The 131,556-nt window shown below is 37.7% G+C and overlaps 1 protein-coding gene across 5 annotated transcripts; it reads left to right on the top strand.

Annotated features, from left to right (window-relative positions):
• The first annotated feature begins 64,124 nt into the window (after positions 1 to 64,124).
• Positions 64,125 to 106,346, top strand: RRAGB (Ras related GTP binding B). 5 transcript variants are annotated; one of them, XM_034991259.1, is made up of 11 exons: positions 64,125 to 64,246; positions 65,631 to 65,664; positions 67,845 to 67,944; positions 72,491 to 72,574; positions 74,502 to 74,568; positions 76,761 to 76,983; positions 86,830 to 86,925; positions 89,107 to 89,229; positions 103,570 to 103,661; positions 104,696 to 104,811; positions 105,830 to 106,346. In XM_034991259.1, exons 2-11 carry the CDS (start codon positions 65,653 to 65,655, stop codon positions 105,925 to 105,927), a joined length of 1,011 nt encoding a protein of 336 aa, XP_034847150.1. In that variant the 5' UTR covers positions 64,125 to 64,246; positions 65,631 to 65,652; the 3' UTR covers positions 105,928 to 106,346. The 5 variants fall into 5 exon arrangements, with proteins under 5 accessions (XP_034847150.1, XP_034847078.1, XP_034847295.1 ...); XM_034991323.1 differs by having other exon boundaries at positions 64,138 to 64,164; XM_034991108.1 differs by lacking the exon at positions 64,125 to 64,246 and adding an exon at positions 64,281 to 64,782.
• The last annotated feature ends 25,210 nt before the right edge of the window (positions 106,347 to 131,556 follow it).

The following is a 131,556-nucleotide window of genomic DNA, read 5'->3' on the forward strand; positions in this document are numbered from 1 at the left end:
ATCTCCCCTCTTTCATTCATGATTTTATTAATTTGGGTCCTTTCTCTTTTCTTTTTGATAAGCTTGGCCAGAGGTCTATCAATCTTATTAATTCTTTCAAAGAACCAGGTTTTAGTTTCATTGATCTGTTCTACTGTTCTTCTGGTTTCTATTTCATTGATTTCCACTCTGATCTTTATTATTTCTCTTCTCCTGCCTGGTTTAGGTTTTATTTGCTGTTCTTTCTCCACATCCTTCAGGTGTAAGGTTAGCTTGTGTGTTTCAAACTTTTCTAATTTCCTGAGAAAGGATTCTATTGCTATGTACTTCCTTCTTAGGACCACCTTTGCTGCATCCCAAAGGTTTTGCACAGTTTTGTTTCCATTTTCATTTGTTCCCATGATTTTTTAAAAATTCTTAATTTCCTGGTTGACCCATTCATTCTTTAGGAGGATGCTCTTTAACCTCCAAATATTTGAGTTTCTTCCAAATTTCCTCTTGTGATTGAGTTCAAGTTGAAAATCATTGTGGCCTGAAAATATGCAGGGTATAATCCCAATCTTTTGGTACTAGCTGAGAACTGATTTGTGACCCAGCATGTGATCTATTCTAGAGAATGTTCCATGTGCATTAGAGAAGAATGTGTATTCTGTTGGTAACACCTAGCTGAGAGGCCACTCTGGGTCTTGCTAGTTATAGCCAGCTTCCCCACTCCAGTGCTTGGGAACTCTGCTAACTCAGGCATCCCCATTCTTTCTGTGACCCTGGGGATCCTGAGACCACACTGTCCTACCTAGGATTCTGCCCCGCTTCACCACCTGAGCACCTTTCAGGCAGAAATGTCCCTCACTGGAATAGTTTAAAAGTTCCAATTTTGCACTCTGCAGCTATATTACTTTCCGGTAGCTGGCTTACAAAAGCTCTCCCCCATCCTCTGTGGTTTATCTTCCAATATATCACCAGAGATTCATGTCTCCACACCTCCTACCTTGTAAAAAGTGGTTGCTTTGGTATTTGTAGTTTTGCAGCAATTCTTTTCTTAGATCTCAGGTTGAATTCACAGGTGTTCAGAATGATCTGATAGATAACTAGCTGAATTCAAAGGACCAGATGAAATGCCTCCCCTACTCTTCTGCCATCTTCCCTCCTCCCCAACATAGACTGTTATATGCAGAAGATGTTATATATGAACTGATTGGTAACCACAATTCAAAAACCAGTAGTATATATACAAAAACTTAAGAATAATGTATCTAAGTATATCACAAAACAAAGCCATCAAAACATGAAAGAAAAAAGGGAAGAAAGGATCAGAAGAAAAGCTACAGAAACAACCACAAACATGTAACAAAATGGAAATAAATACATATCTATCAAAAATTACCTTGAATGTAAATGGATTAAATACTCCCATCAAAGGACATAGAGGGTCAGAGTGGAGAAAAAAACAAGACTCATCAATATACTGCCTACAAGAGGTGCATTTCAGACCTAAAGGCACCTTCAGATTGAAAGTGTGGAGATGGAGAAACATCTATCCCCCAAATGGGTGTCAAAAGAAAGTGAGAGTAGCAATACTTATACTAGAACAAATAGACTTTAAGACAAAGTCTGTAAAAAGAGACAAAGAAAAACACTGTATAATAATGAAGGGGACAATCCAGCAAGAAGATATAACAATTGTAAACATTTATGCATCCAACATGGGAACACCCAAATACAAAAAACAGTTAATAACCATCATAAAGGGAATAACTGATTGTAATGAAATAATAGTAGGGCACTTTAACACAACAATGGACTGATCATCCAAACAGAAAATCAACAATGAAAGAGTGTCTGTGAATGACACACTGGACCAGATGTATTTAACAGATATTTTCAGAATATTACATCTCCAAACAAAAGAATACACATTCTTTTCAAGTGTGCATGGAACATTTTTCAGAATAGGTCACATATTAGGCCACAAAACAAGCCTCAAAAAATTCAAAATGATCACAGTCATACCAAGCATCTTTTCTGACCACATCACTCTGAAAGTGGATATCAGCTACAAGAAAAAAATCTGAAAAGAGTACAAATACACAGAGGTTAAATAACATGCTACCAAACAATGAAAGGGTCAACCAAGAAATCAGAGAAGAAATCAAAAAGTACATGAAAACACAACAGTCCAAAACCTGTGGGATCCAGCAAAAACTGTTCTAAGAGGGAAGTTATGACAATATGGGCCTACTTCAAGAAACAAGAAAAACCTCAAATAATCAACCTAACCATGCACCCAAAGGAGCTAGAAACAACAACAACAACAAAACCAGTAGAAGGAAGGAAATAATAAAAATTAGAGCAGAAATAAATGACATGGAAACTAAAATAACAGTATAAGAGACCAAGGAGACCAGGAGCTGATTCTTTTAAAAGAGCAACAAAATTGATAAATTTTTAGCCAGACTCATCAAAGAGAGAGAGAGAGGGAGACAAAGGAATCAAATAATCCAAATTGCAAATGAAAGAGGAAAAGTAACAACCGTCACCACAGAAATAAAAATAATTGTAAGAGAATATTATGAAGGGGCGCCTGGGTGGCTCAGTTGGTTAAGCAACTGCCTTCAGCTCAGGTCATGATCCTGGAGTCCTGGGATCAAGTCCCGCATCAGGCTCCCTGCTCAGCAGGGAGTCTGCTTCTCCCTCTGACCCTCCTCCCTCTCATGCTCTCTGTCTCTCATTCTCTCTCTCTCAAATAAATAAATAAAATCTTAAAAAAAAAAGAATATTATGAAAAACTATATGCCAACAAATAAGACAGTTTAGAAGATATAGAGAAATTCTTAGAAACATATAATCTACGAAAATTGAACAAGGAAGAAATAGAAAATTTGAACATACTGATTCCCAGCAAAGAGCTTGATCCACCAATCAAAAAAGTCCCAGAAAACTAAAGTCCAGGGCCAGATGGCTTCCCAGTGGAATTCTACCTAACATTTAAAGAAGAGTCAATACGTATTCTTCTCAAATAGTTCCAAAAAGTAGAAACGGAAGGAAATTTTCCAAATTCATTCTGTGAAACCAGCATTACCCTGATACAAAAACCAGATAAAGACTCCACTAAAAAAGAGAACTACAGGCCACTATCCCTGATGAACACAGGTGAAAAAATTCTCAATAAAATATTAGCAAACCAAATCCAACAATAAATTAAAAAAAAAAACTCATTCACCACAATCCAGTGGGATTTATTCTTGGGCTTCTAGGGTGGTTCAATATTCACAAATCAGTTAATGTAATAACTACATTCTTAAGAGCAAGAATAAGAACTATATTATAATTTCAATAGATGCAGAAAAAGAATTTGAGAAAGTTAACAGCAATTCAGGATTAAAACCCTCAACAAAGTAGGTTTAGAGGGAAAATACTTCAACATAATAAAGGCCATAGATGAAAAATTCACAGGTAATATCATCCTGGATGGGGAAAATCTGACAGCTTTTCCCCTAAGGTCAGGAACAAGACAGACATGTCAATTTTCACCACTTCTATTCAATATAGTACTGGAAGTCCTAGACACAGAAATTAGACAACAAAAAGAAATAAAAAGGATTCAAGTAGGTAAAGAAAAGTAAAACTTTATTTGCAGATGACATGATACTATATACAGAAAACCTGAAAGACTCCTCCAAAAAACTGCTAGAACTGATAAACAAATTCAGTAAAATCACAGGATACAAAATCAATGTACAGAAATCTGTGGTATTTCTATACAACTATACTGAAGCAATAGAAAGAGAAATTAAAAAAACAATCCCATTTACAGCTGGACCCAAAATAACAAGATACCTAGGCATAAACCTAACCAAAGAAGTAAAAAACCTGTACTCTGAAATGTATAAAAAAAAACTGATGAGCAGGACACCTTGATGGCTTAGTTGGTTAAGCATCTGACTCTTGGATTTTAGATCAGGTCATGATCTTATGGGTTGGGCTCCACACTCAGCAGGGAGTCTGCTTGAAGAGTCTCTCCCTCTGCCCCTCCCCCCACTCTCATACTCTTCTCTCTCTCTAAAAGAAATAAATCTTTTAAAAAATAAAATAAATTAAAAAATGAGAAAATGTCAAGAAAACACAAAGAAATGGAACAACTTTCCATGCTCATGGATTGAAAGAACAAATATTGTTAAAATGTCTATACACCGAAAGCAATCTATACATTTAATGCAATTCCTATCAAAATAATAACAGCATTTTTCACAGAACTAGAACAAACAATCCTAAAATTTGTATGGAACCATGAAAACCATGAATAGTCAAAGCAATCTTGAAAAAGAAAAGCAAAGCTGGAGGCATCACAATTCTGGACATCAAGTTATATTACAAAGCCATAGCAATCAAAACAGTATGGTACTGGCACAAAAATAGACATCTAGATCAATAGAACAGAATAGAAAATCCAGAAATAAACCCACTATTATATGATCGGTTAATCTTTGACAAAGCAGGAAAGAATAGCCAATGGAAAAAAGACAGTCTCCTCAACAAATAGTGTTGGGAAAGCTAGACAGTAACATGCAAAAGAATGAAACTGGACTGCTTTCTTACACCATGAACAAAAATAAAGTCAAAATGGATTAAAGACCTAAATGTGGGACAGGAAGTCATCAAAATCCTAGAGAGGAATACAGTAACTTATTTGACATTAGTCATAATACCTTTTTTCTAGATATGTCTCTTGAGGCAATGGAAACAAAAGCAAAAATAAACAATTGTAACTACATCAAAATTAAAAGCTTTTGAACAAAGGAAACAATCAACAAAACTAATAGGCAAACTATGGAATAGGAGAAGATATTTGGAAATGACATATCTGATAAAGGGTTAGTATCCAAAATATATAATGAACTTATAAAACTCAACACCCAAAAACAAATAACCGAAGTAAAAATGGGCAGAAGACATGAACAGATATTTCTTACACATGGAAATATACTCATAATAACTTTTCATCAGGGAAATGCAAATCAAAACTACAGTGAGATATCATCTTATACCTGTCAGAATGGCTAAAATCAAAAACACAAGAAACAAGTGTTGGCGAGAATGTGGAGAAAGGGGAACTCTCTTGCATCGTTGGTGGGAATACAAACTGGTGCAGCCACTCTGAAAAACAGTGTAGAGATTCCTCAAAATGTTAAAAATAGAAGTACCTTAGGATCCAGCATTCACATTACTGGGTATTTACACAAAGAATATAAAAACTGTAATTCAAAGGGATACATGCACTCCAATGTTTATAGCAGCATTATTTACAATAGCCAAGATATGGAAGCAGCCCATATGTCCATTGATTGATGAATGGATAAAGAAGAAGTTATATATATATATATATATATATATATATATATATATATATATATATTAGAATATTAGCCATAAAAAAAGAATGAAGTCTTGCCATTTGCAAGGACATGGATGGAGCTACAGAGTACAATGCTAAGCAAAATAAGTCAGAGAAAGACAAATACCATATGATTTCAGAAACATATCAAATTTAAGAAATAACACAAGCAAAAAAAAAAATATGAGAAAGAGAACGAGTCAAAGCAACAAACAGATTTTTAATTATGGAGAACAATCTGAGGGTTACTAGAGGGGAGCTTGGTGGGGGATGGGTTAAATAGGTGATGATAATTAAGGAGTGTACTTGTGATGAGCACAGGGTGATGTATGTAACTGTTGAAATACTATACTGTACATGTGAAACTAATATAACACTATATGTTAACTAACTGGAATTAAAATAAAACCTTAAAATATATATTTGTTATAAAACAGAGGGCTGGGTTGATTAGGGTTGAAAATCACCTTATAAGCCAGGGTAAAGAGTCTGAATTTTATTCTGGTTAAATAAAAATCACTAGATAATTTTGACCAGAGAAGAGATATAATGTGATTTATGCTTTTTTACTATAGCTGCTATAAGAGACTAAAGTGAAAGCTAAAATACCAGATAGGAATGTATTGTAGTGACCTAAGCAAAAGCTTTTGTTAGCTTGGATTATGTTGGTATTAGAGAAAATGGAAGAAGTGGACATATTCAGTTGTATATTACAGGTAAAGCTCATGAAACTATTGATAGACTGTAGGACTACATGTAGAGAGTAAGGAAATTGAGGAAAACTATTGTGTTTTTTGTGGAGCAACTAATGAATTAGGGGACCCTTCCCTGGGTGAGGAAGACTAGGAAAGAAAAAAATGTCTTAAGGAGAAAATAAGAGCTATGTTTTGGAAATGTTGAATTTAAAAAAAAATAAGTGAATATGTGGGTCTGGAGCTCAAAAGAGAGATTGGAGCCCTTGATACATATTTGGACTCATCTGCAAATTAATGTTATTTAATGTTATGTGCCTAGATGATATCAACAAGGAAGCAGCATAGGTAGGAAAGAGATAAGATCCAAGAATTTCCCTATAGAATTCTTACATTCAGAAATCAGACAGGAAGCTGAGCTAGCAAGGAAGTAAAACTAGAATAGCTCAATGTCATAGAAGCTGAAAGAAGTATTCAAAACAAAGGGGCATTCAGGGAACAAAGGCTTGCTTTTATATGTTTTAGGGAAGAACTTGGTTTTCTTTGTGTTTGTCTTTTCTTGCCTCTTGCTTTTGTTGTGATATTTGCTTCATTGTGATAGTCTGGAACCAAACACACACTGTCTCTGAGGTATGCCTGTATTTTTTACAGTGAAGGATATAGAGCCTAAGAGAAGATAAGAGATATCACTACATGTCAGTAATGAGTGAGGACCTAAGACCAGGATCTATGGCTGTAGAATCGAAATTCATGCTCTCAAATGTCCTCCTCCACTGCTTCAGTGGCAGCACAAGTGGAAGCATGAACTATGGAGACAGTTCTGTCTTCTAAGGGTGCTGAGATTTCCCTGGATTGCACACTGGCCTCAGGTGCTTGTGATTGCCTCTTTTAATGATCAAGGTGCTAAATTCCAGGTACCACATTCAGGCTAGGCCTAGGAGGAAAAACAAAACAAAACAAAACATGGTCAAGTAAGTTATTCTATATTTAGCTTAGATCTGTCCTAGGTAAAATAAAAACAATAAAATAGGTAAGGGGGCGGAGCAAGATGGCAGAGGAGTAGGAGACCTAAATTTCATCTGGTCCCGGGAATTCAGCTAGATAGGGATCAAACCATTCTGAATACCTACAAACTCAACAGGAGATCGAAGAAAAGAATAGCAACAACTCTCTGAACAGAAAAGCGACCACTTTCTGGAAGGTAGGACGTGCGGAGAAGTGAATCCCAGGCGATATTCAGGAGGATAGACAGCGGGGGAGGGGGCCTCCGTCGGCCACTTCTGGCAAGTGATAGAGCAGCAGAGCACAAAATTGGAACATTTAGAAGTCTGCTCTGCTGAGGGACATAGCTCCAGTGGCTAAGCGGGGGTGGAACCCTTGTGGGACAGTGCGGTCTCAGGACCCTCGGGGTCACAGAAAGACCGGGGGTACCTGAGTGTGGGAGAGCTCCCAGGTATCAGAGCGGGGAAGCCGGCTGCAGAAATGGAGCCGAGGCGCGTGCTCTCAGCTCGGGGTTGCCATAAACCGTGATCTGTGGCACAGTCGGGCCACTGCTCCTCCAGCAGGGACCCAACAAGCGGCAGATCTGGGGAGACTCCCCTTCCTCCCCTGAGAGGAGTGGCATGGGAGCACACCGCAGGGATCTGCTGGGTTTGGAGACTCCACACGTAGTCGGGTGCCAGAGATAGAAACGCTCGGTCATGGGTGGGTGAGCACGGAATGTGGCCGGAGACCGGGGAGACGGGAGTGGTTGACTGCTTTTTACTGGGGGCTCACTGAGGAGCAGGGCCCCGAGTTCTCAGCTCCTCCGGGGCAGAGATTGGGAGGCCACCATTTTCACTCTTGGCTTCCAAAGCTGTACCGAAAGCTTGCAGGGAACAAAAGCTCCCGAGAGCAAACCTGAGCAGATTACTTAGCCTGGACCAGCAAGGGCGGGGCAATTCCGCCTCCGGCAAAGACATTTGGGAACCACGGCAACAGGCCCCTCCCCCAGAAGATCAGTGAGAACTGCCAGCCAAGACCAAGTTTACCCATCAATGAGAACGACAGAACTCCAGCACTAGGGGAATAATGCACAGAGAATCCATGGCTTTTTTCCCATGATTCTTTAGTCTTTCAAAGTTAATTTTTTTAACTTTTTTTTTTTTGAATTTTTCTTTTTCCCTCTTTCAACCAACATCTATCAATCCCTTTTTTAAAAAACATTTTTATTTTTCATTTTTAGAGTCATATTCTATCCCTTCATAGTAGTTACCCGTATTTTTAGCATATATATATGTTGTTCTCTCTTTAAAATTTTGAGATAGTTTCTTCCAACAGATCAAAATATACCCTAAATCTCTAGTGTATGGTTTTGTTCTACTCTCCTGCCTGATCACATTCTGTCCCTTGTTTTTTCTTTTTTTTTTAAACCTCTTCTTTCTTTTTGCAAACAACCTCTTATCAATTCCTTTTATAAAATTTTTTATAATTTTCATCTTTACATTCATATTCCATCCCTTCATCATATCAACCCTTATTTTGTACATATATAAGTTTTTCTTTCTTTAAAATTTTGGTAGGCACTTTCCCCTAACAAACCAAAATACACCCAAAATCTAGTGTGTGGCACTGATCTATGCACCAGCCTGATCATATTTGACCATATTCTGTTTTGTTTTGTTTTGTTTTGTTCTGTTTTTGTTTTTATCTTTTTCGTTTTCTTCTTTTTCCTTTTTCTTTTTTCTTTCTTTCCCTTTCTTTTCCCCCGGCTTCAGGTTTTTTCTGATTTGTTTAGAGTATATTTTCTGGGGACACTGTTACCCTGTTGGCATAATTTGTTCTCTCATTAATCTATTCTCCTCTGGACAAAATGAAAAGACGGAAAAAACCACCTCAACGAAAAGAACAAGAGGTAGTACCGACTGCCAGGGACCTACTCAATATGGACATTAGTACGATGTCAGATCTAGAGTTCAGAATCATCACTTTAAAGATACTAGCTGGGCTTGAAAAAAGCATGGAAGTTATTAGAGAAACCCTTACTGGAGAAATAAAAGAATTAAAATCTAACCAAGTCGAAATAAAAAAGGCTATTAATAAGGTGCAATCAAAATTGGGGGTGCTAACTGCTAGGATAAATGAGGCAAAAGAGAGAATCAGTGATATAGAAGACCAAATGATGGAAAATAAAGAAGCTGAGAAAAAGAGAGATAAACAACTACTGGATCACGAGGGCAGAATTCAAGAGATAAGCGATACCATAAGACGAAACAACATTAGAATAATTGGGATCCCAGAAGAAGAAGAGAGAGAGAGAGGGGCAGAAGGTATATTGGAGCAAATTATAGCAGACAACTTCCCTAATTTTGGGAAGGAAACAGGCATCAAAATCCAGGAAACACAGAGATCCCCTCTCAAAATCAATAAAAATAGGTCAACACCCTGACATCTAATAGTAAAACTTACGAGTCTCAGAGACAAAGAGAAAATCCTGAAACCAGCTCAGGAGAAGAGATATGTAACCTACAATGGTAGAAACATTAGATTGGCAACAGACCTATCCACAGAGACCTGGCAGACCAGAAAGGACTGGCAGGATATATTCAGAGCACAAAACGAGAAAAATATGCAGCCAAGAATACTCTATCCAGCTAGACTGTCATTGAAAATAGAAGGAGAGATAAAAAGCTTCCAAGACAAACAAAAACTAAAGGAATTTGCAAATACAAAACCAGCCCTACAAGAAATATTGAAAGGGGTCCTCTAAGCAAAGAGAGAGCCTAAAAGCAACATAGACCAGAAAGGAACAGAGACAATATACAGTAACAGTCACCTTACAGGCAATACAATGGCACTAAATTCATATCTTTCAATAGTTACCCTGAATGTAAATGGGCTAAATGCCCTAATCAAAAGACACAGGCTATCAGATTGGATTAAAAAACAAGACCCATTGATATGCTGTCTGCAAGAGACTCATTTTAGACCCAAAGACACCCCCAGATTGAAAGTGAGGGGGTGGAAAGCCATTTACCATGCTAATGGACACCAAAGAAAGCTGGGGTGGCAATCCTTATATCAGACAAATTAGATTTTAAACCAAAGACTGTAATAAGAGATGAGGAAGGACACTATATACTACTTAAAGGGTCTATCCAACAAGAAGATCTAACAATTGTAAATATCTATGCCCCTAACATGGAAGCAGCCAATTTTATAAGGCAATTAATAACAAAAGCAAAGAAACACATTGACAACAATACAATAATAGTGGGGGACTTTAACACCCCCTCACTGAAATGGACAGATCATCTAAGCAAAAGGTCAACAAGGAAATAAGACAATAAATGACACACTGGACCATATGGACTTCACAGACATATTCAGAACATTCCATCCCAAAGCAACAGAATACATATTCTTCTCTAGTGCCCATGGAACATTCTTCAGAATCGATCACATCCTAGGTCATAAATCAGGTCTCAACTGGTACCAAAAGATTGGGATCATTCCCTGCCTTTTTTCAGACCACAATGCTTTGAAACTAGAACTCAATCACAAGAGGAAAGTCGGAAAGAACTCAAATACATGGAGGCTAAAGAGCATCCTACTAAAGAATGAATGGGTCACCAGGAAATTAAAGAAGAATTAAAGTAATTCATGGAAAGAAATGAAAATGAAAACACAACTGTTCAAAATCTTTGGGATGCAGCAAAGGCAGTCCTAAGAGGAAAGTATATAGCAATACAAGCCTTTCTCAAGAAACAAGAAAGGTCTCAAGTACACAACCTAATCCTACACCTAAAGGAGCTGGAGAAAGAACAGCAAATAAAGCCTAAAGCCAGCAGGAGAAGAGAAATAATAAAAATCAGAGCAGAAATAAAGGAAATAGAAACCAAAAGAACAATAGAACAGATCAACAAAACTAGGAGCTGATTCTTTGAAAGAATTAACAAGATTGAGAAACCCCTGGCCAGACTCATCAAAAAGAGAAGAGAAATGACCCAAATCAACAAAATCATGAATGCAAGAGGAGAGATCACAACCAACACCAAAGAAATACAAACAATTATAAGAACATATTATGAGCAACTCTATGTCAGCAAATTAGATAACCTGGAAGAAATGGATGCATTGCTAGAGATGTATCAACTACCAAAACTGAACCAGGATGAAATAGAAAACCTGAACAGACCTATAACCACTAAGGAAATTGAAGCAGTCATCAAAAATCTCCCACCAAACAAAAGCCCAGGGCCAGATGGCTTCCCAGGGGAATTCTATCAAACACTTAAAGAAGAATTAATACTATTCTTCTGAAACTGTTCCAAGAAATAGAAATGGAAGGAAAACTTCCAAACTCGTTTTATGAGGCCACCATTACCTTGATCCCAAAACCATACAAAGACCCCATCAAAAAGGAGAATTACAGACCAATATCCTTGATGAACATGGATGCAAAAATTCTCACCAAAATACTCGCCAATAGGATCCAACAGTACATTAAAAGGATTATTCACCACGACCAAGTGGGATTTATCCCTGGGCTGCAAGTTTGGTTCAACATCTGCAAATCAATCAATGTGATACAATACATTAACAAAAGAAAGAACAAGAATCATATGATCCTCTCAATAGATGCAGAAAAAGCATTTGACAAAGTACAGCATCCTTTCTTGATCAAAACTCTTCAGAGTATAGGGATAGAGGGTACATACCTCAATATCATAAAGGCATTCTATGAAAAACCCACAGCAAATATCATTCTCAATGGGGAAAAACTGAGAGCTTTCCCCCTAAGGTCAGGAACGTGGCAGGAATGTCCACTATCACCACTGCTATTCAGCATATTGTTAGAAGTTCTAGCCACAGCAGTTAGACAACAAAAAGAAATAAAAGGCATCCAAATTGGCAAAGAAGAAGTCAAACTCCCACTCTTTGCAGGTGGTATGATACTTTATGTGGAAAACCCAAAAGACTCCACCCCAAAACTGCTAGAACTCATACAGGAATTCAGTAAAGTGGCAGGATATAAAATCAATGCACAGAAATCAGTGGCATTCCTATACACCAACAACAAGACAGAAGAAAGAGAAATTAAGAGTCTATCCCATTTACAATTGCACCCAAAACCGTAAGATACCTAGGAATAAATCTAACCAAAGAGGCAAAGAATCTGTACTCAGAAAACTATAAAATACTCATGAAAGAAATGGAGGAAGAAACAATGAAATGGAAAAATGTTCCATGCTCATGGATTGGAAGAACAAATATTGTGAAGACGTCAATGCTACCTAGAGCAATCTACATATTCAATGCAATCCCCATCAAAATACCATCCACTTTTTTCAAAGAAATGGAACAAATAATCCTAAAATTTGTATGGAACCAGAAAAGACCCTGAATAGCCAGAGGAATGTTGAAAAAGAAAAGCAAAGCTGGCGGCATTACAATTCCAGACTTCCAGCTTTCTTACAAAGCTGTCATCATCAAGACACTATGATGCTGGCACAAAAACAGACACATAGATCAATGGAACAGAATAGAGAGCCCAGAAATGGACCCTCAACTCTATGGTCAACTCATCTTTGATAAAGCAGGAAAGAATGCCCAATGGAGAAAAGACAGTCTCTTCAACAAATGGTGTTGGGAAAATTGGACAGCCACATGCAGAAGAATGAAACTGGACCATTTCCTTACACCACACACAAAAATAGACTCCAAATGGTTGAAAGACCTCAATGTGAGACAGGAGTCCATCAAAATCCTAAAGGAGAACACAGGCAGCAACCTCTTCGACCTCAGCCACAGCAACTTCTTCCTAGACACATCACCAAAGGCAAGGGAAGCAAGGGCAAAAATGAACTATTGGGACTTCATCAAGATAAAAAGCTTTTGCACAGCAAAAGAAACAGTCAATGAAACCAAAAGACAACTGACAGAATAGGAGAAGATATTTGCAAATGACATATCAGATAAAAGGCTAGTATCCAAAATATATAAGGAACTTATCAAACTCAACACCCAAAGAACAAAGAATCCAATCAAGAAATGGGCAGAAGACATAAACAGACATTTTTCCAAAGAAGACATCCAAATGGCCAACAGACACATGAAAAACTGCTCAACATCACTTGGAATCAGGGAAATCCAAATCAAAACCTCAATGAGATGCCACCTCACACCAGTCAGAATGGCTAAAATGAACAAGTCAGGAAACAACAGATGTTGGCGGGGATGTGGAAAAAGGGGAAGCCTCCTACACTGTTGGTGGGAATGGAAGCTGGTGCAGCCACTCTGGAAAACAGTATGGAGGTTCCTCAAAAAGTTGAAACTAGAGCTACCATACGATCCAGCAATTGCACTACTGGGTATTTACCCCAAAGATACAAATGTAGGGATCTGAAGGGTACGTGGACCCCGATGTTTATAGCAGCAATGTCCACAATAGCCAAACTGTGGAAAGAGCCAAGATGTCCATCGACAGATGAATGGATAAAGAAGATGTGGTATACATATACAATGGAATATTATGCCGCCATCAAAAGGAATGAGATCTTGCCATTTGCAACAATGTGGATGGAACTGGAGGGTGTTATGCTGAGCGAAATAAGTCAATCAGAGAAAGACATGTATCATATGACCTCACTGATATGAGGAATTCTTAATCTCAGGAAACCAACTGAGGGTTGCTGGAGTGGGGGATGGGGTTGCTGGGTGATAGACACTGGGGAGGGTAAGTGCTATGGTGAGTGCTGTGAATTGTGCAAGACTGATGAATCACAGATCTGTGCCTCTGAAACAAATAATGCAATATATGTTAAGAAAAAAAAAAAGAAGAAGATAGCAGGAGGGGAAGAATGAAGCGGGGGAAATCAGAGGGGGAGACGAACCATGAGATGATGGACTCTGAAAAACAAACTGAGGGTTCTAGAGGGGAGGGACTGGGAGGATGGGTTAGCCTGGTGATGGGTATTAAAGAGGGCACATTCTAAATGGAGCACTGGGTGTTATGCACAAACAATGAATCATGGAACACTACATCAAAAACTAATGATGTAATGTATGGTGATTAATGTAACAATAAAAAAATAAAAAACAAATAGGTCAAAAATAAAACAAAATAAAAACCTTCACTTCCACTCATGATCTAATCCCATTTAACAGGACACCACACTGGAATTTGAATGTAAATTTCCAGCTAGTAAATAGGACTATTACTTTATTATTTGCCTGACACTTTTTTCTGTGGAATAACATTCCTGGAAACCTATTATATGGTAGTGATAAATGACTTTTTTGAGGATTTGGTGAACTCTTTTTTTCTATCTAAGGAATATGCACACTACTGAGCACAAACCAATCTCTAACACCACATGCAAAATAGTCAATCCATACTACAGTCTAACTCTACCACTTACAACAGACTGAACATTATTCTTGGCTCCAGACTAAAATTCTAACTAACTCCTGTCACAAATAGCTGTAGTCAGTGAATGGCCATAAATCCTGGTCATAGAGTGATTCCTAAATTTAGTCATAGACTAATGCTTGAATCCCAGTTTTCCTGTGACCCTTAATTATTACTGAGAAATATTCTTATCATGGACATACTCTGACCACTTAGAACAGAACCAGATGAAACTCTTGCCCCAGAACCCTCAGACTGATGCTTACTCCTGTTTTTCCAGTGAACTTTTGATCACCAAAAAGTGATGCCAAACCTAGGCCCAGACTAACTTATAACTCTGGTCAACTGACTCATTCCAAGACAAAGAATGACCTCTAGCTCTACTAGTTGGACTAAACAATCCAACTCTTAATCCCAAGCAAATATAACCTTAACTCTGCTTCAGGTTCAACTCTTTATCTTGTAAAATTTTCACAAGCTTGAATCGCCTATATCTCATCACAGAATGAGCTCTATATCCTTGACAGGATTGATTATGTATGGAATTATCCCTACAAATTCTTATGGAAAAAAATATCTGATGTTACCTACAAATTGACCCGTACCAGCAGACATTAATTATTTTTTTCTTTGTGACTGAACTCCTATAACTTAACAGAAATTCAGTTCAAATTAGTACAGTACATGTTTATTGAGCAGCTGGTCCTAGGTGCTATATATTTATATTGAATAAAATATGATTGCTGCCCTCAAACCAGGCAATTACAATGTAGCCCATTGGTTCTATGATAGAGGTAAGCACAAAGTATAAGTAAGAGTAGCCAGGGAAACCCAAACACTGTAGACATAATAAATTTAACTCAGGAAGTTGGTTAGATAGATAATGGAAGGTTAGAGAGGCCAAACAGGGAAGACTGAGACAATCCAGAGATTAGCAGTAGCATAAAAGCCACTATTACACCTAGGGATAGAGGGACACAAGAAGGAATTAGTCCAGAATGCAGAACTATTCTGTGGTGTAGAAGCCAAAGCCATGTTATGGGTTGCCCAGAGGGAGCTGAGACAATGGAGGGTGGAGCTATGAGGCAGAAACTGGAGTTCAGAAGATGCCAAACCAAAATATGTCACTTTGGCATATGGATTATTTTGAGGGAAAAGCAATTGAAAACTAGCACATGCAGGAAAAGCTCTTCATCTCCCTCCTTAACTGCCTTTTGTAAAGAAAATTTACATTTATAAAGCAAATTTCCATTAGTAAAGGTATCTGTACCAGGAAGAAAGCTTTTTATCACCTAAGAGACTTCTATCCATATAACAAAGCAACTTGCATTTACCACACATATGCTTCCCATAACTTGCCTTCTCCTCCCCTACCCAAAAGTCTCAAAATCCTATTCCTTTATGTAGCCCAGGATGATAAATTAGTCCCAGTTATCTGGCTGCCCCCTTGAGTCTCATATATTTGTGAAACTCCCATATATATGTATGTAATTCAAACTGTGGGTCTTTTTCCACCTGTTTATCTATCTTGTGTCAATTTCATTCTTAGGCCAGGAGACTACAGAAAGAACTAGGAAGGAAGAGATAAATAGCCTGGCTTCTTTCCTTCTCTTACCTTTTAGTCTTCTACTGATGTCATTCATTGGCTACATCTACCCTGAAACTAACAGCAGGGGTGGCTGGAATATATAGTTCCCTTCTACATAGGGAAGGGCAGTAGATAGGCAAGAAACCTGAGAGCAAATATGTGCATGCCTTGCAAACATTTGTTGTTATAAGAGTACAAAAGGGGAGCAACTGTTCCAGGCATTAGTTGGGACAGGGAGAGAATGAAAATCATAGGACACCTGTTGGAGCAAAAAGACTCCAGATCTGAGTCTTAAAAAGTAAGGGTAAGCCAGGTCAAAAAGTAGAGAAAAACCTAAGCAGAGGCATGGATAAAAACAGAGATATATATCCTCAATATATATACAATGGAACTCAGCCATCAAAAAGAATGAAATCTTGCTATTTGCAACAACATGGATGGAACTAGAGGGTATTACACTAAGCAAAATAAGTCTGAGAAAGAAAAATATATGATTTCACTCACATGTGGAATTTGAGAAACAAAACAGATGAACACAGGTAAGTGAAGGGAAGATAAAATAATATAAAAACAGAGAGGGAGGCAAACCATAAGAGACTCTTAACTATAAGGAACAAACAGGGTTGCTGGATGGGAGGTGGGTGGGGGATGGGGTAATTGGGTGATGGGCATTAAGCAGGGCACTTGATGTAATGAGCACTGAGTGTTATATGCAACTGATGAATCACTAAATTCTACCCCTGAAACTAATAATACACTATATGTTAACTAAATTGAATTAAAATAAAAAATTAATAAAAAACACAGAGATGTAAAATGGGATGTTGAATGCAAGGAACTCCTTTATTCGACTATTCATTTTCAGAGCATAAAATGAGAGCTGGGAGTGAAGAGAGATGAGACTTACATGGCGAACTGACCTTTTAGGTGGTGATAAGGAATTTTAACATTATACTGAGGTCAGTGAAGGATATTCAGCACTGCAGTGACTTCATCAAGATGTATGTTTTTGAATGCTTTGAGAGAGTTCTTGGTTGCAAGAAAAAAAGTAATTTGAGAAGTCAAGGATTTAAAAGATATTTATTGAATGGCTTACAGATGTTCCTGCAGAGCCAGAGGACCAGGGTTGGAATGATGCAGCCAAAATCATGCTGCAGAACTGATCCATTAAAGATACTAATGAGACTGCTGTCGTGCAAAGACACTACAGCTCATATCACCAACATCAAAGCCAGTGAGCACTGGATGTCATGGCTAGAACCAACACTACTGCTGCATCTAGAAACTGGATGTAGCTGTCATCATTGTGTGGTTCCTGCTTCTTTGTGTCACTAACTTTAAATTCAGTCTTGAGCAGATGTTTCAATAGCATGCACCTGCATTCTAGCTATAAAGACAGTCTGGAAAGTGAGATTCTGGCATTTTCCAGTTTTTTTTGTAGTCTGAAATGGACTCTGCCTTGTAAGGCAGTGACTCCTCAGACAGAGGTGTGGGCTCAGAGAGCAAATGGTAAAAATAATGACAAATTCTCACTACAAAGATCCTTTTAGTAGTGGTGTATAAGATGATAGGTTGACAAGGTATAAGCCTAAAAGCAGGGAATTAGGAAACTATCATAATATTGTCAACCCTGATCACAGACTGATTCTCTAAACCTAATCACTCTAGGAATCAGTGAGAATGTCCTTGGATACAAAGAACAAAAAATATGGCTTAAAACTTCTTAGACAATATGATTATTTTTGGTTTCAGTAATAGTGAAGAGAGCTTATATCAGTGGCTTTGGCTCTATTTTTCTGTGGTTTCTTTGGCTGTGTTCTCAGGTGTATATTAGCTTCATCATTAGACTACTTCCCTAATTGTGGCCCCAAATATAATACTGCTGTTTCTGGTTTCACATCTGAATACCATAATATCCAGAAGACAAGAAAGTAGTTTTGCTTACATTTCAAGTCAGAGACCTAAGATTTACCCTGATTGGTCCATTTGTATCACATGCCTATCCCTGAACAAGGCCATGAAAATGGAATATGCTAATTGGCTTAAGCTTATGAGGGTCTCAACAGGGAACTAGGGGTGAAATCAGCTTCACCTGAAGTACACGGACTTTGTGGTGAGATAGTGAATGCCTGAACAAAGGCCACATTACTCTTAAAAAGGGGGACAGATAAGGAGAGAAAGGATGATAAGTAACCAACAATACCCACCATCTCTTATTTTGGTCATTTGCTTGTTTGGTCACAGATCTATTCTCCTGTCTTCTTCTGCTCTTCTCTGTGTTGCAAGGGGATAAACCACAGTAAATTATATTTCCACACTCTCTTTTACTCACTGGATTTTGGTTAGGTTTGTCCAATAGGAAGTACTGGTAAGAGGCCAGAAAATAAGAGAGAAAGAAAAGCCAGGGCATTTTTTCTCCCTTTCTGCTTTGGGCAGACTCTTTGGCAGCAGCTGTGTCTTATCTGTGGTTCAATCTCCCAGGAGACAGCCCCTCCCTTCATTTTCCAGGTTCCTATGGGGTGGCTCCCACTGTCAAGCCATTACTCTTAGCTTCCAAAAGGTAGCCCCACCTCTTGGATGCTGATAAGACCTTTCCTTCCTTTGTTCTACTAAGTATGAAGTGGTAGTTGTTACCCACAGTTATCAATCTGTTGGCCCTTTCACCTTTCTCTGTTTTCAGCTGTTCCAATAACTGTTACTAGCTGTAACTACTTCTCCATACTGAATTGCCACTATTGAACTGTCCTTCTTGACTAGGCTGACTCATGAACCATATGAGGTTAGCTTTTCAAGGAATCTGTATTGATTCTTCAAGTGGTAATGACTTTTCCTTCCTTTGACTCTTCTAGTACTTATGTTACTAATTTTATAGCACCTTGCATTTTAGTCAATTGTGGTATTGTCCTCCTCCCCTTCTCCACCAATTTAATAGACTTTATATTTTTTGAGAGCCAGAATTATGCATTATTTGTCTTTTTGTCTTCTCATGAAAAATACCTTGTGCAAAGTCAATATTTTTAAACGTTGTCTATAGAACTATATTGAAATAAAATACTCAAAAGTGTCAGTTAAAACTATTGATGTTAATGGACAGGCTGTGCTAGATACTGGGAGTGTGAAGGTACATATGACATCATTCCTACCCACAGCATAGTAAAGAAAAGATACATGCACATCTCAATTTAAAACAATGTGATATGTCTTGAGTTGATTATGTCAATGTTATGAGTTTTTCCAGAAAGCTAAAAGAAGGGGTTCAGAAGGTAAAGTTGAGAAGTGGAGACAACTGTAGAGGTGTAATGTTTATGTGAAATGCTCCATGTCACCAAGTGGATAAAAGTTTCTGATGTTTATTGAGTCCTTACCATATCTTAGAAGCTATTAAGTGCTTAATACAAATTAACTCATTTAATTCTCATGACAACTCAAAAAGGTAGCCTGACTTTATAAAAGAGAAAACTGAAGAGTAGAAAAATTAAGTAATCACACCAAAGTCACATATCTAGCAAGTAAAGGAGCCAGGATTTAATCCCATGCAATATGGATGCAAAATTATATGCTTAACCACTGTACTGAACTGCCTTTGCAATATGCTAAATCAAAAAATAGATGTAACCATAAGAGCCTGAGTCTCTCCCAGCACACTTTATCTAAATATAAAATCAAAATCAAAGTAGTTGGAGATGCTGAAGGGGTTGGGGTGGAAAAGGTGCCGTGCTGGGTTTTTCAACAAGAAGATTAAGCAAGTGCTTGGGGTAGCAGCATAGCAGGATCAGCACTTACTTTTTTTCCTATTTTACAATTGTCTTTTAATTACCAAATACATGTATATTCACCATAAAAAATTGGAAAATAGGGGCACCTGGGTGTCTCAGTCAGTTGAGTATCCTACTCTTGATTTCCGTTCAGATCATGATCTCAGGGTCATGAGATCAAGCCCCGCATTGGGCTCCACACTGGGTGAGGAGCCTGCTTGAGATTCTCTCCTTCTGCCCCCCTATTCATGTACATGCTCTCACTCTCTAAGAAAAAAAAATTGGAAAATACATAAAAGCATGGAGAAAAAAAACTAGAAATCACCCATGAAGCCCTAGCTAGGAATAGCCACTATTATATAAACAAAGATCAAACCATAAACATTGTTTTGTGAACACCCTTTTAAAATTTTGCAGCATAACATAAACTTGTTATTAACTAGTCTTCTACAATATAGTTTTTTATGGGTCTAACAAAATGCATTTGAACAATGAGATCACATATTTTTGAATCTAAGTATTATGAAAAATGCTATGAATAACATCTTTGTGTGTGTGTGTTTATATATTCAAGTATCTGGTAACTTCTTTTAAGATTTTATTTTATTTATTTGACAGAGAGAGACACAGTGAAAGAGGGAACACAAGCAGGGGGGAGTGAGAGAGGGAGAAGCAGGCTTCCCGCTGAGCAGGGAGCTCGATGTGGGGCTCGATCCCAGGACCCCGGGATCATGACCTGAGCCAAAGGCAGATGCTTAACGACTGAGCCACCCAGGCGCCCCTCTGGTAACTTCTTTAGAATAATTATAAAAAGCAACATTGCAAGGTCAAAAGACATAGACGCATGAAAATTCTTCACAGGCATTTCCAAATAACCCTGTAGAAAGCTTGTAACAATTTATCTTCCCTAGGAGTATTTTACAAACAATGTAGTAAATTATTTTTTTTAATTTTTCAGAAATTGATATATTAAAATGACATACAAAGCTAATTAAATTTTATTTGATTATTAGTTTATTAATCATCATTGATATTTTCTTTAATATATTATTCAAGACTTACTTTTCTTTCATATATTTATCTTACTTTTATTGTCCTAATTTTAGTATGTGTGCTGTTGAGGCGAGCCCTTTCTTATTTTTAATATTGACCTTTTGTCCGTCATCTATCTAGATACTGCACAAACACACACATATATATATTTCAAATTTTTGAGTTGTTTTTAAACTATTTATCATTTTCTTTGTTATATGAAAATATTTAAGGCATGTACAATTACAGCCAACATTGATTGAATTAACTCTGTGTTTACCACCAAACTAAATTGTGGACATATATATAAGTTATATACTATAATTAATATTTTTTATAGATAAGGACCTGAGATACAGACATGTTAGACAACTTGTCTGTAGTCACCAGCCAGTGAGTGGAAAAGCTGGTATTTAAAATCAGACTGGATCCAGAATCACTTTATTAAATGCTTTAAATATTTTTCTTCATTGTTTTCTGTTTGGCTCTTTTGTTTAGAAAATCCTTTTCTATCTTATCATCACATAATTTTTCTCTTCCTTCTTCCTCTTCCTCACCTTCTTCCTCTTTCTCTTAATATTGTAATAGCTTTGTTGAGATATATTTCACATAAAAAAACATGCAAACTTTGAAGTGTACAATTCAGTAATTTTTAGTATATTCCCAGATTTGTGAAACTCTCACAATCTATTGTTTTTTAATTGTGCCAGAATACACATAACATAAAGATTACCATCTTAAACATATTTAAAGTATGGGGTTCATTGGTATTAAGTACAATCATATTGTTGTTCGACCATCACCACCATTTATTTCTAGAATTCATTTCATCTTGGTAAACTGAAACTCTGTACCCATTAAACAATAGCTCCCATTTCTTCCCCTTCAACCACAGAAAATCACCATTCTTTCTATCTATATGAATTTGACTACTCTAGGTACATCATGTAGGTGGAATTATACAATATTAATTTTTTGTGACTGGCTTATTTTATTTAGCATGATGGCTTGAAGGTTCATCCATGATGGAACTTATGTAAGAATTCCCTTCCTACAAAAATACTTTCCTATTTCTTTTAATATTAGTAAGAACATTTGACATGAGATCTACCCTCTTAACAAAATTTTAAGTGTATGATACAGTGTTGTTAACTATAGGAACATTGGGTACATCAGATTTCTAGAACTCATCCATCCTGCATAACTGAAACTTTATGATTGTTGAAAAGCAACTCCCGTTTTTGCACTATTTCCAGGCCCTAGCAATCATCATTCCACTCTGGTCCTATGAGTTTAACTATATAAGTAACCTTATATAAAAATAATGTGTATTTGTCCTTCTATGACTGGCTTTTTTCACTTAGCATAATGTCCTCAAGGTTCATCCATGTTGTCGTATTTATCAGTATTTCCCTCTTTATTCAAGCTAAATAATATTCCATTTTATGTATATATACCATATTTTATTTATTCATTCCTCCATTGATGGACATTTAGGTTGTTTCCACAATTTGGTTATTGTGAATAATACTGCAGTTAAAATGGGACTACCAGGATCTCTCTGAGATACTGATTTTAATTCTTTTGGATAAATACCCAGAAGTAGGATTATTAGATTATATGGTAACTTTGTTTTTAATTTTTTGAGGAACTTCCATACTGTTTTCTATATCAGGTAAGTATTTAGTATCCAAAATATATAAGGAACAGATACAGTTCAATAGCAAGAAACATAAACAAAAACAAGCAAATAAAAACCAAACAAACTAAAACTAAGAATGTTATATATAATTTGGTCGAAAAGGGGTGCCTGGGTGGCTCAGTCAGTTAAGTGTCTGCCTTTTTTCAGGTCATGATCTCAGGGACCTGGGATGGAGCCCTGTGTCGGGCTCCCTGATCAGCAGGGAGTCTGCTACTTCCTCTCCCTCTGACCTGCCCCCTTCTTGTGTTCTTGCTTGCTCGCTTGCTCTCTCTCTCTCAAATGAATAAAGAATCTTAAAGAAAATAAAAATAAAAAGTCAAAGGATGTGAATAGACATTTCTCCAAAGAGGATATATGAATGACAAACAGCCAAATGAAAAGATGCTCAAGATCACTAATCATCGGGTAAATGTAAATCAAACCATGAGATATCACCTGACACCTGTTAGGAGGACTGTAACAACAACAAAAAAAGAGGTTAAGTGTGAGGATGTGGAGAAATAGAAAACCTTTTACACTGTTGGTGAGAATCTCCTTCCTTTTTAAGGTTCAATAATATGCCATTGTATGTATGTACTACATTCTGTTTATCTATTCATCTTTCTATGGTCACTTGAGTTGTTTGCAACTTTGGCTATTGTGAATAATGTTTTTATGAACAGAGATATACAAATATATCCTCAAGACCCTGCCTTCAATTCTCATGGGTATATATCACAAAGTATAATTGCTGGATCATATGGTAATTGTATTTTTTTTTATTTTTTGAGGAAGCACCATACTGTTTCCCACAGCAACTACACCAATTTTACATTCCCAACAGCAGTGCACAAGGGTTCCAATTTCTCCACATCCTGACTAACACCTGTTATTCTAAGTTTTGTTTTGTTTTGTTTTGTTTCGTTTCGTTTTGTTTATAGCAGCCATCCTAATGGGAGTGAGGTGGTTTTTCATTGTGATTTTTCTTTCCATTTCCCTAATGACAAGCAGTGTTGAACATGTTTTCCTGTGCTTTTCAGGCATTTATAAATTTTCTTTGGAGAAATGTCTATTCAGGAACTTCACCAATTTTTTTAAGTTATTCTTTAAATTCCAGTTAATTAACATACAATGTAATATTAGTTTCAGGTGTACAATTTAGTGATTCAACACTTCCATACAACACTCTGTGATCATCACAACAAGTGCACTCTTTAATCCTCGTCACCTATCGAACCCATCCCACCACCCACCTCCCCTCTGGTAACCATCACATTGTTCTCTATAGTTAACAGTCTGTTTCTTGGTTTGACTCTCTTTTTTCTCCATTGTTCATTTGTTTTATTTCTTTAATTCTGTTATGAGTGAAATCATATGGTATTTGTTTTTCTCTGACTGAATTGTTTCAATTAGCATAATACTCTCTATCTTCATCCAGGTAATTGGCAAGGATATGGAGAAAGGGGAACCCTCTTGAACTGTTGCTGGGAATGAAAACTGGTACAGCCACTGTGGAAAACAGTATGGAGGTTACTCAAAAGATTCAAAATAGGACTACCCTACAATCCAGAAATTGCACTACTAGGTATTTACCCAAAGAATACAAAACTAATAATTCAAAGGGATACATGCACCCCAATGTTTATAGCAGCATTACCTACAATAGCCAAATTATGGAAACAGCCCAAGGGTCCATTGACTGGTGAATGGATAAAGAGATGATATATATAATGGAATATTACTCAGCCATAAAAAAGAATGAAACCTTGCCATTTAAAGAACATTATAAATTTTAATTGGATTTATTGAGTTGCAAGAATTCTTTATATATTGTTGATTTAACACTTTATCTGATAAATGATTTCCAAATATTTTCACCAATTCTGTAAGTTGCATCTTAAAACTGTTGAATGTATCCTTTGATGCACCAAAGTTTTGAAATTTGATATAGTACAACTTTTTTTTCTTCTGTTGCTTATGGTTTTGCTATTATATCCAATAAATGATTGCCAAATTCAATGTGTTAAGCATTTCCCCTATTTTCTTTTTTTTTTACTTTTAAAGTTTTTTTTTCCCTTTTTTTATTATGTTCAATTAGCCAACATAGAGTACATCATTAGTTTTTCATGCAGTGTTCAATGATTCATTAGTTGTGTATAACACCCAGTGCTCAATACCACACAGGCCCTCCTTAATACCCATCATGCTGTTACTCCATCCCCCATGCTCCTGCCTTCTGTAACCCTCAGTTTGGTTCTCAGAGTCCAGAGACTCTCATGCTCTGTCTCCCTCTCCGATTTCTTCCCATTCAGTTTTCCCTCCCTTCCCCTGTGGTCCTCCATGCTATTCCTTATGTTCCATGTAAGAGTGAAACCATATGATAATTGTCTTTCTCTGATTGACTTATTTAACTTAGCATAATACCCTGCAATTCCATTCATGTCCACGAAAATGGTGGGTATTCATCCTTTCTGATGGCTGAGTAATATCCCATTGTATATATGAACCACATCTTCTTTATCCATCCATCTGTTGAAGGACATCTCATCTCGTTCCACAGTTTGGCAATTGTGGACATTGCTGCTATGAACACTGGGGTGCATATGCCCCTTCTTTTCAATATATTTGTATCTTTGGGGTAAATACATAGTAGTGCAATTGCTCGGGCTTTTAGTCATTTGTATGTCTTCTTTGGAGAAGTGTCTGTTCACGTCTTCTGCCCATTTCTTGACTGGATTATTTGTTTTTTGGGGTGTTGAGTTTGAGAAGTCCTTTATAAATCTTGGATACCAGCCCTTTATCTGAAATGTCATTTGTAAATATCTTTTCCCATTCCATGGGTTGCCTCTTAGTTCTGTTGATAGTTTCCTTTGCTGTGCAAAAGCTTTTTATCTTGATGAAGTCCCAATAGTTCATTTCTACTTTTGCTTCCCTTGCCTTTAGAGACATGTCTTGAAAGAAGTTGCTGTGGCCAATGTTCAAGAGGATACTGCCTATGTTCTCCTCTAGGATTTTGATGGGTTCCCGTCTCACACTGAGGTCTTTCATCCATTTTGAGTTTATCCTTGTGTTTGGTGTAAGAGAATGTTCCAGTTTCATTCTTCTGCATGTGGCTGTCCAATTTTCCCAGCACCATTTGTTGAAAGACTGTCTTTTTTCCATTGGATATTCTTTCTTGCTTTGTTGAAGATTAGTTGACCATAGAGTTGAGGGCCCATTTCTGGGCTCTCTATTCTGTTCCATTGATCTATGTGTCTGTTTTTGTGCCAATACCTTGCTGTCTTGATGATCACAGCTTTGCAATATAGCTTGAAGTCAGGCATTGTGATGCCCCGAGCTTTGGTTTTCTTTTTCAACATTCTCCTGGCAATTCGGGGTCTTTTCAGGTTCCATACAAATTTTAGGATTCTTTGTTCCAGCTCTGTGAAAAATGTTGATGGTATTTTGATAGGGATTGCATTGAAAGTGAAGATTGCTCTGGGCAGCATAGACATTTTAAAGATGTTTATTCTTCCAATCCATGAGCATGGAATGTTTTTCCATTTCTTTGTGTCTTCCTCAATTTCTTTCATAAGTGTTCTGTAGTTTCTAGAGTACAGATTCTTTACCTCTTTAATTAAGTTTATTATTAGGTATCTTATGATCTTTGGTGCAATTGTAAATGGGATCTATTTCTTAATTTCTCTTTCTTCTGTCACATTGTTAGAATATAGAAATGCAACTGATTTCTGTGCATTGATTTTGTACCCTGCCATGTTGCTAAATTGCTGTATGAGTTCTAGCAATTTTGAGGTAGAGTCTTTTTAGTATTCCACATAAAGTATCATGTCATCTGTGAAGAGTGAGAGTTTGAATTCTTCTTTGCCAATTTGGGTGTCTTTTATATCTTTTTGTTGTCTGATTGCTGAGGCTAGGACTTATAGTGTTATATTGAACAAAAGTGAGAGTCAGCATCCTTGTCATGTTCCTGACCTTAAGGAAAAAGCTCTCAGTTTTTCCCCATTGAGAATTATATTCGCTGTGGGCTTTTTATAGATGACTTTTATGACATTGAGGTATGTTCCCTCTATCCCTATATTTTGAAGAGTTTAAATCAGAAAAGGATGCTGTATTTTGTCAAGTGCTTTTTCCGTATCAAGAGGATCACATGGTTCTTGTCTCTTCTTTTGTTAATGTGGTCTATCACATTGATTGATTTGCAAATGTTGAACAATCCTTGTATTCCAGGAATAAATCCCACCAGGTCATGGTGAATAATCCTTTTAATTTATTGTTGGATCCTATTGGCTTGAGTCTTGTTGAGTATTTTGGCGCCCATGATCATCAGGGATATTGGTTTGTAATTCTGCTTTTTGATGGATTCTTTGTCTGGTTTTGGGATCAGGGTAATGCTGGAGTCATAGAAAGAGTTTGGAAGTTTTCCTCCCCCCCGCCCCTTTAACATCTTCCGTAAAATAGGTATGATTTCTTCTATAAATGTGTGGTAGAATTCCCCTGGGAAGCCATCTGGCCCTGGACTCTTGTTTTTTGGGAGGTTTTTGATTACTGCTTCAATTTCCTTGCTGGTTATGGGTTTATTCAGATTGTCTATTCTTCCTGTTTCAGTCTTGGTAGTTTATAAGTGTCCAGGAATGCATCCATTTCTTCCAGATTGCCTAGTTTGTTGGCATATAGCTGCTGGTTTTAAGTTCTTATAATTGTCTATTTCCTTGGTATTGGTCGTGATTTCTCCCCTTTCATTCATTTTATTAATTTGGGTCCTTTCTCTTTTCTTTTAGATAAGTCTGGCCAGAGGTTTATTAATCTTATTAATTCTTTCAAAGAATAAGCTTTGTTTTGTTGATTTGTTCTACTGTTCTTCTACTTTCTATTTCATTGACTTCTGCTCTAATCTTTATTATTTCTCATCTCCTGTTTGGTTTAGGCTACATTGGCTGCTCTTTCTCCCAATCCTTTAGGTGTAAGGTTAGCTTGTGCATTTGGGATTTTTCTAATTTTTTGAGAGGCTTGGATGATTATGTTCTTCCCTCTAAGGACTGTCTTTGCAGTATCCCATAGGTTTTGAAACAATGTGTTTTTGTTCTCATTAATTTCAATTAATTGTTTAATTTCTTCTTTAATTTCCGCATTGTCCCTTTCATTCTTTAGCAGAATGCTTTTTAACCTCCAAGTGTTTGCATTCCTTCCAAATTTGTCTTTGTGGTTGAGTTCCAGTTTCAAGGCATTGTGGTCTGAAAATATGCAGAGAATAATCTCATTCCTTTGGTATCAGTTGAGACCTGATTTGTGACCCAGTATGTGATCTATACTGGACAAAGTTCCATGTGCACTTGAGAAGAATGAGTGTTCTATTGTTTTAGGGTGGAATGTTCTGTATATATCTATGAAGTGCATCTGGTCCAATGTGTCCTTCAAAGCTCTTTTTTTCTTTGTTGATCTGCTTAGATGATCTGTCTACTGCTGTGAGTAGTGTTGAAGTCTCCCACTATTAATGTATTATTACCAATATGATTCTTTATTTTGGTTATTAGTTGGTTTATATAATTGGCTGCTCCCATGGTCGGGGTCATAGATATTTACAATTTTTAGATCTTCTTTTTGGATAGACCCTTTAAATATGATATAGAGTCCCCCTACATCTCTTACTTGAGTCTTTGGTTTAAAATCTAATTTGTCTGATATGAGAATTGCTACCCCAGCTTTCTGTTGAGGTCTGTTGGCATGGTAAATTGTTCTCCATCCCCACACATTCAATCTGGAGGTGTCTTTAGTTTCAAAATGAGTTTGTTGTAGACAGCATATGGATGGGTCCTGCATTTTTATCCAATTGAAACCCTGTGTCTTTTGGTGGGAGCATTCAGCCCATTCATGTTGAGAGTAACTATTGGAAGATATGAATTTAGTCCATTGTATTGCCTGTAAAGTCCCTGTATCTATAGATTGTCCCTGTTAATTTCTGGTCTATATTACTCTTGGCATCTTTCTTCTTTTATAGAATCCCCTTTAATATTTCTTGCAAGGCTGGCTTGGTGGTCACATATTCTTTCAGTTTCTGCTGGTCCTGAAAGCTCTTTCTCCATCCATTCTGAATGACAGCCTTGCTGAATAAAGTATTCTTGGCTGCGTGTTCTTCTCATATAGTACCCTAAATATGTCTTGCCAACCCTTTCTGGCTTACCAGGTCTCTGTGAATAGGTCTGATGGTATTCTGATGTTCCTCCCTCCATTGTAAGAAATCTTTTCTCCCTAGCTGTTTTCAAGATAGCTTACTTGGCTCTAAGATTTTCAAGCTTCTTATATGTCAGGGTGTTGATCTATTTTTATTGATTTTTGGAAGGGTTCCTCTCTGCCTCTGGGACATGAATGCTTGTTTCCTTCCCCAGATTAGGGATGTTCTCAGCTACGATTTGCTCAAATATACCTTCTAGTCCTCTCTCTCCACCCCCTCAAGTATCCCAATAATTCTGACATAGGAATATTTCATGGCATCATTGATCTCTCTATGTTTGTTCTCAGGGGCTTCTAGCTGCATATCCCTATCCTCCTCTGCTTCCTTCCTTTCTATCAGCTTATCTTCTAGATCACTAATTCATTCTTCTGGCTCATTTACCATGTCTGTTAGAGTGTCCTGTTTAGACTGCATCTCATTCATAGCATTTTTTAAGCTCTGCCTGATTAAATCTCATTTCTGCCCTTAGAGATTCTATATTGTTGCTAATGCTTTTCTCAAGCCTAGCTATTGACTTCAAAATTGCTACCCTGAAGTCTGTCTCTGATATATCCATATCCATTAGATCTTTGGCAGAGGACATTGTCTCTGGTTCTTTTATTTGTTGGGAGTTCCTCCTCCTAGTCATTCTGTTGAGGGATGGCTGAGGGAATGTACAGAACCCAAAATATCAACCATGACCTTAGCAAACTTCAAAAAAATTTGAAGTGTTAGAAAGCTACCACAGATTCTCATCAAAGCCAAGATGATTCAAAACAATAAAAAAGAAAGAAAAGAAAGGAGGGGGCAGGGAGAGAGATTATAATCTCTCAGGGTGGACACTGCAGGGTGATCTGCCTGTTCCTCCTTGATTTTTGGTCTCTGTGTTAGAAGACACTATATTCCAAAATTGCCAAGAAATCAGAACTTATATATATATCAAGATAAAATTTAATAGAGTGAAAATGGGCTATTATGGGGCATAAATCTATAAAACATATATGTGAAAAAATAAAAGTTAAGAAGTGACTTAAAAACAGGTTGGGAAATAAGAATCTATTTGAAATGGTCACTTGGTAAAAAAAAATAGAAAAAAAAAGAAAGAATAAGGAAAGAAACTAAAAAAGAAATGTCAAATTTTAGCTTGAAGTATGAAGGAATCGTTGGGGAACACCTGGAGCTCCCTCTATTATTTTCCCCTGGTGCTGGAGTTTTACAGTTTTGTGGGAAATAACCTTATCATTCACCTGTTTTTCCAGTCTGTATTCTGGGGGAGGGGCTTGCTGGAGGGCTTCTCAGGGGTCTTTGCCTGGGTGGAGTTGTCCCACCACTGGTCAGGGGCATGGGCTTAATGTGAGCTGGTTGGCTGCTTGGCTTTTGTTCCCTGGCATCTTTCTGCTTCTCTTTAGAGGATCAGAGCAAATATGGCCCTGTGGGAGTCTACAGCCCAGTTCCACAATGTCACGGTCCCCCCCCCCCCTCAACAAATCCTCCCGGTCAAACCATCTCCAACTATGCGCGTGCCAAACTCCACAGACTCACGCAATTCGTGCCTGCTGCACCTCTCCCAGGGGAGTCACGGGGACCTGTGAGTGTCTCTGCACTTTGTGACTTTGCAATCACTAATGGCCTTGGGCTCATGCATGTACCCTCTTCCGCAGCTCCCAGGTCATGGCTGGGTGCTGCCCCAGTGTCCCTTCAGGGGTGACAATGCCCTGAGAGCTGTTGCCCAGTCATGGGCATAGGCTCTTTGTGTGCCAAACTGCCCAATCCTGCGGTTCCTGCTGGCTGCACCTCTCCCAGGGGAGTTACAGGTCCCTCCAGCGTCTCTGCGCTTTGTAACAATGCAACTGTTAGGGGCTGTGGGCTCGCCCTTTCACCCTCTTCTGTAGCTTCGTGGTCATGCTGGGTGCTGCCCCAGCATCCTTTCATGGACCACACCACCCTGAGAGCTGTCCCTGTTGTAGGTGCAAGACGTTTTATATCTCCCCTCAGATGTTGAACAACCCACACCTTCTAGTCCTTTTCAGGATGGTCAGGCAGAGGGTGGTCTCCCTACAAGCTTGGCTCCTGGCTTATGGTGAAGAGCTGAATACCTTCTGGGCTTGCTGATCATAACCAGTCTCCCCACTCCACTGCTTGGGCACTCTATTGGTTCAGGCTCCCCCATTCTTTCTGTGTCTCCTGGAATCCTGAGACCACAATGATCCACCTAGAATTCTGCCTTATCCACCCCCATGACCTTTTCAGAAGGGGTGACTCTCACTAGAGCAGATTTCCAAGGGTCCCCATTATTTTGCTCTGGTGTTATATCTTTCCAGCTTCCGGCTTATGGAGGTTCCCTCTCCCATCTGTTTATCTTCCAATACTTCCCCCAAAGATTCAATGTTCTGCACCTCCTGCCTTGCAAAAAGCAGTCATTTTTCTGCTTGTGGAGATCCAGACAAATCTTCTTACATCTCCCATTGAATTCCTGTGTGTTCAGAATGGTTTGATAGATATCCAGCTAAATTCCAGGGACCAGATGAAATGAGGTCCCTTACTCTGCCACCATCTTCCTTTCACCTCCTTATGTTTTCCTCTAAGAGATTTATAGTCTTAAGACATATGTTTAGGTCTTTAAATCATCTTAAGTTAATTTTTGTATATTCTGAAAGTTAAGGGTCTAATATCATATTTTTTTCTTTTTTTAAGATGTTTACAATTTATTCATTTATTTGAGAGAGAGAGCAAGCACAAGCAGAGGGAGCGCCAGAGGGAGAAGGAGGAGCAGGCTCCCCACTGGGAAAAGGAGCCTGACAAGGGGCTTGATCCCAGGACCGTGGGATCATGACCTGAGCTGAAGGCAAATGCTTATCTGACTGAACCACCCAGGCAACCCATAAATTCATATTTTTTTCATGTAGATATGTAGTTTTTCTTACCACTATTTATTACAGTGACTGTTTTTACACCATTGTGTAGTTTTGATACCCTTGTAAAAGATAATTTAAACAATATATGAGGGCTTATTTTTTTCTATTACACCAGTCTACATGTCTGTCTTTATTCCATACTACACTGATTTAATTACTGTAGATTTCTAATAAGTTTTGAACAAAGAAAGTGTGAGATCTCCAACTTTGTTCTTTTACAAGATTGTTTTCATTGTTTAGTCAGGGTACTTTGAGATTCCATATGAATTTTAGGATGATTTTTTCTCTTCCTACATAGAAGAAAAGGTTTGGGGATTTTTATAGGGATACACTGCCTCTGTAGATTCTTTAGGTAGTATTGACACCTTAAAAATAATAAGTATTCCTTTGCTGTGCAAAAGCTTTTTATCTTGATGAAGTCCCAATAGTTCATTTTTGCTCTTGCTTCCCTTGCCTTTGGTGATGTGTCTAGGAAGAAGTTGCTGCGGCTGAGGTTGAAGAGGTTGCTGCCTGTGTTCTCCTTTAGGATTTTGATGGACTCCTGTCTCACATTGAGGTCTTTCAACCATTTGGAGTCTATTTTTGTGTGTGGTGTAAGGAAATGGTCCAGTTTCATTCTTCTGCATGTGGCCGTCCAATTTTCCCAACACCATTTGTTGAAGAGACTGCCTTTTGTCCATTGGACATTCTTTCCTGCTTTGTCGAATATTAGTTGACCATAGAGTTGAGGGTCCATTTCTGGGCTCTCTATTCTGTTCCATTGATCTATGTGTCTGTTTTTGTGCCAGTACCATACTGTCTTGATGATGACAGCTTTGTAATAGAGCTTGAAGTCTGGAATTGTGATGCCACCGGCTTTGCTTTTCTTTTTCAACATGCCTCTGATATTCAGGGTCTTTTCTGGTTCCATACAAATTTTAGGATTATTTGTTCCATTTCTTTGAAAATCAAAGAGGAGAGATCACAACCAACACCAAAGAAATACAGTTATAAGAACATATTATGAGCAACTATATGCCAGCAAATTAGATAATCTGGAAGAAATGGATGCATTCCTAGAGATGTATAAACTACAAAAACTGAACCAGGATGAAATAGAAAACCTGAACAGACCTATAACCACTAAGGAAATTGAAGCAGTAATCAAAAATCTCCCAAAGAGCAAAAACCCAGGGCCAGATGGCTTCCCTGGGGAATTCTACCAAACATTTCAAGAAGAATTAATACTATTCTTCTGAAACTGTTCCAAGAAATAGAAATGGAAGGAAAACTTCCAAACTCATTTTATGAGGCCACCATTGCCTTGATCCCCAAACCAGACAAAGAGCCCACCAAAAAGGAGAATTACAGACCAATATCCTTGATGAACATGGATGTAAAAATTCTCACCAAAATACTCGCCAATGGGATCCAACAGTACATTAAAAGGATTATTCTCCACTTCCAAGTGGGATTTATCCTTGGGCTGCAACTTTGGATCAACATCTGCAAATCAATCAATGTGATAAATACATTAATAAAAGAAAGAACAAGAACCATATGATCCTCTCAATAGATGCAGAAAAAGCATTTGACAAAGTACAGCATCCTTTCTTGATCAAAACTCTTCAGAGTATAAGGATAGAGGATACATACCTCAATATCATAAAAGCCATCTATGAAAAACCCACAGCGAATGTCATTCTCAATGGGGAAAAACTGAGAGCCTTCCCCCTAAGGTCAGGATCATGACAGGATGTCCACTATCACCACTGCTCTTCAACATAGTATTAGAAGTCCTAAGCACAGCAATCAGACAACTAAAAGGAATCTGAATCGGCAAAGAAGAAGTCAATCCCTCACTCTTTGCAGATGATATGATACTTTATGTGGAAAACCCAAAAGACTCCCCCACAAGACTGCTAGAACTCATACAGGAATTCAGTAAAGTGGCAGGATATAAAATCAATGCACAGAAATCAGTGGCATTCATCTACACCAACAACAAGACAGAAGAAAGAGAAATTAAGGAGTCGATCCAATTTTCAACTGCACCCAAAACCATAAGATACTTAGGAATAAATCTCACCAAAGAGTCAAAGAATCTGTACTCAGAAAATGATAAAATAATAATAAAAGAAATTGAGGAAGACACAAAGAAATGGAAAAACGTTCCATGCTCATGGATTGGAAGAACAAATATTGTGAAGGTGTCAATACTACCTAGAACAATCTACACGTTTAATGCAATCCCTATCAAAATACCATCAACATTTTTTCAAAGTAATGGAAAAAATAATCCTAAAATTCCTATGGAACCAGAAAAGACCCTGAATATTCAGAGGAATGTTGAAAAAGAAAATCAAAGCCGGTGGCATCACAATTCCAGACTTCAAGCTCTATTACAAAGCTGTCATCATCAAGACAGTATGGTACTGGCACAAAAACAGACACATAGATCAATGGAACAGAATAGAGAGCCCAGAAATGGACCCTCAACTCTATGGTCAACTAATCTTCAACAAAGCAGGAAAGAATGTCCAATGGACAAAAGGCAGTCTCTTCAACAAATGGTGTTGGGAAAATTGGACAGCCACATGCAGAAGAATGAAACTGGACCATTTCCTTACACCACACACAAAAATAGACTCCAAATGGTTGAAAGACCTCAATGTGAGACAGGAGTCCATCACAATCCTAAAGGAGAACACAGGCAGCAACCTCTTCAACCTCAGCCGCAGCAACTTCTTCCTAGACACATCACCAAAGGCAAGGGAAGCAAGAGCAAAAATGAACTATTGGGACTTCATCAAGATAAAAAGCTTTTGCACAGCAAAAGAAACAGTCAACAAAACCAAAGACAACTGACAGAATGGGAGAAGATATTTGCAAATGACATATCAGATAAAGGGCTAGTATCCAAAATCTATAACATACTTATCAAACTAACACCCAAAGAACAAATGATCTGATGAACAAATGGGCAGAAGTCATGAACAGACATTTTTCCAAAGAAGACATCCAAATGGCCAACAGACACATGAAAAAGTGCTCAACATCGCTCGGCATCAGGGAAATCCAAATCAAAACCTCAATGAGATACCACCTCACACCAGTCAGAATGGCTAAAATGAACAAGTCAGGAAACAACAGATGTTGGCGGGGATGTAGAGAAAGGGGAACCCTCCTACACTGTTGGTGGGAATGCAAGCTGGTGCAGCCACTCTGGAAAACAGTATGGAGTTTCCTCAAAAAGTTGAAAATAGAGGTACCATATGACCCAGCAATTGCACTACTGGGTATTTACCCCAAAGATACAAATGTAGTCATCCAAAGGGGTATGTGCACCCCAATGTTTATAGCAGCCATGTCCACAACAGCCTAACTATGGAAAGAGCCAAGATGTCCAATGACAGATGAATGGATAAAGAAGATGTGGTATACATATACAATGGAATATTATGCAGCCATCAAAAGGAATGAAATCTTGCCATTTGCAACGACGTGAATAGAACTGGAGGGTATTATGCTGAGCGAAATAAGTCAATCAGAGAAAGACATGTGTCATATGACCTCACTGATATGAGGAATTCTTAATCTCAGGATATAAACTGAGGGTTGCTGGAGTGGTGGGGGTTGGGAGGGATGGGGTGGCTGGGTGATAGGCATTGGGGAGGGTACATGCAATGGTGAGTGCTGTGAATTGTGTAAGACTGATGAATCATGGACCTGTACCTCTGAAACAAGTAATATATTATATGTTAAAAAAAAAAAAAAAAGAAGAAGATAGTAGGAAAGGAAAAATGAAGGGGAGAAATCGGAGGTGGAGACGAACCATGAGAGACTATGGACTCTGAGAAACAAACTGAGAGTTCTAGAGGGGTGGGGAATGGGAGGATGGGTTAGCCTTGTGATGGGTATTAAAGAGAGCACATACTAAATGGAGCACTGGATGTTATACACAAACAATGAATCATGGAACACTACATCAAAAATTGATGATGTAATGTATGGTGATTAACATAACATAATAAATTTTAAAAAATGTAAAATTAAGAAAAAATTAAGTATTCCAATCTATAAAATGTGATGTCTTTCTATTATTTGTGTATACTTTAATTTCTTTCAGCAACATTTTGTAATTTTCAGTGTACAAGTCTTTTGTCTTATCGGTTATGTACTAAGTAGGTATTTTATTCTTTTTTGGTGCTATTGTAGATGGAACTGCCCCCCTTAATTTCCTTTATAGATTTTTTGTCGTTGTTTAGAAACACAACTGCTGAGGCACCTGTGTGGCTCAGTTGGTTAATCATCTGCCTTCAGCTCAGGTCATGATCTTAGGGTCCTGGGATTGAGCCCCATGTTGGGCTCCCCATTCAGCAGGGAGTCTGCTTGTCCCTCTCCCTTTCCCCCCTCTCTCTTTCCTCTCTCTCAAATAAATAAATAAATATTTTTTTTTAAAAAGAAGCACAACTGCTTTTTGTTAATTTTGTGTCCAGGAATGTTTATTCATTTATTAGTTCTAACAATAATTTTGTGGAATTTTTAGAATTTTCTATATATAAAATCAGCTTGTTTGTGAACAGAGATATATTTAATTCTTCCATTTCATATTGGATGTCTTTATTTATTTTCTTGCCTAATTGCTGTGGCTAGGGCTTCCAGTATTATCTTGAACAGAATTAGTGAAAAGGGATTATCCATGTCTTATTACTTAGAGTAAAGGCTTTGTTTTTCATTATTGAGTAATACTATCTGTGGGCTTTACATTTATAACTTTTATTATGTTGGGTAGTTTCCTTCTATTTCTACTTTCATGAGTATTTTGTCATTAAAGGTTGTTAAATTTTTCCAAATGCTTTTTCTGCATCGGTTGAGATTATCATGTTTTTTCTCCCTTCATTCTGTTAATGTGGTGTATTATAGTTATGGATTTTCACATGATGAGCTACATTTATATTCCAGGAACATATAGTCCTGCTCTATAAACTTTTTTTTTTTTTAAATGTGCCTTTCGATTCTACTTACTGGTCTTTTGCTGGAGATATTTGCATCAATATTCATAAGGTATATTGGTCAGTAATTTTTGTTTCTTGTGGTGTCTATCTAGCTTTGGTATCAGGGTAATGCTGCCCTCATAAAATGAGCTTGAAAATGTTATCTCTTTTATTATTTGGAAGATTTCGGAATTGGTATTCAATTTTTAAAGTTTTAAATATTTAATAAAATTCAAAAGCCCAAGTGACTTCACTTGGTCTTGGGGTTTTTTTTTTGTTGGAAGGTTTTCATTAGTGATTTTGACTACTTTCTAGTTTTTTCTTATTTCTTATTTCTTCATGATACAGTCTTTGTATGTTTCTAGACATTTATCCATTTTATACAGATATTCACTTACTTAGGATACAATTGTTTGTGGTATGCTTTTAGAATAATTTCTATTTCTGTAGAAAAAGTTATGATGTCTGTTTACCTTTCTGATTTTAAAATTGAGTTCTTTCTCTTTTTTTAGTCAACGTAGCTAAAAGTGTCGATTTTATTGATCTTTTTGAAAACCTAACTTCATTTCATTTTTTCTCTATTGTTTTTCTATCTTCTATTTTATTTTTATCTGCTTTAATATTTATTATTTCCTTCCTTTTGGTAGTTTTGGGTTTGGTTTTATATTTTTTTTCTAGTTCTGTAAATGTAAAGGTATCACATTGATTTGAGATATTGATTCTTTGTAATGTATTTATAGCTATAAATTTTCCTCTTAGCACTGCTTTCAATGCAACCTATGAGTTTTTTTTTTTAATTCCAGTATAGTTAACATATGGTTTTATATTAGTTTCCAGTGTACAGCACAGTGATACAACAGTTCCATATATCACCCAGTGTTCATCATGACAACTGCACTCCTTAACCCCCATTGCCCATTTTAACTATCTTCCCCTCTGGGAACCATCAGTTTGTTCTCTATAATTAAGAGTCTGCTTCTCTCTCTTTCTCTCTCTCTCTCTCCCTTTGCTCATTTTTTGTTTCTTAAATTCCACATGTAAGTGAAATCATATGGTATTTTTCTTTCTCTGACTGACTAGTTTCACTTACCATTATAGTCTCCTGCTCCATCCATGTCATTGCAAATGGCAAGATTTCATTATTTTTTATGGCTGAATAATATTCCATTGTGTATATATACCACATCTTCTAGATCCATTTATCTAACAATGGATACTTGGGCTGCTTCCATAATTTGACTGTTGTAAATAATGCTGCTATAAACAGAAGGGTGTATGTATATCTTTGAATTAACATTTTTGTATTTTTTGGGTAAATACCCACTAGTGTGATTACTGGATTGTACAGTAGTTCTATTTTTAACTTTTTTGAGAAAACGCCATATGTTTTCCAGAGTAGCTGCACCAGTTTGCATCCCCACCAACAGTGCATGAAGGTTCTTTTTCTCCACACTCTCATCAACATTTGTTGTTTCTTGTGTTTTTCATTTTACCTATTCTGACAGAGGTGAGGTGGTATTGTAGTTTTGATTTGCATTTTCCTGGTGATGAGTAATGCTGAGCGCGTTTTCATGTATCTGCTGACCATGTGAATGTTTTCCTTAGAGAACTCTCTATTCATGTCTTCTGCCCAATTTTTAACTGGATTATTTGTTTTTTGGGTGTTGAGTTTTATAAGTTCTTTATATATTTTGGATACTAACCCTTTATTGGATATATCATTTGCAAATATATTCTTCCATTCAGTAGGTTGCCTTTTAGTTTTGTTGATTGTTTCCTTCACTGTGCAGACGTTTTTTTTATTTTGATATAATCCCAAACATTTATTTTTACTTTTATTTCCTTTGCCTCAGGAGACATATGTAAAAAAAATGTTGCTACAGCTTATGTCAAAGTCATTACTGCCTGTGCTCTCTTCTAGGATTTTAATAGTTTCTTGTCTCACATTTAGGTATTTAATCCATTTTGAATTTATTTCTGTGCATAGTGAAAGAAAATGGTCCACTTTCATTCTTTTGCACGTAGCTCTCCAGTTTTCACAGCACCATTTGTTGAAGAGACTGTCTTTTTCCCATTGGATATTCTTTCTCCCTTTTTCAAAGATTAATTGACCATATAATTCTAGGTTCATTTCTGAGTTTCACATTCTGTTCTATTGATCTATGTGTTTCTTTTTGTGCCAGTACCATACTTCTGGCTTTTTGATTACTACAGCTTTGTAATATTACTTGAAGTATGAAATTATGATACCTCCAGCTTTGCTTTTCTTTTTCAAAATTGTTTGAAAATTTGGGGTCTTTTGTGGTTTCATAAATTTTAGGATATTTTGTTCTAGTTCTGTGAAAAATGTTGCTGGTATTTTTATAGGGATCACATTAAATGTGTAGATTCCTTTGAGTAGTATAGACATTTTAACAATATTTACTCTTCCAATCCATGAGCATAGAATGGCTTTCCATTTTTCTTGTGTCTTCTTCAATTTCTTTCATCAATGTTTTATAGTTTTAAGAGTACAGGTTTTTCACCTCCTTTGTTAAGTTTATTCCTAATTACATTATTATTTTTGATGCAATTGTAAATGGGTTTATTTCTTAATTTCTCTTGCTGCTGTTTCATGATTAATGCATAGAAATGGAATTGATTTCTGTATATATATCTGCAAACAGTGAAAGTTTTACTTCTTCCTTACCAATTCAAATGCCTTGCATTTCTTTTTTTTTTTTTTTTTTTTGTCTGATTGCAGCAGCTAAGACTTCTAGCACCATGGTGAATAAAACTGGTGAGAATGGACATCCTGGTCTTGTTCCTGATTTTAGGGGAAATGCTCTGTTTTTCAACATTGACTCTGAAGTTAGCTGTGAGTTTTTCATTTATGACCTTTATTCTGTTGAGGTATGTTCCCTCTACACCTACTTTGTTAAGAGTTTTTATTATCAGTGGATGTTATAGTTGTCAAATGCTTTTTCTGCATCTATTGAGATGGACATATGGTTTTAACCTTCTCTTGTTGATGTGATGTATCATGTTGATTGATTTGTGAATACTGACCCACACTTGCATTCTAGAAATAAATCACCCTTGGTCGTGGTGAATGATTTTTTTAACGTATGGTTGCATTAGGTTTGCTAATATTTTGTTAAGTAGTGTTACATCTAGGTTTATCAGAGATATTGGCCTGTAGTTGTGTTTTTGTGTGTGTGTGTGTGTGGTGTCTTTTTCTGGTTTTAGTATCAGGGTAATTGTGGCCTCATAGAACAAATTAGGAAATTTTCTTTACTCTTCTATTTTATTTATTTATTTATTTATTTATTTATTTATTTATTTATTTTATTAGTATGTTCAATTAGCCAACATATTAGTTTGAACACAACATTTTGTTTTTTGATGTTGTGTTCAACAATTCATTAGTTGCATATAACACCCAGTGCTCATCACAACATGTGCCCTCCTTAGTACCCATCACCCAGTTACCCCATCCCCCTATAACCCCCTCCCTTCTGTAACACTTAGTTTGGTTCCCAGAGTCCAGGGTCTTTCATGGTTTGTCTTCCTCACTGATTTCTTCCCATTCAGTTTTCCCTCCCTTCCCCTATGGTCCTCTGCACTATTCCTTATGTTCCACATAAGAGTGAAACCATATGATAATTGTCTTTCTCTGCTTGACTTATTTCACTTAGCATAATCCCCTCCAGTTCCATCCATGTTGATGTAAATGGTAAGAGGCAACCCATGGAATGGGAGAAGCTATTTGCAAATGACATTACAGATAAAGGGCTGGTATCGAAGATCTGTAAAGAACTTCTCAAACTCAACACCCAAAAATCAAATGATCTAGGCCTCTTCTATTTTTTAGAGTAGTTTGAGAAGAATAGGTATTAACTCTTCTTTAAATGTTTGGTAGAATTCACCTGTGAAGCCATCTATTCCTTGATTTTGGTTAGGAGTTTTTTTGTTTTGTTTTGTTTTGTTTTGTTTTTTATGACTGATTCAATTTCCTTGCAGATAATACATATATTCAAATTCTCTATTTCTTCCTGATTCAGTTTTTGTTGGTTATACATTTCTGTGATCTTCTAGGCTGTCCAGTTTGTGAGCAGGTAATTTTTCATACATTTCTCTTACAAACCTTTGTATTTCTGTGGTGTTGGTTGTTATTTCTCCTCTTTGATTTCTGCCTTTATTTATTTGAGTCCTCTCTATCTTTTTTTCTGAGTTTGCCTAAAATATCAATTTTGTTGATCTTTTCAAAGAACCAGCTCCTCGTTTTGTTGATCTGCTCTATTGTCTATTTCTGTTCTAATCTTTATTATTTCCTTTATTTAACCAGTTTTGGGTTTGCTTGACTTCTATTTTGGCTCATTTAGATATAGAGCTTGGTTCTTTATTTGAGCTTTATCTTGCTTCTTGAGGTATGCCTGTATTGCTATAAACTGCCCTTTTAGAAGAGCTTTTGCTGCATCCTGAAGATTTTTGACTGTCGTAATTTCATTTTCATTTGTCCCCATGTATTTTTTTTTCCTCTTTAGTGTTTGTATTTGACCCATTTGTTGTTTAATAGCATGATATTTAACTTCCATGTATTTGTGTACTTTCCAAAATTTTTCCTGTGATTGATTTCTAGTTTCATAGTGTTGTGGTCATAACAGATGCATGGTATGAACTCAAACTTTTTGAATTTGTTGAGACTTTATTTGTGGCCTAATATGTGATCTGTCCTGGAGACTGTTCCATGTGCACTTGACAATAATGTATATTCTGCTCTTTTAGGATGCAGTGTTTTGTATATAGCTGTTAGATCTATCTGGCTCAATGTGTCATTTAAACCAGTGAATCTTTATTGATTTTTTGTTTGGATGATCTATCCATTGATGTAAGTTGGATAATAAATTCCCTTACTATAATTGTTTTACTATCAATTACTATTATTATGTTTGTTTTAGATGTTTTACATATTTGGGTGCTCCCATGTTGGGTTTATAAATCTTACAGTTGATATACCTTCTTGTTGCTTTGTTGAGATTATGATTATATAGTGTCCTTCATAGTCTCTTGTTACAGTTTTTGTTATTTGAGGTATGCTATTTTTTCATTTTTAAAATTATTTTAAAATTTCACTTAGTAAACATATAGTGTAATATTGTTTTCAGCAGTAGAATTTAGTGATTCATCACTTACATATAACACCCAGTGCTCATCACAAGTGCCCTCCTTAATACCCATCACCCATTTATCCCATCCACCACCCACCATGTGTCCAACAACCCTCAGTTTATTCTCTATAGTTAAGAGTCTCTTATGGCTTATTTCCCTCTCTTTTTCTTCCATTCCCCTATGTTTACTTCTTTAGTTTCTTAAATTCCACATATGAGTGAAATCATATGGTATTTGTCTTTCTCTGACTGACTTATTTTCCTTGACATAATACACTCTAGCACCATCCATGTCATTGGAAAAGGCAAAAGTTCATTCTTTTTGATGGCTGAGTAATATTTCACCTCTTCTTTATCTGTTCATCAGTCAATGGACATTTGGGTTCTTTCCATAATTTGGCTATTGTTGATAATGCTGCTATAAACATCAGGGTGCATGTGTCCCTTCGAATCAGTATTTTTGTATCCTTTGTGTAAATACCTAGCAGTTCAATTGCTGCATCATAGGGTAGTTCAATTTTTAACTTTCTGAGGATCCTTCACAAAATGTTCTCCAGAGTGTCTGCACCAGTTTTTATTCCCACCAATAGTGTAAAAGTGTTCCTGTTTTTCTGCATCCTCATCAAAATCTATTGTTACCTGTGTTGTTTATTTTAGCAATTCTGACAGGTGTGAGGTGGTATCTCATCGTTATGATTTGTATTTCCCTGATGGTGAGGGCTGAGCATCTTTTCATGTGTCTGTTAGCCATCTGGATGTCTTCTTTAGAAAAGTGTCTATTCATGTCTTCTGCCCATTTCTTAACTGAATTATTTGTTTTTTGGGTGTTGAGTTTGATAAGTTCTTTACAGATTTTGGATACTAACCCTTTAACAGATATGCCATTTGCAAATAAGTTCTCCTATTCTGAAGGTTGCCTTTTAGGTTTTGTTATTATTATTATTGTTTCCCTTACTGTGCATAAGCTTCTAATCTTGATGAAGTCCAAAGACTTCATTTTCACTTTTGATTTCTGTGCCTCCAGTGACATGTCTTGTAAGAAGTTGCTCTAACTGAGGTCAAAGAGGTTGCTGCCTGTGTTCTCCTATAGTATTTTGATGGTTTCTTGGCTCATATTTAGGTCTTTCATACATTTTGAGTTTATTTTTGTGTATGGTGTGAGAAAAGTGGTCCAGTTTCATTCTTTTGCGTGTTACTGTCCAGTTTTCCCAACACCATTTATTGGAGAGACTCTTTTTTTCCATTAGATATTATTTCCTGCTTTGTTGAAGGTAAGTTGACCATTTACATATGGGCTTATTTCTGGGTTTCTATCCTGTTACATTAATCTATGTGTCTGTTTTTCTGTGCCAGTACCATACTGTCTTGATCATACAGCTTTGTTATATAGCTTGAAGTTGGGAATTGTGATGCCCCAGCTTTGCTGTTCTTTCTCAGGATTGCTTTGGCTGTTCCAGATCCTTTGTTGTTCTGCACAACATTTAGGATTGTTTCTTCTAGATATGTAAAAAATGCTGGTGGTATTTTGAGAGGGGTTGCATTAAATGTGTAGATTGCTTTGGGTGGTATTGACATTTTAACAATATATGTTCTTCCAATCCATGAGCATGGGCTGTTTTTCCATTCCTTTGTGTCATCTTCAATTACTTTCATAAATGTTCTGTAGTTTTCAGAGAACAGATCTTTTACTTCTTTGGTTAGATTTATTCCTACATATCTTTTGGGTTTTGGTGCAATTATAAATGGGACTGATTCTTTAATTTCTCTTTCTGCTGCTCCATTACAGGTGTATAGAAATGCAACAGTTTACTGTACATTGATTTTGTATCCTGAGACTGCTGAATTCATTTATCAGTTCTAGCAAATTTTTGGTGGAGTTCTTAAGGTTTCCAATATATGGTATCATGTCCTCTGCCATAGTGAAAGTTAGGCTTCTTCTTTGCCAATTCGGATGACTTGTATTTATTTTTGTTTTCTGATTGCTACGGCTAGGTAGAGTCTTTGATTTAAAGTGTGGTTTGTCCAACGTAAGTATCACTACTCCCACTTTCTTCTCCTTCCTATTTACATGACAAATGCTTTTCCATCTATCTACTTTCAATCTGCATGTCTTTAGGTCTGAAATGATTCTCTAGTAGGCACCATACAGATGAGTCTTCAATTTTTATCCATTCTGTCACCTTATGACATTTTTTTTTCAATTTTGTTAGTTAACATACAGTACAATATTGGTTTCTGCAGTAGAATTCAGTAATTCATCACTCACATAAAACACCCAGTGCTCATCACAACAATTATCCTTTTTAATACCCATCACCCATCTAGCCCACCCCCCACCAACCTCTCTCCCTCAACCCTCAGTTTGTTCTCTATCATTAAGGGTCACTTATGACTTGTTTCCTTTTCTCTTTTTTTTTCTTTTCACCTTTCCCACATATCCATCTCTTTTCTTTCTTGAATTCCACATATGAGTGAGATCATATGATATTTGTCTTTCACTGACTGACTTACTTCAGTTAGTATAATACAGTCTAGCTCTATCCATGCATGTTGTTGCAAATGGCAAGATTTCATTCTTTTTGATGACTGAATAATATTCCATTGTGTATATATACCACTTCTTCTTTATCCATTCATCAGTGAATGGACATTTGGGCTCTCTCCATGGTTTGGCTATTGTTGATAATGCTGCTATGAATATCAGGGTGCATGTACCCATTTAACTCTGCATTTTTGTATCCTTTAATACCAACTGGTGGACCATAGGGTAGTTCTATTTTTAACTTTTTGAGGACCCTCCAGAGTGTCTGCATCAGTTTGCATTCCAACCAACTCTGCAAGAGAGTTCCCCATTCTCCACATCCTCACCAACACCTGTTGTTTCTTCTGTTATTAATTTTATTCTGACAGGTGTGAGGTAGTATTTCATCATGTTTTTGAATTGTATTTCCCTGAGGATCAGTGATGTTGAGCATCTTTTCATGTGTCCATTAGCCATCTAGATGTCTTCTTTAGAAAAGTATCTATTCATGTCTTCTGCCCATTTCTTAACTGGATTATTTGGGTTTTGGGTGTTCACTTGGATAAGTTCTTTACACATTTTGGATACTAACCTTTTATCAGATATGTCATTTGCAAATATCTTCTCCCATTCCATGGGCTGCCTTTTAGTTTTATTGATTGTTTCCTTCATTGTGCAGAAACTTTTTATCTTGATGAAGTCAAATATTTCATTTTTGCTTTTGTTTCCTTGCCTACAACAACGTGTCTAATAAGAAGTTGCTAAGGCTGGGGTCAAACATATTTCTGCCTGTGTTCTCTTCTCAGATTTTGATGGTTTTCTGTCTCACATTTAGGTCTTTCATATATTTTGGATTTATTTTTCTGTATGGTGTAAGAAAGTGGTCCACTTTCCATCTTCTGCAAGCTGTTGTCCAATTTTCCTGACACCGTTTGTTGAAGAGACTGTCTTTTTTCCATTGGATATTCTTTCCTGCTTTGTCAAAGATTAGTTGACCACATAGCTGTAGGGCCATTTCTGGCTTCTCTATTCGGTTCCATTGATCTATGCACCTGTCTTTGTGCTAATACCATATTGTCTTGATCACAACATCTTCCTAATATAGCTTGAAATCTGGAATTGTGATGCCTTCAGTTTTGTTTTTCTTTTTCAGAATTGCTTTGGTTATTCACAGTCTTTTGTAGTTCCATACAAATTTTCGGATTGTTTGTTCTGTGAAAAATGTCTTTGGAATTTTATTAGGGATTGCACTAAAAGTGTAGAATGCTTTGGGCAGTATAGATATTTTGACAATGTTTGTTCTTCCAATCCATGAGCATGGATTGCTTTTGCATTTCTTTCTATCCTCTTCAATTTCTTTCATAAGTCTTCTGTAGTTTTCAAAGAACAGATGTTTTATCTCTTTAGTTAGATTTATTCCTAGGTACCTTATTGTTTTTGGTGCAATCGCAAATGAGATTCCTTGATTTTCTGATGCTTTGTTATTGGTGTATAGAAATGCAGAAGATTTATGCACATTGATTTTATATCCTGTAACTTTGCTGAATTCATGTATTACTTCTAGGAAGTTGTTGGTGGTGTCTTTTAAGTTTTCTAAATAGAGTGTCATGTCATCTGCAAATAGTGAAAGTTTGACTTCTTCTTTGCCAATTTGGATGCTTTTTCTTTCTTTTTGTTGTCTGATTGCTGAGCTAGTACTTCCAGTACTATGTTAAATAGTAATTGTGTGAGTGGACATCCTTGTCTTCTTCCTGACCATAGGGGAAAGACTCTCAGTTTTTCCCCATTGATGATGATATTAGCTGTGGGTCTTTCATATATGGCCTTTAGGATGTTAAGGTATCTTCTATCTATCCCTACTTTGTTGAGGGTTTTTGTCAAGAAAGGATGCTATATTTTTTCCTGATTTGTTGAAGATTAGTTGACCATAGAGTTGATGGTCCATATCTGGGCTCTCTATTCTATTCCATTGATCTATATGTCTGTTTTTGTGCCAGTACCATGCTGTCTTGGTGATCACAGCTTTGTAGTATAGCTTGAAATCAGGCAGCATGATGCCAGCATGAGCTTTGTTTTACTTTTTCACCATTTCTTTGGAGATTCTGTGGCTTTTCTGGTTCCATACAAATTTTAGGATTGTTTGTTCCAGCACTTTGAAAAATGCCATTGCATATCCAGTGGAAAAAAGCCAGTCTCTTCAATAAATGGTGCTGGGAAAATTGGACAGCTATATACAGAAGAATGAAACTTGACAATTCTCTTACATCATACACAAAGATAAACTCTAAACGGATGAAAGACCTCAATGTGAGACAGGAATCCATCAAACTCCTCGAGGAGAACATAGTCAGTAACCTATTTGACATTAGACACAGCAACTTCTTGCAAGACACATCTCCAAAGGCAAGGGAAACAAAAGCAAAAATGAACTTTTGGGAATTGATCAAGAAAAAAGGCTCTGCACAGCAAAGGAAACAGTCAACAAAACAAAGAGGCAACCCACAGAATGGGAGAAGATATTTGCAAATGACACTACAGATAAAGGGCTGGTATCCAAGATCTATAAAGAACTTCTCAAACTCAACACCCAAAAAACAAATAATCAAGTCCAAAATGGGCAGAAGACATGAACAGACACTTCTCAAAAGAAGACATACACATGGCTGACAGACACATGAAAAAATGCTTATCATCATTAGCCATCAGGGAAATTCAAATCAAAACCACATTGAGATACCACCTTATAGCAGTTCGAATGGCAAAAATTGACAAGGCAAGAAACAACAAATGTTGGAGAGGTTGTGGAGAACGGAACCCTCTTACACTGTTGGTGGGAATGCAAGTTGGTACAGTCACTTTGGAAAACAATGTGGAGGTTCCTCAAAAAGTTAAAAATAGAGCTACCCTATGACCCAGCAATTGCACTACTGGGTATTTACCCCAAAGATACAGATGTAGTGAAAAGAAGGAGCACATGCACCCCAATGTTCATAGCAGCAATGTCCATGATAGCCAAACTGTGGAAGGAGCTGAGATGCCCTTCAAGAGATGAATGGATAAAGAAGTTGTGGTACATATATACAATGGAATGTTGCTCAGCCATCAGAAAGGATGAATACCCAACATTTCCTTCAACATGGATGAAATTGGAGGAGATTATGCTAAGTGAAATAAGCCAAGCAGAGAACGATAATTATCATATGGTTTCACTTGTTTGTGGAATATAAGGAATAGCATGGAGGACATTAGGAGAAGGAAGGGAAAAATTAAGAGGGGGAAACCAGAGGGGGAGATGAACTATGAGAGACTATGGACTCTGGGAAACAATCTGAGGGTTTTAGAGAGGAGGGGGGTTGGGGGATGTGCTAGTCCAATGATTGGTATTAAGGAGGGCACATATTGCCTGGAGCACTGGGTGTTATATGCAAACAATGAATCATGGAACACTACATCAAAAACTAATGATGTACTGTATGGTGACTAACATAACATTAAAAAAAATTTAAAAAAAGAATATTTTCACTCAAAAAAACAAAAACAAAATCAAAAAATAGAAAGGATGCTATATTTTGTCAAATGTTTTTCTTGCATCTATTGGCAGGATCATATGGTTCTTATTCTTCCTTTTATTAATGTGGTGTATCACACTGATTAATTTGTGAATATTGAACCACCACTGCAGCCAAAGAATAAATCCCACTTTATTATGGTGAATAATTATTTTAATATACTGTAGAATTCAATTTGCTTGTATTTTATTGAGAATTTTTACATCCATGTTCAATAGGGATATTGGCCTGTAATTCTCCTTTTGAGTGGGGTCTTTGTCTGGCTTTGGAATCAAGGTAATGCTGGCTTCATAGGATGAGTTTGGAAGTTCTCCTTCCATTTCTATTTTTTGGAACAGTCAGAGGAGAATAGGTATTAGTTCTTCTTTAAATGTCTGGTAGAATTCCCCTGGTAATCCATCTGGTCCTGGACTGTTGTTTGTTGGGAAATTTTTGAATACTGATTAAATTTCTTTGCTGGTTATGTCTGTTCAAATTTTCTATTTCTTCCTGTTTCAGTTTTGATAGTTTGTAGGTTTCTAGGAATTTGTCAATTTCTCCTAGATTGCCCAATTTCTTGGCATATAATTTTTTCATAGTATTCCCTTAGAATTGTTGTATTTCTGTGGTTTTGCTTGTGATCTCTCCTCTTTCATTCATGATTTTATCTATTTGGGTCCTTTCTCTTTTCTTTTGGATAAGTCTGGCTAGGAATTTATCGATTTTACTAATTCTTTCAAAGAACCAGCTCTTAGTTTCTTTAATCCATTCTGTTTTCTTGGTTGTTGTTCTTGTTGTTTCTGTATCATTTATTTCTAGTCAAGTCTATTATTTCCCTTCCTTTGCTAGCTTTAGGCTTTATTTGCTGTTCCTTTTCTAGCTCCTTTAGGTGAAAAGTTAGGTTATGTATTTGAGACTTTTCTTGATTCTTGAGGTAGGCCTATTATTGTAATAGAATTCCCTCTTAGGATTGCTTTTGCTGCATCCCAAATGTTTTGGACTGTTGTGTTTTCATTTTCCTTTGCTTCCACGTATGTTTTTATTTCTTCATTAATTTGTTAGTTAACCCATTTATTCTTTAACCCCCACGTATTTGAGCTCTTTCCAATTTTTTCTTGTGGTTGACATTATGTTTCATAGTCTTGTGGTCTGAAAGTATGCATGGTATGATCTCGATCTTTTTGTACTTGTTGAGGGCTGATTTGTGACCCATTACACAATCTATTCTGAAGAATGTTCCATGTCACTTGAAAAGAATGTGTATTCTGCTGCTTTAGGATGAAATGTTATGAATATATCTGTTAACTCCATCTGGTCCAGTGTGTCATTGAATGTCATCGTTTCCTTGTTGATTTTCTGCTTAGATGATCTGTCCATTGCTGTAATTGGGACATTAAAGTCCCCTACTATCATTGTTCTATTATCCATGAGTTTCTTTATGTTTATTATTAATTGATTTATATATTTTAGTGCTCCCAAATTAGGGACATAAATATTTACAATTGTTAGATCTTCCTGATGGATAGTCCCCTTTATTATGATAGAATTCCCTTCTTCAACTCTTATTACAGTCTTTGCTTTAAAATCTGGTTTGTGTGATATAAGTATGGCTACTCCGGCTTTCTTGTGCCATCCTTATCATGTAGATGGGTCACCCTCTCTTCAATTTCAATCTGCAGGTTTCTTAAGTTCTAAAATGAGACTTTGTACCCAGCATATAAATGGATCTTGTTTTTTTTTTTTTTTTTTTTTTTTTTTTTCCATTCTGATACCCTATATCTTCTGATTGGAGCATTCAGTCCATTTACACTCAGAGCGATTATTGAAAGATATGAATTTAGTGCCATTGTATTACCTATAGAGTTGGTGTTTTTGGTGATGTTCTCTGGTCCTTTCTAGTCTTTGTTGATTTTGGTCTTTTTTTTTTCCCATTCAAGTAGTCCCCTTAAAATTTCCTGTAGGGCTGATTTAGTGGCCATAAACTCCTTTAGTTTTTGTTTATCTGGGAAACTCTTTATCTCTCCTGCTATTCTGAATGAAAGCCTTGCTGGATAAAGAATTCTTGGCTGCACCTTTTTCCCATTCAGCATATTGGATATTTCCTTCCACTCCTTTCTGGCCTGCCAGGGTTTGTGGAAAGATTTGCTGTGAACCTGATCTGTCTTCCCTTGTAGTTTAAGGACTTTTTTCCCCTTGCTGCTTTCAGAATTTTTTTCCTTGTGTGTATATTTTGTGAATTTGACATTGATATGCCTTGGTGATGGTCAGCTTTTGTTTAATTTAATAGGAGTTGTCTGTGCTTCTTAGATTTTGATGTCTGTATCTTTCCCCAGATTAAGAAGTTTTCAGTTATAATTTGCTTCAGTAAACCTGCCCTCTTCTCTTTCTGTTCATCTTCAGGACTCCTATGATACGAATGTTATTCCATTTTAATAAGTCACTGATTTCCTTAAGTCTACCTTTGTGGTCCATTACCTTTCTTTCCCTCTTCCTTCTGGTTTCATTATTTTCCATAATTTTATCTTCTATATCACTGATTCGCCCCTCTGTTTCATCCGTCCTCATTTTTATGTCCTCTATTTGGGACTGCATCTCAGTAATAGCCTTTTTAATTTTGTCCTGACTAGATTTTAGTTTTTTTAAATCTCTGTAGTAAGGGATTCTCTACTGTCGTCTATGCTTTTTTCAAGCCCAGCTAGTATCCATATAATCATTCTTTTAAATTCTAGTTCAGACATCTTACTTATATCTCTATTGATTAAATCTCTGGCTGTGAGTCCTACCTCCCATACTTTCTTTTCAGATGAATTTCTCTTTCTTGTAATTTCATCCAGAAGAGAAAAGAAGAAGGGAAAAGAAGAAAACAAAAACAACAAAACCCAACAACAACAACAAATACTAGATCCTGGGTGTGTTTTTGTCTGATTACTTAAAGAATCTAGATTCCCCAAATAAGAAAGGAAGAAATATATAAAAATAAAATAAAATAAAGTAAAGTAAATAAAAATATGTATACATAAAGCATATATAAAAATAAAATTAAAAAGATTAAAAAGAATTGAAAAAATAAGGAAATAAATGAAAAAATAATAATAAAGAATAAAAGTACAAAAGATGCTATTTTCCCCTCTAGCTGACCCATTGCAACCCTCTATGATCAGCAAACTTTGTGTAAGTGAGTTGTTTGTGCTGGGCTTCCAGGGGAGAGGCCTGTTGAGCTGATATTCAGGTGGACTTGCTCTGGTGGAAATGTGTCTCCAGGGTGCAGGGAGGCAGGACTTGGTGTAAGCAGCTCCAGACTCCACTAGGTGGCTCTGTTTTGCTCCCTGAAGGCTTTCAACACTGATGGGGGCGGGGGGGATGAATATGGCAGTGCCCAGCTGTCTATCCCTGGAGCTGAAAATTCAAGCCTCCCTTCTTCAGATTTCATCACAGAAGAGCAATCATTCTTATCTCCCTGGTTTCTGTCAGATCACTGTGTTTACCCTGCCTGTGTCCAAGCTTCTTTATCTCAGGCCTGCAAATGAGTTTCAAAATTCCAAATTTTAGGGACTCCCACTGTGTAGACCCACGCTGTTCCTCCCGGGGAGGGTTTTGCCACACTTCTGCTCTTTGCCTGACCCATCCCAGGAATGCGGTCACATGACCAAGCAGCGGTTCAAGTTTTATGGTAATACAGAGCAGAAAGTCGGCACCTTGACTTGCTGTTCTCAGCCAGCTTCCACGCTCCTATGCCTGGGAACAGTGTCACCCTTAGGTGCCACCCACTCTTCTTACGACCCGGAGACATCCTCAGACCACAGTGCCATGCCTGAGATTCTGCTTTGCTTTGCCACCTGGCTGTGACCTTTTCTTGTTCTTTCTTTTGGGACGAACTCCCCCATCTTGGTGTTTTGTCTGGGTCTCTGTCTTCTTCTCTGTGTTAGAAAAGCCTGTTATATTTCCTGCTACTGAGAGTAATGGCTTTTTGAAGAAGAGGTCTTATACTGTGAAGCACTGGCACTTCAGGAATTGTCTCTAGTGAATGCTGTGTGCACTCTGCTGCTGTGTTTTTGCTGCTCTTTTCCTCAGGTCAGCCCTCTGCAGAGTTTCTCCTTGCCTGCAGTGGGGAGTGTTTGGACCTTGGCCAGAGTGTGGTGAATCTTGATTAAGTGTGCTCTGGTCGGCTTGTTAAAAGAGACCTGATGCTATGTCCACTAAAACTGAAGCTTTGCAGAACTCTATAGTCAGTAGACATGGTGTGTGCAGGGTGTTTGTGCTGGTCTTCTGGGGGAGGTGCTTGCTGCTCTGATTCTCAGGTACACTTGCCAGAGAAAAGTGACACCTGCGGGGCACCTGGGTGGCTCAGTCGTTAAGCGTCTGCCTTCGGCTCGGGTCATGATCCCAGGGTCCTGGGATCGACCCCCACATCGGGCTCCCTGCTCAGCGGGAAGCCTGCTTCTCGCTCTCCCACTCCCCCTGCTTGTGTTCCCTCTCTCGCTATGTCTCTCTCTGTCAAATAAATAAATAAAATCTTAAAAAAAAAAAAAGTGACACCTGCAGAGCACGGAGGGGGTACCTGATGTAAGTGGTTTAGGCCTCCACTGTTGGTGCTGTGCTGCTTACTGAAGTTAGTTTATGTTGAGGGGCAGGGACGGAAATTGTGCCAGCCCTCTCTTCTTCCCTGAAGAGGGGAGCTCACACCCACTGCTGTCTGGAGACCCTCCCAGAAGAGTGAACTATCTTCCCTCCTGTGTCTCAGGCATCCCTCAGATCCCTGCCTTCACCCTGTGCCTGGGCTGTCTGCCTGCCCACCAGCACAGTGCACCTGTGTTTATCCTAGGCAGGCCAGCTGAGTTGTACAACTCCAAATTTTAGGGGGCTGGCATTGCATGGACCTGCACTGGTCCTCTAGGGTAGTGTCTGTTTGCACTGGGATTGATGCAGGTTTGACCCAGAAGGGCAGTCACACCAAAGGGCAGGGGCTTGGGGTTTGGAGAAAAGTGTAGCAAGAAGCTGCTATCCAAGTTAGCTGCCCTCAGCAGGTGTCTCTGCATCTATGCTAAGGGATGGGGGAGGGTAATGGTGCCCACTGGCTCTATTGTCCCAAGAGAGACAATGCCACCTCTCCCAGATGTGCCCAAGAAGGGGGAACCATCTCTCCCAGTGCATCCCAAGGGAACTTCAGGTCAGCTGTGTGCTCTTAAACTTCTGCTTTCCTTCTCACCAGGAGCACTGCAGTGCCCTCAGGGCTCCACATCAGTCATGCCCATGGACCTCTAAAACTCCAGTCTTTGAGCCCCACTGGTTGTAAAACTTCATAAAAATCAGCCCCTCTCGGGACAGAAATCAGAGCGACAGTCGGGCGCACGCGAACTGCAGCCTCTGAGACGGAAACCCGGGGCACCGGGGTCGCAACGGTGAACTGCAACCCCCAGGGGTGGAAACCCCGGGCGGCGGAGTCACATGCACGTGAACTGCAGTCCCCGGGACAGGACCCCAAGCAGCGGAGTCCCGCGCACGCGAACTGGGAGCAGCTGGCGGTTTTAGAAGCACAAAGGGCAGAGACGTGCCCCAACCTGGAGGCAGGACTGGGAGCGCTGCGGAGGGGCACACAACCCAGGACGCTGCAGTTTATAGCAGCACAGACAGAAACAGAGACGGTGTGGCCTGGAGAGCTCACTGAAGAACAGACTGCGATTTCTCTGCTCTGAGGCAGAGGGTTGGAAAGGGTCTCTTCTGCTTGACTCACGGAAGAGACGGAACGCCACCAGGGAAAGGCACCAGAGAACAAAAGCCCAAAAACTGATTCCCACTGAGCCCATCCCCCACCACAGGGGCGCAGGGCAACTCTGTCCAAACAGGGTTCCTGAGTAACAGCGTGGCAGGCCTCTCCCAAGGAAGACAGGCTGGGAAAACAGGAGGTCAGCAACCCTAAGGTCCCAAGAAAACAGGTGCATCTTGCTTGGGTTCTGGTCAATAATTTCGACTCTATACATTCCCTCCAACACCCATCAACAGAATGACTAGGAGGAGGAGCCCCCAAAACAGAAAAGACTCAGAGATTATGACTTATGCTGCAGATTTACAAATGGATGCAGATATAACCAAGATGTCAGAGATGGAATTCAGGCTAGCAATTGTGAAGACAATGGCTAGAATGGAGAAATCAATTAATGGCAACAGAGAGTCTCTAAGGGCAGAAATAAAAGGTGAATTGGCAGAACTTAAAAATGCTATCAATGAGATCCAATCCAACCTAGAAAATCTAACAGCTAGGGTAACTGAGACAGAAGAGAGAATAAGCGATCTGGAAGACAGTATAATAGATAAAAAGGGAAAAAAGGAGGCCAGCGAAAAACAACTCAGAATCCATGAAAATAGAATCAGAGAATTAAGTGACACCATGAAGCGTTCCACTGTCAGAATAATTGGAATCCTGGAGGGAGTGGGGAGAGAGAGAGAGAGGGCTAGAAGATGTATTTGAGCAAATCGTAGCTGAGAACTTTCCTAATCTGGGGAATGAAACAAACATTCGAGTCCTAGAGGCAGAGAGGACCCCTCCTAAGATCAAGGAAAACAGGCCAACACCCCAGCATGTAATAGTAAAACTTGCAAATCTTAGAACCAAGGAAACCATCTTAAGGGCAGTTAGGGCGAAGAGATTCCTTACGTACAGAGGGAGGAACATCAGAATCACGTCAGACCTATCCACAGAGACCTGGTAAGCCAGAAAGGTCTGGCAAGACATATTCAGGGTACTAAATGAGAAGAACATGCAGCCAAGAATACTTTATCCGGCAAGACTTTCATTTAGAATGGATGGAGAGATGCAGAGCTTCCATGACCGGCAGAAGTTGAAAGAATATGTGACCACTAAGCTGGCCCTGCAAGAAATATTAAGGGGGGTTCTATAAAAGGAGAAAGACCTCAAGAGTGATCTACAACAGAAATTTACAGGGACAATCTATAAAAGCAACGTCTTCACAGGCAACATGATGACAATTAATTCATATCTTTCAATAATCACTCTCAACGTGAATGGCTTAAACGCTCTCATAAAATGGCACAGGGTTGCAGATTGGATAAAAAGACAGGACCCATCCATATGCTATCTACAAGAGACTCATTTTGAACCTAAAGATACATCCACACTGAAAGTGAAGGGATGGAGATCCATCTTCCATGCCAGCGGACCTCAAAAGAAACCTGGGGTAGCAATTCTTATATCAGACAAATTAGATTTTAAACTAAAGTCTGTAATAAGAGACACAGAAGGACACTATATTCTTAAAGGGTCTATCCAACAAGAAGATCTAACAATTGTAAATATCTATGCCCCCAACATGGGAGTGGCCATATACATAAGCCAACTGTTAACCAAAATAAAGAGTCATATTGATAACAATACGTTAATTGTAGGAGACTTCAATACTCCACTCTCGGCAATGGACAGATCATCTAAGCAGAAAATCAACAAGGAAACAAGAGCTTTGAATGATACATTGGACCAGATGGACCTCATAGATATTTACAGAACATTCTACCAAACATTCAAAGAAGAAATAATACCTATTCTACTGAAGCTGTTTCAAAAAATAGAAACAGAAGGAAAACTTCCAAACTCATTCTATGAGGCCAGCATTACCTTAATCCCCAAACCAGGCAAAGACCCCTCCAAAAAGGAGAATTTCAGACTGATATCCCTGATGAATATGGATTCCAAAATCCCCAACAAAATCCTAGCTAATAGGATCCAACAATACATTAAAAGGATCATCCACCACGACCAAGTGAGATTTATCCCCGGGATACAAGGGTGGTTCAACATTCACAAATCAATCAATGTGATAGAACCCATTAATAAGAGGAGGGAGAGGAACCATATGGTCCTCTCAATTGATGCAGAAAAAGCATTTGACAAAATACAACATCCTTTCCTGATTAAAACTCTCCAGAGTATAGGGATAGAGGGAACATTCCTCAAGCTCATAAAATCCATCTATGAAAAATGCACAGCGAATATCATCCTCAATGGCGAAAAGCTGAGAGCCTTTCCCTTAGGATCAGGAACACGTCAAGGGTGCCCACTCTCACCACTGTTGTTCAACATAGTACTAGAAGTCCTAGCAACAGCAATCAGACAACAAAAAGAAATAAAAGGTATTCAAATTGGCAAAGAAGGAGTCAAACTCTCTCTTTTCACAGACGACATGATACTTTATGTGGAAAACCCAAAAGACTCCACCCCCAAATTACTGGAACTCATCCAGCAATTCAGTAATGTGGCAGGATACAAAATCAATGCACAGAAATCAGTTGCTTTCTTATACACTAACAACGCAACTGTAGAAAGAGAAATTAAAGAAACGATTCCATTTACAATAGCACCAAAAACCATAAGATACCTCAGAATAAACCTAACCAAAGAGGTAAAGGATCTATACTCTAGGAACTACAGAACACTCATGAAAGAAATGGAAGAAGACACGAAAAGATGGAAAAATATTCCATGCTCATGGATCGGAAGAATAAACATTGTTAAAATGTCTATGCTGGGCGCCTGGGTGGCTCAGTCGTTAAGCATCTGCCTTCGGCTCAGGTCATGATCCCAGGGTCCTGGGATCGAGTCCCACATCGGGCTCCCTGCTCTGCGGGAAGCCTGCTTCTCCCTCTCCCACTCCCCCGGCTTGTGTTCCTGCTCTCACTATGTCTCTCTCTGTCAAATAAATAAAATCTTAAAAAAAATTAAAAAAATAAAAAATAAAAAATAAAATGTCTATGCTACCCAGAGCAATCTATACCTTCAATGCCATCCCGATCAAAATTCCAATGACGTTTTTCAAAGTGCTGGAACAAACAATCCTAAAATTTGTATGGAATCAGAGAAGACCCCGAATCGCCCAGGAGATGTTGAAAAAGAAAAACAAAGCTGGGGGCATCACGTTGCCCGATTTCAAGCTATATTACAAATCAGTGATCACCAAGACAGCATGGTACTGGCACAAAAACAGACATACAGACCAATGGAACAGAATAGAGAACCCAGATATGGACTCTCAACTCTATGGTCAAATAATCTTTGACAAAGCAGGAAAAAACATGCAATGGAAAAAGACAGTCTCTTCAATAAATGGTGCTGGGAAAATTGGACAGCCACATGCAGAAGAATGAAACTCGACCATTCTCTAACACCACTCACAAAGATAAACTCAAAGTGGATGAAAGACCTCAGTGTGAGACAGGAATCCATCAAAATCCTAGAGGAGAACATAGGCAGTCACCTCTTTGACATTGGCCACAGTAACTTCTTTCAAGATACATCTCCAAAAGCTAGTGAAACAAAAGCAAAAATGAACTTTTGGGACTTCATCAAGATCAAAAGCTTTTGCACAGCAAAGGAAACAGTCAACAAAACAAAGAGGCAACCCACAGAATGGGAGAAGATATTTGCAAATGACACTACAGATAAAGGGCTGGTATCCAAGATCTATAAAGAACTTCTCAAACTCAACACCCAAAAAACAATAATCAAGTCAAAAAGTGGGCAGAAGAGATGAACAGACACTTCTCTGAAGAAGACATACAAATGGCTAACAGACACATGAAAAAATGTTCATCATCATTAGCCATCAGGGAAATCCAAATCAAAACCACATTGAGATACCACCTTACACCAGTTAGAATGGCAAAAATGGACAGGGAAAGAAACAAGAAATGTTGGAGAGGTTGTGGAGAAAGGGGAACCCTCTTACACTGTTGGTGGGAATGCAGCTTGGTACAGCCACTTTGGAAAACAGTGTGGAGGTTCTTCAAAAATTTAAAAATAGAGCTACCCTATGACCCAGCAATTGCACTACTGGATATTTACCCGAAAGACATAGATGTAGTGAAAAGAAGGGCCATATGCACCCCAATGTTCATAGCAGCAATGTCCGCAATAGCCAAACTGGAAAGAGCCGAGATGCCCTTCAACAGATGAATGGAGAAAGAAGATGTCGTCCATATATACAATGGAATATTACTCAGCCATCAGAAAGGATGAATACCCAACTTTTACATTGACATGGATGGGACTGGAGGAGATTATGCTAAGTGAAATAAGTCAAGCAGAGAAAGTCAATTATCATATGGTTTCACTTATTTGTGGAACATAAGGAATAACATGGAGGACATTAGGAGAAGGAAAGGAAAAATGGGCGGGAGGAATTGGAGGGAGAGATGAACCATGAGAGACTATGGACCTGAGAAACAAACAGGGTTTTAGAGGGGAGAGGGGAGGGGGGATTGGTTGCCCGGTGATGGGTATTAAGGAGGGCACGTACTGCATGGAGCACTGGGTGTTTTATGAAAACAATGGATCGTGGATCACTACATCAAAAACTAATGATGTATTGTATGGTGACTAACATAACATAATAAAATTAAAAACTACAAAAAAAAAAATCAGCCCCTCTCATTTTCCCAGTGTGCACTCATTTCCCCACTTTGGGAAAGTGCTTTCCTTGTGTGATCACCTGTGTGCTCCCCCTGCCCTCTCTCCTATCTCTATGACCAGGGGTCCCTCCCCTCTGCAGCATCCATGATCCATTTTCCCCCCAAATCATGTCTCTGCACCTCCTAACTTCCATGATGTGGCCTCTTCTCTCCCTCTAGTTGTGCTGTTAATTTTTTTTTTCAGTCCTCGGATTAATCTCTTGGATATTCATAATGATTTAATATTTATGTAGCTGTGGTCAAGTGACCAGGCAAGTCTGGGATCCTCCTACTACTCTGCTATCTTTGCTGCTATTATTATTTTGAATAAATTGTTATCTCTTAAATCAATTAAGGATAAGAAATAGAAATCTTCACTTTTCGTTCTCAAATTTTCTTCCTTTACTTAGATCTGGATTCCTGACCTATATAATTTTCCTTTCTCCTGAAGATCTTTTTTTTTTAAACATTTCTTTCAAGGCAAGTCTGTTGGCCACAAATTTCCTGTTTTTGTTTGTCTCAAAAGTCTTTATTTCTTCATTTTTGAAGACTAATTTTATAGAGTACAGAGTTCTAGGTTGTTGGGTTTTTTCTTTCAACACTTTAAATATTTCACATCACTATGTTCTTGCTTCCATGGTTTCTGAGAAGATGTGAGATGTAATTCTTATCTTTGCTCCACTGTGGAAATGGTGTGGGTTTTTTTCTGGCTTATTTCAAGATTTTTTTCTTGATATTTGATTTTTCGTAATTTGAAAATGATGTACTTAGGTGCAGTTTTGGCATTTATCCTGTTTCACATTCTCTGAGCTTCCTGAATCTGTGATTTGATGTTTGACATTAAGTTGGGGGAAATTCTCAGTCATCATTAATTCAAATATTGTTTCTGTTCATTTCTCTTTTTCTTCTCCTTCTGGTATTCCCATTATGCATATGCTACGTTTTTGTTGTTATCCTACAGTCCTTATATATATTTCTGGGTTTTTTTTTCCAGTCTTTTTAATATTTGCTTTTCAGTTTTGGAAGTTTCTTTTACATATCCTCAAGGTCAGAGATTTTTTTCCCTTTGCTGTGTCTAGTCTACTAATGAGTCCAACCAAAGCATTCATTTCTATTACACTGTTTATTTCATGCATTTCTTTTTTATTCTTTCTTAGAATTTCCACCTCTCTGCTTATATCACTTATCAGTTATTTCATGTTATCTGCATTTTTCCATTAGAGTCCTTAGCATATTAATCATTTTTTTTAAAGATTTTATTTATTTATTTGACAGAGAGAGAAATAGCGAGAGCAGGAACACAAGCAGGGGGAGTGGGAGAGGGAGAAGCAGGCTTCCTGCCAAGCAGGGAGCCCAATGTGGGACTTGATCCCAGGACCCTGGGATCATGACCTGAGCCGAAGGCAGACGCTTAACGACTGAGCCACCCAGGCGCCCCATATTAATCATTTTAAATTCACACTTGGGTTTTCTAACATTTCTGCCATTATCTGATTATGATCTTTTTTCTGTCTCTTCAATCTCTGTTTTTTGCCTTTTTGTATGACATAATTTTTTGTTGATAGGTGGATATAATGTAGAGGTGAAAGGAACTTAGGCAAATAGGTTTTTGGTAGTGTGGTGGTATGAGTATATGTGTGCATTTGAGGGGCTATCTTTGCTGAACCTGTGTCTCTAAACTGTCATCTTCACCAGTGTGTCTCAAGTTTTTCTTCCTCTGGGTGGGACAGGATGTCTAAAGTGGGCTGGAGTTGGGTATTTCCCTTTCCTCAGGTAGCCTATGCACTTATAAAACCCTAGCAAGTTAGGCTATAGTAAAATAGTTCCTCCTGAGAGCCAGCCTTGTTAAGAAGAACAGAAAATTTTAGTTTATTTCAAAGTGGTTACTTTTCACCTCTCATGTCCATTAGTAGGAAGATAATTTTTCTCTGATACTTACTGTGAAGACCTAGTAGAGTTCCTGGAGGTAAAATTCACAAAAGTGTGGAGACCTCTCTGGGATGCCCTGGAGTTTTTAACTCTCAGACTTATCCACATTGAGCCTCCAACAAATTGTCAATTACAATTTAGGTTTTTCTACCCTGATAGTGGTTCCTACAGATGTTTCTGGGGAGGGGGGGGAGGATTCTGCTCTAGAGAGTTACCATTCTCTGTATCCACCTGTTTTTCTCTCCAGTTTTAGGGACAGCAGTTTGTCCTGTGACTTCATTTCTCTGATACATCTAAGATTTGTTGATTTTTCATCTTGTGCAGCCTTTTACTTGTTGTTAGTATAGAGTGGCAACTCCTAAGGTCCTTACATGTTGGGTATGAAACCAGAAGTCCCTCCATTAAAATTTCATTCATCAAATCCTTAAGTCTAGTTAACTGGAAGATTATTTTCTGATATTTCAAGCAAAGCTGTGGGAATGGAAAAGAAAGCGCTGCCATAAAGATGTAGGAACAACCTCATGGGGCTCTGGGAAATATCAGTGAGCTGTGGGAACAGAGGAAGAAGAGGGGGTGGAGAAAAAGAAGGGCAGAAGTTATGAGGGACAGTTTGGGAATTGAAGACCCATGGATGTGGTTGAGGATAAAAAAGTGACTGGAATGAATTTAAGGAGTATAAGGAAACATATTGTACTGGATCTTAGGGGTCTATTATTTTTTCTTGCTGAGATGGATGGTTGAAAAAAAAATGTGGTGTGGGATCTGGATAGACAGAATGCTAATGTGTTTGTATGTGTGTGTATATGAGTGTGTGCGTATGGTGGAGCTGAGGTGTCAGACAGAAGCATCTGACATGCAACAGGACCAGAAATAGAGAAATGTTTGCATATCTAGTATTTAATATAGTTTCTGGAACTGAATGGCTGCTCAATAAATATTTGCCAAATTGATGCATGAATAATTCTGCAGAGCTTAATCAACACTTTTTGAAAAGTATGTATAATTAAAAGTTAAAAATTAATTTGACCAAAAAAAAAAAAAAGGTTTGTCTTCTATCTCTGTAAGATTCTTCAGTGAAAATGTAAAAATAAGCAGCCCAGGATGCCTGGGTGGAAATCAGAATCTCAACCTCTAGACCATATAGGAATGCATTGTATCAACAGTCTTACTCAACTTCTTTGGAATGAACTCTTAATTTGGCTTATTTCTTCAATCTTTTGTCAAATCCCTTTCTTCCACTCCCATCCTCCTACTCCTTTTTCTTCTCTTTCCTCTTCTCCTTTCTCCTCTCCTCACTTCTCCCCCCTCTTTAAGATTTTATTCATATTTATTTATTTATTTATGTATTTGAGAGAGAGAGAGAGACAGAAGTAGTGAGAGAGAGAAGAAGCCAGGAGGAGAGCGAGAAGCATGCTCCCCGCTGAGCAGGGAGCCCTATGCGGGCCTCGATCCCAGGGTCCTGGCATCATGACCTGAGGCAAAGGCAGACACTTAACTGACTGAGCCACTCAGCTGCCCCCTGTTTTTCTTCTTCATCCCTTCTCTTCCCTTTCTTCATCTGTTCTTCATGGACCTTGAGGGTAGATAAATGTGATGGTTTGGTCGGGTGGAGAGGGAGACTGGCAACAGGGAGACAATGAATTTCTATAATAGAACAGTGTAAGGGAATAATTTGTCTGGTGATGCCTGGTGGTAGCGGAGGTTGGATGATATGTTTGAAAGCTGCCTTTACATAAAACATGCATGTATTACTTCTATTGAATGTTTGGGGTGGGGGTGAGATAATTGATGAAGATTATTCCACCCACTCCTAACAACTTTGGAGCTGTCACCATAGGAAAATCACTTACAATTATCCAGACTAGATATTATAACAGCTGGAACAAAAATGGCAGAAGCAGATAGGGAGGAGTAGATAGGTTGTAGAAAATGGACTAATGAGAACAGCAGACCACTCAGCACAGAACTCTGTCCAAACCCCTGCACCAAGAGACTTGCCATGCCCCTAGGATGGTCCCCAACTCTCTGTTGATCCCAATGCTCCATTAAAATGCCTGACTGAGAAAGTTCAACACAGCAAAGATAATTTACTGTTTGTTCTAGCCTGATGGTAGGTCCCTGACCTACTTTTCTCAGATCATTTACTATAAAGGCTTACAATGGTGAATATGTATCTCCTACAACTCAGAAGTCTTTTTCAAGGACTTGAGAGCCATCCCATAGAAATGTAATCATCAAGAAGGTTAGGGCTTTTGTTTTCAAGTCTCTGTGGGAAAATAGATTCCTAACTTTGATAACTGCCAGATAACAGCTTAATTACATTTATACTGACGAACCTTTTAAAATTTTCCACTTCTCTGACTCAAATGAGGCCTAGTTCTTCCCCTACCTCATTGTCCCTTTAAAAGGCCCAATTAGGGCTCCTGAGTGGTTCAGTCAGTTAAGCATCCAACTCTTGATTTCAGCTCAGGTCCTGATTTTGGGATCATGAGATGGAGTCTGGTATGGGGCTCAGCACGGAGTCTGCTTGTCCCTCTCCCTCTGCTTCTCCCCCTACGTGCGTGTGCACACACACACACACACACACACATTCTTTCTCTCTCTCTAAGATAAATAAATAAATAAATAAAATCTTTACAAAAAATAAAAGGCCTAATTACCTCTGCACATATTGGAATGGAGCTCAGCTTTCTCCATTACTGTCAGTAGTTATTGAATAAAGTCTGCTTTCACTGCTTTAACTCAGAATTTGTTTATCACTATCTGGTATGGAAGGCAATGAATCCAAAGTGACTTCCTGGATTGGGGCTCATAATCTTTCACCACACAAGAAAAACTAGAACAAGGGCTTGTTGGCGGGGGGGGGAGTTGGTGGGGAGGAGAGAATAGTAGGAAGAGATAGGGCTAAGGAAGATGTGATCAGAATAAAATAAATTTTTCTTGAGGCATGGCATTTGTGATAAGGGATCATATAGAACAGCAGTTGGGGAAATCTGGAATCAGATAGCACCCTGGTTCTATCCAGTTTCCCTTTCCTTCCTACTTTTCTTCCTCCCTTCCGTCATTCTTTCCTTCCTTTCCTTTCTTATTAAGTAGCATATACACGTGATATATCTATCTATCTATAGATGATAGATAAATGATAGATAGATGATAGATATAGTACAAAGGGGTTTAAGATGAAAAGCATCAGTCCTCTCACTTCCTATCCCCTGCCTCCTCTCCAGAAGCAACCCCTTTGAACTCTTTTGGCCATTTTATCTGGAGGTCTCTATATCTAAATATAGTATATAAATACATGTCAATAGCTCTTCAGTTATCAATTCTAGACTTTGACTTCTTACTATGGTCTATGAGAATTTATTCCCTTACTTCCAGTTTTAAACAAGCGGGGAGATGAGTATGTGTCCTAAAATTCCCAATGAATCCCTGGTTCCAGCAACAATAACTTTCATTGTGTGCTTACTATGTGGAAGACATAGCTGTAATCGCTTTGGATGTATTAAATCATTTCATTACAAGCCCGGTTACAGGGACTAGTAATAAAAAATAGGAAGACAAAAACAATGCTTGGCCTTCCTCACCAAAAAATGTTAAGGGTGAAACAGCAGTTTAAAACAACAACAACAACAACAACAACAACACACACACAGAGGGGTTAGCATTGAAGCACTGAAATTGAAAACGTCCCCTTTAATTCTGTGTGCTGGACAGGTCAGGCCAGGGGAGCCCACAAGAGAAGCATCTACAAACTGATAGCTCCTTACCGGGCTCAAGGAAGAGGGAGAGCCGGGGCCACGTGACGGCGGCGGGCGGCACTCTGTCTTTCTCGGCGCAGTCTCTATGGTATTCTTCCTCGTCCACCCGCCCCTCGGGTAGCAGCAGTCACGTGACGGGCTCCGGGTTTACGGCAGGTGCCCACGTGATCCTGGCCTGCAGTCTGTGCCTGCGGTGAGGTACCTGGGCTCCTGAAGGGCGGGCGGTTTTATCGTAACTGCTGCTAACGGCGGACGCTCTCGTGCGACCAGGCTCGGTAACAATAAGCCGGCGGAAGCTTTTGCTACTTAGTGCCTACCGCACGGGTCTGCTCTTTCTGCCACCTCCGCCGTCCCCACCTCTTTGCGGGTGAAGTCACCTTTGCGTTTCGAGACTTTGGGGCCTGAGGCCCAAACTCGACACGAACCCCCGCCACCCCCCTTCCCACTCATTCTCAGTCTCTTCCTTTGCACCACCACATCATTTAGCCTTTGAGCTGACCAACTCGGCTGTGCCTTGAAGCCAAGTTTGAGGTGGTTAAGGTAACCGTGGGGAAAACAGCCCCCCAGTGGACAAAGGCGGAGGCAAGAATAGAGCAGGCCTAGCGGCCACAGGCAATAAAAATAAGCGACTGAGGGTGTGAACAAGGAAAAAGAAAAAAAAAAAAAAAAAGGAAAAGAGTACTGCGGTTTAGAAAGGACTGGAAAGGACTTGTTGCACGATGGAAGAATCTGACTCTGAGAGAAAGATGGAGAAAGAGAATCTGGGGCCAAGAATGGATCCTCCCATAGGGGAACCGGAAGGATCGCTTGGGTGGGTGAAGTTTATTATGTCAAACCTGGAAGGTGGTGGTGGGGTTCTGAGAAAATACTGTGAATTAGAACACCCCACCTATGATAAATAGCTTTAATTTGCCAGTAAGGTTGATTGGTATCAAGCTTTTGCTGACAGGATAAACTGGCAAGAGGACTGGTTGGTTGTTAACTGGGTAGAAACAGCCCTTGGGATGGGCCTGATACCAGTCCTGAGGTTTGGTGAGGGGGTGTTCTAATTGAGAAGGTAGTTCTGAGTTGCTTTGAATTATCAGTAAAAGAGATTTAACATCGTGTTGAGGATAGGAAGACTAGGGAGAAGGTTGGTATTTCTGGGGCAGAGATCAGTGGCTTAAAAAGTGCTTTCAGTGCCTTTTTGTACCTGAATTTGAGATTTGTATTGTATATACTTTGAACCTGTAATGAGAGAAATCTGACTTGGAAGGGCAACTGGCTAAACATACTTCCAGATTTTGAAATAGCCTAACTAAAAAATAATAGAGGACGTTTAAATGAGACAGTATTGTTTGATTTATTAAAGCACTTGTATGTGTTGCTTTGGTGCATTTTTTAAGATGATAAAAAATTGCATCTTGAATTTTATTGCTCATTTATATTACTAAGTCAGTCTTCTTAGGACCCATCTCCTGAGTACTGTAATTAGGGAGCTTGAACCCAGTTTTACAATTTAAGAAAACAAAGGCCTCTTTCACTGAGTTCCTACACACAGCTGTACTCAGCTGTTGTGCTAAACATGTTCTTTTGCACCTCCACATTTATTTGTATTTTTTAAATTCCAATTTCTAAGGCAATGGATCCTGGAAACTGTCTTTTGGTTTATATCTGCAGGTGGGTGCTACCAAATACAGCCATGAAGAAAAAGGTAAGATATATTAGGTACATCAAATACATGAAAGTAAAGGTAAGAAATTATGATTCAGGAAATATATTTGTGGTGTATATATACCATCTTCCTGGACCATTGCAGGAATCTTCTGTGTGCTCTTTGACTCGTCCTCCTCTTTGCTATCAGGTTTGATTTTTCTAATATTTAAATCTAATTGGGTCATTCTTATACTTAAGACCTTTTCATAACTTCCCAAAACCCATAGAATAAAATCCAAATGATTTCATCATATAGAATGCCCTTTAAAAATCTATTCCTGACTAAACTGATCTGCCATACCTGTACCACCCTATTATAGCCATACAGAATCTGTTTTTCTCCAAATTTACAAATTAATTTGCATTTTGTGCAAGCCATACACAAACACTACACAGGCCTCTTCCTGCACATTTATGTGGAACCCAACTTAAATGTTACCTATATAAGGTCTTTATATGAGTTTTCCAGGTGGAATTGAGCATTCTTTCCCTTGTGCTCTTATGGTACTGTGCCCCACCTTGGTGTTTAGGCTGAATCAATAAGGGCACAATTCTGGAGTAAATTTCTGAACCTTTGGGGCTTTTAGTTTCTTCATTTGTAAAATGGTGATAATATATTACTTATCTCATAGGGTCGTTATGAAGTTTAAATGAGTAAATGCATGTGGAGCACTTAGGTTAGTACCTAACACAGTTATCCTTGGTTAGTCTTTCATAAGCAGTTGAAGATTTCTTAAAAAACACAAGAAATAAACCATATTTACCGTTAACTTCATCTAACAATTCAGTTATATAACTCAATTTCCTAAAGGAATGTTCTTGATGAGCCTGTCTAAAGTTGCTATCAACAAGGATGGCTAAAAATACCAGAAATTTCTACATGATTAAGAATAAAACAAAAAAAAGTTTAGAACTCTTTAGACTGACTTGTCAGTAACATTTTCTTAGTGAGATAAAGTTACGTAGCTAAATAGCTAGATTAAATTGAGCCTGAGCGCTATATACTTTCATTAATATTCACTGTATTTGGGCGCCTGGGTGGCTCAGTTGGTTAAGCGACTGCCTTCGGCTCAGGTCATGATCCTGGAGTCCCGGGATCGAGTCCCACATCGGGCTCCCTGCTCTGCAGGGAGTCTGCTTCTCCCTCTGACCCTCCCCCCTCTCATGTGCTCTCTCTCATTCTCTCTCTCTCAAATAAATAAATAAAATCTTTAAAAAACAAAAAAACAAAACAAAAAACTCACAGTCTTGTGAGAAGCAGACAAAAAAAACAAGAACAAACAAAAAAATAGATAACTGCAGTGCATTATGGTCTTTGCAGTGCTATAGGAGTGCCATGGGAGGAAAGAGGTGAGACACACCTAAACCAACCTAGGGCATTGGGGTCAGGGAAGCTTCTTGGGGAGATGGTTACTGAACCAAGTCTAGAGGGATGAGCAGAGCTTAGATGACGAAAGAAAAAGGAATGGAAAGTTACTGGCAGAGAGTACAGCATGAAACAAGACATATAACGGCTCCCTGGAATTCTGGGAGCAGTCAGAGGGACTGTAAGAGGTTTAGTTCAGTTCCTTATGGCTGGACTCCAAAAGTTCTAGGCCAGGAGGTAAGGGCAGAGGAATAGATAAGCCAGGTCAAGGAAGGTCTTAAATGTAGTTTAAGGACTTGAGCCTGTAGGCTATGGGACACTTAAAAAAAAAAAAAAAGATTGAGTAATTAATGAATGAAATCATAGAGTAGGTAGAAGGAATGAGATCAAGGGCAGAGGTGGAAAGGTTGACCTTGAGCAGGGGAAAGAACTTTCAGTTATAATGAAATCCCCTGCCAGGTAGTTCAATGCATAAAGCATTAGATTATGAGAGATGAGGGTTCGATTTCCTCAAGTTGTTATTTCTCTAACATAGTTGTGAATGAATGATAGTGTATAATGGTAGCATAATAAATTCACGTGATTTTATTGCTAAGAGGATGTGTGATGCATGACAGGTAAGTACCTAGCTCCTGGAATTTTAGGTATCTCTGCATTTACCATTGGTCAGGGAACTAAGTTATAAGTATCTGCAATAGGTTGTTGGTACTGTCACTTCAGTAAAACATCAAGTACAAGAGAGAAATAGATCCTTTTTGACTTGATTTGCTCTAGATTTCTAACTTTGTTGTTTTTTCTGACTTTGTCCTTAGGTGCTGTTGATGGGTAAAAGTGGGTCTGGTAAGACCAGCATGAGATCTATTATCTTTGCAAATTATATTGCCAGAGACACACGTCGCCTTGGTGCAACAAGTAAGATGTTTTATCTTATTGTGAAATCAGGTGATATTAACTATTAATAATCTGCATAACACACTTGGTTGCAGTAACTTAGGGATGCAGAGGTTGAGAGATTTCTTTTGGAGCATGTTTTCCCTGTTTTTTCATTCCTTCTCAAAGGGGTGTGACCTAATTCTCGTTATTACTGCTTGCTGTCTTGGAGAGGTTCTTTCTAGGTTGCTTATCAAATGGGATACCCTTGTCCAACTTGTTTTTTCATCCTGCTCTTTATTAAATAAACATAGGGACCCTTTTGTTTGCTTATTTGTTTTTTTGTGGGAGGTTGTTTTTAATTTATTATATAAAGGGAAATTAATTGATAGGTATTAACAAGCATAACAATAAAATCTCGTAAGATTTTTTTTAAAGCTATAATTAGTCCTAGTCTTCATTAAAAGGTAAATTCTGAGTGGGGGTGCTGAGAGGGGAAGGTTAACCTGATGTGTACTCTGCTTCTTCTCTTCCTGGATATACGTAGATGTTCTCACTGGAGTTCCAGCTCTGACTTGAGAAATGTTTCATTGCCCTTTATAATTTGAATGTTAAATCTGGCTTCTTAATAAGGGCTAGCTGAGCTGCCTTGGCTGCCAGTTCAGTGGATCTGTGCTTCTGGGAGACCTCTTCTGTCTCTAGAGTGTAATGCCATTTTGTTTTGCAGCATCCAGGCATTTCTGGATTCTGCCATGGTCCTTGGCCTCTCAGTGATGAAGGCATTGCCCTACCTGGCTTTCAAAGATTCCTGATCTGAGTTTTTAGCATCTTGAACACTTTTAGGGACAAGTCACCCACTGGTTCGTAAGGTATCTCACTCTGGTTCTAAGAAAAAACAAACATTTTTAAAACAACTTATGTTCCAGACCCTAGGATATAAAGAAGGAAACCTCAGTTTTCTTTATAAAGTGCTTGGAGTATATATACTCTCATAATTGGGGCAGCTTTAATGGTTAGAAAACTATTTCTTAGAACCCTGAATCTGTTTCTCTTTATTTCTGTTAGCTGGTCCCCTTTTCTGTTCCTTTGAGTCTCTACAAATATTTGAGTATGATTAATGTCTCAATCTATCCTAGCCACCTTTGCTTCCCAAAACTTATCTTCCTTAAGTTAAACATGTCAAGTTCCTCCATCTATTCCTTATGTGACATCATTTTGAAACATTTTTAAGGACTTGTTTGCATGTGTCTTATGTTTTTCTTAAAGTGCTGAGACTTGAATATAGATGTGATCTGATCAGGGCAGAGTAGGACTATTATATCTCTTATTTTGGGCCTCACACTGCTGTTAGCACAGTCTAGTCCCCTACTCTTATTTTGTGGAGTGGCTTTCATTATACTGAGTCATACTAAAAAAAAAACAATTCCTTCTCACATACATTGTTGTTAAAACACATATCATCCTGCTTCTTGTACAGCTAATATTTTGAATCTAAATTCTTACTCGATTAAAATACTCAGTTTTGTTTGTTTTAGCACCTATGTTCTTGTATCCACTGTTTGTTAACTGTGAAGTCCAGGACAACTCATCATTTCTCAGGGCGTAGTTTCCTTATCTGTAGAAAAATGATTAGATCTGTTTTCATTTTAGGTGCTTATTATCTCATCTGATATGTTAGCTATTCTTCCTAGCTTTGTGCATTTTGTACATTTGATAAGCATCTCATCTAGTTTTCATCTAAGTCCACAGGGTCCTATGGCCTGTCATGCCTTGAAAGACTTCCTTCTAGAAAGGACCTGTCCAGACTTCTTTGTGTCTTGGTTTGGTAGATTTTAATTTTTTTCTATTCTCCCAAGTTAAAGATCTGGACCTAATAATCATATAGTTTCAGTAGATTAGAGGAAGCTTCCATTTATTATACGCTTTTTTATTTACTTTAGTTTTTATATTAACTTCATTTTGATAGATGACCTAGAAGTTGAGCTTACTCAACTTACTAGCAAACATTAGAGCTGGAATGTCATCTATGCTCCTGCTCTATCCATTGTGCCACACCCACCATTTCTGGAGGATTTCTTTCTTTGTGTGTTTTAAGTTCTGTACATTTTATTGAAGCAATGGTCAATTTTCTAGTCAATTAATATTTTTGTTTTTAGCTGATCAGCTGAGTTGATTTACTACCCTAAGTCTAGTGAATAGTCATACAACCCAAATTTTAGAACTATTCAAGCTACTTGAAATAGTTTTGAAGTGATCTAGCAGCATCATTAAAAATTATGAACAGAATGTTGCAAATTATATGTACAGTATACATTTAAGCAGTCCCATTTATTCAGTAAGTGCTTTTCTGAACCGTCCTGTGTGCCAGGCACTGTGAATGGGACAGGGCTTTTGTCTCAAACGGGACCTTTATTGATATACTTTGTTAGCAATTACTGTATTTCCTTAAAGGTAGTAGAAGTATGCTTTAAAATATTATGTTGGGGGCGCCTGGGTGGCTCAGTTGGTTAAGTGACTGCCTTCGGCTCAGGTCATGATCCTGGAGTCCCTGGATCGAGTCCTGCATCGGGCTCCCTGCTCGGCAGGGAGTCTGCTTCTCCCTCTGACCCTCCCGACCCTACCCCCTCTCATGTGCTCTCTCTCTCCCTGTCTCTCCCTCTCAAATAAATAAATAAAAATCTTTAAAATAAAATAAAAAAATATATATATTATGTTGGATTTAATGCTTTAATGTATCATTACCTAATTTGTCATTGCTAAAGAAAGGTCTGGGTTCTATTGCTAAACTTATAGACTAATTGAAAATACATATAGTGCCTTGATTTTTACTTACTGTTCCTTTGTATGAAGTTGCTGATTTTCTTTAACAGTAGCAAAAGAGTACTTCTAAAATATTATATCACCTTTAATGTTTTAGTGTTTTTCTAGTGTATCATTGCTGAAAAAAATCCAATTTTATTTTGTTAAACTTAGAGCCTACTGTGTTTTAAAATTCGTGGTAAGGTTACAGAATGGTGATATAATTAATTTATTTGTGGGCTGTTAAAATGTGTTTGTTGGAATAGTAAACTTGTCAATAAAAATAAGATTATAAAGTATTTTAGTCAAAAACACTGTTGACAGCTCCAAGATTTCCTACCTTTTCAAAATTCTCTGTTCCCTTGGCTTTTATTTAATGCTTTATTACCCTGGTTTTTTTCCCTTATCTTTAACCATCCCTACTGCTTTAAAAAATATTTTCTTCTTTCTGCCCCATAAATGTATGTGATTTCCTAAAGCTCTGTTCTGGTTCTTTTCAGTTGCTCTTATGACAGCAGGATAGGAAGACCAGGAGAGCCAGAGGGCCATATAGGAGACATAAGACTAAAATGGAAGGCAGAGTGTGGGGGTTCGATCATGAAGTGCCTTATAAACCAAGTCAGGTAGTTTGAACTGAGGGTAGAGGGCAGCCTGTAGAGAGTTTTATACAAAAAAGTAACATCAGATTTTATTATTTTTAATTTTCAATTTTAATTACAAAAGTAATACTTGTGAAAAATTCAGATATTGCAGAAGTATAGAAAGTCTACTCCTTCCCTCATTCTCACGCCTGCTTCCTGGGGACAACCACCATTAGTAGTTTGAGATTGTCCTTTAGACCTTTTTTTTTTCTGGGTATATACAATCATGTATACACAGAGACTTTTTTTTTCTTTTAAAAGAATAATGGAGTAAAATCTGCATTTTGAAGAGACCATTATATCTAATATGGAGGATAGATTGGAGGGAGGCAAGGGTAGAAACAGGTTGACAGATTAGGAAACTTTTTTAGTAGACCAGGTAAGAGATAACCCTTAACTTGGGTTAGGGTAGTGGTAGTGGATATAATGAGAAGCAAATGCATTTGTGATATATTTAAGAGATAGAGTCAATAGGACTTGTTGATAGGTTTCGTTGGAATAGTGGAGGAAAGAGTGGACTCAAGGATGAAATTAAGGTTTTGGCTTAAGCAACTGGTTAAATTCACTGAGATGGAGAAGACTGAAAAGAACGGATTTTGTAGGAAAAAATGGGGAGATGAGTTATATTTGGATATACTGAGTTTGGGATACTTATGCATTATTCAAGTGAAGATGTCCAGTATATGTTTCAGAAAGGGAGAGAGACATCTGTGTTAAAGATACACACTTACAAGTTATCAGTATCCAAATGGTAAATAAAATAATTTGAATAGATTAGCTTGCCTGGGGGAAAGTAGGTAGCCAAAGGTGAAATCTTGAAGAGCTCCAACATTTAAGGGACAGAAAGAAGAATAGGAAGATATAGCAGAGAAGTTATAGGTATGATATCAGAGGCCAAGAGAAGAGAATTTTTTGAGAAGAGAGTAGTCAACAGTGTCATGCTACAGGAAGTATGACAAGGACTAAAAAGTCCACTGGATTTAGTAATGGGGCCATTGGTCACTGGATGAAAACAATTTCTATGATATGGGAGTAGAAACCAGATTTCTATCCCATGTGCTTCATATCTAAACAGTCACTGAATCCTGTCACTTCTTTTATTATTGTCTTTCCCTTTCTCAGTAGCACTTCTTTCCATTTTTTTTTAGTACTAGACCGTTTACATAGTCTTCAAATTAATAGCAGTTTGAGCACCTACTCTCTCGTAGACTCTGTTGGAAATACAAAGACATGTAAGATATGATTCCTTTTCCAAGGAGGGGGAAGTAAGGGGGAGAAGGGAAGTAGTTTGAGCACCTACTACGTGCCAGGCACTTTATGTATGATAACTCCTTTAATCCTCACAACAATCCTGTGAGGTAATAGCATGCCTCCTACCTTTTGTATTAGAAAAGGAAACTAATACTCAGAGGTTAAGTGACTTGCGCAGGGTCACACAGAGAGATATAGTTGGTATTTGAACTAAGAATTGTTTGACTCCAATGCCCATGTTTTTTTTTAATGCCCATGTTTTAATGCTTTGCTGCTTATGATCTAGGTTAAAGAAGATAAAATTGCACAAAAGTTAGATAGCAGTCAATATAAGCAATAGATTCAAGATAGTCATAGAAGAAACACCACTGTGTGATTGATTGTCACATAAATTGTAAAAAATATAATTGCTAGACTTTAAGAAATTTTCAGGATAAGAACTTTCATTATTCCTCCTTGTGATTTTTGGTGCCTGGCAGAGAGTAGATGCTTAATAAATGTTTGAATGAATTCAGAGGGAGTGATGATAGTAAGTGGGGGTGGCCAGGTAGGGCTTTTAGAGAAGGTGAATTTAAGCTGGGTCATAATAGATGAATATAACTGAAAGAAATGTGGGGAGGACTTTCTAGGCAGATGAACAGAGTAGGCAAAGTATAGAGTGGGGAGGGAAGTGTAAGGCAGAGGTCGCAAACAGGCAGTCTGTAAGCTGGATAAGGCCTATAGATATGTTTTGCTTGGCCTGTACAATGTTTTAGAAAAATTGGAATTAGTTATTAATATGTAAAAGTTTCCATAAAAATCTGGTTTCCCACTAATACTGAAAAATGTAAAGATATGATCATCTTGATCCCACATTCCTGCCTGACAAATGAGCTGGAGCTGAGTAATTGCCACCCACTCTATCATCCTCTTGGGTGCATGTTTACTCTCAATACATGATCATCTTTGCTTTTGTACATTTACTGGCCTGGCCCATATTAGCAAGTTTGCGACCCCTGATGTAAGGTATGTTGGGGTTTGGGGAGGTAGTGGGGTTGGGGAGGATTATGAATAAACCAAATTGGACTGGAACAAAAGTCTTTATTAGTATGACTCACTGGGAAATACAAAGGTAGATTGGAAGCCAAATTTGAAGGACCTTGAATGCCCCCTGTAGGCATGGAGGAACTATTGAAAGTTTTTTGAATGGGGAGTGACATGTTCAAAGTAGTGTTAAGAAGATGAATCTGACAGTAGCCTGTAGGATGAAGTAAAGTGGGTAAGGCTTCCTGGTGGGAGGTAATTATGGAGCTATTGTAGTTGTGTAGGCTTGAGAAGGTAAGGGCCTTCCTTATTGTTAGTGGCAGGTTGTAAAACAAGGAGTGGAATCGAGAAATTACAAAGAAATAGCAATGAATGTGGACAGAGGAGTCAACAATGACCACCTCTCCTGAAATGGGACAGTGATAGGGTCACTAAGTGAAATAGGGAAACCAATAGAGGGAACCAGTTGGGTTATGTTTTATGCTTGTTTTGTATTTGGTGTTTGTTGTCATTTAAAAAATTTTTTTTTTTGTGGAGGGTGTTCGTGGGTCAGTGAAGAGCTATTAAATGGTATATGTCTCTGTCTTACATGTTGAAATTTTAACATTAATATTATAATTGGAGATTGTTTCTGCTCTAAGCACTAAACTACTAAAAAGTAAAATTACTTACATTGAGAGCCAGTTCTGTAGCTCAGAGTAGTTTAGGTGCCCATCTTGCCACTAAACCAACCACGTTACTAAGCTGAAAATCACCTTCTTGTTGTAGCTTTGAGCATTTCACTCCACTTTGGTCCTTCTAAATTACATGGGTTAGTTCTTTGCTTATTTTTAATTTCACCTCATTCGTGCTACAGTTACTAGAGTTGTCGTATTTGTCTTCCAGTTGATGTAGAACATTCTCATGTTCGATTTCTGGGAAACCTGGTATTGAACCTGTGGGACTGTGGTGGGTGAGTACCATCTGCCTGTTTGTGAGGCCAGCGGCAGTAATCATGGCACCTAGTATAATCAGCATGGAAAATGCATTACAGTAACTATCGTTTGTAATAGATACATTTGATAGAAATTGCTTCAGAATTGGCAGTTGATTAAATAAAGATTTATGACTTTTATGTAATTGTGAAAATGCCCTCTCTCTGTGATGTATTTAATCAGCACTAACACAAGCTCTGTTTAGGGATCTATAGTATGGATAGATTATCCCCCTCTTTTGCAGGTTGAAGAAATTAGGTTTTTATCTCAGGTGGCATAATACCAATGCTGAGCTCTTACCCATCATACCATACCACCTCATTCTTTATTATTTCAATCTCCAGGCAGTCTAAGCACTGTAGATCAGCCCTAAACACATATTCTCCAGCTGAGTTACCAACTGTTGGAGGAGTAGGAAACAGTTTTTCCTCTTATGGCTGAGGTACTTCCAGAATATTCCATCACAAATGCTCATTCACTGTGCTTATATGCAGGTATTGCTCCTTACCCTATGGCCATTTGCATCTCCATGCTGCAGCAACAGTGTGTAGTGCACAGTGGTTAGGAGCCTAGGCTCTGGAGTTAGATTGGGGTTTGTAGCACAGCTCTGTTACCTATGTTATTTTGGGTAGATCATTTAAATTCTCTGAGCCAGTTTCTTCATCTGTACAATAGGGATAATGATGGTACTAAATCATAGGGTTGTTTTGATGATTAAAGTTCCTCACAAAATAAGTAGACGTTATTGTTAGCTCAGTGTTTACCAGCTCGAGCATAGAACCAACCATGGAACAGGTGCTCAATGAGTTATTTGTTGAAAGAATAATGAAATAGCCAAATATTCTATAAGAAAATGACTCCCATAGTTGCTAGCAGAGGGATCACTTAATGCTCTAGAGCTCTTTCCATACAAATCCTTCCTCCTTATCATTCTTCTAATTCTGTTAACTTTCAAGAGATTAGTCCAGCTTCCTTGCTTTTAGGCCCTAAGATGTTATCATTAATTTTGCAGATAAGGCAGCTGAAGTACAGTGATACTAAGAATCCCCCAAGGTCACACAGCTAATTAATAGCAAAGTACAAGACTGAAAGCTAGGTTCATGTCTTTTTTTTTCCCATGACCAAACTCTGCTGTTTTTTTTTTATTTATTTTATTTTAATTCCAGTATAGTTAATATACAATGTTATATTAGTTTCAGGTGTGCAGTATAGTGACTCAACAATTCCATACAATACCTGGTGCTCATCATGACAAGTGCGCTCCTTAGTCCCCATCACCTATATCACCCATCCCCTCCATCTGCCTCCCCTCCCCCATCAGTTTGTTTCCAGTAGTTAAGAGTCTATTTCTTGGTTTGTCTCTCTGTATCTCTCTGTATCTCTCTCTTTTTTTCCTTTTTTCATTTGTTTTGTTTTTTAAATTCCAACAAAACTACTGTTTTTTGCTGGATGCTTGGTATTTGAGAACTGGGAAGCAGCACACAGCCTAAGGATCAAAGAACAAAGCTGCTAAAAAGCTATCTTGGAGTCATTTTCATATAATTTAGAGTATTTGACTAGTTAGTTATTCATTCAATAAATATTCACTGAGCACCTACTCTATGGAAGGCTCTTTGCTTAAAGCTGGGAAACAATGGTAGACAATAACAGACATGGTCCTTGCCTTCATGGAACTTACACTGTAGGGAAGTGAATTCCATTAATTAAAAACACACACAAACACATGTAGTATCACACTTGTGGTTAAGTGTTAAAAATAAAAACAGTGTAATTGTATTAGGGCCTGTGGTGACGGATTTCCTCAAGACAGGGAGGTCAGGAATGGTTTCTGTGAGGAAATATGGATTGGACTAAAATCTAAAGGGACAAGTAGGAGTTAATTAGATGTACAGATAGGGGACTATCATGTGAAACAGAGTAAATAGCATGTGTAAAGGCCATTGGAACTGAGGGAAGGTCAAAGTGTATTTGGAACACAAGGAGAGGGTCAAAGGATGCTGCAAGGTGTGGCTCAACTAAGAAGGTAAAGCCTTACCAGTTTACTATTTGCCTATTAATTTGAAGCCTTAAGATTATCTTTCACATTAATTAAACCAACAAAAATAAATTGTAAGTAGGTGTGACTAAACTGAGGACTTGCTTATTACCTAGATGTTTTTTTTCCTACTAGACAGGATACCTTCATGGAAAATTATTTCACTAGCCAGCGAGATAACATCTTCCGAAATGTAGAGGTTCTGATATATGTGTTTGATGTGGAAAGCCGTGAACTGGAAAAAGACATGCACTATTACCAATCATGCCTAGAGGCCATTCTGCAGAATTCTCCAGATGCCAAAATCTTTTGCTTGGTACACAAAATGGATCTGGTACAGGAGGATCAACGGGACCTGGTAAGAAGCACAAAAGGATACTGCATGATATGGTTGACATGCTTTCTAAACTTCTTTTATAGAGAAATAAGTAGTATGATTGTTTTCAGGAAGAATAAATTTCAGCTTAAGTGCTCAAAGTTCTGTCAGGTTTTTAAAAACATTCATAAACAAAGTTTCCATGGTAAGGGAACTATAATGTCCATTTGGCAAATAATTTTCAGATTTAGGTAAGGAACTTGTCAATGTGATATCATTAAGCAGCCTTTATGTATTTTTTTATTCAAGTAAAATTAACATATAGTGTTATATTTCAGATGTACAATATAATGATTCACCAATTCTATACATTTCTCACTGCTCATCAAGATAAGTGTTCTCTTAATCCCTTTTATCTATTTCATCTATTTCCCCACCCTTCCCCTGTCAACCAGGAGTTTATTATCTGTATTTAAGAGTCTGTTTTCTTGTTTGTCTCTCTTTTTTCCTCTGTTTGTTGCTTTGTTTCTTCAATTCCACAAATGAGTTAAGTCATATGGTATAGATCTTTCTCTGACTAACTTATTTCACTTAGCATTATACTCTCTAGGTTGATCCATATTCTTGAAAATGGGCAAGATTTCATTCATTTTATGGCTGTATAATACTGCATATATACACATACATGGTGTATGTGTATATATACACACACATATATATAATATATGCATATATATATATAATGTATGTATATAATATGTAACTATTTTATCCATCAATCTATGGAAGCACACTTGGGTTGCTTCCATATCTTGGCCATTGTAAATAATGCTGCAACGTAGGGACCCATGTATCATTTTGCTTTCGTATTTTCCTTTTCTTTGGGTAAATACCCAGTAGTGGAATTACTGGATCCTATGGTAATTCTTTTTTTAATTTATGAGGAACTTCCATACTGTTTTCCACAGTGCCTGCACCAATTTGCATTCTACCAACAGTGCATGAGGGTCCCTTTTTCTCCACATCCTCATCAACACTTGTTATGTCTTGTTTTTTTAGCTTACCCATTCTGAGAGGTGTAGTGTGATATTGTGTTCTGGTTTTAATTTGCACTTTCCTTATGATTGGTGATGTTGAACATCTTTTCATGTGTGTTGGCCATCTGTATGTCTTCTTTGGAAAAATGTCTATTCAGATCCTCCACCCATTCCTTAAACTGGATTATTTGTTTTTTGGAGGGCTTGAATTGTTTAAGTTCTTTATATATTTTGGATATTAACCCCTTATTAGATATATCATTTGCAAATATTTTCTCCCATTTGGTAGGTTGCCTTTTTATTTTGTTGATGGTTTCCTGTAGTATGCAAAAGCTTTTTATTTTGTGTAGTCCCAATAGTTTGATTTTGCTTTTGTTTCTCTTGACAGAACAGACATATCTAGAAAAATGTTTCTATGGCCAATGTCAAAGAAATCACTGCCTATGTTTTCTTCTCGGAATTTTATGGTTTCAGGTCTCACATTTGGGTCTTTAACCCATTTTGAGTTCATTTTTGTGTATTGTGTAAGAAAGTGGTCCAGTTTCATTCTTTGCCATGTTGTTACCCAGTTTTCTCAACGACATTTGTTGAAGAGACTTTTTCCTATTGTATATTCTTGCCTCTGTTATGGTAGATTAATTGATCATATAAGCATGGGTGTATTTGTGCTCTATTCTGTTCCATGGATCTGTGTGTCTGTTTTTTGTGCTAGTACCATACTGTTTTGGTTACTACAGCTTTGTAGTATATCTTGAAATCTGGGATTCTGATACCTCCAGTTTTGTTCTTCTTTTTCAAGATTGCTTTGGCTTTTCGAGGTTTTCTGTGGTTCCATGCAAATTTTAGGATTATTTTTTCTAGTTTTGTTAAAAATCCTGTTGGTATTTTGATAGGATTGCATTAAATCTGTAGATTGCTTTGGTAGTATGGACATTTCAACAATATTTGTTCTTCCAATCCATGAGCGTGGGATATCTTTTCCGTTTGTTAGTGTCATCTTCAGTTTTCAGAGTACAGGTCTTTCACCTCCTTGGTTAAGTTTATTCCTATGTATTTTATTCTTTTTGGTACAAATTTAAGTGGGATTGTTTTCTTAATTTCTCCTTCTTGTATTCATTATTAGTGTATAGAAATGCAATATATTTCTGTATATTAATTTTGTATCCTGCAACTTCACTGAATTCACTTATCAATTCTAGTAGTTTTTTTGTGGATTCTTTGGGGTTTTAACTATATAGTATCATGTCATCAGCAGTGAAAGTTTTACTTCTTTACCAATAGGGATGCCTTTTATTTATTTTTCTTGTTTGGTTGCTCTGGCTAGGACTTCCAATACTATGTTGAATAAAAGTGGTGAGAGTGTACATCTTTGTCGTGTTCCTGATCATAGAGGAAAGCTCTCAGTTTTGCACCATTGAGAATGATGTTAGCTGTGGGTATTTCATGTATGGCCTTTATTATGTTGAGGTATGTTCCCTCTAAATCTACTTTATTGAGAGTTTTTATCATGAATTGATATTGTATTTTGTCAGATGCCCTGACTGCATCTGTTGAAATGATCATATGGTTTTTACCCTTTCTCTTGCTAATGTGATGTATCATGTTGATTGATTTGCAAATATTAAACCACCCTTGCATCCCAGAAATAAATGCTACTTGATCATGGTGAATGATTTTTTTTAAGATTTTATTTGTCAGGGAGAGAGAGAGAGAGCATAAGTAGGGGGAGCAGGCAGAGGGAGAAACAGGCTCCCCGCTGAGCAAGAAGCCTGGTGCAGGACTCTATCCCAGGACCCTGGGATCATGACTCGAGCCAAAGGCAGATGCTTAACCGAGTGAGCCACCCAGGCATCCCGGTGAATGTTTTTTTTAATGTAATGTTAGATTCAGTTCGTTAATATTTTGTTGAGGATTTTTCCATCTGTGTTCGTCAGTGATTTTGCCTGTAGTTTTCTTTTCTGTAGTGTTTTTATGTGGTTTTGATATCAGGGTAATGCTGGCCTTGTAGAATGAATTTGGAAGCTTTCCTTCCTCATCTATTTTTTTGGAATAGTTTGAGAAGAATAGATATTAACTCTTCTTTAAATGTTTGGTAGAATTCACCTGTGAAGCATCTCATCCTGCACTTTTTTTTTTTTTTTTGGTTGGGATTTTAATTGATTATGGATTCAGTTGCATTGCTAGTAATTGGTCTGTTCGTATTTTCTATTTCTTCCTGATTGAGTTTTGTGAGGTTATATATTTCTTGGAATTTATCCATTTCTTCTAGGTTGTCCAGTCTGTTGGCATATAAATTCTCATAATAGTGTCTTATAATCCTTTGTATTTCTGTGGTGCTGGTTGTTATTTCTCCTCTTTCATTGGTGATTTTATTTGAGTCCTCTTTTTTTTTTCTGGATAAGTCTGGCTAAAATTTTATTAATTTTGTTGAGCTTTTCAAAGAACTCGCTCCTGGTTTCATTGACCTGTACTGTTTCTTTTTTGTCTCTATTTCATTTATTTCTGCTCTAATCTTTATTATTTCCTTTTAATTGCCTTTGAGCATTTTTTTTTCTAGTTCCTTTATCAGTCTTTTTAGATTTTATTTATTTATTTTAGAGAGCGTACAAGCAGGGGGAGGAGAAGAGGGAGAGGGAAGAGGGGAAAGAATCTCAAGCAGACTCTGCTGAGTGCAGGGTCTGTCGTGGGGCTTGATCCCTTATCCCTGAGATCACAACCTGAGCTGAAACCAAGAATTGGATGCTCAACCAACTGAGCCACCCTGCACCTCTCTAGTTCCTGTAGGTGTAAGGTTTGGTTGTTTATCAGAGCTTTTTCCTGCTTCTTGAGATAGGCCTTTGTTGCTTTTATCTTCCCTCTTATAATAGCTTTTCCTGCATTCCAAATATTTTGGATCATTGTGTTTTCATTTTCATGTCCATGTAGTTTTTTTGATTTCCTCTTTTATTTCTTGGTTGACCCATTCATTGTTAGGTACCATGTCATTTAGTCTCCATGTATTTGGGGTCTTTCCAGATTTTTTCTTGTGATTGATTTCTAGTTTTGTACCGTTGTGGTCAGAAAACATGCATGGTATGCTTTCACTCTTTTAATTTATTGAGATTTGTTTTGTGGCATATCATCTATTCTGGAAAATGTTCTATGTGCACTTTAAAAGAGTGTATTCTGCTGTTTGGGGATGGAATGTTCTGAATATATGTTAGTTATATCTGGTCCAGTGTCCACTGTTTTTTGGTGATTTTATGTCTGGATTATCTATCCATTGATATAAGTGGGGATGTTAAAGTCCCGTACTATTATTTTGTTACTCTCAATGCTTGTCTTTATGTTTATGTGTTTATATTTCTTTTGTTTCTTTTTTTTTTTTAAAGAGAGAGCAAGAGCGTGAGTGGGTTGGGGGGGGGGTGCAGAGGGAGAGGGAGAGAGAGAATCCCAAGCAGACTCTTATGTGGAGCCTGAGCACAGGGCTCGATCTCACAACCCTGAGATCATGACCTGAGCTGAAACCAAGAGTTGGACACTCACCCCACTGAGCTACGCAGGCACCCCTGTGTTTATGTTTCTCTGTGTATTTAGGTACTCCCATCTTGAGTGCATATTTATAATTGTTCTATCCTCTTGTTGGATCGTTCCCTTTATCATCATGTAGTGTGCTTCGTTGTCTCTTGTTACAGTGTTTGTTTTAAAGTCTATTTTGTCTTATATAAGCATTTCTGTTCCATCTTTGTTTTCACTTCCATTTGCATGGTAAATGTTTTTCCATCCCTTCATGTTCAACCTGCATGTGTCTTGAGGTGTGAAGTGAGTCTCTTGTAGGCAGCATATGGATGGGTCTTGCTTTTTATACATTCAGTCACCCTATGTCTTTTGATTGGAGCATTAATCCATTTAAATTCAATGTAATTATTGATAGATACGTACTTAATGTCATTTTGTTATTTGTTTTACAGTTTTTCTACTTTTCCTGTGTTTTTTTTTTCTTCTCTTGCTCTCTTCCTTTATGGTTTGATGGCTTTCTGTAATGATATGATTGGATTCCTTTCTCCTTTTTTTCTTGGTTATCTATTACAGGTTTTTGATTTGTGGTTACCATTAAGCTCATGTATAACATCTGATGCATATAGCAGTCTGTATTATTTGAACCCATTCTAAAAGTACTAAATTTTTACTCCTCTCCAACGTTTTATATATATGATGTCATAATTTGTATCTTTTTATTTTGTGAATCCATAGACTGATTTTTATAGATATAATTGATTTTATTCCTTTTGTGTTTAACCTCCATACTGGTTTTGTAAGTGATTAGTCTACTACACTCATTATGTTTTTATTTACCTATGAAATGTTTTCCTTTCATAATTTTCTTTCTCCTGATTATGGCCTTTTCTTTCCCCTCAAAGAATTCTCTTTAACTTTTATTGTAAGGCTGGTTTAGTGGTGGTGAACTCCTTTAACTTTTGTTTGTCTAGGAAACTCTATCTCTTCTTCTATTCTAAATGATAGCCTTGCTGGATAAAGTATTCTTGGTTGTAGATTTTTTTCCTTTTAGTACTTTGAATATGTCCCGCTACTGTCTTCTGGTCTGCCAAGTTTCTGCTGAAAAAGCAGTGGATATCCTTATGGGATTTCCTTTGTGTCTAACTTTCTCATGCTGCTTTTAAAATTCTCTCTTTATCACTACTTTTTGCCATTTTAATTTTTACGTGTCTTGGTGTGGACTTCCTCAGGTTGATTTTTTTGGGTGCTCTCTGTGCCTCCTGGATCTGGATATCTGTTTCTTTCTCCAGATTAGGGAATTTTTCAGCTATTATTTCTACAAATAAATGTTCTGCCTCGTCCTCTCTTCTGGAATCCCTATAATATAAGTGTTATTACACTTGATTATGTTACTGAGTTTCCTCAACCTATTCTTATTTTTTTATTCTTCTTTTTTTTGTTTGTTTGCTGTTTAGTTTGGTTGCTTTCTATTAACTACTCTGTCTTCCAGCTATCTGATCCATTCTTCTGCCTCCTCTAATCTATTGATTCCCTCTTGTGTATTTTTAATTTCAATTATTGAGTTCTTCATTTCTTACTTGCTTTTCTTTCTCTTTGTTGAGGGTCTCACTGAGATCCTCCACTCTTTTCTGAAATCCAGTATCTTTATGACCATTACTTTGAGTTCTTTATCACACATGTTGCTTATCATCATTTCATTTAGCTGTTTTGCTGTTGTTTTGTCCTGTTTTGTTTTTTTTTTTTTTTTTTTCATTTGGGACATATTCCTGTCTCCTCATTTTATCTAATTTTCTGTGTTTGTTTCTATGTATTAGGAACATTGGTTATGTCTCCTGATATTGAAAGTAATGGCCTAATGAAGAAAAGGTCCTGTTGTGGCTTGTAGCACAATGTCACCTGTTTAACAGAACCTGTGGATTGTGTGCACCCTACTCTTCTGTTTGAGCTGTGTTTGCCTTCAGATCAGTATGCTACAATGGCCCGCTTTGCCTGTTGTGCACACACTGGGTAGGATTTGGTCCCTATCCTGTTGGGGGTCAGTCTGAGGCTGCTGTGGACTTATCATTGGATGGTTTCAACAGTCAGACCAGATGCCTGCCCTCAGCACATTTGCAGGAGCTACAGTAGCGCCAAACTGCAGGGTGCTCTCCCTGCCTTGTTCCCTGAGAGGTTTTTGTTGGTGTGTAGGGCCAGGAGTCAGGCCAGATTCCTGCAGGGGCTGCAGATGTACTGTTTGACAGGGCACTCTCTTTGTACTACCAGTTATAAGGTTTGGCTGCTGGGGCTGTGTTTATTGTTATCTTCCCTTCTCCCCAAGACAGGAGTAACGTTGAAGGGTGCTGGCCCCTGCCAGGGCTCCTTGCAGGATGAGACATGCAGGACCTGCTTTTGAGGGACTCCTGCTGTGTGGAGCAGGTTCGATAGGATGGATCTGCAGGAGATTGTGGTGGTGAGGTACATAGTGTTAGCAAGGAAAGTGGAGAGTGTTTGTGGTGTTTTCTGCAAGTGTCCAGCTATCTCGGCTGGGGGTGCAGAGAGAAATGGTTCCCACCAGTTCTTTTGTTCTTGAAGAAGTCTCCTAAAGATCTCTTGCCCTCTTTCATGTGTTCTGAGATTAGTAAATAAATCTCTTTCATGTGTACCCTAGGCACTTTTCACACTGCTGCTTCTGTGCTGTATCTCAGTGGAGATGTTTGGTATGCTGGTTCTTTGAGGATGAAGACTTAGTTCCCTATTGCCTTCTAGCTCTCCCAGAGCTGAGCCAGCTGATTTTCAAGTACATGAAGTTAAGCTCCCTGATTATAAAAGCTCAAAAAGTTAAGCCCTGCTTGTTTTCAAAGCCGAATGTTATATGGGGACTCATTTTCCTAGTGCATCTAGTGCACCCAGGTCTGGGGTGCCTAGTGTGGGGTCTGCTCCTCTTCCTTCTTCATTCTTGTAGTATCCTTCGCATTTGTGGTTAGTCTGGCTGAGAGTTTGGTTCTCCACATCTCTGCCCCTCCTACCCTTTTCAGTGTATTCTCCTTTCTATGATTAGCTGTGGAAAGTCTGTTTTGCCAGTCTTTGGGTCATTTTCTGGGTTGGTAGCACTGATGTGGCTGTTATATATGCATGTCTGTGGGACAAGATGAGCTTAGTATCCTCCTACTCCACCATCTTCCCCATTTACATTCTCCTTTATATATCTTTATGTTTCCTGCCCCTGTTTTATTGTCCTTCAGAATAAGTAGTTATTGTCCAGGCTAGAAGACCCACCAGGGGTGAGATGAAGAAAGATTATAGCTATCACTGGGTTGATTTAGGAAACATGTATGCTCCAATGGAAGTGCAATCACACTGTGCTAAGCTCAATGCCAAGTCCCTTTTAATTGCAATGTATGGTATCTTTGCCTTCTTTTCTAGCATGGGGATTAGTACACATAAATTTAAACCAAAGAAGACACAGTAAAAAGAGCAGACTCCTAGCTAGCTATGAGACCCCAGGACTGGCAAGTAAGTCCAGCTTTAGTTTATACCATATAAAATAAGAGGATTTGATTTTAAAGTCTAAGCTGAAAGAGATCCTCTAAGGATAATGGTAAGAAAAGCAGTTTTAGAATATTTTGGTGATGTAGAAGAATTCAGTTCCTTTTTGGGTTGGAGCCTAGGAGTCTAAGGATACCCTTTATTTAAAGGATTTTTTTGGTAACAACTGTGGTCAGAAATACTTTTTTTCTATAACTAGTTACAAGATTGCCTCTAGTGTTTTCAGTGTTTGGGCATGTTTTGGTGTTTCTAAGTAAGCTTACAGGCTTTCACAAATGACTTGACAGGATTCTGTATTTGACTCTGAAAACTACTTTTGAGTATCTAGTCTTTTTTCCTTCTCCCTCTCTTTTTCTCATTAAGTATTTATTCCATTTAATTCAGCAGAAAACCCTGTATGTAGGTTGAGTCTTGAGATTGTGAGGGCTGTGTTATTGTTATTCTTGCTGTTGTTTTCTTTTCTGTTCTGTTTCCTTTAAAAATCATTTCATTCCCTGGCCCAATTTGCAATAAAAAAACAGCATTCCAACAAACGAGGTCCTTATGGATTTTTTAAATTACTTTTCATTATTTATTAATCAACTTATTGTTTCTTACATGCTTATGTAATATATATATTATATAATTATATATATTATATAATATAGCCTCAAAATATATTAATGTTCTTTGTGGGGATTCTAAGCTTAATTAATAGAAGTATACTCCATTTCATTAAAGATTAAAACTTTCAAGTCTTGAAGTCAAAGTGCAAAGTGCTTCCCTAAATATCAATTTCAAGATAGATATTTCCCTCTATATGTGTGGGTTCTCCAGATAAACAGAACCAATAAGTGTGTGTGGGGGTGGAAAGAGAGGGATTGACTGATTGATTGGTTGATTGATTGATTTTTAAAGAGTTGACTTATACAGTTATTGAGACTGGCAAGTCCAAATCTGCAGGGCAGGCTGGTAGGCTGGAGACCCAGGAAAGAGTAATTGTTGTATCACAAGTTAGAAGTCAGGCTGGAGGCAGAATTCTCCCTTCCTATGGGATAGCAGACTTTTTCTCTTCAGACCTTCAACTAATTGCATAAAGCCAACCCACATTATGGAGGGGAATGTGCTTTAGTCTGCTGACATAAATATTAATCTCATTTAAAAACACTTCACAGTAAGATCTAAACTGGTGTCAGGGTACTGTGGCCTAGCCATGTTGGTACATACAGTTAACTATCACAGTGTGTACACAGGCTCACTACAAATCCACCTAGTCATGGAAAATATCTGTAGATATATTTGTATATATTAGGTAGATATTCTTTAATGTGTATGTGGGTATATGTACATAGATATGTACAAGATAGATAGATATTTGTGTGTGTGTGGGGGGGTTATATCTATATAGCCAAATAAATATCATCCATTCAGAAATAATATATATGAGTGTATGCATATATTTGTGCAAAAGATATCTACAAATATTAAAGTATTTTAATTTACAATATCACTATCTAAAAATGACACAGATTAGGTGATTTGGAATGTTAGATATATTTTATTAACATTCCTCTGTATGGTAATTTTTTTTCCCCAACACAGTGCTCTCATTGAGTACTCGGCACAAGCAGCAGAGGCCTGAAGAATTCTAGTAGCTGTTGTACTTTTAGACCTGACCTGAAATAATTTCTGCCATCCTAGTTCATGAAGTAATACACACACTGAAAAATTCCTCTGAGGAAAGAGGAGATTTTCCTGTTTAAAATACACTGAAATAATTACATCTCAGATTTTGCAATGAAAGAGAAGACTGTTATATGCTGATCTATGTGTGGACTTTTTAATTTAGATTTTTAAAGAGCGAGAAGAAGATCTGAGGCGTTTGTCTCGCCCATTGGAATGTTCTTGTTTCCGAACATCTATCTGGGATGAAACTCTTTATAAGGTGTGTATGTTTCCCTGAGCTCCCTTATTTTAAGAACATGAGAAAAAGCTAAAAGGGTATTGTCAAAAGATTTTAAACTGTCATACCCATTTAGATGTGTTGAATTAAAAAAAGAAATAATCTACAATAAATTGTTTGAAAAATATCAAACTTAACCTTAAGAGATTTTGGTTTTGATCTTAAATTGTGTTGAGATACCTACCAAGTCACACTGAATTAGCCAGTTTTATGATGATTAATTTGATACTGATGTTTGTGACAGCAGAGGTTTTACTGACCATCATCCATTGTGACCTGTTGTGGTCTCAATGCTGATTGGAGCTGTATCTAATATTCAGGTACCTCTTCAGGATATAAACTAGTCTGCCCCGGTTTGGATGACATTAGAATAACAACATTTAGGGAAGAGATTGGAGAAGGGAGTCTTATAATGAGATACTTTATGCCTAGAATATGGTAGCTTCAACTTTCATGCCAAACTGGGGACTAGCATTCTTTCAACCAGGATTGTTTCCATTGCTGGAATGAATACCATACTGCTTGCAGTAGTTGTAGAGGTTACAACAGTAGCTGTGTTATGAACTAAGCTGAAATTACCTTATTAGCACATAGGCTCCTTATCCTGCTTCCTCTCTTTCTCCTACGAGATCTAGTGATTTGAAAGACTGGCTTCTTTGGGGTCTTTTCATGGTCAGACCTTTCCTTCAGACTGCTGCTAGTATACATTGACAAGTCTGACTCTGGGTGGGAAAGCATCCTTCTCTGTCATTGGTAGCAACAGCCTCAGTATCAACTGCATCTGACAAGTATCTACAACCAGAGAAGCACAGAAACCTGATTTGCCAAGGAGAAAAACCAATGGACATTAAAAATAGCCATTGATTTATTTTTTAAACTAATTCATTTTTTCCCAATATTATGTTGACCCAGCCTCACTCTAATAACAGATCATTTTGAGATACCTGTCTAGGAAATACTGCTCTAGATTAATTTGGGCCGAATTTCTCTCAAAGCCTTATTCCCATAGAACAGGTAACCGTGAATAAGGATGGACATGACGCACTGATAAGAACCAACTGCGGTGTGAAGGATGGCAATACATAACACGACCAAAGACAATTGGCTAATCACAACACTGCTGTGAGTGACAATGTCTCTGCTGTGGTTAGCTTTGGTGCCTTCTCCAAGGTAAATTCAGCAGTGACATTAACACCGACCTGGGAACTTGGAACCTGAACCCCCATGCTTAAGTAATAAAACTAATTGGAACAGAGACATAGCACTACTATCTCTTACATCAATGTTGCATAGAGCTGACTTAAATTTTTATATTGTTTTATTCTGCAAGCACTCATTGCATATCTGCTTGATGTTTTTGGACACACAAATGACTAAGACCAGGTTCCTGCCCTCTAGTAGGGGAGAGAAGAACATTGTACAGCTTACTAGACAAATTGGAAGAAATTATTACAATGGAAATGCAAATAAAAGAGCCTTAAGAGACTAGAGGGAGGGTATGGTTAATTCCAACTCCTTACATAAGTCATACTTCTCTGGATGAAGTCTATGTAGGGAAACACACCAATGGACCATTTTTAATTCAATTGGATCAATAATTTATATAGCTGACAATAAGCCTTTTGGAATGATAATGCCACTAATTTCTCTTGTAATTTCTTTTGTATGTTATCCCATTGAGGGGAGGGGCCATTTTTCCATGTGACTCTAATATTTTTACAAAATTGATTCTTAGATTTATGTTAAATACAGCATTATTAAGTTCTGATCTTTAGAGCAGTCTGCATTATGGGACTTAAATATTTGTTGAATGGCTGGATTAGAAACTTTTTATTTAGCCCAGTAAATCAGAGTTTTCAATTATTTCTAAGGCAGATGTGGAATTAAATTATTATTATTTTTTTAATTATCAATGGAAAGAAGTTTCTCCAGCATTTTATAAGTGTTTGAAACTTAAAAAAATTCCAACTGGAAGATAAAAATCAAATATTAGCTTCATTTTCTCATTTTATTTGTGTTATATCATATTTGTTACCAGTATTTGTTTGGGACTCAACTATTACCATATTTTGCTGTCGATATGTTGTAGTGTACTTACTCATTTGCAAAGGTCTGGGACTGGCTACCTGTTAGTAATATTACACTGTACTTCTGTTCTGTTAGGCTTGGTCCAGCATTGTTTATCAGTTGATTCCCAATGTTCAGCAGCTGGAAATGAACCTAAGGAATTTTGCTGAAATTATCGAGGCTGATGAAGTGCTTTTGTTTGAAAGAGCTACTTTTCTGGTGAGAAATTTCTGCTCTGCAGATGTACTTTACACTTAACCTTCTTCTGTCCAGCAACAGAGAACATGTTGCTACTTTCAGGAAGAACCTTTTTCCCTCTTCTCATTACATCAGCATGTATAACCTTATTTACAAAGTAGTAGTGTTAGCAAGTGACATGAAAGAAGTTCTTTGGTGTGTAACTCTTTAGTAGTTAGTAAAACATATTTTTACAAGTATGCCTTATAGAGTTTAGATTATTTCTGCTAATAATTCATTTGTGTTAAAGGATTCCTAATTTCCTATTGATTTTTATTGTGAAATGAGGGGTATTTTCCTTTTGAGAAAATTCTCATCCCACTCCTTTCTCCAAAAGACTGATTTGAAGACTTTTAACATGAGAGACTTGTAATGGTCATCTCAGTGACATAACTAAGAATTCAGACAGAGAGGTGGAAGGGGAAAGAGGCACCTTGGTATTTTTATTTTTCTTACATAAATTCAGCTTAACTATAGAGCCTACTGTGTATATGGCCCTGAGGGGGATGCAATAATATATTTATAAGTAAAATTTTAAAGAACAATAACAAACTAATTTGAGATGTCACAAAGCACTGCATAAGTAATTGCTGATCAGTTTAATAAATATAACTCTAAGAGCAATTCACAGTAAATAATTTATTTCTGAGCTTTACCAATGCCTGGTGATTTGATTGATTGATTGATTGCCTTGTGATTTTAAAACACATTTCTAAATCTCTCTGAGCTTGATTCCCCTTCTATAAAATGGAGATAATATATCTGTATCATAAGTTTATTGTGTGGGTTAAAATGAGACAATGTAATGTTAAGCCCTAATGCAAAGCTTAACATGTAGTTGGCAAACTATTAAATGTTGGTTCCTTTTGCTGTTAAAACAGAGGGCAGAGAATGCAGACTGTTATTTTTACTCCTTCCTTTGTGGAAACATTTGTAACTGTAGCCATGTTTGTGAGTCGACTTCCTTCTAAGTGGTACAGCTGTGGCAAGGAGTCCTAACTAAAGTGTCTTTCTGCCTCAGCCCACTGGAGGGGTCACTTCCTTACAGTTATACTATCCTGCGTCCTCTTTTGCTGATAATGTAAAAAGCAACAAACAAGTGACCCATTCTGATCATCTTGGTGTGCACGACATGGCAGAATCCTGCTTTCAGCCGTATTATCCTGCCTTATCCACCACAGATGATCATAGAGGTTAACCTAATATAAGCTCCCTATTCCTCACTAACAGTAACAGGTGGCTCTGGTTTCTCTTGAAGACCAAGATTAGTTGTGATGGACCATTTTCACTGAGGGGGTTGAAGTCAAGCAAGGGGAACCTGTTCCACCATTGGTCTAGGAATTACCTTTTGAAAGTTTCACATGGTTTCAGTAAATTGTCCTGTGAATTTTCTTCTGGTGAGCAACTCAACTTTTGCTTCCTACTAGAAACTTTATATCTGAATATTCAGCCTGTAGGAAATACATGGTTTTATTAAAATCTGAAAATATTAGGGGAAATATTTTTAGCTAATATGGGTGTCCATTATGAATAAGTTCATTTATAAATAGTAAATCCTCAGAGATGGGAATCCTTTAGTTAAGATTTTTATTGTTTTTTATGCTTATTTTATTTATAATTTTTTAAATGTTTAATTCCAGTTAACATACATGTTATATTAGTTTCAGGTATACAGTATAGTGATTCAACAATTCCATACATCACACTGTGCTCATCACCACAACTGCACTCCTTAATTGCCATCATCTGTTGAATCCATCCCCCCACCCATATGCCCTCTAGTAACCATCAATTTGTTCTCTATAATTAAAAGTCTTGATTTGTCACTCTTATTTTTTCCCTTTGCTTGTGTGTTTTGTTTCTTAAATTCCACATATGAGTAAAATCATATGGTATTTGTCTTTCTCTGATTGACTTATTTTGCTCAATATAGTACTCTCCAACTCCATCCATTACAAATGTCAAGATTTTATTCTTTTTTCTGGCTGAGTAATATTCTGTGTGTGTGTGTGTGTGTGTGTGATCTTATTATCCATTCATCAGTTAATGAACCACTTGGGCTGCTTCTGTATCTTAGCTATTGTAAATAATGCTGCTATAAATTTAGGGGTGGGTGTGTTCTTGTATTATTTGGATAAATACCCAGTAGTGCGATTCCTAGATCATAAGGTAGTTCTATTTTTAACTTTTTGAGGAACCTCAATACTGTTTTCCAGAGTGGCTGCACCAGTTTGCATTCCCACCAACAGTGCAGGGAAGTTCTTTTTCTCCACATCCTCACCAACACCTGTTGTTTCTTGTGTTGTTCATTTTAGGCATCTAACAGGTGTGAGGTGATATCTCATTGTAGTTTTGATTTGTATTTTACTGATGATGAATGATGTTGAGCATCTTTTCATGTGTCTGTTGCCCATCTGTATGTCTTTGGAGAAATGTTTGTTCATGTCGTCTGCCCATTTTTTAACTGGATTATTCATTTTTTGGGTGTTGAATTATATAAGTCTTTATATTTTGGGGCTATTAATCCTTTATCAGATTATGTCATTTGTGAATATCTTCTCCCATTCCATAGGTTGCCTTTTAGTTTTGTTGATTGTTTCCTTTGCTGTGCAGAAGCTTTTAATTTTTATGTACTCCCAGTAGTTTATTTTTGCTTTTGTTTCCCTTGCTTCAGGAGATCTATCTAGCAACAGGATTGTGACCGATGTCAAGGAAGTTACTGCTTGTGTTCTCTTCTATAATTTTTATGGTTACAGGTCTCACATTTAGGTCTTTCATCATTTTGTGTATGGTGTACAAAAGTTCAGTTTCATTCTTCTGCATGTTGCTGTCCAGTTTTCCCAACACCATCTGTTGAAGAGACTGTCTTTTTCCCATTATATGTTTTTTCCTCCTTTGTCAAAGATTAATTGACCATATAATTGTGGATTTATTCCTGGATTTTCTATTCTGTTCTATTGCTCTTTGTGTCTGTTTTTGTGCCATTACCATACTATTTTGATCACTATAGCATTATAGTGTAACTTGAAGTCCAGAATTGTGATGCCTCCAGCATTGCTTTTCTTTTTCAAGATTACTTTGTCTACTCAGGGTCTTTTATGGTTCCATGCAAATATTAAAATTGTTTCTTCTAGTTCCATGAAAAATTCTGTTCGTATGTTGATAGGGATTTCATTAAATGTGTAGATTGCTTTGGGTAGTATGGACATTTTAACAATATTTGCTTTTCCAGTCTGTGAGCATGCAGTGTTTTTCCATTTCTTTGTGTCCTCTTCAATTTATTTTATCAGTGTTTCATTGTTTTTATGGTACAGGTCTTTCACCTCTTTGGTAGGTTTATTCCTAGGTATCTTCATATTTTTTTTGTTTTTTTTTAAGATTTTATTTATTCATTTGAGACACAGAGATAGAGCATGAGCAGGGAGAGAGGCAGAGGGAGAGGGAGAATCAGGCTCCCCGCTGAGCCAGGAGCCCAATGTGGGGCTTAATCCCAGGTCCCTGGGATCATGACCTGAGCTGAAGGTAGACGCTTAACCATCTGAGCCACCCAGGCGCCCTCTTCATATTTTTGTTGCAATTGTAAATGCCCACGTGGGGCTTTTGTAATTTCTCTTTTTGCTGCTTCATTATTGGTATATAGATGTGGAAGAGAATTTGATTTTGAATCCTGTGACTTTAATGAATTTATCAGTTCTAGCAGTTTTTTGGTGCAGTCTCTCGGGTTATCTGTATATAGTATCCTGTCCTCTGCCAATCACCAATGTTTTACGTCGTCTTTACCAATATGGATGCCTTTTTTTTTTCTTTTTGCTGTCTGATTGCTGTGGCTAGGACTTCCAGTGCTATCTTGAATAAAAGTGTGAGTGGACATCCTTTTCTTATTCCTGACTTCGCGGGAAAGCTCTGTTTTTCCACATTAAGGATGATATGGCCTTTATTATGTTGAGGTATGTTTTCTGTAAACCTACTTTGTTGAGGGGAAGGAGCAAGATGGCGGAGGAGTAGGAAACCTAAATTTCATCTGGTCCCAGGAATTCAGCTAGATAGGTCTCAAACTATTCTGAACACCTACAAACTCAACAGAAGATCGAAGAAAAGAATAGCAGCAACTCTATGAACAGAAAAGCGACCACTTTATGGAAGGTAGGATATGTGGAGAAGTGAATCTGAGGTGATATTTGGGAAGATAGACCGCGGGGGGAGGGAGCCTCCCTCAGTGGGCTGACAGCAAGTGATAGAGAAGTGGAGCACTAAATCAGAACTTTTAGAAGTCTGCTCTGCTGAGGGATGTCGCTCCAGTGGCTAAGCGGGGGGTGGAACCCTTGCTGGGACAGTGTGGTCTCAGGACCCTTGGGGTCACAAAAGACCAGGGGTGTCTGAGTGCAGCAGAGCTCCCAGGTATTGGAGCAGGGAAGCCGGCTGCAAAGATGGAGCTGAAGAGTGGGCTCTCAGCTCAGGGTTGCCATAAACCATGATTCACAGCACAGGCGGGCCACTACTCTTCGAGCAGGGACCCAACAAGCGACAGATCCAAGGAGACTCCCCTTCCTCCCTTGGGAGGAGTGGCATGGAAATGCAACACAGGAATCTGCTGGGTTTGGAGACTCCAAATGGGGTCGTGTTCCAGAGATAGAAATACTCGGTCACAGGACGGGTGAGCATGGAGTGCATCTGGAGACTGGGGAGACAGGACTGTTTGACTGCTTTTTTCTGGGGGCTCACTGAGGAGTGGGGCCCTAAGTTCTTGGCTCCTCCTTGTGGAGATTGGGAGGCCACCATTTTCATTCTCATCCCCCAAAGCTGTACAGAAAGCTTGCAGGTAACAAAAGCTACAGACAACAAACCTGAGCGGAATACCTAGCCTGGCCCTTGACAAAGGTGGTGCAATTCCGCCTCGGGCAAAGACATTTGAGAATCACTCCAACAGGCCCCTCCCCCAGAAGATCAGCAAGAAGAGCCAGCCAAGACCAAGTTTACTGATCAATGAGAACTGCAGAACTCCAGCACTAGCAGAATACAGCACATAGAATTCATGGCTTTTTCCCCCATGATTCTTTAGTCTTTCAAAGTTCATTTTTTTACTTTTCTTTAATTTTTTCTTTTTCTATTTTTTTTAAATTTTTTTTCCCTTTTTCAAACATCTTACTATTATCCTCTTTTAAAATCTTTTTTAATTTTCATTTTAGAGTCATATTCTATCCCTTCATTGTAGTTAACATTTTTTGTATATATATGTTTTTCTCTCTTTAAAATTTTGGGATACAGTTTCTTCTAACAGACCAAAATATACCCTAAATCTCTAGTGTATTGCTTGTTCTAGTCTCCTGCCTGATCACATTCCCTCCTCTTTTTTTTTTTTTGTTTTTTTCTTTAATTTTTCTTTTCTTCAACCAACTTATCAATTCCTTTTAGAAAATCTTTTATAATTTTCATCTTTACAATCATATTCCATCCTTTCATTGTATTTACCCTTATTTTTGTATATATATGTTTTCCTTTCTTTAAAATTTTGAGAGGCAGTTTCCTCTAACCAAAATAAGCCCAAAATCTAGTGTGTGGCTCTGATCTATTCACAATCTGATCATATTCTTTTGTTTGTTTTCTTATCCTTTCTTTTCCCCCGGTTTTGGGTCTCTTCTGGTTTGTTTAGTGTATATTTTTCTGGGGTCATTGTTACCCTGTTAACATTTTGTTCTCTCATTCATCTGTTCTTCTCTGGACAAAATGACAAGACGGAAAAACTCACCTCAAAAAAACGAACAAGAAAAAAAAAAAAAAAACGAACAAGTAGCACTGACTGCCAAGGACCTAATCAATATGGTGTTAGTAAGATATCAGAACTAGAGTTCAGAATGACGATTATAAAGATATTAGCTGGGTTTGAAAAAAGAATGGAAGATACTAGAGAATCCCTTTCTAGAGAAATGAAAGAACTAAAAGTTAACCAAGTTGAAATCAAAAAGGCTATTAATGAGGTGCAATCAAAAATGGAGGCTCTAACTACTAGGATAAATGAGGCAGAAGAGAGAATTAGTGATATAAAAGACCAAATAATGGGCAATAAAGAAGCAGAGAAAAAGATAAGCAACTACTGGATCATGCGGGAAGAATTTGAGAAATAAGTGATACCATAAGATGAAATAGTATTGGAATAAGTGGGATGCCAGAATAAGAAGAAAGAGAGGGGGGCAGAAGGTATATTGGAGCAAATAATAGCAGAGAACTTGCCTATTTTAGGGAAGGAGATATGCATCAAAATCCAGGAGGCACAGAGAACCCCACTCAAAATCAATAAAAATAGGTCAACACCCTGACATCTAATAGTAAAACTTACAAGTCTCAGAGACACAGAGAAAATCCTGAAAGCAGCTTGGGACAAGAGATCTGTAACATAATACGGTAGAAACATTAGATTGGCAGTAGACCTATCCACAGAGACCTGACAGGCCAGAAAGGACTGGCATGATATCTTCAGAGCACTAAATGAGAAAAATATGCAGCCAAGAATACTATATCCAGCTAGGCTGTCACCGAAAATAGAAGAAGAGATAAAAAGCTTCCAGGACAAACAAAAAAGAATTTGCAAACACAAAGTCAGCTCTACAAGAAATATTAAAAGGATCCTCTAAGCAAACAGCCTAAAAGTAACATCGACCAGAAACGAATAGAGACAATATACAGTAACAGTCACCTTACAATCAATACAGTGGCACTAAATTCATATCTTTCAACAGTTACCCTGAGTGTAAATGGGCCAAATGCCCCAATCAAAAGACACACGGTATCGGATTGGATAAAAAAAACAAGAACCATTGATATGCTGCCTGCAAGAGACTCATTTTAGACCCAAGGACACCTCCAGATTTAAAGTGAGGGGTTGGAAAACCATTTACCATGCTAAGGGATATCAAAAGAAAGCTAGGGTGGCAATCCTTATATCAGACAAATTAGATTTTAAAACAAAGAGTATAATAGATAAGGGAGGACACTATATCCTGCTTAAAGGGTCTGTCCAAAAAGAAGATCTAACAATTATAAATATCTATGCTCCTAACATGAGAGTAGCCAATTATATAAGCCAATGAATAACAAAAGTCACAGAAACACATTGACAACAATACAGTAATAGTAGGGGACTTTAACACACCTCTCACTGAAATGGATAGATCATCTAAGCAAAAGATCAACAAGGAAATAAAGGCTTTAAATGACACCCTGGACCAAATGGACTTCACAGATATATCCAGAACATTCCATACGAAAGCAACAGAATACATATTCTTCTCTAGTGCCTATGGAACATTCTCCAGAATAGATCACATCCTAGCTCACAAATCAGGTCTCACCCAGTACCGAAAGATTGGAATCATTCCCTGCATATTTTCAGACCACGGTGCTTTGAAACTAGAACTCAATTACAAGAGCAAAGTTGGAAAGAACTCAAATACATGGAGGCTAAAGAGCATCCAAGTAAAGAATGAATGGGTCCACCAGGAAATTAAAGAAGAATTTAAAAAATTCATGGAAAGAAATGAAAATGAAAACACAACTGTTCAAAATCTTTGGGATGCAGCAAAGGCAGTCCTAAGAGGAAAGTATATAGCAATACAAGCCTTTCTCAAGAAACAAGAGAGGTCTCAAATACACAACCTAACCCTACACCTAAAGAAGCTGGAGAAGAGCAAAGGAAGCTTAAGCCCAACAGGAGAAGAGAAATAATAAAGATCAGAGCAGAAATCAAGGAAATAGAAACCAAAAGAACACTAGAACAGATCAACAAAACTAGGTACTTGCTCTTTGAAAGAATTAGTAAGATTGATAAACCCCTGGCCAGACTTAACACAAAGAAAATAGAAAGGACCCAAATAAATAAAATCATGAATGAAAGAGGAGAGATCACAAACAAGTATAAGAACATATTATGAGCAATTATATGCCAGCAAATTAGATATCTGGAAGAAATGGATATATTCCTAGAGAAGTATAAACTACCAAAACTGAATCAGGAAGAAATAGAAAACCTGAACAGACCCATAACCAGTAAGGAAATTGAAGCAGTCATCAAAAATCTCCCAACAAACAAGAGCCCAGGGCCAGATGGCTTCCCAGGGGAATTCTACAGAGCACTTAAAGAAGAATTAATACCTACTCTTCTGAAACTGTTCCAAAAAGAGAAATGGAAGGAAAACTTCCAAACTCATGAGGCCAGCATTACCTTGATCCCAAAACCAGAGAAAGACCCCATGAACAAAGGGAATTACAAACCAATATACCTGATGAACGTGGATGCAAAAATTCTCACCAAAATACTAGCCAGTAGGATCCAACAGTACATTAAAAGGATTATTCACCACAAACAAGTGGGATTTATTCCTGGTCTGCAAGGTTGGTTCAACATCAGAAATCAATCAATGTGATACAGTACATTAGTAAAAGAAAGAACAAAACCGTATGATCCTCACAATAGTTAAAAAAAAGAATTTGACAAAGTACAGCATCCTTCCTTGATTAAACTCTTCAGAGTATGGGGATAGAGACTACGTACCTCAATATCATAGAAGCCATCTATGATAAACCCACAGCAAATATTCTCAATGGGGAAAAACAGAGCTTTTCACCTAAAGTCAGGGACATGGCAGGGATGTCCACTATCACCACTGCTCTTCAACATAGTATTAGAAGTCCTAGCCACAGCAATCAGACAACAAAAAGAAATAAAAGACATTCGAATCGGCAAAGAAGAAGTCAAACTCTCACTCTGTGCAGATGATATGATACTTTATGTGGAAAACCCTAGACTCCACCCCAAAACTGCTAGAACTCATACAAGAATTCAGTAAAGTGGCAGGATATAAAATCCACAGAAATCAGTGGCATTTCTATACACCAACAACAAGATAGAAGAAAGAGAAATTCAGGATTCAATCCCATTTACAATTGCACCCAAAACCATAAGATACCTAGGAATAAACCTAACCAAAGAGGCAAAGGATCTGTACTCAGAAAATTATAGAATACTCATGAAAGAAATTGAGGAAGACACAAAGAAATGGAAAAACTTGTTCCATGCTCATGGATTGGAAGAACAAATATTGTGAAAATGTCCATGCTACCTAGAGAAATCTACACATTTAATGCAATCCCTATCAAAATACCATCCACTTTTTTCAAAGAAATGGAACAAATAATCGTAAAATTTGTATGGAACCAGAAAAGACCCCGCATAGCCAGAGGAGTGTTGAAAAAGAAAAGCAAAGCGGGTAGCATCACAATTCTGGACTTCCAGCTCTATTACAAAGCTGTCATCATGAAGACGGTATGGTACTGGCACAAAAACAGACACATAGATCAGTGGAACAGAATAGAGAGCCCAGATATGGACCCTCAACTCTATGATCAACTAATCTTCGACAAAGCAGGAAAGAATATCCAATGAAAAAATATAGTCTCTTCAACAGATGGTGTTGGGAAAATTGGACAGCCACATGCAGAACAATGAAATTGGATCATTTCCTTACACCACACACAAAAATAGACTCAAAGTGGATGACTTAAATGTGAGACAGGAATCCATGAAAATCCTAGAAGAGAACATAGGCAGCAACCTCTTCGACCTCAGCTGCAGCAACTTCTTCCTAGAAACATCGCCAAAGGCAAGGGAAGCAAGAGCAAAATTGAACTATTGGGACTTCATCAAGTTAAAAAGCTTTTGCACAACACAGGAAATAGTCAACAAAACCAAAAGACAGCTGACAGAATGGGGGAAGATATTTGCAAATGACATACCAGATAAAGGGCTAGTATCTAAAATCTATAAAGAACTTCTCAAACTCAACACCTAAAGAACAAATAATCCAATCAAGAAATGGGCAGAAGACATGAACAGACATTTTGCAAAGAAGACATCCAATTGGCCAACAGACACACGAAAAAGTGCTCAACATCACTCAGCATCAGGGAAATCCAAATCAAAAGCTCAATGAGATACCACCTCACACCAGTCAGAATGGCTAAAATGAACAAGTCAGGAAATGATAGATGTTGGTGAGGATGTGGAGAAAGGGGGAACCCTCCTACAGTGTTGGTGGGAATGGAAGCTGGTACAGCCACTCTGGAAAACAGTGTGGAGTTTCCTCAAGATATTATGAATAGAACTATGCTATGACCCAGCAGTTGCACTACTGGGTATTTACCCCAAAGATACAAATGTAGTGATCAAGGGGGTATGTGCACCCCAATGTTTATAGCAGCAATGTCCACAAAAGCCAAACTATGGAAAGAGCCAAGATGTCCATCAACAGATGAATGGATAAAGATGTGAGATATAGATAGATAGATAGATAAATAGATAGATAATGGCATATTATGCAGCCGTCAAAAAAACCCAAAATCTTGCCATTTGCAATGATGTGAATGGAACTAGAGGGTATTATCCTAAGCGAAATAAGTCAATCAGAGAAAGACAAATATCATATGATCTCACTGATATGAGGAATTTGAGAAACAAGACAGAGGGCCATGGGGAAGGGAGGAAAAAATGAATCAAGATGAAACCAGAGAGGGAGACAAACCATAAGAGACTCATAATCTCAGGAAACAAACTGAGGGTTTCTGAAGTGGGGGGGGGGTGAGAGGGATGGGGTGGCTGGGTGATGGACATTGGGTAGTGTATGTGCTATGGTGACTGCTGTGAATTGTGTAAGACTGATGATTCACAGACCTGTACCTCCGAAACAAATAATACATTATATGTTAAAAAAAAAAAAAAAAAAGAAAAAGAAGAAGATAGTAGGAAGGGAAAAATGAAGAGGGGGAAATCAGAGGGGGAGACGAACCATGAAAGACTATGGTCTCTGAGAAGCAAACTGAGGGTTTTCGAGGGGATCGGGGTGGGGGAATGGGTCAGCCCAGTTATTGGTATTAAGAAGGGCATGTATTGCTTGGAGCACTGGGTGTTATACGCAAACAATGAATCATGGAACACTACATCAAAAACTATTTTTGTAATGTATGGTGACTAACATAACAATGAAATAATTTTTTTTTAAAAAACGTACTTTGTTGAGGATTTTGGTAATGAATGGATGTTGTACTTTGTCAGATGCTTTGTGTGCATCTATTGAAATGATCATATAGTTCTTACCCCTTCTTTTACTGATGTGATGTATCATGTTGATTGATTTGCAAATATTGAACTGTTCTTGTAACCCAGGAATAAATCCCATTTGATCACGGTGAATGGTTGTTTTAATGCATTGTTGAATTCTGTTTGCTGGTAATTTGTTGTTGATTTTTATATTTATGTTCATCAGGGATATTGTCCTGTAGTTCTTTTTTATTGGTGTCTTTATATGGTTTCACTGTTGGTAATACTGGCCTCCTAGAATGAATATGGAAGTTTTCCTTCCTTTTCTATTTTTTGGAATATTGTGAGAATAGGCATTAACTCTTCTTTAAGTGTTTAGTGGAATTCACCTGGGAAGCCATCTGGCCCTGGACTTTTGTTATTGGGAGATTTTTTTATTTCTGATTCAATTTCTTTGCTGGTTATCAGTCTGTTCAAGGTTTCTATTTCTTCCTGTTTCAGTGTTGGTAGTTTATATGTTTCTAGGGATTTATCCATTTCTTCTAAGTTGTCCAATTTGTTGGCATATAGTTTTTCATAATACTCTCTTATGATTGTATGGTTGGTTGTTATTTCTCCTCTCTCATTTATGATTTTATTTATTTTGGTCCTTTCTCTTTTTTTTTTTTCTTGATACATAGAGGTTTGTCTTAGAGGTTTGTCAATTTTATTAACTTTTTCAAAGAACCAGGTCCTGGTTTCATTGATCTGTTCTATTGTTTTTTAAATTTCTTTATCATTTTTTTCTGCTCTAATTTTTATTATTTCCTTCCTTTTGCTGGCTTAGGTTTTGTTCGTTGTTCTTTTTCTACCTCCTTTAGGTGTAGGGTTAGCTTGTTTATTTTACATTTTTCTTGCTTCTTGAGGTAGTCTTGTAATGCTATAAACTTCCCTCTTAGAACTGGTTTTGCTGCATTCCAGAGGTTTTGGACCATTGTTTTCATTTTCATTTGTTTCCATGTACTTTTTATTTCTTCTTTGATTTCTTGGTTGACCCATTCATTGTTTAGTAGCATGTTATTTATCCTCCATATATTTGTGGTCTTTCCCATTTTTTTCTTTTGGTTGACTTCTAATTTCATAGCATTGTGGTGACAAAATATGCATGGTGTGATTTTGTTATTCTTGAATTTATTGAGGTTTTGTTTTGTGAGCTAATATGTGATCTCTTCTGGAGATTGTTTGTGTGTACTTGAGAAGAATGTGTATTCTGTAGTTTTGGGATGGAATGTTCTGAATACATCTATTAAATCCATCTGTTCCATTATGTCTTTGAAAGTCATTGTTTCCTTCTCGATTTTCTGTTTAGATCATCTGTCCATTGATGTAAGTGTGATGTAAAATCCCCTACTATTATTGTATTATTATTGCTTAGTTCCTTTATGTTTGTAATTAACTGCTTTATGTATTTGGGTGCTCCTAGCTTGGGAGTCATGTAACTAGTGAGCATGCCAGAGTTTTGTTCATTATAGGAATTAACCAGGCAAATTACTTCACTGAATAAGAACAGCCATGCACCACCATGCACAGAATCGGGAAAGAACTTTCCATGTCAATCCTGTCCATGTCCAGGCTGGGTAAGGTTTCCAGTGTTGAGTCAGATTAAGCCACAGGCTCTAGGAGGGGTGATGCCCTTCCATCAATTCCTTTAAATTGCAGCTTTGTACCCTCTGAACCCAAAGGTTCCCTTTGGAACCCAAAGACTTTGGTCCTGGAAGCTACCTCACAGATCATGGTTATAATGCTGCTACATCATCAGTCATCATCATTTGTGGTTAGAACTACAATGGTATCTAATCGTCTTTGAACCTCTGACATTCATTCATATAGATAGATAGATAGATAGATAGATAGATAGATAGATAGATATAGATTAGATATAGATTAGATATAGATATAGATAGATAGATATATACACATTCAGTTAGCCACTATATAATATGTCATTAGCTTATGATGTAGTGTTCAGTGATTCATTATTTGCATATAACACCCAGTGCTCATCACAACACATGCCTTCCTTAATACCCATCACCCTGTTACCCCATCCTCCACCCTCCTCCCCTCTGAAACCCTCAGTTTGTTTCCCAGGGTCCATAGTCTCTCATGGTTCATCTCCCTCTCTGATTTCTCACCCTTCAGATTTCCCTCCCTTGCTTATGTTCCACATATGAGTGAGCCTCTGACATTCATTCTTAATTAATGAAAACATTCTTGGCAAATGTTTTCACTCTTGTCTGTCTTGTGTCAGTCCAGAATTAGACCTGTAGCAGTGCAATATGAATGCTCCTGCCCATTCCTCTTAATCGATCATTTTGTTGCTTCTGAAAACCAACAAAATAGAACCATGGTCTTATTCCATCATTACTAGCTGCCTATGCAGGCGGCTATGGAAAAAATCCTGCTTTATGCTTTATGGTCCTGCTTTGAATACTCTGTTTCAAAGTAAATGCTTCGGACCCCATGGGACACTCAGCTAGGAGCATGGAGAGGGCGCTGATAAGAAAGAGGTGGGGACAGGGAGGGGCATGCTTCACTGCATACTTAAGATTTTTAAATGTAATATCAAAGGCCACTTAGTTATAGCCTTCATTAAAATCAATACATTAGGTGCGCCTGGGTGGCTCAGTCAGTTAAGCAGCTGCCTTCGACTCAGGTCATGATCCTGGTGTCCTGGGATCGAGCCCCACGTCCAGCTCCCTGCTCAGCGGAGAGCCTTCTTCTCCCTCTCCCTCTGCCTGCCACTCTGCCTATTTGTGCTCTCTCTCTGTCAAATAAATAAATAAAATCTTTTAAAAAATCAATACATTAGGTACTTGTGAAGAACAGCTAAAAATTTTATATTTTTTCTTTTTAATTTGTACTTATTTAATCAAAAACATACTGTGAAATATTGATATAAGATGAACATTTAATGATTAAAGTAAGTGAGGAAGAACAGCACTGAACCAAAATAGATAATACTTTAATGCTCTAATAAAATTATAACCAAACACTACTATATGGGTTATCCATAGGGATATTGAAATTATGCAGAACATTGGCATGATATGGGAAAGAAGAGACAATAAGCCAGGTGCCAAGTCTACCCTGAAAATAGGGTGACCAAGAGACTGACAGAGGTCTGCCTTGAGGAGTAAGTAGCAGAGGGTGATATGACTACCTTGCATATTTAAAGGCATTGCTCTTTTTCATAGGTGATTTCTCACTATCAGTGTAAAAAGCAGCGTGATGCCCACAGATTTGAGAAAATCAGCAACATTATTAAGCAGTTTAAGCTGAGCTGCAGGTAAGAGATCTTGTGTGATTTATTTATGTCTAGAAAGAAATTGTCATTTTTGAGAGGTTCAAATAACTATAGTAGACTGCACTTCTGTATTCATAAAAGTTCATTTAATCAAAAAGAAAGCTAACCTCTAAGGGAGCCTACAATTGACTGAGGTGAAAGTCATTGTCCTTTAATGCAAATTCAACTGATACAAAAGAAGCATGTGCAAAATAAGCAAAATAGCCTTTCGAGATACTTGATACTATTTAGGAAGAAATAAACAATGTCCAAGAGAGTTTTGAAAAAGAAAGAATTTACCCTACCAAATAAAAGATTTACTGTAAAACTATAGTAATTAAAATAGCGATGTAATGATTCAGGAATAATACAGAATAGATTCTAGAAATGCCTAATCATGTTGTCTCACCTTTGATAAAATACAGTTTGAATCATAACATTGTGAATGTAGGAAGAAAGAATGGTAGAACATTATAATTTAGTAAAGATTTAATCAACAAAATTCTTATCCTGGTAAAATTTTGATGCCCAGACAATAGAATAGGTATAAGTACAGGTATAAGTTTACTCTTTTTATGCCTTTGTACTCTCTGAGACTTACTGGCATGTTTATGCCTACATTTTTAGGAAGAAATAGCAAATGACATACAAATGTAATTACCTGGTTTGTTTTTGAAGAAATGGGATCATTTCTTGAATTTCAATATAACTAACATTCAAAAAATACAGTTATTAATCACAATGATAGGAAAATTTCAACTTAAGCTTCTTAAATATTAGAGAAATCTTTTGTAACATGATATTTTAACATGGATCTGGGTCTAAGCCCATTTCACAGTCAATATCAAGTCCTAATGCAGTTTCTAAGTCACTTTCCAAAATATACAGCAGTAGAGTTTCCTTGGAAAACAAAGGGAGGTTAGTGATTAACTGTCTTAATGAAGTGATGAATCAAGGTATAATGGTATAAAAGGTAAGAATGTTTTATATTGATATTATTTTATATTCTTTACTTCTTTTTCTCATTTCTCCTATAGCAAACTAGCTGCTTCTTTTCAGAGCATGGAAGTCAGGAACTCTAACTTTGCTGCTTTCATTGACATCTTTACATCCAACACTTACGTGATGGTCGTGATGTCTGATCCATCCATTCGTAAGTTTAAACTTAGCTGACATAGGTTTCAAGGCACATTCTTTAAACTAATTGCCCTAGAGGTAGTACTTTATTAGGTAATAAAAAAAAACATTTTGTAGTGGGGATGGCTGCAAAGCAGTATGAATATACTTAATGCCACTGACCTATATATTTTGAAATGGTTAAAATGGTAATTTTTTTGTTATGTATTATTGACCACAATGAAAAAAACTATTTTCATACTAGTGGTAAATAGTTTTTTGTTTCATAGACTTACATTTTGAAGCTTAAAAGTAATTTAGACTCTAGGGTATTTTGTTTTTTCTTCATGGTATTTCAAAAATCAAGTTACTAAATCTAGGGATTTTGAAGAAAAGAGAATCCAAACGTATGATTTATGCTTCATATAGTAAACATTTTTAAAAGACTAATCAATCTAAATTCTGAACTACTAAATGTTAAGCCATTTTAATGTATATTCCTAAGTACCATATTCCCATATTTGTGTTATGGGCATAAAGGGAAGTAGGTATTTGGTATATCCATGCCATAATAGCCATATCTATCATAACCACTGTAATAAAGGTTCTAGCAGTATTTCTTTTCTTTTTTGTTTAATTAGCTAAGGTATAGTACACCTTGGCTAATTAGTTTTTGATATAATGTTCAATGATTCATTAGTTGAGTATTTTTAGGATGTTCGCAGAAGTTTAAATTATCTCTGATCCACTTACTTTTCCTACCTTTGGTTAATATTAAAATACAACATAAGATAATGGGTTTTATTCTAAAAGTAAACCAAACCAAAAGATTTTGAAATTTTATTTTGGAAATGTAGTATTTAGAATATAAACAAATCTTCTACTTATTCAGAAAAATTAAGTCCCGGTTAACTTGGGACTTCTATTCCTGTATGTTCTCTGTGACATATGTTGAGAGATTTGGCTCTCTTTTGTTTATTTGTTTTTATTAGTCATACATTCCTTTGGCTGCCTGTACTTATTCTGTTGGCTGTTTCCTCCACTCCTACCCTCAGCTTCTGCAGCTACTCTGATCAACATCCGCAATGCCAGAAAACACTTTGAAAAGCTGGAAAGGGTGGATGGACCAAAGCAGTGTCTTCTCATGCGCTAAACATTGCCAAGTGTTTCAAAAAATTTTGAAATACTGTTTCTTAATTAATCTTAAGGTATTCATATATGTAGGCTCTGAAATGTGATGCTTACCACTTCTATATTTCCTTCCTACTCTCTAGTCTTAATGTTTAACCTTGAATGCTGTTTACTAAAATAGCCAGTAAGAAGTTAGAAGATGAGCTGTTCATGGACTTGATGTGCATAAAATTATGTGATATGTAAGTGTTCTGATAAGATTCTAATAGTGTGTGTTCTGATAACCTAGTTCTAATAGTTGTGTATGCCAAAGCCTTTCCCAACATCATTTTGTGTTCCTTATCAGATAGTAACCTGTAAGTTTGGAATATTACTGTTTTCTCAGCATGCATTAAAAATATTACTTAACTTCAACTATAAATAAACTTTTGCTGTTAGGGATTTCAGTGTCTGTTTTTCTTTTCCTTGTTTCTTCAACTTTTCCCTAAGAGCAAATGAATTTTGCAGTTATCCTAGGGGGAGGGGATCTGCTGGTTGGGAAATATTACAGAATAAAGTTGGATAGGAAAGATGGAGCCAGATCATAGCCTTAAAGTTAGGTAGAAGAGTTTAGATATAATGTGATAAGAAATAGGAAAGCATTATAAGCTTTTGAAAAGGGGAATTAATGTGAAAGGAATTTTGAAAGAAAATTAACCTAGACTGTATAGGCTGACTGGTGGCAGTTGGGGAAGCTGTGGCACTAATGTAGGCCTGAGGTGTGTTGAAAAGTCTCTTGCAGGATGCAATTGGAGAAGGAATGAATAAAAAGTTGAGGGAAAAGAGATAGGATTTATGAGATGTAAGTCGTCTTTCTCTGTAGTCCAGGAATAGTTAATTTATATATTCCATTACACCTAATGGGACATGCCTTCATTATGCTAGTCAAGTAGTTTTAAAATATTTTTCAAAATGTGTTTTAGGAAGAGCATGGAAGATGGCAGAGGAGTAGGGAACCTATAACCAGTCTCCAATTTAGCTGAATATCTACCAACCCATTCTGAACACCCACAAAATCAGCCTGAGATGTAAGAATATATATATCTGGATCTCTACAAGCAGAAAATCTCTGGTGGTCATGAGGTACGAAGGGCAAAGCCTTGATTCTGTGGGCAGATATTGGAAGATAAACAGAAGGGGGAGGGAGCCGCCATAAGCTGGTGTCAGGAAGGTGATATAATACCAGAGCACAAAAGCGTCCAGCGCTGGGGAACAGGCACAGACCGCAGAGCGGTAGCAGCAGGGAAAAGACTTTAGTGCAGCCCCAGACAGGATCCAGGAGCTGTGGGTGCATGTGTGCGAACCAGGGGCAGCTCGCAGCTTTAGAAGCACAAAGAGCAGAGATACACCAGCCCTAGGATTGATCTCTGGGAGAGTTGCTGTGGGGTACACCATTGGGGAGGCTGCGGTTTTTAGCAACAAAGACTGTGTGTCCTGAAGAGCTCAGTGAAGAGCAGACTATGATTTCTCTGCTCTGGGTCAGAGGTTTGGGTGCGGTCGGAAGAGACACAGAAAGCCCCAGAGAACAAAAACTCAAAAAACTGGTTTCCACTGAGCCCACCACCCACCCTGCCCCTGACAAGGGGCAGGGCAATTCTGCTCAGCAGGATTGCATAAGTAACAGTGTGGCAGGCCCCTCCCCCAGAAGACAGGCTGGAAGAACAAGAGGACAACAACCCTAGGTTCTCTATAAAACGAGTGCATCTTACTTGGGTCGTGGTTAATACTTTGGACTCTGTACATTCCTTCAACCACCCCCCAACAGAATGACTAAGAGGAAGAACCCCCAACAAAGAAAAGAATCAGAGACTGTGGCCTCTGCCACAGACCTAATGGATATGGATATAAGCAAGATGTCAGACAGACTTCAGAGTAGAGATTATGAAGTCGGTATCTAGGCTTCAGAAAAATATTAGCGCCAATCCAGAATCTCTAAGGGCAGAAATGAGATCTAATCAGGCAGAATTTAAAAGTGCTATGAATGAAGCACAGTCTAAACTGGATACCCTAACAGCCAGGGTAAACAAGGCAGAAAAATGAATTAGTGAGCTAGAAGATAAGATGATAGAAACAAAGGAAACCAAGGAGGCCTGGGGGAAAAAGGCTTAAAGCTCAAGATACTAGACTGAGAGAAATTAATGATGCCATGAAACGTTCCAATGTCAGAATTATTGGGATCCCTGAGGGAGTGGAGAGAGGGAGAGGTCTAGAAGATATATTTGAGCAAATCGTAGCTGATAACTTCCCTAATATGGGAAAGGAAAAAAGCATTCGTGTCTAATGGGCAGAGATCAATGAGAACAGATCCCAAGATCAATGAGAACAGACCAGCACCCTGTATAATAATAAACCTGCAAATCGTAGAACCAAGTAAGCAATCCTGAAAGCAGCTAGGGGGAAGAGATTTCTTACCTACAGAGGGAAAAACATCAGAATAACGTGAGACCTGGCAAGCCAAAAAGGGCTGGCAAGACATTCAGGGTACGGAATGAGAATAACAGGCAGCCAAGGATACTTAATACAGCAAGGCTGTCATTCAGAATGGATGGAGAAAGAAGGAGCCTCCAGGACCGGCAAAACCTGAAAGAATATGTGACCACCAAGCCGGCCCTGCAAGAAATATTAAGGGGGGTTTCTATAAAAGAAGAAAGACCCCAAGAGTAATATAGACCAGAAATGTGCAGAGACAATAGGTAGAAACAGGGACTTCACAGGCAACATGATGGCACTAAAATCATATCTTTCAATAGTAACTCTCAACGTGAATGGCCTAAATGTTCCCGTGAAACAGCACAGAGTTGCAGATTGGATAAAAAGACAGGACCCATCCATATGCTGTCACCAAGAGACTAATTTTGAACCTAAAGTTACATCCAGACTGAAAGTGAGGGGATGGAGAACCATTTTTCATGCCGACAGACCTCAAAAGAAAGCTGGGGTATCAATTCTAGTATCAGACTAATTAGATTTTAAGCTAAGATTGTAGTAAGAGATACAGAGGGACACTATATCATTCTTAAGGGTCTATCCAACAAGAAGAGCTAACAATTGTAAATATCTATGCCCCCAACATGAGAGCAGCCAACTACATAAGCCCACTTTTAATCAAAATAAAGAATCATATTGATAATAATACTTTAATAGTAGGAGACCTCAACACTCCACTCTCAGCAATAGATCATCTAAGCAGATCAACAAAGAAACAAGAGCTTTGAATGACACACTGGACCAGATGGACTTCATAGATATACAGAACATTCCACCCTAAACCAATAGAATATTCATTCTTCTCGAGCGCACATGGAACTTTCTCCAGAATAGACCACATACTGGGTCACAAATCAGGTCTCAACCAATACCCAAAGATTGAGATTATTCCCTGCATGTTTTCAGACCACAATGCTTTGAAACTGGAACTCAATCACAAGAAAAAATTTGGAAGGAATTCAAACACTTGAAAGCTAAAGACCATTGTGCTAAAGAATGTTTGGGTCAACCAGGAAATTAAAGAGGAACTTAAACAATTCATGGAAATGAATGAGAACAAAAACACGTTGGTCCAAAACCTATGGGATATGGCAAAGGCAGTCCTAAAGGGGAAATACATAGTCATCCAAGCCTCTCTCAAAAAAGTAGAAAGATCCCGAAGGCACAACCTAACCTTACACCTAAAGGAACTGGAGAAAGTAGAGCAAATAAAACCTAAACCAAGCAGGAGAAGAGAAATAATAAAGATTAGAGCAGAGATCAATGAAATGAAAACAAAAACAGTAGAGCAGATCAATGAAACTAGAAGCTGGTTCTTTGAAAGAATTAATAAGATCGATAAACCACTGGCCAGATTTATCCAAAAGAAAAGAGAAAGGACCCAAATTAATAAAATTATGAATGAAAGGGGAGAGATCACCACTAACACCAAGGTAATAGAAACAATTATTAGAAATTATTATCAGCAACTATATGCCAATAAATTAAGCAACCTGGAAGAAATGGATGCCTCCTGGGAAACTTATAAACTACCAAGACTGAAACAGTAAGAAATAGACAATCTGAATAGACCAATAACCAGTAACAAAATTGAAGTGTCAATCAAAAAACTCCCAAAGGGGCACCTGGGTAGCTCAGTTGTTAAGCGTCTGCCTTCGGTTCAGGTCATGATCCCAGGATCCTGGGATCGAGCCCTGCATCAGGCTCGTTGCTTGGTGGGAGGCCTGCTTCTCCCTCTCCCACTCTCCCTGTATCTCTCTCTGTCAAATAAATAAAATCTTTAAAAATAAATAAAAAATAAAACCTCCCAAAAAACAAGAGTCCAGGGCCAGATGGCTTCCCAGGGGAATTCTATCAAACATTTAAAGAAGAAATAATACCTATTCTCCTAAAGCTGTTTCAAAAAATATAAATAGAAGGAAAACTTCCAAACTCATTCTATGAGGCCAGCTCTACCTTGATCCCCAAACCACACAAAGACCCCATCAAAAAGAATTACAGACCAATTTCCCTGATGAATATGGATGCCAAAATTCTCAACAAGATCCTAGCCAATAGGATCCAACAGGACATTAAAAGCATTATCCATCTTGACCGGCTGGGATTTATTCCTGGGATGCAAGGATGGTTTAACATTCACAAATCAATCAATGTGATAGAACATATTAATTAGAGACAAGAACCATATGATCCTCTCAAATGATGCAGAAAAAGCATTTGACAAACTACAGCATCCTTTACTGTTTAAAACTCTTCAGAGTGTAGGGATAGAGTGAACATCAATTTTATAAAAACCATCTATGAAAAGCCTACAGTGAATATCATTTTCAATGGGGAAAAGCAGAGAGCCTTTCCCTTAAGATCAGGAACATGACAAGGATGCCCACTCTCACCACTGTTGTTCAACATATTACTAGAAGTCCTAGCATCAGCAATCAGACAACAAAAAAGAAAAAATGGCATTCAAATTGGCAAAGAAGAAGTCAAACTCTCTTCATAGATGTCATAGATGACACATATTTTGTGTGGAAAACCCAAAAGACTCCACCCTCAAATTACTAGAACTCCTACAGAAATTCACTAATGTGGCAGGATACAAAATCAATGCACAGAAATCAGTTACTTTTATATGCACTAACAATGTAACTGTAGAAAGAGAAATTAGAGAATCAATTCCATTTGCAATAACATCAAAAAACATGAGATACATAGGAATAAACCTAACCAAAGAGGTAAAGGAGTGATTCCCAAGGGGCCTGGCTCGTGGTTTATGTTGACCCTAGTTGGGAGTCCCCTCCTGGGTTCGCTGATCATAACCTGCTTCCCCACTCCACTGCTTAGACACTATACCGGTTCAGGCACCCCCATTCACTCTGTGACTCCTCAGATCCCAAGACCACAATGCCCCACCTAGAAATCTGCCTTTTCATTTCCAGAGCACCTTTCAGAGAGGGATGTCTCTCACTAGAGCAGATTTCTAAGCGTTCCGATTTTGCACTCCAGTGTTATATCACTTTCCATGAGCCAGCTATTAGGAGGCTTCTTCCCCCTTCTGTTTATGTTCTGATATCTCCCCACAGATTCACAACTCTGCACGTCCTACCTTGCAAAAAGTAGTTGCTTTTCTGCTTGTAGAGATACAGATATATATTCTTACATCTCAGGCTGATTTCATGGGTGTTCAAAATGGTTTGATAGATATCCAGCTAAATTCAGGGAACCAGTTGAAAGGGGGTCCCCTACTACTTGACCATCTTGCCTCCCTCCTGTGACAATTTTTTAAATGTATTGTTGAATTCAGCATGCTAGTATTTTACTGAGAATTTTTGAATCCATGTTCATCAGGGATATTTGCCTATAGTTCTCTTTTTTAGTGGAGTCTTTATCTGGTTTTTGTATCAGGGTAATGTTGGCCTCATGGAATTAATGGAAATTTGGAAAATGGAAATTTTCCTTCCCAGTCTATTTTTTGGAATAGTTTGGGAAGAATTGGTATTAACTTTTCTTCAAGTGTTTGGTAGAATTCACCTGTGAAGCCATCTGCCCCTGGACTTTGTTGGGACATTTTTTGATTATTGCTTCAATTTATTTGCTGCTTATCAGTCTGTTCAAGTTTTCTGTTGTTCCTCTTTCAGTTTTGGTAGTTTATACATTTCTAGGAATTTATCCATCTCTTCTAGGTGGTCCAATTATGTGTCATAGCATTATACATAATACTCTCATAATTTTTTGTATTTCTATGATGTTGGATGTTATTTCTCTTCTCTCATTTGTGATCTTATTTATTTGTGCCCTGTCACTTTTCTTTTTGATAAATCTGACTTGAGGTTTATCAGTTTTATTATTTGTTTTTCAAAGAACCAGCTCCTGGCTTCATTGATCTATCGTTTTTGGTTTTGTTTTGTTTTTAGTTTCTGTATCATTTATTTCTGCTCATTTATTATTTCCTTCCTACGCTGGGTTTAGTCTTCATTTGGTGTTCTTTTCTAGCTCCTTTATGTGTAATGTTTGGTTGTTTATTTGAGATTGTTCTTACTTACTGGCCAGGCTTATATTGCTATATACTTCCCTCATAGGGTCATTTTTTGCTGGATCCCAAAGGTTCTAGAGTGTAATGTTTACATTTTCATTCGTTTCCATGTATTTTTTTAAAATTTCTTCTTTGATTTCCATTCATTGTTGAATAGCATGTTGTTTAAACTCCTTGCATTTGTGGCTTTTTCCTGATTTTTTCTTGTGGTTGACTTCTGCTTTCTAGTGTTATGGTCAGAAAAGATGCATAGCATGACTTCAATGTTTTTGTATTTCATTAGGCCTGTTTTATGACCTAATGTGTGATCTATTCTGAACAATGTCCCATGTGAACTTGAAAAGAACATGTATGCAGCTGTTTTAGGAAGGAATATTCTGAATATATCTGTTAAGCCCATCTGGCCCAGTGTGTCATTCAAAGCCATTGTTTGTTGATTTTCTGTTTAGATGGTATGTCCATTGATGTAAGTGGGGTGTTAAAGTCCCCTACTATTATTATTATCATTTAGTTCTTTTATGTTCTTTATTAATTGTTTTATATAGTTGGGTGCTCCCATGTTGGGTGGAAAGATATTTATAATTTTTAGATCTTCTTATTGCATTGCCCCCTTTATTATTATTATATAGTGTCCTTTTTTTCTTCTTACAGTTTTTGTTTTAAAGTTTAGTTTGATCAGTATAAGTATTGCTACTCTACCTTTCTTTGACATTCATTTGCATGATAAATGTTTACCCCCCCTTTCAAAATGCAGGTATCATTAGGTCTAAAATGTGTCTCTCCTAGGTGGCATATCAATGGTTCTTGTTTTTTATCCATTCTGATACCCTATGTCTCTTAAATTGGAGCATTTAGTCCACTTATGTTCAAAGTAATTATTAGTCAATATATATTTATTGTCATTTTATTACTTGTTGTTTCTGGAGATTTTCTCTAATCCTTTCTTGTCTTTCTCAGCTTTGGTCTCTCCTTTGCACTGAAAAAGTCCCCTTTAATATTTCTTGTAGGGCTGGCTTAGTGGTCATGAACCACCTTAGATATTGTTTGTGTGGGAAATTCTTCATTTCTCCTTATATTCTTAATGATAGCCTTGCTGTATAAAGTATTCTTGGCTGCATATTTTCCCATTTAGCAGTTTGAATATATCATGCCACTCCCATCTGGCTTACCAGTTTCTGTTGAAAGATCTCCAGCTGGCCTTATGGGTTTTCCCTTGTACGTGAAAGACATCTTTTGTCTTGCAACTTTTAAGATTTTTTTACTCTGTATCACTATATTTTGTAAATTTAATTAAAATATGACTGGTGTTGGCTTGCCTTTGAATTTAATGGGCATTCCTGTACCTCCTAGATCAGGATATCTGTTTCCTTCCCCAGATTTGGGAAGTTTTTAGCTTTTATTTCTGCAAATAAGTTTTCTGCCCCCATATCTCTTCTTCTTCTTCTTCTGGGACTCCTATAATATGGATGTTATTACATTTGATGACGCCCTGAGTTCCCTCAGTCTGTTCTCCTCTTACATGATTCTTCTCTCTCTATTTTGTTCAGCTTCATTTCTTTCTATTATTTTGTCTTCCAGGTGATTAATTACTTTCCTTCTACCAGCCTGCTCTTCATTGCATGAAGCCTGTTTCCAATCTAGTTTTTTGCAATCTTAATCTTATATTGATTTTTTTAATTTAAATTCAATTTAATTAACATATAGTATATGATTACTTTCAGGGATAGAATTAATGATTCATCACTTGCATATAACACCCAGTGCTTATTACATCAAGTGGCCTCCTTAATGCCCATCGCCCATTTATTCCATCTTCTCACCCACCTCCCCTCCAACAGCCCTCAGTTTGTTCCCTATAGTTAAGAGTCTCATATGGTTTACCTTCCTCTCTGTTTTTAACTTATTTCATTTTATTCTTCCCTTCCCCTCTATTCATCTCTTTTGTTTCTTAAATTCCACATATGAGTAAAATCATATGGTATTTGTGTTTCTCTGACTGGCTTATTTCACATAGCATAGTTCCATCCAAATTGTTGCAAATAAGATTTCATTCTTTTTGATGACGAGTAATATTCCATTGCATATATATATACCACATTATATCCGTTCACCTGTTGATGGACAACTGAGTTCTTTCCATGTTTTGACTAGTGTAGACATTGCTGCTATAAACATTGTGATTTGTGCGCCCCTTCAAATCACTATATATCCTTTGGATAAGTACCTAGTACTGCAAATGCTGGGTCATAAGGTAGTTCTATTTTTAATTTTTAAGGAACCTCCATACTGTTTTCCAGAATGGCTCAACCAGTTTGCATTCCCACTAACAGTGTAAGAGGGTTCCCCTTTCTCTGCGTCCTTGCCAACATCTGTTCTTTCTGGAGGTGTCAACTCTAGCCGTTCGGACAGATGTGAAGTACTATCTCATTGTAGATTTGATCTGTATTTTCCTGATGCCAAGTGATGTTGAGCATATTTTCATGCATCTCTTAGCCATTTGCATGTCATCTTTTGAGAAATGTCTATTCATGTCTTAGTCCCATTTCATGACTGAATTTATTATTTTGGGGGTGTTCAGTTTCATAAGTTCTTTATAGATTTTGGATAATAGCCCTTTATCTGATATGTCATTTGTGAATATTTTTTCCCTTCTGTAGATTGCCTTTTAGTTTTCTTGAGTGTTTCCTTTGTTGTGCAAAAGCATTTCATCCTGATGAAGTTGCCATATTTCATTTGCTTTTCTTTCCTGTGCCTCTGGAGACATGTCTAGCAAGAAGTTGCTGTGGCCGAGGTCAAAGAGGTTTCTGCCTGTGTTCTCTAGGATTGTGATGGATTCCTATGTCACATTAAGGTCTTTCATCCATTTTGAGTCTATTTTTGTGTATTGTGTAAAAGAATTGTCCAGTTTCATTCTTCTGCATGTGGCTGTCCAATTTCCCAGCATGATTTATTGAAGACACTGTCTTTATTCCATTGGATATTCTTTCTGCTTTGTCAAAGATTTGTTGACCATAGAGCTAAGGATCCATTTCTGGGTTCTCTATTCTGTCCCACTGATATGTGTGTCTGTTTTTGTGCCAGTATCATACTGTCTTGATGATTACAACTTTGTAATATAGCTTGAAGTCCGGAATTGTGATGCCTCCTGCTTTTTCTATTACAATACTACTTTGACTATTTGGGGTATTTTCTGGTTCCATACAAATTTTATGATTGTTAGTCTGAGCTCTGTGACAAAACGCTAGTGGTATTCTGATAGGGATTGCGTTGAATGTTTAGAATGCATTGGGTAGCATAGACATTTTAACGATATTTGTTCTTCCAATTCATGTATATGGAACGCTCTTGAATTTATTTCTGTCTTCTTCAATTTCATTCATAAGTGTTCTTCTATAGTTTGCAGAGTACAGATCCTTTACCTCTTTGGTTATGTTTATTCCTAGGTACCTTCGGGTTTTGGTGCAATTGTAATTGGGATCAATTCCTTGATTTCTCTTTCTGCTGCTTCCTTGTTAGTGTATAGAAATGCAAAAGACCTCTGTATATTGATTTTATATTGTGTGATTAAGCTGACTTCTATCAGTTCTAGCAATTTTTTTTTTTTGGTGGAGTCTTTGGGTTTACAATTTTCTTCTTTTTAATTTAAATTCAATTAGACAATGTATTACATCATTATTTTCAGATGTAGTGTTCAATGATTCATCAGTTGCATACATATAACACCCAGTGCTCATAACATCACGTGCCAACTTAATGCCCATCACCCAGTTACCCCTTCCCCCTACCCACCTCCCCTGCCTATGTTCTTCTCTAGGATTTTGATGGATTCCTGTCTCACATTGATGTATTTCATCCATTTTGAGTTTATCTTTGTGTATGGTGTAAGAAAATGGTCCAGTTTCATTCTTCTGCATGTGGCTGTCCAATTTTCCCAGCACCATTTATTGAAGTGACTTTTTTACATTGGATATTCATTTCTGCTTTGTCAAAGATTAGTTGACCATAGAGTTGAGGGTCCATTTCATGGCTCTCTTTTCTGTTGCATTAATCTAAGTGTCTGTTTTTGGGCCAGTACCATACTGTCTTGATGATCACAGCTTTCTAATATAGTTTGAAGTCAGGCATATTGATGCCCCCAGCTTTGATTTCCTTTTTCTTTTCTTTCTTTTAAATATATTTTTATTTAAATTCAATTACCCAAAGTATAATATATCATTGATTTTTGATATAATGTTCAGTGATTCATTAGTTGTGTATAACACACAGTGCTCATCATATCATGTGCCCTCTGTAATTCCCATAACCCAATTACCACATCCCCCCATCAACCTTCCTTTCCACAATCTTCAGTTTCTTTCTCAGAGTCAAGAGTCTCATATGGTTTGTCTCCCTCTCTGATTTCTTCCCATTCAGTTTTCCCCCACTTCCCCTATGGTCCTCTGCACTATTCCATATATTCCACATATGAGGGACAACATATGATAATTGTGTTTCTCTGCTTGACTTATTTCACTTAGCATAATCACCTCCAGTTCCATCCATGTCGATGTAAATGGTAGATATTCATCCTTTCTGATTGCTGAGTAATATTCCATTTTATATATGAACCACATCCTCTTTATCCATTCACTGTTGAAGGACATCTCAGCTCCTTCCACAGTTTGACTATTTTGGACATTACTGCTATGAACATTGGGGTGCAGGTACCCCTTCTTTTCACTACATCTGTATCTTTGGGGTAAATACCCAGTAGTACAATTGCTGGGTTGTAGGGTAGCTCTATTTTTAACATCTTGAAGAACCTCCATACTGTTTTCCAGAGTGGCTGTACCAGGTTGCATTCCCACCATAAATGTAAGAGGGATCCCGTTTCTCCACATCCTTGCCAGTCAACATTTATTGTTCCATGTCTTGTTAATTTTAACCATTCTGACTGGTGTAAGGATGTATCTCAGTGTGGTTTTGATTTGAATTTCCCTGATGGCTAATGATGATGAACATTTTTTTCATGTGTCTGTTAGCCATTTGTATGTCTTCTTTGGAGAAGTGTCTGTTCATTTCTTCCACCCATTTTTTGACTTGATTATTTGTTTTTTGGGTGTTGAGTTTGAGAAGCTCTTTATAGATCTTGGATACTAATCCTTTACCTGAAATGTCATTTGCAAATATCTTCTACCATTCCGTAGGCTGCCCTTTAGTTTTGTTGACTGTTTCCTTTGCTGTGCAGAAACTTTTTTTTATGTTATGTTAATCACCATACATTACTTCATTAGTTTTTGGTGTAGTGTTCCATGATTCATTGTGCAGAAGCTTTTTATCTTGATGAAATCCCAAAAGTTTATTTTTGCTTTTACTTCCCTTGCCTTTATAGATTTGTCTAGCAAGAAATTGCTGTAGGGGCGCCTGGGTGGCTCAGATGGTTAAGCGTCTGCCTTCGGCTCAGGTCATGATCCCGGGGTCCTGGGATTGAGTCCCACATCGGGCTCCCGGCTCAGTGGGGAGCCTGCTTCTCCCTCTGACCCTCTCCCCTCTCATGCTGTTTCTCTCTCGCTCGTTCTCTAAAAAATAAATAAAATCTTTAAAAAAAAAAAGAAAGAAATTGCTGTAGTCAAAGTCGAAGAACTTGCTGCCTATGTTCTGCTCTATGATTTTGATGGATTCCTGCCTCACACTGAGGTCTTTCAGCCATTTTGAATTTATCTTTGTGTATGGTGTAAGAGAATGGTCCAGTTTCATTCTTTTGCATGTGGCTGTCCAATTTTCCCAGCACCATTTCTTGAAGATACTGCTCTTTTGTATTGGATATTCTTTCCTACTTTGTTGAAGATGAGTTGACCATAGAGTTGAGGGTCCATTTCTGGGTTCTCTGTTCTGTTCCACTGATCTATGTGTCTGTTTTTGTGCCAGTACCATACTGTTTTGAAGACAATAGCTTTGTAGTATAGCTTGAAGTCAGGCATTGTGATGTCGCCAGCATTGGCTTTCTCTTTTAACATTCCTCTGGGTTTTCAGGGTATTTTCTGTTCCATATGTATTTTAGGATTATTTGTTCCAGCTCTGTGAAAAATGTCTATGGTATTTTGAAAATGATTGTGTTGAATGTGTAGATTGCTCTGGGCAGCATAGACATTTTAACAATATTTATTCTTCCAATCCATAAGCATGGAATGTTTTTCCATCTCTTTTTGTCTTCCTCAATTTCTTTCATAAGTGTTCTGTAGTTTTTAGAGTACAGATCCTTTACCTTTTTAGATTTATTCCTAAGTATCTTATGATTTTTGGTTCAATTGTAAATGGAACTGATTCCTTAATGTCTCTTTCTTTAGTATCAGTGTTAATGTATAGAGATGCAATTAATTTCTGTGCATTGATTTTGTATCCTGCCATGTTGCTGATTTGCTGTATGAGTTCTAGCAATTTTAGGGTGGAGTCTTTTAGGTTTTCTACATAAAGTATCATTTCATCTGCAAAGAAAGAGAGTTTGACTTCTTTGCCTATTTGAATGTCTTTTGTTTCTTTTTCTTGTCTGATTGCTGAGGCTAGGACTACTAGTACTATGTTGAACAACAGTGGTGAGAGTGGACATTCCTGTTGTGTTCCTGACCTTAAGGGAAAAGCTCTAAGTTTTTCCCCATTGAGAATGATATTTGCTGTGGGATTTTCATGGATGGCTTTTATGATATTGAGGTATAGTCCCTCTATCCCTATACTTTGAAGAAGTTTAATCAAGAAAAGATGCTGTATTTTGTCAAATGCTTTTTCTGCATCAATTGAGAGGATCATATGGTTCTTGTCCTTTCTTTTATTAATGTGATGTATCATGTTGATTGATTTGCAAATGTTGAACCACCCTTGCATCCCAGGAATAAATCCCACTTGGATGAGGTGAGTAGTCCTTTTATTGTACAATTGGATCCTATTGGCTATTATCTTGGTGAGAATTTTGACATCCATGTTCATCAGGGATATAGGTCTGTAATTTTCCTTTTGATGGGTCTTTGTCTGGTTTTAGGGTTAAGGTATTGCTCATAGAACAAGTATAGAAGGTTTCCTTCCATTTCTATTTTTTGACACAGCTTCTGAAGAATAGGCATTATTTCTTCCTTAAATGTTCGGTAAAATTCGCCTGGGAAGCCATCTGCCCTGTACTCTTGTTTGCCAGATTTTCTCTTTCCATTAATTTCCTGGTTATGGGTCTGTTCATGTTTTCTATTTGTTCCTGGTTCAGTTTTGGTAGTTTATACATCTCTACAAATGCATCCATCACATCCAGATTGCCTACTTTGTTGGCATATAGTTGGTTATCATACGTTCTTAAAATTGTTTGTATTTCCTTGGTGTTGGTCATGATCTCTCCTCTTCCATTCATGATTGTATTAATTTGGGTCCTTTCTGTTTTCTTTTTGATAAGTCTGGCTATGGGTTTATAGATCTTATTAATTCCTTCAGTGAACCAGCTTCTAGTTTTGTTGATCTATTCTCCTATTCTTTTGGTTTCTATTTCATTGATTTCTGCTCTAATCTTTATTTTTTTCTTTTCTCCTGCTTTATTTGCTGTTCTTTCTCCAGTTCCTTTAGGTGAACGTTTAGCTTATGTATCTGAGTCTTTTCCAGTTTTTTGATAGAGACTTGTATTGCTATGTACTTTCTTCTTAGGACCGCCCTTTCTGTATCCCAAACATTTTGAACAGTTGTGTTTTATTTTCATCAATTCATATGACTTTTAAAAATTCTTCTTTAATTTCCTGGTTGACCCATTCATTCTTTAGTAGGATGCTCCTTAACCTCCAAGTGTTTGAGTTCCTTCCAAATTTCCTCTTGTGATTGGGTTCAGAGTTTAAGTTTCAGAGCACTATGGTCTGAAAATATGCAGGGTATGACCCCCATCTTTTGGTATCAGTTGAGACCTGATTTTTGACCCAGTATTTGATTTATTGTGGAGAATGTTCCATGTGCATTCAAGAAGAATATGTATTCTTTTGCTTTAGGATGGAATGCTCTGTATGTATCTGTGAAGTCCTTCTGGTCCAGTGTGTAATTCAAAGCCCTTGTTTCCTTGTTGATCTTCTGCTTAGATGATCTGCCCATTGTTGTGAGTGGGATGTTGAAGTCACCTACTATTATTTTTATTGTTACCAATGTGTTTCTTTAATTTGCATATTAATTGGATGATATACATGGCTGCTCCCAAGTTAGAAACATACATATTTATTATTATTAGATCTTCTTGTTGAATAGACCCTTTAAGTATGATATAGTGTCCCTCTTCATCCCTTACTACAATCTTTGGTTTAAAATATAAAAATAAAATCTAATTTGTCTGTTATGAAGATCACTACCCCAGCTTTCTTTTGAGGTCCATTCGCATGGCAAATCGTTCTCCACCCCCTTACTTTCAATCTGGAGGTGTTTTTAGGTCTAAAGTGAGTCACTTGTAGACAGCATTTGGATGGGTCTTGCTTTTTTATCCAGTTTGGTACCCTGTGTCTTTTGGTTGGAACATTTAGCCCATTTACATTCAGAGTAACTGTTGAAAGTTATGAATTTAGTGCCAGTTTATTACCTGTAAAGTCCCTGTTTCTGTAGAGTGTTTCTGTTTCTTCCTGGTTTGTTACTTTTGGGCTCTCTCTTCGCTTACTGGATCCCCCTTAATATTTCTTGCAGGACTGGTTTATTGGTCACATATTCTTTCAGTTTCCATCTCACCTCAAAGCTCTTTATCTTTCTTTCCATTCTGAATGACAGCTTGCTGGATAAAGTATTCTTGGCTGCATGTTTTTCTCATTTAGTACCCTGAATGTAACATGCCAGCCCTTTCTGGACTGCTAGGTATCTGTGGTAGGTCTCTTGCCATCCTAATGTTTCTAGCATTGTAGGTTAAGAACCTCTTGTCACAAGTTGCTTTCAGGATTTCCTCTTTATCTCTGAAATTTGCAGGCTTCACTATTATATGTTGAGGCGTTGATCTGTTTTTATTGATTTTGAGAGGGATCCTTTCTACCTCTTGGACTTGATGCCTGTTTCCTTCCCCAGATTAGGGAAGTTCTCAGCTATGATTTGCTCAAATATACCTTCTAGACCTCACTCTCTTTCTTCTCCCTCAAGGATTCCAAGAATTCTAATATTGTTTCATTTTATGGCATTGCTGATTTCTCAAAGCCCCCACTCATGGTACATTAGTTGTTCTTCTCTCTTCTCAGCTTCCTTCCTTTCCATCAACTTGTGTTTTGTGTCACTTACTCTGTCTTCTGCCACATTTACCCCAGCTGTTAGAGCATCCAATTTACACTGCATCATAGTTAGAGCATTTTTAATTTCAACTTGATTAGATTTATTTTCTGCACTAAGAGATTCTCTAGTGTCTTTTATGTTCATTCCTTTGTTGTGAATTCCTCCTTCTAGACATTTTGCCTAGAGAAGAATGGATGACAATTGAACAAAATCAAAATATCATCCACAACCCAAGTGAAATACACATTAGACAAATCCACAGAGGCCAGAAATTAAAAAAAAAAAAAAGGTCGGTGTGGGGGTGGAAAGAAAGAATATCATCTCTCAGGTGGACAAACAGGGCGATCTACTTGGTCCTGGGTGTATTTTGGTGTGTTTGTTAGAAGACACTAAATCCAAAAATTGTTAAGAAAGCAAAACTTATATACATACAAAAATAAAATTGAATACAATGAAAGGAAGCCAAAAATGAAGAATGTGTCTATGAAATGTAAATGTAAAAAATGTTAGTTAACAAAACGACTTAAAAACAAAGAGTTTATAAAATAAGAAACTAGTTGAAAATAAATAAAAGAAAAAAAAGAAAAGGAAAATTTTAAACTGAAAGATAAATGAATCATGAGGAAAAAAACCTCAAATTATATATATTATTTTCCCCTTGCCCTGGAGTTTTGTAGTCCTGTGTGCTCTGTAACTTGGTCTTCCCCTGTTGTTTCAGCTGGTCTTGTGGGGGAGGGGCCTGCTGTACTGATTCTCATGTGTCTTTGCCTGGGTGGAATTGCACCACCCCTTGTCAGGGGCCTGGCTCAGTGTGAGGTACTACAGGTTGCTCTATGTGACTTTTGTTCCCTGCGTGCCTTCTGTGCCTCTCTAGAGGATGAAAACAAAAATGGCCACACCCCGATTTGCACCCCAGAACCAAGAGACAGTGTTCCTCTCTCTTCAGTAAACCCTCCAGGACAAGCGGTCTTCACTTTTGTGTGTATCAAACCCTCCAGACTCCTGCACTGATCCTCCCAGGGGAAGGTAGAGGGTTCCTGCATTTCTGTCCTTTGCAGGGCCCCCACACTGCTTGCCAGTTGTGTGCACTCCAGTGCTGCCCCTTCCAGGTGAAGGCAGAGGACCATTGCTTTTCTGTCCTTTGCAGCCCTCCCCCCCAGAGCTGTTGCCCAATCATGCTGCTGTTTGTGGTTTATGGTGACCCAAGCTGAGAGCCTCCTCGAGGACTCACTGACCCTCACCAGTTTCCCTGCTCCAATGCTTGGGAACTCTGCCAGCTCAGATATCCCCATTCTTCCTGTGACCCCAGCGATTCTGAGACCACACTGTCCCATCTAGGATTCTGCCCCACTTCACCACCTGAGCACCTTTCAGGCTTGGATGTCTCTCACTGGAACAAATTTTAAAGGTTCCAATCTATCTAAATTCAGGGGACCAGATGACATGAATTCTCCTACTCTTCCTCCATCTTGCCTCCCTCCTCCAACTCCTTTAGTTTTTGTTTGTCTAGGAAACTCTTCATCTCTTCTTCTGTTCTGAATGATAGCCTTGCTGGATAGAGTATTCTTGCCTACAGATTTTTCCCATTCAGTACTTTGGATGTATCATGCCACTATAATCTTCCATCTTAAAACAGCTTTTGCTGCATCTGAAATATGTTGGAACATTGTCTTTTCATTTTCATTTATCTCCTTGTATTTTTTTATTTCCTGTTTGATTTCTTGGTTGATCCATTCATTGTGTAGTACCATGTCATTTAGCAGCCATGTATTTGTGTTCTTTCCAGGTGTGTGTGTGTGTGTGTGTGTGTGTGATTGATTTCTAATTTTATACCATTATGGTCAGAATACATGTGTGATATGATTTCAATCTTTTAAAATTTAGCGAGACTTACTCTGTGGAATAATGTGTGCTCTATTCTGGAGAATGTTTCATGTGCACTTGGAAGCAATAGCCAAACTGTGGAAAGAGCCAAGATGCCCTTTAACAGATGAATGGATAAAGAAGATATGGTCCATATATACAATGGAATATTACTCAGCCATCAGGAAGGATGAATACCCAACTTTTACATCAACATGGATGGGACTGGAGGAGATTATGTTAAGTGAAATAAGTCAAGCAGAGAAAGTCAATTATCATATGGTTTCGCTTATTTGTGGAACATAAAGAATAGCATGTAAGACATTAGGAGAAGGAAGGGAAAAATGAAGGGGGAGAATCGGAGGAGGAGATGAACCACGAGAGACTATGGACTCTGAGAAACAAACTGAGGGTTTTAGAGGGGAGGGAAATGAGGGGATGGGTTAGCCTGGTGATAAGTATTAAGGAGTGCCACATACTGGATGGAGCACTGGGTGTTATTTGAAAACAATGAAGCATTGATCACTACATCAAAAACTAATAATTTATTGTATGGTGACTAACATAACATAATTAAATTAAATTAAATTAAAAAAATAAAAAATAACAAAAAAAAGAAAATATGTATTCCATTGTTTTGCACAGAATATTTTGAATATATCTGTAAAATACATCTGGTCCATAGAAAACAAACTGAGGGTTGATGGAGGGAGGTCAGGAAGGGGGAGGGAAGGGGCCAGGTGGGTGACGGGTATTAAACAGGGGACTTTTTGTGATGAGCTCTGGATGTTGTATATAAGTGATGAATCACTGAATTCTACTCCAGAAACCAACATTGCACTGTATGTTAACCAACTCAGATTTAAATTAAAAAAATGATAATAAAACCCTCTGGCCCAGTGTATCATTCAAAGCCACTGTTTCTTTTGATTTTTTGTCTTGAAGATCTATCCATTGATGTAAGTGGTGTATTAAAGTCCCCTGCTATTACTATATTGCTTACAATGTTTGTTTCCATATTGTATTGATTCCCTTATCATTATGTAATGTCCTTCATTGTCTCTTGTTACAGTATTTGCTTTGAAGTCTATTTTGTCCAATATAAGTATTGCTACCCCAGCTTTCTTTTTGCTTCCATTTGCATGGTAAATATTTTCCCTGTCTTTTACTTTCAATCTGCATGTGTCTTTGTGTCTCAAGTAATTCTCTTATAGGGAGCATATAGATAAGTTTGGCTTTTTATACTTTCAGTCATTCTGTCTTTTGATTACAATATTTAGTTCACTTACATTCTAAGTAATTATTGCCATTGTTACTTTTCTAAGGTTGTTTTTGTAGTTCTCTGTCCCTTTCTTCTCTTGCTCTCTTCCTTTGTGGTTTGATGGCTTTCTTTAGTGATATGCTTGGATTCCTTTCTCCCTTATTTTTGTGTATCTATTACAGGTTTTTGATTTGTGATTACCTTTAGGTTTACAAATATCACCTTATGCATATTACCAGTCTATATTAAGTTGATGGCTGCTGAAGTTCAAACTCATTCCAAAAGTACTGAATTTTTACTCCCCCCTCACATTTTATGTATATAATGTCATACTTTATATATTCTTATTTTGTAAACCCCTTGGCTGATTTTTATAGATATAATCGATTTTACTCCCTTTGTACTTTAACCTTCAGACTGTTTTTATAAGTTACTAAACTACTACTTTTATTATGTTTGCATTAACTTATTAATCTTTTTCGTTTCATCATTTTCTTACTTCTGATTATGGCTTATTTCCCCTCAATGAATTCCTTTCAACCTTTCTTTAAGGCTTATTTAGTGATGATGAACTCCTTTAACTTTTGTTTGTCTGGAAAACTCTTTATCTTCCCTTCTAAATGATCTCCTTGCTGTGTAAAGTATTCTTAGTTACTTCTTTTCAGAAATTTGAATAAATCAAGTCACATTCTTCTGGCCTGCAGAGTTTCTGCTGAAAAACCAGCTGACAGCTTTATGGGATTTCCCTTGTATATAACTGTTTTCTCTTGCTGCTTTTTAAAATTCTCTTTATCACTACTTTTTGTCATTTTAATTATCATGTGTCTTAGTGTGGACCTTCTTGGGTTAATTTTGCTGAGGATTCTCTGTGCTTCCTGGATCTAGATGTCTCTTTCCTTTTTTAGATTAGGCAAATTTTCAGCTATTATTTCTTCAAATAAATTTTCTACCCCCATTTTTCTCTCTTCTCCTTTTAAGATCTTTATAATGTGAATGCTATTATGTTTGATGATATCCCTGAGTCACCTTAACCTATTCTCATTTTTAATTTTTTTTTCTTTTTACTGTTCAGCTTGTTTTTTCTTTTATTAGTTTGTCTTGCATCTTGGTGATCCATTCTTCTGTCTCCTTTAATCTGCTATTGATTCCTTTTAGCATATTTTTCCTTTATTTCCTCTAGGGCATTTTTAATTTCAGTTATTGTGTTCTTATCCGATTTGTTATTTTTTATACTTTGTAGCTTTGTTGAAGATCTCACTGAGATCCACCACTCTTTTTTAAAGTCCAGTAAGTATCTTTATGACCATTACTTTAAATTCTTTATTAATTATTTTATCTTCATTTCATTTAGGTCTTTTGCTATTTTTGTCTAATTTCATTTGAGACATATTCCTCTGTCTCCTCATTTTGTCTGTGTTTGTTACTGTGTATTAGGAAAGTCAGCTATTTTCTGATCTTGAGAATAGTGGCCTTATGAAGAAGAGTTTCTGTGGTGATCTGTAGTGTCCCCTTTTCACCAGAACCAGGTGCTTCAGCAGTGTCTTCTATGTGGGTTGCATGTGCTCTACTATTGTGGCTGAGCCTCATTTGCCTTCGGTCCTATCTGCTACAATAGCCCACTTTACCTATTGTGGGTACACTGGGTAGGGTTTGGTTCCTATGCTGTTAAGGGTGCAGTTTTGGGCTGCCTTGGGTTTGTTGTTGGGTGGTATCAGCAGTCAGACCAGATGCTTGCCCTCAGTTTGTCCACTGGGGCTGTGGTGGCACTGAACTGCGGGGCACTCTCCCTGCCTTGGTTTCTGAGAGACTTTCATTGGTGGGTGGGGCTGCAACTCAGATCCAGTGCCTGCTTCTAGTCTGTCTTCTGGGGCTGCAGTCAGACCAAACTGCAGGACTCTGTCTGTGTGCTGCCCACTGAGAGGTTTTTGTTGGTGGAAGGGGGCAGTCAAATCAGACCCCTGCCCCCAGTCCTGCTGGGGCCATAGTCACACTGGTGTGTGTGGTTATCTTTCTCTCTCCCTAGGGCAGGAGTCACTTTAGAGTGGCTTATGTCCTTTTGGGGGCTGCTGGAAGAATATGTGGTAGCAACAGGCACTTTGGAGTGATGCCTGCTGAGTGGAGTTGTTTGGATGGTTAGATCTGCAAGACAATGTGGGGATGGGGCACATAGTGTCAGCTAGATAGGTGGAAGATGTTCATGCTGGTTCTTGCAAGTGCCAACTATCTGGGATCAGGGGAGAGAGACTGCCCCTGTAGCACAAATTCTGAAATTAGTAGCTCTCCTTCATATATATCCCAGGCACTTTTCAAACTGCTGTTTCTATGCTGTGCTTGGTGGGGTTGTTTTTTATGCTGGCTCTTTAAGTGTGGAGGTTCAGTTTCCTATCACCCTCTGGCTCTCCCAGAGCCAAGCCCACTGATTTTTTAAGTACCCCAGGTTAAGTCCTGCTGATTATGAAAACTGGTAAAGTTAAGCCTCATTGGTTTTCAAAGCCAATGTTATGGGAACTTGTCTTCTCAGTACAGTTTCCCCCGTTCCTGGGGTGACTGATGGGGGGTCTTCTCTACTCCCTTCTTCATACATGTAGTGTCCCTCTCATTTGTGATTAGTCTCACCAGTTTGGTTCTCAACCATGTCTCCACCCCTCCTACTTTTTGTTGAGACCTCTTCTCTACAATTAACGGTGAAATATCTGTTCTGACAGTCTTTGGATTGTTTTCTGAGTCAGTTGTGGTGTTGTGGCTGTTATCTAGATGTCTGTGTGACAAGGTGAACTTAGAATACTCTTACTCTGCCATCTTCCCAGATGTGGTCTTTGACCATTTTTCAATTGAGTATTTTTTTTTTTAAACATATTGCTTTATGTGGGTATGTACACACACACACACACATCTTCTAGTCACTGGCCTGTTATTGGGTATATGTGTTGCAGATATTTTCCCCAGTCTTCTGCTAGTCTATTAACTTTCTTTATGCTTTATTTGTTGTAATTAGTAAAGTCAAATTTATCAATTATTTCTGTATTTCTCAGTTTGTGTCTTAAGAAGGCTTTTCAAAACCACACTCATAAATATTATTCTATACTTATTTCATATTTTACTCTTTTAAAAATTTAGGTCTATAATATGCCTAGAATTTACTTTTGTTAATGGAGTGAGATAAAGATCTAAATATATTTTTAAATGACTAATTGTCCAAGATTCATTTATCCTTCACCTCACTGATTGAAATATAAAATATATTGCCTATTATATCCCCATATAAGGATAAACATTTCTATTTTATAAGTCTTTGAGTTGACTTTGATGTTTAGCCAGGGTTAAGAGCCAATTGCCAGACCTCAGTTTCCTATCTGAAAGTGACGATGATAACTTACCTGCCTAAAGGCAGAGGATAGGACCAGACGTTCTTCTGTGACCCTTACAACTTTAATGATTTAAGATTCTTTTTTCTCTAACATTTTCTACTTTTTTTTTTAGTTTTTAATTTTATAATGTTATGTTAGTCACCATACAATACATCATTAGTTTTTGATGTAGTGATCTACGATCCATTGATTTCGTATAACACCCGGTGCTCCATGCAGTACGTGCCCTCCTTAATACCCATCACCAGGCTAACCAATCCCCCCTCCCCCTCCCCTCTAAAACCCTGTTTGTTTCTCAGGGCCATAGTCTCTCATGGTTCATCTTTCCCTCCAATTCCCCCCGCCCATTTTTCCCTTCCTTCCCCTAATGCCCTCCATACTATTCCTTATGTTCCACAAATAAGTGAAACCATATGATAATTGACTTTCTCTGCTTGACTTATTTCACCTAGCATAATCTCCTCCAGTCCCATCCATGTTGATGTAAAAGTTGGGTATTCATCTTTTCTGATGGCTGAGTAATATTCCATTGTATATATGGACCACATTTTCTTTATCCATTCATCTGTTGAAGGGCATCTCAGCTCTTTCCACAGTTTGGCTATTGCAGACATTGCTGCTATGAACATTGGGGTGCATATGGCCCTTCTTTTCACTACATCTGTGTCTTTGGGGTAAATACCCAGGAGTGCAATTGCTGGGTCATAATGTAGCTCAATTTTTAAATTTTTGAGGAACCTCCACACTGTTTTCCAAAGTGGCTGTACCAAGCTGCATTCCCACCAACAGTGTAAGAGGGTTCCCCTTTCTCCACAACCTCTCCAACATTTCTTGTTTCCTTCCCTGTCCATTTTTGCCATTCTAACTGGTGTAAGGTAGTATCTCAGTGTGGTTTTGATTTGAATTTCCCTGATAGCTAATGATGATGAACATTTTTTCATGTGTCTGTTAGCCATTTGTATGTGTTCTTCAGAGAAGTGTCTGTTCATATCTTCTGCCCACTTTCTGACTTGATTATTTGTTTGTTGGGTGTTGAGTTTGAGAAGTTCTTTATAGATCTTGGATACCAGCCCTTTATCTGTAGTGTCATTTGCAAATATCTTCTCCCATTTTGTGGGTTGCCTCTTAGTTTTCTTGACTGTTTCCTTTATCTTGATGAAGTCCCAAAAGTTCATTTTTGCTTTTGTTTCACTAGCTTTTGGAGATGTATCTTGAAAGAAGTTGCTGTGGCCGATGTCAAAGAGGTTACTGCCTATGTTCTCCTCTAGGATTTGGATGGATTCCTGCCTCACATTGAGGTCTTTGATCCACTTTGAGTTTATCTTTGAGAATGGTGTTAGAGAATGGTCGAGCTTCATTCTTCTGCATGTGGCTGTCCAATATTCCCAGCACCATTTATTGAAGACTGTCTTTTTTCCATTGCATGTTTCTTCCTGCTTTGTCAAAGATTATTTGACCACAGAGTTGAGGGTCCATATCTGGGTTCTCTATTCTGTTCCATTAGTCTGTATGTCTGTTTTTGTGCCAGTACCATGCTGCCCTGGTGATCACAGCTTTGTAAGATAGATTGAAATCGGGCAACGTGATGCCCCCAGCTTTGTTTTTCTTTTTCAACATCTCCTGGGCGATTCAGGGTCTCTTCTGATTCCATACAAATTTTAGGATTGTTTGTTCCAGCACTTTGAAAAACGCCATTGGAATTTTGATCGGGATGGCATTGAAGGTATAGATTGCTCTGGGTAGCATAAACATTTTAACAATGTTTATTCTTCCGATCCATGAGCATGGAATATTTTTCCATCTTTTTGTGTCTTCTTCAATTTCGTTCATGAGTGTTTTGTAGTTCCTAGAATATAGATCCTTTACCTCTTTGGTTAGGTTTATTCCGAGGTATCTTATGGTTTTTGGTGCTATTGTAAATGGAATCGTTTCTTTAATTTCTCTTTCTACAGTTGCGTTGTTAGTGTATAAGAAAACAACTGATTTCTGTGCATTGATTTTGTATCCTGCCACATCACTGAATTGCTGGATGAGTTCTAGTAATTTGGGAGTGGAATCTTTTGGGTTTTCGACATAAAGTATCATGTCGTCTGTGAAAAGAGAGAGTTTGACTTCTTCTTTGCCAATTTGAATACCTTTTATTTCTTTTTGTTGTCTGATTGCTGTTGCTAGGACTTCTAGTACTATGTTGAACAATAGTGGTGAGAGTGGGCACCCTTGACGTGTACCTGATCTGAACGGAAAGGCTCTCACCTTTTCCCCATTGAGGATGATATTTGCTGTGGGTTTTTCATAGATGGATTTTATGAGCTTGAGGAATGTTCCCTCTATCCCTATGCTCTGAAGAGTTTTAATCAGGAAAGGATGTTGTATTTTGTCAAATGCTTTTTCTGCATCAATTGAGAGGACCATATGGTTCTTCTCCCCCCTCTTATTAATGTGTTCTATCACATTGATTGATTTGTGAATGTTGAACCACCCTTGCATCCCAGGGATAAATCCCACTTGGTCGTGGTGGATGATTCTTTTAATGTATTGTTGGATTCTATTAGCTAGGATTTTGTGGAGTAATGCTGCCCTCATAGAATGAATTTGGAAGTTTTCCTTCTGTTTCTATTTTTTGAAACAGCTTCAGTAGAATAGGTATTATTTCTTCTTTGAATGTTTGGTAGAATTCCCCAGGGAATCCAACAGGCCCTGGACTCTTGTTTTTTGGGAGGTTTTGATCACTGCTTTAATCTCGTTACTGGTTATTGGCCTATTCAGGTTGTCAATTTCTTCCTGTTTCAGTCTTGGCAGCTTATAGGGTTCCAGGAAGGCCTCCATTTCACCCAGATTGCTCACTTTATTGGCATATAGTTGTTGATAATAATTTCTAATAATTGTTTCTATTTCCTTGGTGTTAGTCGTGATCTCTCCCCTTTCATTCATAATTTTATTAATTTGGGTCCTTTCTCTTTTCTTTGGATAAGTCTGGCCAGTGGTTTATCGATCTTATTAATTCTTTCAAAGAACCAACTTCTAGTTTCGTTGATCTGATCTACTGTGTTTCTGGTTTCTAATTCATTGATCGCTGCTCTAATCTTAATTATTTCTCTTCTAATGTGTGGCTTAGGCATTGTTTGTTGCTTTTTCTCTAGTTCTTTAAGGTGTAGAGTTAGTTGGTGAATTCGGGTTTTTTCTATTTTTTTTGAGTGAGGCTTGGATGGCTCTGTATTTCCAACTTAGGACTGCCTTTGCAGTATCCCATAGGTTTTGGACCGATGTGTTTTCATTCTCATTGATTTCCATGAATTGTTTAAGTTCTTCTTTGATTTCTTGGTTGACCCAAACATTCTTGAGCAGAGTGGTCTTTAGCTTCCAAGTGTTTGA

The sequence above is a fragment of the Mirounga leonina genome, unplaced genomic scaffold (assembly GCF_011800145.1).
Source record: "Mirounga leonina isolate KUSES-001 unplaced genomic scaffold, KU_Mleo_1.0 Mir_101529, whole genome shotgun sequence".
Taxonomy (NCBI): domain Eukaryota; kingdom Metazoa; phylum Chordata; class Mammalia; order Carnivora; family Phocidae; genus Mirounga; species Mirounga leonina.

What these genes read in the sequence shown, in the direction of transcription:
- RRAGB (XM_034991108.1), top strand. Translation starts at nt 64,691, where the DNA reads ATGGAAGAATCTGACTCTGAGAGAAAGATGGAGAAAGAGAATCTGGGG. An exon ending in ACGTCGCCTTGGTGCAACAA is followed by an intron (nt 67,945 to 72,490) that starts GTAAGATGTTTT and finishes ATTTTTTTTTAG; the next exon opens with TACTAGACCGTTTACATAGT. An exon ending in GATGTCTGATCCATCCATTC is followed by an intron (nt 104,812 to 105,829) that starts GTAAGTTTAAAC and finishes TCCTACCCTCAG; the next exon opens with CTTCTGCAGCTACTCTGATC.